The 144,179-nt window shown below is 45.9% G+C and overlaps 3 protein-coding genes across 15 annotated transcripts; all 3 read right to left on the bottom strand.

The window, feature by feature from the left end:
• Positions 1 to 29,037: 29,037 nt before the first annotated feature.
• Positions 29,038 to 33,409, bottom strand: TXNIP (thioredoxin interacting protein). The gene is made up of 8 exons (XM_072114973.1): positions 32,978 to 33,409; positions 32,255 to 32,327; positions 32,006 to 32,153; positions 31,646 to 31,748; positions 31,297 to 31,553; positions 31,033 to 31,192; positions 30,773 to 30,924; positions 29,038 to 30,659 (listed from the first exon to the last, which is right to left on the bottom strand). Exons 1-8 carry the CDS (start codon positions 33,225 to 33,227, stop codon positions 30,627 to 30,629), a joined length of 1,176 nt encoding a protein of 391 aa, XP_071971074.1. The 5' UTR covers positions 33,228 to 33,409; the 3' UTR covers positions 29,038 to 30,626.
• A 19,828-nt stretch (positions 33,410 to 53,237) lies between these two features.
• Positions 53,238 to 77,026, bottom strand: HJV (hemojuvelin BMP co-receptor). 3 transcript variants are annotated; one of them, XM_072114970.1, is made up of 4 exons: positions 76,796 to 77,026; positions 60,452 to 60,600; positions 58,962 to 59,461; positions 53,238 to 56,191 (listed from the first exon to the last, which is right to left on the bottom strand). In XM_072114970.1, the coding sequence occupies exons 2-4, from the start codon at positions 60,543 to 60,545 to the stop codon at positions 55,571 to 55,573; spliced, it is 1,215 nt and encodes a 404-aa protein (XP_071971071.1). In that variant the 5' UTR covers positions 60,546 to 60,600; positions 76,796 to 77,026; the 3' UTR covers positions 53,238 to 55,570. The 3 variants fall into 3 exon arrangements, with proteins under 3 accessions (XP_071971071.1, XP_071971070.1, XP_071971072.1); XM_072114969.1 differs by lacking the exon at positions 76,796 to 77,026 and adding an exon at positions 66,673 to 68,469; XM_072114971.1 differs by lacking the exon at positions 76,796 to 77,026 and adding an exon at positions 62,029 to 62,062.
• A 3,187-nt stretch (positions 77,027 to 80,213) lies between these two features.
• LOC140069356 (uncharacterized) lies at positions 80,214 to 125,243 on the bottom strand. Of its 11 annotated transcripts, none has more exons than XM_072114959.1 (42): positions 125,050 to 125,243; positions 123,399 to 123,458; positions 123,183 to 123,260; positions 121,726 to 121,816; positions 119,988 to 120,124; positions 117,212 to 117,334; positions 116,139 to 116,205; positions 115,959 to 116,018; positions 113,016 to 115,439; positions 112,485 to 112,527; positions 111,674 to 111,719; positions 111,537 to 111,575; positions 104,026 to 104,085; positions 103,775 to 103,927; positions 102,715 to 102,778; positions 101,672 to 101,734; positions 101,458 to 101,553; positions 101,250 to 101,333; positions 96,561 to 96,638; positions 96,106 to 96,195; positions 95,790 to 95,876; positions 95,149 to 95,244; positions 94,198 to 94,248; positions 91,969 to 92,064; positions 91,776 to 91,877; positions 91,404 to 91,508; positions 89,957 to 90,067; positions 89,451 to 89,564; positions 88,944 to 89,042; positions 88,367 to 88,471; positions 87,501 to 87,599; positions 86,943 to 87,056; positions 86,429 to 86,542; positions 85,936 to 86,046; positions 85,416 to 85,529; positions 85,151 to 85,234; positions 84,229 to 84,342; positions 84,024 to 84,098; positions 82,751 to 82,858; positions 82,220 to 82,291; positions 81,995 to 82,133; positions 80,214 to 80,454 (listed from the first exon to the last, which is right to left on the bottom strand). In XM_072114959.1, the coding sequence occupies exons 2-41, from the start codon at positions 123,441 to 123,443 to the stop codon at positions 82,012 to 82,014; spliced, it is 5,934 nt and encodes a 1,977-aa protein (XP_071971060.1). In that variant the 5' UTR covers positions 123,444 to 123,458; positions 125,050 to 125,243; the 3' UTR covers positions 80,214 to 80,454; positions 81,995 to 82,011. The 11 variants fall into 11 exon arrangements, with proteins under 11 accessions (XP_071971060.1, XP_071971059.1, XP_071971065.1 ...); XM_072114958.1 differs by having other exon boundaries at positions 96,561 to 96,641; positions 125,050 to 125,242; XM_072114964.1 differs by lacking the exon at positions 85,936 to 86,046 and having other exon boundaries at positions 96,561 to 96,641.
• Positions 125,244 to 144,179: the final 18,936 nt, after the last annotated feature.

Raw genomic sequence — 144,179 nt, 5'->3', positions numbered from 1 at the left:
GACCACCAGGGACTAAGGACTAGAGATTTTCTATAAAAGTGTGTCATAAAAGAGCTGAATATAATACCACTAGACCACCAGGGACTAAGGACTAGAGATTTTCTATAAAAGTGTGTCATAAAAGGGCTGAATGTAATACCACTGGACCACCAGGGACTAAGGACTAGAGATTTTCTATAAAAGTGCGTCATAAAAGAGATGAGTGTTATACCACTGGACCACCAGGGACTAAGGACTAGAGATTTTCTATAAACTGTGTGATAAAAGAGCTGAATGTAATACCACAGGACCACCAGGGACTAAGGACTAGAGATTTTCTATAAAAGAGTTGAGTGTTATACCACTGGACCACCAGGGACTATGTCACCAAACCTCTAGACACTAAATTGTAAGGGAATGAACAACTGGAACACTGATGAATGCTCAGTAAACTAGAGGATGAGTTTCTATAAAAGTGCGTCATAAAAGAGCTGAATGCCACTAGACCACCAGGTACTATGTCATTGGAGCTAGACACTGGAAGGAAATATGCATCCAGATCACCAATAAATATCCACTATGCATCATGAAAGTGCTAGTTCTTATTCCACTGGTCCACCAGGGACAAGACAATGTAAGGGAAGAAAACAACGAGATCACTGATATAAGTGCACTATGCTACTAGATGACAAGCCGTAGTCTAAGAAGAGGTGCACACACTATGTATATAACACTAGACCACCAGGGCCTTGACACTGTTAAACCAGTTTACTATGACCAGGTCCCAATGGAAGTAATAGTATGTCACTAGGCCACCAGGGACTATATATATATGGGAGAAGGCATCAGGTAGTGGCTGTCAGGAGCGCTAGATCATAAGATGATGGGCAGTATGGAGTCATGACAGGACTAGATGACATCCCCCTAGACTACCAGGGACTGTAGAAATAGTCACATGATCAATGGTTACATCCTGGCGCATGTTGACCTGGGTTGGGGCTGAATGGAGACGGCAACAGAGAAATGCCGGGAATAAGAGGAATATCCCTTTAAGAAGGCTCCTAATTTTTGGATTCCCACATCCTAATTATGTCATTGTTTCCACTCAGCTTTTCCTCTGTTTATACAGCAAACATTTAGGAGTCTGAGCATGAAGGATGTGGAAGGGCAGGACTGGAGGCGGCCATTGTATACCGGGGATGGGCTGCTTACACAGGGTCCAAAAAGTTTCTGCCCCCCCTCCCCCCCCCTTGCAAAGTCAGTGTGAACAACGTTAATGTAACCTCTATATGGGGCCAAAATTTTTAAAGGCTCATCTGGTTTGGACAAGCAATGATCCGTCATCCTACGTATGGCGGTATTATGTACAGTACTGCTGACTCCATTTACTATGTGGCGCTATTATTTATTGAAATATTGTTTATGGTGCTTATGGTGCTGCGGACCATATGGCGGTATTATTTATATTATATGACTATATGACTGAATTATTTCTGGTTCCACTGACTAAAGGATGTATAGCGGTATTATTTACTATACCACTGACTAAAGGATGTATAGCGGTATTATTTACTATACCACTGACTATATATCACGCTGTTATTTATAGTACTTGTGACTGTATGGCATAATATATATTGTACTGCTGTTTTTTATGGCAGTATTATTTATGGTACTGCTGACTATAGAGAAGAGTTATTAATGATACCGTTGAGTATCTGTTTAAAGGATTAATGGTGCTACTGAATATATGGCAGTATTATTTTGGTACTGTTGACTATATGGTGTTATTATTTATAGTGTTATTGAATATATGGCAGTACTTTTAGGGTATTGCTGTTTGTATGGCAGCATTATGGTACTTTTGAGTATATGGTGGTATTATTTCCATTACAATTGAATATGTGGCGGTTTATAGTACCGTTGTTTTATGGAAGAATTATTCATGGTAGTACTAACTATATGGGTGTACAATATATGGTACTGCTGGCCATATGGCAGTATTCTTTATAGTACTATTGATTGTACTGTGTTGTACTATGATTTATAGTACTGGTAGTGTTGCCTATATGGCGGTGTTATTTATAGTATTGTTGTCTATATGGCGGTGTTATTGTTGTCTATAAGGCAGTTTTACTTATAGTATTGTTGCCTATATGGCGGTGTTATTTATGGTATTGTTGCCTATATGGCGGTGTTTTTTATGGTATTGTTGCCTATATGGCGGTGTTATTTATGGTGGTGCTGCCTATATGGCGGTGCTATTTATGGTATTGTTGCCTATATGGTGGTATTATTTATGGTACTGTTGCCTATATGGCGGTGTTATATATGGTGGTGTTGCCTATATGGCGGTGTTATTTATAGTATTGTTGCCTATATGGTGGTGTTACTTAAGGTATTGTTGCCTATATGGTGGTGTTATTTATAGTATTGTTGCCTATATGGCGGTGTTATTTATGGTGGTGTTGTCTATATTGCGGCGTTATTTATGGTGGTGTTGCCTATATGGTGGTGTTATTTATAGTATTGTTGCCTACATGGCGGTGTTATTTATATTAATGTTGCCTATATGGTGGTATTATTTATAGTATTGTTGCCTATATGCCGGTGTTATTTATGGTGGTGTTGTCTATATTGCGGCGTTATTTATGGTGGTGTTGCCTATATGGAGGTGTTATTTATAGTATTGTTGCCTATATGGCGGTGTTATTTATAGTATTGTTGCCTATATAACGGCATTGTTTAGGCAGAACACATCACTACTACTGACCATGAGATGTAAAGATGGAGATTTATGGCTTTCTATGATACTTGGAGGCGGCCTGGGAACTTTCTGTAGATGTGGCCAAGTCTTTCCTCGGCTTTCTGTGAACTTGTGCCAGCGTCTTGCGCAGCAGATAAGACTTTGTACATGAGAAAGCGGCGACTTGTTATTTTCTGGCTTATCACAGAGAACAGCTCATTCCTCCATCACTCTGCAGCATCTTGTTATAGAAACTGCTGCGGCGGCCGTGGCGTGCAGCCTGCTCCTGAAAAGGGAGAAAGTCAGGGACACAGGGGCTGTGTACAGAGCCCGCGCCAAGATCCGTGAGTCAGCCCTAGGCTCATCACGCAGCCAGAGAGTGATCAGCCCGGCTCAGCCAATCACGTGCCGCCTCATCCTCCGCTCCAGCCAATGAGAAGCCTCCACTCGCCTGGACCACTGCTGGTTTTGGCTCAGCAACCCGGACTATTTTCACTAAATATCTGGCACTGTGTTTTATCCTTCTATGGGTAACCTACAAGTCATAACCAGGTTATATTCAGGGCACGTGGTAAGGAGATAGGAGCCGACACCTGTTATACTGCCGACACATATATCAGGTGTCCTACAATCACCTTGAAATGTGCCCAGCATCCGTGTAATGATTACTTATCCTAAAAGATTGTACAGTATATATGAAATAAATATTAGATAGATATTATATAGATAGATGACATGGGTAGATAGATTAATAGGGCGGTAGATGAAATATGGATAGATACAAAGAAAGATAAGAGATGATTAGAATGATAGATGGATAGATAGATAAAAATAATATATATGAGATAGAGATGGATAGATAGATTTATGAAACTGCCCTGACATAAACTGTGAGTGCATAATGTCCAGTTTATCCTATAGGATGCAGCTAAATACCTGCCTCCTGCTTGTAAGAACTGACAGGGAGACATCTATCCCATGCAGGAGATCAGGGGGGGACAGGCTGAAGCTGCATCACATAGGATACACTAAGACTATACTGTATGTGAGCGCAGAATCTCCAGTGTATCCTATAAGGTACAGCATCACAGCAGGAGGTATACTCTGCCTGCCTCCTGCTTGTAAGAGCTGCAGCGAGACATCTATCACATGCAGGAGGAAGGGGGACAGGCTGAAGCTGCATCACATAGGATACACTGAGACTATACTGTATGTGAGCGCAGAATCTCCAGTGTATCCTATAAGGTACAGCATCACAGCAGGAGGTATACTCTGCCTGCCTCCTGCTTGTAAGAGCTGCAGGGAGATACATATCCCATGCAGGAAGCAGGGGGGACAGGCTGAAGCTGCATCACATAGGATACACTAAGACTATACTGTATGTGAGTGCAGAATCTCCAGTGTATCCTATAAGGTACAGCATCACAGCAGGAGGTATACTCTGCCTGCCTCCTGCTTGTAAGAGCTGCAGCGAGACATCTATCACATGCAGGAGGAAGGGGGACAGGCTGAAGCTGCATCACATAGGATACACTGAGACTATACTGTATGTGAGCGCAGAATCTCCAGTGTATCCTATAAGGTACAGCATCACAGCAGGAGGTATACTCTGCCTGCCTCCTGCTTGTAAGAGCTGCAGGGAGATACATATCCCATGCAGGAAGCAGGGGGGACAGGCTGAAGCTGCATCACATAGGATACACTAAGACTATACTGTATGTGAGTGCAGAATCTCCAGTGTATCCTATAAGGTACAGCATCACAGCAGGAGGTATACTCTGCCTGCCTCCTACTTGTAAGAGCTGACAGGGAGATACATATCACATGCAGGAAGCAGGGGGGACAGGCTGAAGCTGCATCACATAGGATACACTGAGACTATACTGTATGTGAGCGCAGAATCTCCAGTGTATACTATAAGGTACAGCATCACAGCAGGAGATATACCCTGCCTGCCTCCTGCTTGTAAGAGCTGCAGGGAGACATCTATCAAATGCAGGAGGCAGGGGGGACAGGCTGAAGCTGCATCACATAGGATACACTTAGACTATACTGTATGTGAGCGCAGAATCTCCAGTGTATACTATAAGGTACAGCATCACAGCAGGAGGTATACTCTGCCTGCCTCCTGCTTGTAAGAGCTGCAGGAAAACATCTATCACATGCAGAAAGCAGGGAAGGTGGGTTGCAGCTGTGTAACATAGTGTGTGTGTGCAGATTCTATTCTATACACTGAGACTGCAATGTGTGCTATGTGAAGAATCTCTAGTGTATCCTATAACATGCAGCATCACACTCATCTCCCTGCCTCCTGCTGGTAATAGCTGACAAGGAGACACATGCAAAATGCATGGAAGCTTCACCATGTAGGATACACTGAGACTACAGTGTGAGTGCAGAATCTCCAGTGTATCCTATAAGAGGCAGCTTCATAACCCTTTTCCTACCTCCTGCTTGTAAGAACTGACAGGGAGACATCTATTCCCAGCAGGAGGCAGGGGAGACAGGCTGAAGCTGCATCACATAGGATACACGGAGTGTGTGCAGATTCTCTAGTCTATTCTATACACTGAGATTGCAATGTGTGCTGCTTGCAGAATCTCCAGTGTATCTCTAGTGTAACACTCCTCAAGGATAGACAGGGAGGCATCTATCCCCAGCGGGAGGCAGGCAATATGGGCTGCAGCTTAACCTGCCTGCCCCCTGCTTATAAGAGCAGGTAGTGAGATTTCTATCACATGTAGAAGGCATAGGAGGCAAGCTGAACTTAGGACACAGTGAGGGAGATTCATTATGGCTTTGCCGTTTTCTGTTGGAGAAAGCACATGAATCCCTTTCTCCCTGCCAGTTGCAGGCATGATCTGACCCACATGCCACTATGGGTTTGCTGGGGCAAAGAGCGGGCAGGGAGCCGGGCAGATGGAAGGCGAGTGGTGGCAGGAACGTCGGACCTGTCACATTAAATAGAGACGTCAGAGACTGTAGTAGAAAACTCTGTCAGTTCCGATCTTGTCTAAAGGTTGGAGCTGGCAGAATTTGTTCCCATATTCACTAAGAGGCAGGCGCTGGATTGCCAACAGACTGCTGTTCTATTCGCAGTCTTAACTAATCCCCCCCCGACTGGAGATACTACATTGTGAGTGCAGAATCTCCATTGTATCCTATAAGATGTAACTTTACACTATTCTCCCTGCCTCCTGCTTGTAAGAGCTGTAGAGAGATTCCTATCACATGTAAAAGACAGAGTGGCCAGGCTGAGGATAAACATAGGACACAGTGGGGGTCATTTACTAAGGGCCCGATTCGCGTTTTCCCGACGTGTTACCCGAATATTTCCGATTTGCGCCGCTTGTACATGAATTGCCCCGGGTTTTTGGCGCACGCGATCGGATTGTGGCGCATCGGGGCCGGCATGCGCGCGCCAGAAATCGGGGGGCGTGGCCGAACGAAAACCCGACGTATTCGGAAAAACCGCCGCATTTAAAAACCGAAAATGTGTCGCTTGGGGAGCGCTCACCTTCACCTTCTATGGGATGGTGCATTCCGGGGCGTTAAGATTATTTTCGGCGCTGCAGCGCCACCTGGTGGACGGCGGAGGAACTACCATCTTAAATCCCAGCCGGACCCGAATCCTGTGCAGAGAACGCGCCGCTGGATCGCGAATGGGCCGGGTAAGTAAATGTGCCCCAGTAAGACTACATTGTGAGAGCAGAATCTCCAGTGTATCTTATATGAATGATGCAGCTCCACACTATTCTCCCTGCCTCCTGCTTGTAAGAGCTGTAGAGAGATCTCTATTACATGTAAAAGACAGAGGAGATAGGCTGAGGCTAAACATAGGACACAGTGGGGCACATTTACTTACCCGGCCCATTCGCGATCCAGCGGCGCGTTCTCTGCACAGGATTCGGGTCCGGCTGGGATTTAAGATGGTAGTTCCTCCGCCGTCCACCAGGTGGCGCTGCAGCGCTGAAAATATTCTTAACGCCCCGGAATGCACCATCCCATAGAAGGTGAAGGTGAGCGCTCCCCAAGCGACACATTTTCGGTTTTTAAATGCGGCGGTTTTTCCGAATACGTCGGGTTTTCGTTCGGCCACGCCCCCCGATTTCTGTCGCGCGCATGCCGGCCCCGATGCGCCACAATCCGATCGCGTGCGCCAAAAACCCGGGGCAATTCATGTACAAGCGGTGCAAATCGGAAATATTCGGGTAACACGTCGGGAAAACGCGAATCGGGCCCTTAGTAAATGACCCCCAGTGAGACTACATTGGGAGTGCAGAATCTCCAGTGTATCTTAGGGTCCATTCACACGCGGTATGCCCACCGTGCGGGCATACCGCCGTGTGCTGGAGTGGAGGAGGAGGTGACCCCTCCTCCCTCCATAGAGAATAGCGGCGCACGGCCGCACACACGCCAAAAGATAGAGCATGCTCTATCTTTTTGCAGTGCGCGGCCCGGATCGGTGCCACACATGTGTATCTGCGCCCCCGCCGCTTTTGCCATCTATGGGGATGTCATATACGTCCCCGCAGACGGCCATGTGAATGTGCCCTTATATGAATGATGCAGCTTCGCACTATTCTCCCTGCCTCCTGCTTGTAAGACCTGATGGAGACACTGGTTAAAAGCAGGAGGAAGGGGGAGCCGAGTCATAAAGGATACGCTTAGTTGGCACTTTTGGGAAGTGTAAGCTGCATTAGGTGAACTATATCAGAGATGAAAACGGATCACAGAAAACCCATATATGGCGCACGATGAAAGCAGAAAAGAAAGTTGAAAAGAAAAATGTATGCAATCATTACTGGATTACTGGATGCTGGATGAAAGGACCTTTAATTTTTTTATCATGTCATGCTCCGCCACAAGCCATAGGAGCAGTATCTTCCCTGCACACTCTTTAATAACCTTGTTATCTGTTATGTCTGAAGGAGGAAGTGGTGACTCAGACACAACATAAGTTATTTGTATCCTGCGGACTCCTGCAGCACGGCACCGCTACATGCTCTCCTCGTGGACAAGCTGAATCAGCCAATCAGAACAGCCGTGACATCAATGCTAGACCAATCAGGAGCCTCCCCTGGCACCTAGAGGAGAAAGAAGAGGCTCGTGGGAGAAGTTTGTGTTCATAATAAAAGTTTTCTGCAGTTGTGAAATGTTCTTGCTGGGTTTATCCATCTAAATCGCGCAAATAGGGACGAAAGAAGTAGGAAAAAAGGAAGAAGTTACAAAACTTCTCATCACATGGTCAACAACATACACCGTACACAAATCTTGATCTCTGCACTGTGACATCACTGTGTATTATCCCTGTACTGTGACATCACTGTGTGTATTATCCCTGTACTGTGACATCACTGTGTGTATTATCCCTGTACTGTGACATCACTGTGTGTATTATCCCTGTAATGGGACATCACTTTGTGTATTATCCCTGTACTGTGACATCACTATGTGTATTATCCCTGTACTGTGACATTGCTGTGTGTGTATTATCCCTGTACTGTGACATCACTGTGTGTATTATCCCTGTACTGTGGCATCACTGTGTAATATCCCTGTACTGTGAGATCACTGTGTGTATTATCCCTGTACTGTGACATCACTATGTGTATTATCCCTGTACTGTGACATCACTGTGTGTATTATCTCTGTACTGTGCCATCACTGTGTGTATCATCCCTGTACTGTGACATCACTGTGTGTATTATCCCTGTACTGTGACATCACTGTGTGTATTATCCCTGTACTGTGACATCACTGTGTGTATTATCTCTGTACTGTGACATCACTGTGTGTATTATCCCTGTACAGTGACATTACTGTGTGTATTATCCCTGTACTGTGACATCACTGTGTGTATTATCCCTGTACTGTGACATCACTGTGTGTATTATCTCTGTACTGTGACATCACTGTGTGTATTATCCCTGTACTGGGACATCACTGTGTGTATTATCCCTGTACTATGACATCACTGTGTGTATTATCTCTGTACTGTGCCATCACTGTGTGTATTATCCCTCTACTGTGACATCACTGTGTGTATTATCCCTGTACTGTGATGTCACTGTGTGTATTATCTTGTACTGTGACATCACTGTGTGTATTATCCCTGTACTGTGACATCACTGTGTGTATCATCCCTGTACTGTGACATCTCTGTGTGTATCATCCCTGTACTGTGACATCACTATGTGTATTATCCCTGTACTGTGACATCACTGTGTGTATTATCTCTGTACTGTGACATCACTGTGTGTATTATCCCTGTACTGTGACATCACTGTGTGTATTATCCCTGTACTGTGCCATCACTGTGTGTATTATCCCTCTACTGTGACATCACTGTGTGTATTATCCCTGTACTGTGACGTCACTGTGTGTATTATCCTGTACTGTGACATCACTGTGTGTATTATCCCTGTACTGTTACATCACTGTGTGTATCATCCCTGTACTGTGACATCTCTGTGTGTATCATCCCTGTACTGTGACATCACTGTGTGTAGTATCCCTGTACTGTGACATCACTGTGTGTATTATCCCTGTACTGTGGCATCACTGTGTGTATTATCCCTGTACTGTGACATCACTGTGTGTATTATCCCTGTACTGTGATATCACTGTGTGCATTATCCCTGTACTGTGACATCACTGTGTGTATTATCTCTATACTGTGACATCACTATGTATATTATCCCTGTACTCTGACATCACTGTGTGTATTATCCCTGTACTCTGACATCACTGTGTGTATTATCCCTGTACTGTGACATCACTGTGTATATTATCCCTGTACTGTGACATCACTGTGTGTATTTTCCCTGTACTGTGACATCACTGTGTGTATTATCCCTGTACTGTGATATCACTGTGTGTATTATCTCTGTACTGTGACATCACTGTGTATATTATCCCTGTACTGTGACATCACTGTGTGTATTTTCCCTGTACTGTGACATCACTGTGTGTATTATCCCTGTACTGTGATATCACTGTGTGTATTATCCCTGTACTGTGATATCACTGTGTGTATTATCCCTGTACCGTGACATCACTGTGTGTATTATCCCTGTACTATGACATCACTGCGTGTATTATCCCTGTACTGTGATATCACTGTGTGTATTATCCCTGTACTGTGACATCACTGTGTGTATTATCCCTGTACTGTGACATCACTGTGTGTATTATCTCTGTACTGTGACATCACTGTGTGTATTATCCCTGTACTGTGACATCACTGTGTGTATTATCTCTGTACTGTGACATCACTGTGTGTATTATCCCTGTACCGTGACATCACTATGTGTATTATCTCTGTACTGTGACATCACTGTGTGTATTATCCCTGTACTGTGACATCACTATGTGTATTATCCCTGTACTGTGACATCACTGTGTGTATTATCTCTGTACTGTGACATCACTGTGTGTATTATCCCTGTACTGTGACATCACTGTGTGTATTATCCCTGTACTGTGCCATCACTGTGTGTATTATCCCTCTACTGTGACATCACTGTGTGTATTATCCCTGTACTGTGACGTCACTGTGTGTATTATCCTGTACTGTGACATCACTGTGTGTATTATCCCTGTACTGTTACATCACTGTGTGTATCATCCCTGTACTGTGACATCTCTGTGTGTATCATCCCTGTACTGTGACATCACTGTGTGTAGTATCCCTGTACTGTGACATCACTGTGTGTATTATCCCTGTACTGTGGCATCACTGTGTGTATTATCCCTGTACTGTGACATCACTGTGTGTATTATCCCTGTACTGTGATATCACTGTGTGCATTATCCCTGTACTGTGACATCACTGTGTGTATTATCTCTATACTGTGACATCACTATGTATATTATCCCTGTACTCTGACATCACTGTGTGTATTATCCCTGTACTCTGACATCACTGTGTGTATTATCCCTGTACTGTGACATCACTGTGTATATTATCCCTGTACTGTGACATCACTGTGTGTATTTTCCCTGTACTGTGACATCACTGTGTGTATTATCCCTGTACTGTGATATCACTGTGTGTATTATCTCTGTACTGTGACATCACTGTGTATATTATCCCTGTACTGTGACATCACTGTGTGTATTTTCCCTGTACTGTGACATCACTGTGTGTATTATCCCTGTACTGTGATATCACTGTGTGTATTATCCCTGTACTGTGATATCACTGTGTGTATTATCCCTGTACCGTGACATCACTGTGTGTATTATCCCTGTACTATGACATCACTGCGTGTATTATCCCTGTACTGTGATATCACTGTGTGTATTATCCCTGTACTGTGACATCACTGTGTGTATTATCCCTGTACTGTGACATCACTGTGTGTATTATCTCTGTACTGTGACATCACTGTGTGTATTATCCCTGTACTGTGACATCACTGTGTGTATTATCTCTGTACTGTGACATCACTGTGTGTATTATCCCTGTACCGTGACATCACTATGTGTATTATCTCTGTACTGTGACATCACTGTGTGTATTATCCCTGTACTGTGACATCACTGTGTGTATTTTCCCTGTACTGTGACATCACTGTGTGTATTATCCTGTACTGTGACATCACTGTGTGTATTATCCCTGTACTGTGACATCACTGTGTGTATTATCCCTGTACTGTGACATCACTGTGTGTATTATCTCTGTACTGTGACATCACTGTGTGTATTATCCATGTACTGGGACATCACTGTGTGTATCATCCCTGTACTGTGACATCACTGTGTGTATTATCCCTGTACTGTGACATCACTGTGTGTATTATCCCTGTACTGTGACATCACTGTGTGTATTATCCCTGTTCTGTGATATCACTGTGTGTATTATCCCTGTACTGTGACATCACTGTGTGTATTATCCCTGTACTGTGACATCACTTTCTATATTCCATGTTTAGTTGTTAGGCCCGGTATCCGGAGGCACTTCAGCTTTAAATGAACCCTTCTTATCACTCAGTCTGCCTGTACAATCAGTGTATAATGAGACTCGTCACATTAGTGCTGGTTGTTACATGTAATTGTGGTAATTACTGGATAGCACCTGGGAGCGGATGTTTCCTCGGATATACATATAGCGCACTGCATACTCCATTGTGACCTGTAGGATAAAAACCAAAGCAGTGGAAAAATAAGGCCATGGAATGAGTGTTAAAGGGGCCTTAAAGGTGCAGATATTAGCTGGATTGGCCAACCATGAATTGTGTATGAGCGAGGCCTGGGACATTGGGAAAAGGGGAAGGAGCATCAAAATCTGTGATTGAAATTGTAGGATTCAACTGATTCACTTGTAATATCCGCTTTTCTCCATTTTCCCTAATGAGAATACACTCATGCTTGGCCAAGTTGAGCATGCATGTGTATCTGGGGGTCTTAGGGAGTAGCTGTCAGCTGATAGTATGGCCAAACTCAATCCTGATACACTTCCTCGTCATCAGGCTGCATTTTTATAAAACCCATAGCCTTATATGACAAAATGCCCCTATCAACCAATCACAGCAAAGCGTTTATTTTTCGAGAGCAGTTTGCCATATGTAAGCTGCCTTGTGATTGGTTGCAATGGGCAACAAGGCCGCTTTTAAGAAATGAAGCCAAAGGTTTTATATATTGGCTGCATCACGAAATAGAAACTGTAAAGTACTTAAAGGGGAAGTCCATTTTTTAAGATCTAGGCAAGACAGCTAGGCGTGCCCTCTTCCCCAGGGGTTTTCGAGGGAAACTGGAAAACCCATAAAAAGTGGGAAGGGAAAGGTAGAACCTCAACCATAGCCCCCGGAGAAGCCACTTATCCTCACGTCACACACACGTATATGACTCTGGGATTGTTCACACTGGGGTTACGTGAATATTCAGGTTGGTACACGCACGGCGTAGGGAGGAGGGGGACAACCTGTTCCCTTAAAGGTGCAGCGCTCAGAATATGAGGTGTTTGTTCTGCCTCTCATGGGATAGGAATGTGGAGAGTGGGAAGAACTTTATACTGACTCACATTCCCTCAGAAGAGGAAGAAACTAAACATCCAAGACACACCGCCGCCGCATGGCCTTCACGTGAAAACGCCCAACAGCCAATCAGACTGCGGCTGATCCTGCTCCTACAGCCAATCACAGCGCATGGACGGGAAGTGCGAGATGTTGAAATGTTCTCACGACGCAGATGCCAAGAGGCGGACAGATACTGAGATTGTTTTGCTTTCACAATTAAGTAATATGTTCCATTTCCATCATACATCCAGGAAGATAGAGGAAGATGAAGGGATGGATGGATGGATGGATACGAAAATAGAAAAAAATGGAAGCACACCAGTATGAAATAAAAAAAATGTGGGTTACTTTATTCCCCCCAAGTACTATGTTTCAATCTTTACATCAGAGACCCTTGTCAAGCAATGGATATATAGATATGAGATAGATAGATAGATAGATAGATAGATAGATAGATAGATAGATAGATAGATAGATAGATAGATAGATAGATAGATATGAGATGATAGATAGATAGATAGGAGATAGATAGATAGATATGAGATGATAGATAGATAGATAGATAGATAGATAGATAGATAGATAGATAGATAGATAGATAGATATGAGATGATAGATAGATAGATAGATAGATATGAGATAGATAGATAGATATGAGATAGATAGATAGATATGAGATAGATAGATAGATAGATAGATAGATAGATAGATAGATAGATAGATAGATAGATAGATAGATAGATAGATATGAGATAGATAGATAGATAGATAATAGCTTGGAACTTGTGTGTACCATCAGTGTTTGGCCAAAGATGCGCTATATCTAGTTGCATTCTGTCCTGCACTAGTCTGAACACTGCTTCATTTCACTCCTGGCCCTCTTAATTGATTTCCATAACATCCCTCTGACTTTGTTCTAGACTGCAGACGGTTAAGCTGTGATGGAAATATGCCTTCTCCACTCACATTCCCTCCATGCTAATCTGGTTAGTCTCGATGTAAGGGGGTTGGTCCAATCACTCTCTGGAGCGGACTCTGATATCTCATCAGTGTTTGCTAGTCTTCTTTGGAGTTTGCAAGTGTTCTGTATCATTGATCTTCTGACCCTTGCTTGTCTTCTGACCATCTGTTTATCTCTTGTTTCTGTACTGTAGTGTCCTTATGGTTTTGACCCATATTTGTAAAACCATTTTTCTGTCTCTGTGTCCTTGTTTTCTCTTAGGCACAGGAAGGGAATGTCGACCAGTTGTCACCTAACCTTTGGAGTACAGTAGGCAGGTAAGTAGGGTCACCTAGGGGCTCTAACCTTAGGGCTCACTGTTTGTGTCTGTCCTTACCTTTTCCATCTTATTGTCTGTTCCCATAACATTGTGCCCATAATATTGTCCCAAATTTCTTTGTTACAGGATAAAGAGAACAAGGATCCTGTTCTCCCTTATTGGTGTCTACAGTTGGGAGTCTGTTCCTTATGGAATAGATATACTGGTTTGGCTTAATCCCACATCATGTTTTTAGACTTCTTGTAGGTCATACTTGATGATAAGGGGGCTGCCTTTCAAGGTAGCAAAAGGAGGTATTGTTTTCCATTTAACACCTTGGAAAACTTATTTGCATTCATCCCAGAATTCCCTAGTGGAGCATCTATGGCTTTAAGTCTCCACATGCCTTTAAGGTGGCCTTAATTGGCATTGTCTCCATAAAGAGAACACCTACTGTCTGATCCTTATTGGTGAAACAGCAGGTTGATCATAGATCCATGGAGTCAATGGGGTGAATGTATTAATGCATTTTTGGAGTAGAAAAAGGCGCAAACTACTGGGAAATCTTGTGCCCCTTTGCCAATTTGGGAGAGAAAAATTTTGGGCATCGTCAAGATTTAACATCTTACACATCATATAACATTGAACAGCATGAAAACCAGCGTTTTGAAAGATGCCTGACTTAGTCCTTAGGGTGATGGCACACGTATGTGTTTTCAATCCGTTCTCAATGCGTTTTTAAAAACGGATTGAAAACACATACGTGTGACATCACCCTTAGGGTGATGGCACAGGTGGCGTATGAATGCGTTTTTGACCCACTTTTAAAGTCGTTTTTTGAAAATGCATCCGTTTTTGACAGGTTTGACCAAAAATCTTAATTCAAAGTGCGTTTTTTAACACATGCGTTTTTTGATGGACTGCTTAAAAACGGACCAAAAAGGCGTTCAAAACGCCACGTGTGCCATCGCCCTTAGGAGTGTCAGAAGTAGCTGAGCACAGCACTTGGCAGTCCCAGGTACATATAGAAGATGTTTGGCCATATTTGTGTAGCCTAGGACTTCTCTCATAGGATAAATTGTTGTTTATGTGGCGGCAGGATTGGTGACAGGCCATAGTGTGAGCCATATATGTGTAGGCCAGGACATCTCTCATAGGATGAATTGTTGTTTATGTGGCGGCAGGATCAGCGACAGGCCATAGTGGGAGCCATATTTGTACAATCTAGGACTTCTGTCATAGGAAGAAGTGTTGGTTATTTGGTGGCAGCATCAGTGACAGGCCACAGTGGACGCCATATTTGTGTAGCCCAGGACTTCTCTCATAGAATGAATTGTTGTTTATGTGCTAGTGGGAGCCATATTTGTGTAGCCTAGGACTTCTCTCATAGGATGAATTATTGTTTATGTCCTGGCAGGATCGGCGACAGGCCATAGTGGGAGCCATATTTGTGTAGCCCAGGACTTCTCTCATAGAATGAATTGTTGTTTATGTGCTGGCAGGATCAGCGACAGGCCTTAGTGGGAGCCATATTTGTGTAGCCTAGGACTTCTCTCATAGGATGAATTATTGTTTATGTGGCAGCAGGATCAGCGACAGGCCTTAGTGGGAGCCATATTTGTGTAGCCTAGGACTTCTCTCATAGGATAAATTATTGTTTATGTCCTGGCAGGATCGGCGACAGGCCATAGTGGGAGCCATATTTGTGTAGCCTAGGACTTCTCTTATGGTATGAATTATCGATTATGTGGTGGCAGGATTGGTGACAGGCCATTGTGGGAGCCATATTTGTGAAGCCCATGATTTCTCTCATAAGATAAGTTGTTGTTTATCTCCTCGCAGGTTCGGTGAAGGGCCACAGGGATATATGTGGGCCCCTTGTGCAGTACAGTCAGTCGCCTGCTCCGTAGTGACTCGGCTTGTCGGGTTACTATATACCAGTGCGCTGTTCTGTATATATATAAATAGAGCGTGAGTCATATGGCGGCGTGCCAGCCAATCAGATCCAGCAGTGGAGCGTTTTGTGTCAGCGCAGGACAAACCAGTTCTCATTCTGTTGTCACCTTTGCCCCACTTGGTCCTGGCAGCGGCGGCTTCTCACCATGCGGGAGGGGAAGTTTCCACTAGGGGTTAACACCGCTACTTCCTATTCTATTTAGATATCCGTCTCTTTGAGAAACCTCTTATTTTGGCTTTTTGGGGGGGAGCCCCAGCGCCCTCAGCTCCACATGTGTTATTGTTATCACCTGCACGTCCTCTCCTGAAGTACTCTGTGCTGCTGACATGCTCTATTCCTCCCATCATGTTGCGGCCTCTTGCTAGTTTCCATCATACATACTAAGCCACTAGATCAACTTTCCTGAAATACTCTGTGCTCCTGTAACAATCAGCTTAGTCCAATATCTGTCAGATCAGCTGCATGACCACACTCCTTTCCTAAAATACTCTGTGCTGCTGAGAGGACTCTAGTCTCGCTCCGTATTCTAGCTGTTGCTTAGTTATTGCTACAGGAAGGTCACGCTACTTTACTGAAATACTCTGTGCTGCTGAGAGAACTCTTTCCAGTATCTTTGCCCTTGCTGCTGCTTAGTCTTGCAAGTCATTGCTACTCAAAGGTCATACTACTTCCCTGAAATACTCTGTACTGCTGAGATTATTCAGTTCTATCCCCTTTAAGCTCCTCTTTAACCCTGCATGAGGTTATTACTATAAGAAACACTCCTTTCCTAAAATACTCTGTACTGCTTCCCCTACTACAACCCTACATATTGCACACTCCTTTCCTGAAATACTCTGTGCTGCTTCCCCTACTACAACCCTACATATTGCACACTCCTTTCCTGAAATACTCTGTGCTGCTTCCCCTACTACAACCCTACATATTGCACACTCCTTTCCTGAAATACTCTGTGCTGCTTCCCCTACTACAACCCTACATATTGCACATTCCTTTCCTGAAATACTTTGTGCTGCTGAAAAGTCACAGCTTTGTCCCCTATTAACCTATGCACAGCCTTAAATACTCTGCGCTACTAAGAAGATTCACTTCTATCCACTGTTTCTCTGTGACCTATCACGTGCGCCACCTTACAAGTGGTCACTACTAAAGGTCAACACACTCCTTTCCTAAAATACTCTGTCCTGCTGTGAGCCCTGTCCACTCCATGTGGCCTTTGACCTGGTTCACTATTTGAGGTTTTACAGCATAGTTTTGTTACATCCGCTTGCAGTCAGTGAACGGAACTGTTCTTGTTTACAAACAGATAACATTGATGATACATTGTAACAAACCCTCAGCTGAGGAGCTGAGGATGATGGATGCAATAATGTACTAAACACCTTCTTATCGTAGTCAGTGATACGCCTGTGCCGAGGGATAACAATGCTACAATAACAAGGTTATAGCAGTTAATCAGTGACTGCGGTGTCGTGACAATGTACACGTTGCAGCCTGAATTCTGTATTCCGGGAGACCTCAGGTTCTGGCGAGGATGATGCTAGAGTTCCTTATCTGCACATCGCAGCAGGTCCATACAGATGTGTATGGTAGCAAGAGATATGACACTGCAGATGAGCTACTGTATGAACTCTGCTACATTTAAAGGGACGGTGTATACTCCATCTCCTTATACCTGCAGCTATGATCTATATTCACTATAAGCATTATACAGCAAAGATCAGAGTATCCCTTTAAATTTGTATCTCTATAACATTGGCCTGTGAAATACAGCCCTGTCCTAATCAATTAAGAGCAAGATCTGCAAGTCTCCTGCAATACTCTGTGCTGCTGTGGCAGTTCTCCTTCTGATACCTGCTTGTGGCTACCCACATATCTCATCATCTTCTCATATAGCTCAAGTATCACTACTATCCGGTTACTATCTTGCACTCAATACTACCCAGCATCATCTTCTAGATACTATCCGGGTACTACCCAGCATTACCTTTTCACTGCAGCTTAGATACTACCCAGCATTACCTTTTTGCTGCAGCTTAGATACTACCCAGCATTACCTTTTTGCTGCAGCTTAGATACTACCCAGCATTACCTTTTTGCTGCAGCTTGGATACTACCCAGCATTACCTTTTCGCTGCTGCTTGGATAGTACCCAGCATAAATAATATACAGTATATAGGAGCTGCTGGCCAGCTACCTGCTCCCGGCCATACATTACTGTCTGCCAAGAGAATATCATCCATACATTATATGTTACATCAGAATACATTGCAGTATAACAGTTGCATAATATCAGAAAACACTGACAGAATATGAGCAACACAATTATATCACCGGACCCAACAAGAACAGGCAGTACACATGTCACATGGAGTCACCTATTACTGCCCTAATTATTGGCCTAATTACTGACCTATTATATAGAAGGGTAATTTAATTACAATGTACTGATATAACAGGTGGACAGGTGGTTATACCTATAGACCGGGGCATCCTCTACACCTAGAGGAGAGGTGGTTCTACCATCACCAAAGACAGGGGGCATCCTCTACACCTAGAGGAGAGGAGGTTCTACCATCACCATAGACAGGGGGCATCCTCTACACCTAGAGGAGAGGAGGTTCTACCATCACCATAGACAGGAGGCATCCTCTACACCTAGAGGAGAGGAGGTTCTACCATCACCATAGACAGGGGGCATCCTCTACACCAAGAGGAGAGGAGGTTCTACCATCACCATAGACAGGGGGCATCCTCTACACCTAGAGGAGAGGAGGTTCTACCATCACCATAGACAGGGGGCATCCTCTACACCAAGAGGAGAGGAGGATCTACCATCACCATAGACAGGGGACATCCTCTACACCTAGAGGAGAGGAGGTTCTATCATCACCATAGACCAGGTTATCCTCTACACCTAGAGGAGAGGAGGTTCTACCATTACCATAGACAGGGGACATCCTCTACACCTAGAGGAGAGGAGGTCCTACCATCACCATAGACAGGGGACATCCTCTAAACCTAGAGGAGAGGAGGTTCTACCATCACCATAGACAGGGGGCATCCTCTACACCTAGAGGAGAGGAGGTTCTACCATCACCATAGACAGGGGGCATCCTCTACACCTAGAGGAGAGGAGGTTCTACCATCACCATAGACAGGGGACATCCTCTACACCTAGAGGAGAGGAGGTTCTACCATCACCATAGACAGGGGGCATCCTCTACACCTAGAGGAGAGGAGGTTCTACCATCACCATAGACAGGGGGCATCCTCTACACCTAGAGGAGAGGAGGTTCTATCATCACCATAGACAGGGGGCATCCTCCACACCTAGAGGAGAGGTGGTTCTACCATCACCATAGACAGGGGACATCCTCTACACCTAGAGGAGAGGTGGTTCTACCATCACCATAGACATGGGGTCATCCTCTACACCTAGAGGAGAGGCGGCTCTACCATCACCATAGACAGGGGTCATCCTCTACACCTAGAGGAGAGGAGGTTCTACCATCACTATAGACATGGGGTCATCCTCTACACCTAGAGGAGAGGAGGTTCTACCATCACCATAGACAGGGGGTATCCTCTGCATCTAGAGGAGAGGTGGTTCTACCATCACCATAGACAGGGGGCTTCCTCTACACCCAGAGGAGAGGTGGTTCTACCATCACCATAGACAGGGGTCATCCTCTACACCTAGAGGAGAGGAGGTTCTATCATCACCATACACAGGGGGCATCCTCTACACCTAGAGGAGAGGAGGTTCTACCATCACCATAGACAGGGGGCATCCTCTACACCTAGAGGAGAGGAGGATATACCATCACCATAGACAGGGGGCATCCTCTACACCTAGAGGAGAGGAGGCTCTACCATCACCATAGACAGGGGGAATCCTCTACACCTAGAGGAGAGTAGGTTCTACCATCACCATAGACAGGGGGCATCCTCTACACCTAGAGGAGAGGAGGTTCTACCATCACCATAGACAGGGGGCATCCTCTACACCTAAAGCCCCTAATATCTTTAGGATTCAGTGGGTACTATAGACCCTTCTTCCATGCGACAAGAGTTTGGTATTATAATTACACCTGGTAGATGGGGGTCTTCTTCTAGGTGACCCTCATGTTGAGAAGATGGCCATACATGTTAATTCCTCGATGCTACTGGCAGAAGCTTACTTTCTTCTCCCTATTTAGAGAAAATGTGTATGGGTAGACTAGAAAGATCGTCTACTAGGACAATATCGAAAAGTCGTGGCCTTTTTTTAGAGACCTCCTTATTTTTTAGATCTTCAGTTTTCTGGATATTTGGGGTAATTCCTAAATATTCAGTTTCCAAACTGAGTTTTGATTCTTTGTATTGTACGTATTGTCAGGACATGCTGGGACCCTTCATCTTGTAGCGTGCCGAGGCTGAGTGACACCAGGAGCTGCCTGGAAGCAGGGCCAGCCTTCCCTTGTAGGGTGATGAGGCCTGGCTCCGGTTACACCGTTGTAAACAAGTTCTCAGAAGTCCGATTCTCTCTCGCCTGGATCCTTTCATAGGACTGCCGGATTCCCGGGGACAGCTGCAGCTCCAGGAATCTGTAAACAGCCTCCCGGAGAGGAGAGCACTATTCCTGCTGAGTGAACACCTTCAAATATACTTGTTTTTCTGCTTCCAAAATACACCTGCCGCCGGGCCAGCTACAGGCCTGAAGAAGGAAGGGGATGTTTCCCAAAGTCATCTTATTATAAGAAAGTGTAAGGACGTAAATGACCAAGACAACTGCTGTCAAGCTTCACCCGGGGACTGGACAATAGACCCGTAGCTTCTAGGGACACTCAAGGGGCAGATTCTGTGTTTCCCCATAATTCTTGACCAACATTTTGCAAAAATTGCGAAATGTTCAAGACTTCTGTCCTGAGATGTTTCTCCACGTTCTCCCCCAACCACCTACTGGAGGGAGACTCCAAAAATCCCCACAACTTTTTAGAAATTGCATCTGGTGTCTGGTGGTTCGCTAGTCTAGCCACATCCACTGTCCAAAAGTTAAGTGAGCGGTAGAAAAATATTAAAAAAATTATTAAATGAGGAAGCCCAGAAAGTTCCAAAAGAAACCCAAAAATATGATTTTGCCATTTTTGTTAAACATCTTCAGGGCTTGGAAATATTTTTTTAATGTTTTCATGTATCTCCGCCTCTGTGCTGCTGAACAGGTGTGTCGAAGCCCGTCATGTGCACTAGTATTAGGTGGATGGGTGTATCTAAGCTTATCATGTGTGATACTGTCTTATGTATCTAAGATTATCACGTATGAAGCTGATGTATCTAAACCTATCATATGTGGTTTGATCAGACATGGTGTATCCAAGTGTAATTTGGGTCACGGCCGCGGTGCGGTGTGCATACACGTATGACACCGTACCGTTGTGGGGTAAAAGATAGAGCGTGCTTTATCTTTCCCGGAAGTATGGTGGGCACCAGGCGTCCCTATGGAGAGGGGAGGGGTGAGCAGTGCTTACCCCTCTCCAGCATAACATGCGCTACACGTTCATGTGAATTAAGCCTTAAAGAGCAAGTTACATTAAATATTTGTAATCACACCTACTCCTGTGATTACACACATGAACTATTTCAGTTATTACACGAGTTGACACCCAGCTTTCCCTTAATCCTAAATGTCAGACTGTCCTTGCTATGCAGTAATACATTCCCCTAGTGCATAACTAGTCATAATATACAACTTATAAGAGCATCCAGATGTCCTTATATAGATGTGCAGAGCCTGAGGCTGCGCTGGATGGACCCCTGGTTATCCGTAATATTGTACATGACAGTCTCTATGAGGGATGAGTGTGCAGGCAGCGAGCAGCGGAGACAATGGTATTTTCCACTGGTGAGCGTGCCCAGTAATCGTAAGATGAGATCTGTCTCCAGTAATGTGGGGAATGCCATTCGGGGTCCAGGCGATGTCAGCTTAGGTCACTTTGTGGTCACAGTCACTTTTTGCACACATTTGCCTCCTCAGATAACCTATGTATGAGCGGGACAGAAGGCACAATCACTTCTCGTTCTTTGTACAATTTGCAGGTGTTGACGGTCCTTCTGCGGAGCTGCAACGTGTATCTAAGCATGTAGTGATACTTTCAGCTGAGCTTTGTATGGGAGAGGTCAAACCTTACCAGGATCTAAGACAAAATAAATCAGGCCCCAGTACTAGAACATTGGTGGTTACAGAACAGTTTACAAAAGGCAATGAGCTTCATGGTTACAGAAGCAACAGTCCTATTATAGAACAGTCTCAAAATTTTGCACACAATCGCCACATCAAACATTATTTCTGGTGAACAAAGGGGCAGATTTACTTACCCGGTCCTGTCGCTATCCCCGAGGTGCGTTCTCCGACAAGGATGAAGTCTGGCGCGATTCTTCAAGATCGTGCGCCCGATATCCTGCGTGTGTCGCTTTCCCGCTCAGGTCCCCGGAGTTCACCTTCTTCTTCCTGGTGCATTGTCTTGCGACACAATTTTAATTGCAAATCCCGCGCTTAGTCCGAATCAGTAGGGTTGTCCGTTGGCCACGCCCCCCCCGATTGTCGCATGCAAGTTGGCGCAATTGCGTGCACCAAAAACCCCCACTTAAATGCGAAGCAAATCGGAAATAGTCGGGAAACCCGACGAAAATGCGGCGTGCAGCCCCTTAGTAAATGTGCCCCAAAGTCTCTAAATTGCACAATCCTTGTGCAGAACAGTTTCTAACTTACAGTTGTTGAATGTAGCACACAGGGGCTTATTTACTGAGGTCCAACTTCCGCATTTCCGTTGGGTTTTCAGACGTTTTCAGGGATCGCATTGGGGATTGCATTGCAATCGTGCCAGCTTTCACGCAACACAAATCAGGGGCGGGCAGTCAGACGATCCGACGGATTCGGACAATGTGCAGGATTTAACATTTAAAATTGTGTCGCAAGCCATACACTTACATGCACCGGGAAGAAGAAGGTGAACTCCGGCGGACCTGAGGGGGGAAGCGACACAAGAAGGAAATCGGGCGCATGCTTGTAGTGAATGGCGGCAGACTTCATCCTCGTCGGACATTCCAGATCGGGGGTCGCGCAGGGACCGGGTAATTAAACGTGTCCCACAGTCTCTACATTTCACAGTGCAGAAAACAGTCTCAAAGTTTTACAGTCCTTGTGAAGAATAGTCTCTAACTTACACAATTCTAGTGTAAGATCAGTGTCTCTGTATCACACAGTCATTGTGTAGAAAACAGTCTCCAAATTTCCCAGTCCTAGTGTAGGACACAATCCTTGTGCAGAACAGTTTCTAACTTACACAGTTGTTGTGTGTAGCACACAGTCTCCAAATTTCACAGTCCTAGCGTAGAAAACAGTCTCCAAATTTCACTGTCCCTATGTCTCAATATCACAGTCCTAGTGCAGAAAGCAGTCTCAAATTGAACATTTGTTTTGCAGAACAGTCTCTAAGTTGTCATGTAGAACAGAGTCTCATGATTTCTCAATCCCAATGTAGGAGACAGTTGCTTAATTACACAATCCTAGTGTAGGACACAGTCTCACGGTGGCTTGGTGGTAGCCCTACAGCCCTGCAGCGCTTGGAACTCTGCAAAGAGTTTGTATGTTCTCTCAGTGTTTGTGTGGGTTTCTTCCGGGTCCTCCGATTTCCTCCCACACTCCAAAAACATTCTGTTAGGTTGATTAGATTGTGAGCCCCATTGGGGACAGGGGCCGATTTGGCAAGTTCTGTGCAGCGCTGTGTAATCTGTGTGCACTATATAAATAAATTATTATTATTATTATTATTGTATCTAAATTTTATAGTCTGAGTCACAGCCTGTCGAGACAGCAGGCCACAGGGAACAAGAATAATTCTATTGTATGTGACCATCCGTATAATACAAGAATCACCTAAGTGATAGGGATGTGTCCTGAGCAAGGTTCTTGTTGGAATTGCACAAAGACAATGGAAATGTAAAGTTGTGGAGGGTCGACTTGTACAGCAAGAGCTCCGATAAGGGGAAATGAGGGGAAATTACCCTCACTTATCTTTCGTTAATGGACAATACAAATTTTCGGTTGGTAGGAAACTTTCCCACTAAGGGGATTTTTGTTTGTGTTGACACATCAGAGAACAGAAAGTATAGACATTCTCCTCCTCGCTGGGCCCCAATGTTGTCACAGATGGTGCTATGGTTATAGGTACGCCCTTGTATTTTCGACAAGATAAAACAACAACACTCGAGCGTTGCGCAATGTGGTGTATAGCGTACGGCTCGGAGGCCCGCTAAGAACAAGCTGTAGACTCGTCTCGTAAAAGGTACACTTTATCTCTCGCGTGAGACGTCCTGGATGGATGCCAAGATTGAAAAGCCACAATGAAAAGAACAGTGACTCCACTCAGATAACATGTTTACAGGTTGTCCGGCTGTCCGCAGCTTTGTCTTCGCTGCTTTTCAAGTGTCAGATTTAATAGAGCAGCGATAACAGAGAGAACTTACACAATGGTGTATATAAAAGGTGCTGAAGAGGGAAAAGAACCGAGAAAATGAAGTCCCCAAATATCTGTGATGGAAAAAAAGGGTTGAGAGAACAATTTACTTATTGATGGACAGACTCCAATTCTGCCATTTTCTTTTTACATATATATATAGTCCAGATGTCTTGCCCTAGGATATATATGTACAATGGATACTTAAAGGGGTTTTCCCATCTGGGCATTCACATTTAATTTCATTCATTTGTCATACATAAACATTTCTTCAATTGGATGTAATTAAAAAAAAATGTTCCTGTGTTAAGATAATTTCTCATAAATGTAGCCATGTTGTCCCTTAGAAACAAGATAGTTTCCTTGGATACGACCACCTCCGCACTCTGGTAGCGGTGGCCAGACATGCGCTATTGAGTCCTGTCTGACCACGTGGATTCAGGGATCATTACCACAGGACGGCTGTGGGACCTACAGTAACTCCCGGACATTTCATATACAAAAACTTTTTGTATCGTTGTGCAATCATTCCAGCAGAGGTGGCCGTATCCAAGGACACAGTCTTGTTTCTGAGGGACCAAATTACTACATTTTTGAGAAATTATCCTCACACCGCTAATTTTTTTTAATAACATCTAATTGAAGAAATGTTTATATATGGCAGATTAATGAAATTGAATATAAATGCCCAGATGAGAATACCGCTTAAAGAATATCCCTTAATACAATTATCAACAAGGGGTCAGAGGTGCCTCAGGACCCATGGATTTTAGTCAGCAAATGGGCACCTAAACCACCCACCAAGTTTGATACTACCCTGTAGAGATTGTACATGCGACCTCCAACCATGAAATCCTCATATAGGTATGCCAACTCTCAACACACATGTATACAATGACCTTTGAACTGCAGAACTGACCCCCTTTTCCTAAGACACTGGGTTGTGGTAACGTATGTAGACACCAAATATCAAACCACTAAACTTGTGGGGGCTCCACAATTTTTAAATATTGGTATTGATACTCCTCCCCTGCATGTGACTACTACGGGGGGAAGGAGAGGGACCTAGTACTGGTTGGACTTATTTTCATTAGAACTTGTGTAAAACACTCCTTTTTAGAAAAATGCATTGTCCAAAATGTCATGAAAAGGGCAAAGAGGAACCTAGTTGTGCTGTACTGAGTTACAAAACCTGGCAGATTCAGATCTTTACTTCTGCTATGTACTGGGAAAAAAGTGGAAGAAGAAATTGGAGAAGACCCTACATGCACAGTTAGCAATCATCTGATTTGTAGACTTTGGTACTACTTCCTCTTTGAATGAAATCTGAGTAGGCAACAGTTCACACTAATAAAGGTGATATCTATCATGGTGAACTTCATGTCACATCCAGAGGAGAAGCTTTGGCAGAAGAACCCTTCAGTGATGATGAAGAAGACACCTATAGTTACTTACTCATTACATCCCAGTCAATCATACCTGATTATGTTGAATTTATTTCATCATTAAAGGGAACCTACCACCACTATTCTACCTATAAAGGTAGATCGGGTGGTGGGTGGATGAATGGGACGTGAGGATAGCCCTTTTTAGAGCTAATCCTCACGTCCCGGCTATCTTTTAGAAAACTTTATTAGGCTAATATGTAAATTTTGTTAAGCGGCTACTGGGGCGTGGAGTAGCCGGACATGAGGCTACTAGTCGCGGCTACTCCACGTCCCAGTAGTCTCTTTTCTTCTCCTACTTCTACATCTTCGACACGCAGCTCCTCCTAGCTGCACGCCCTTGTCCGAGAAGCCAGCGTTGTGTATGCGCAACAGCCCCGAGGCCGGAGCTACTGCGCATACGCAGAACCGAGGGCGCGCAACTACAAGGAGCTGCGAGCCAAAGATGTCAGGGTAGGAGGAGAAAAGAGGCTACTGAGACGTGGAGTAGCTGCGACTAGTAGCCTCATGTCCGGCTACTTCACGCCCCAGTAGCCGCTTAATAAAATTTACATATTAGCCTAATAAAGTTTTCTAAAAGATAGCCGAGGATTAGCTCTAAAAAGAGCTATCCTCACGTCCCATACATCCACCTACCACCCGTTCTACCTTTATAGGCAATATCATGGTGGTAGGTTCCCTTTAACTTAAGTAAAACTACAGGACACCAAAGTCTTCATTTGAGCTGGACAGTAGACAAATAAGGACATGATAGACCATACGGAGCCGTAATCGGGAAAGCCTTTAAAAAGCCATTCAGTATCTTCAGTAAATATTTGCCTTCCATCTTGATGAAGTGAACGGCAATAGAGCTCCCTCTTATCTGTCAGCTAGTTACACATCATCCTTTGGTGATCATGCCCGGGCCATGTGGACATCTATTTCACATCTCCGTGTTTCATATTGGGTAACACTAAGGTAGTTACTGGCTTCTTTGCAAAACTTGACCTGTAGGTATGAATCAACTAATCGTAACGTCGGCAGGAACTTGGATGGTTTTGACTAAACAACCGGCCATCCAATGTACTCGAAGCGTCCCAACTTTTCTGAGGTGGCAGATTTTGGAGAAAAGAGAATTGGGTCGCTTAACATCAACATGCCCAAACCTTTTTTTACACTTAGAGGTTAACGAGAGGGGTCTGGTAGTGGCTTTCTCCATTCTTACTATCAACTAGACGAGTAATGCTCTGTGGAATATTTCTTCAAAAAATCTTTGAAAAAACCAAGCATCTTCAAAGTAGACCAGGTGCCATCATCTCTCAGGTGTCTTCGTGGTGTGGACCGAACACAAATTTCATCATGATAGTGAACACATTGCCAAGGCTTGGAGTCTGGGCAAAGAGAAGAGTCCCATGGTCGATACGTTGAGTACATCATCATAATAAACTACATTCAACAGCTGCCCCCTAGATTTGTCATGATGTATCTAAACTATGGCATTTCGGTCAATCTAGGAGGGGGCGGTCTCTTGTCCTCCAGCTCCTGCAGCTTACCAAAAGTCTATCCATGACTCCCAAACAGTTACAGATTCGGCAGGGCAGTCCTGGTTTTTGGGAGATATCCCACCATCCTAGGTGGCTGGGAGAATGTCCAGTTGTGTTCCACATTGTCCTCTCTCCCAATCCAACGCACTAGAGTGCAAAGCCAAACCAGGAGGTGTGATGAGCTCCTGCTGCCACCATACATCTCACTCTATCCTACAAGAAAGATTTGTGGGGGTAACACTCCACCACTGCCGGGACCCCCACCCACCCCGCTCTGTCTCAGAGCTCCGAGGAGGGGAGGAAGCAGGACTGCAGGAAACGATGGAAAGGTAACAGAGGACAGGAGGGATTTTTGGGGAGATAAATAAGATGGGGAACAAAATTAAAGAGAGTCCATAGGAGGTTGGCAACAAGAATGGGGTCATTAAGGATGGTAATATACAATCTTTGGGGGTGTGGTTTAGGAAAAAATGGAGTTACTTTGTCCCTTTTTCTCTAGCCCAAAAGTTGGAAAGTTTGGTCCACCTCTGAGGAACACTGATGTTTGCAGAATACAGGACATCACTGCGATTGTCCTGGGTAATAGGGCTGTGGCCGTTTGTGAACCTTAATCCTCCTACATGGATGTCAAACTTTTAACAGAGTTGTAGCCCATAACATATAAATTAACAGGTCTCATTTGGCATGTCCATATCCAGATAAACTCATGTCTAAGCTTCTCGGAATAAGTGGATTCAAAGAATACCGGGACCAACTTCTGAGGAAATTTGCAGTCTCAGTGGATACTGGTTCTCAAATCTTAAAATCTATCATCAAAATCCATTGATAAACCAGGGACATTACTCATAGATGCATGCACTGCGTGACTTTGGTAATCTTCTAGGTCATCCAAAATCAACTTTTAAAATGATGCTAATAAACCAGAAGGGCTCTGAGCACCGTTACTAGAGCTTCTCGGGGCTGCAGATTCACAGGCTGTTACACTGTCTCCCCCTGCTCGATGTAGAGAATATTTCACCATACAGTGGGGGGTGGGAAGTGCTCCCTCATTGCGATTCTGTAACGGAGGAGGGGCTCTGCCAACACCAATAAGCTCATTTGTATAATTTTAAAAGGGGATTTTAGAAGAAAAGGAGGCCATGGATAACAAATATAAGATTACCTCAGTCACAGTGGCTGAATCCATGAGCAAGTTTGTTTATCCTGATGCATTTAGATGGTAGATTTCCTTTAACATGACATTAGTCAGGGGGCAAACTACAGCAGTAGCAGCTTCTATGGGGCCCGCAGTGTCAGAGGGCCCAGTCATCCAACCTGACACTGAAGAGTGGAGGATGAGCTCCTTTATATACATATTATATTAAGAACATATGCTGTATGTTTTTATATGCTCCATGTATTCATTTTCCATTGTAACTCACATGCGTGAGTATACAAATTTGTATTTTTTAGTTTAAGTGGGGAGGGTGCTCCATTCAGAAGCCTGCTATGATATGGTGGCAGCAAGTAGAGTATAGGTTACATGAGGAGACCTGGCCTCAAGTTCAACTTGGATTATTCCACTCGTTCGGTAAATGTCATCCTTTCAATTCACAAGAAAACGGCAGGTTTATTTATATTGAAACTTTATTTAAACTTTACTTTAAAAAAAGAGAACAAAACACCCCAAAACGGGGGCTCAAATATCACAGTACAAAATAGAATAAAACTCTGTAACAGATATACAATACAAAAAGAAAACAGTCAATTTATACATCAAATGAAAAAATCTCCTCGGTGCAAGCATACATTCTTCAAGAATAAGTGTACAAGAAGTCTTGCAGAGATGCAGTGCCACGGTACAGTACGAATACGAGTTTAAGTGCATCCTTTAACGAATAGGTAACAATACTTGAAAGCAGGCAGACAAAACACACAAAAAAAAAAAAAAAAAAGTAGTCAAGAATCCATTTACCATAGAAACAGTGCAAGCATGGACGTCACGTCCCACTTTGAAAAGTTAACGAAATGCTCGCTATGGATCTACGTAACCAATCCAAGACCGAAGTGCATTGAAAAAAAAAATAATAAAGTATGGCTTCTATTACACTGCAGCATTTTCATATAGCCCTTTAAATCATAGAATTATTAAGTGTATACCCTTCACTGAACAAAAGGGTCTACAAATTCCCTTTATTGCCGATATGTTCTGCTTTGAGAGCGTCACAGCTTGTGGTCATAAAAAAAAGGCATAGTAAAAAAAGTAAGCAGCAGTCAAAATTTTTTCTGCTACAAAATCAGTTGCATTGAACAGACCTGGAAGACTTTCAGGTTAAAGCAACAGAATAGATCATAGGAGTGTAGTGGTCGAGTCTATTAGCCCTAATGAAAAGTATTAGCTTACACAATCGAAGAAAAAACAAGTGCTTAACACAAAAACAAAAATTATTATAACACTGCTCTGACTAGAACACAAAAAACACTACGGTGAACGAAATACTCATTACATAATCATGCAGGACATCGTCTAGCTTTCGGCTTCGAGCCTTATACGAGTCGTGCTCTGGGATTTTAAGCGTGCGCCATAATACACCGAGATCAAGATACGCAACAAAAAGTTCACTTCGAACAAAAACACTTTGTATCTTTGTCTACACAACCTCTTCGTAGAGAGAGAGCATTTACAAAGCATGGCAGATGGAAGCATGTCCAGTCGCCCTCGGTTGGAATGACATTAAAATGTTTATGTATATAAAAAAAGGCACCAGAACACGTAGAACATGGCAGATTTATACAATTTGCTCTTAGATTGAAATACTTTGACTCAGTATATAAATATATAAAAGAAAAAAAAAAAAAAATTCTGGTTGATCTCGACTTTGGAACCAGTCGTCGTGAGTGACGCACGACCGGCATGAAGTCCACTGTTTCTAGTGAAGTAACAGTGCCATGGAGTGTCCTCTCTCCACCTGCTCTATACCCGCGCCAGCCCAGGTGGCGGGTGCAGCAGCCTAGCCATATCCCTAAGACTTTGCATTGCGATGGCACACCTGAAGAAAAAACAAGTCTTTGGGTGGCAAATTAGTCAACTACATTGACTCGAAATGAACCCCGGAAGGATAAGGCCATGAGGTTGAGAGTGTAACTGCTTGTAACAGTGCTTTATAGTAAAGTTCAGGATGACGGGTCAGAAACCAGTCAAGTGCTTCTCGTTCTGTTTAACGCACACAGGTGTTCTTATTGGCGTCGACCTAGAATGATAAAGAAGGAATTTTTTATAATTACTAATATCTACTTTTACATATCTGCAAGATCTTAATAGCAGTATGACAAAACGTAGTGCTTCTTTGGAAAGGACACTTACCTCTGTGTAGGTTGGAGGTGGCATGAACTTAAACTCTGGAGCGTACATAAAGATGGGACTGTCACAGATGCTGTCGAACTCGTCAATCAGAGGAGCAGTTGGGCTTTCTAATCTGTGGTCTTCAGGAATGATGTCCAAATAACATGGTGGTGCTACAAGAAGAGAGAATATTTTTTTTAGATCAAGGTTCTGGTCAAAGACAATTGCTACAGAAACAAAAAATATAAAACTAAAAAGTTACGGCTAAGAATTGTATTTACCTTCAGGAGTTCCAGGGATGTTTAATTCGACCCAGCTCATTTCGGAGCTTGCCTGACTGGCCATGCTTGAGCTTCGGCTACTAAGACCAGAAGAGCTGCTGCCAATGACAAGGGGTAAGTCGAGAATGACCTTCTTTGCTGCAGGAACACTGACATAGACCTGTAATAAAGTTAAGTTGGTTAAGTTAAAGGTTAAGTGGAGGACCTTTGGCAGTTAAGATGTTTGAGACCCAAGAATAGATAAAACAAGAAGAAACTACGTACCAGTAAGGAGTACTCCACTCGCAGGATGTTACACCCAAGGATGGAGGGCTTGATCTTTGGGACACGGATGCTCTTTCCTCTCCAAGAATCTGTCATTCCAGAGATGATGTGATTTCCTCGCACACTGCACAGCTTCTGGGTGAAGACTTTGGTAAGGCCGTTGGCCAAATAGGTGTGTTTTGCAACGATTGCAGCTTTGGGGACCGCAATACGAGAGCAGGTATTCTCAAAGTCAGCGGAGATGCAAATTTCTTCACCTAGAATGGAAAAAAAGCCAAAAATTTAGTGATCGGGAAACAACCAATCGAGTCTCGAACAAGTCTTCGGTAGAAGGCATGCAGCAACTCACCTTCACAAAATCCTTTGCGATTAATACTGGCGCTCATGGAGATATGTCCATCGGGAAAGAGCAAGCAGGTCATCTTCTTGTGCTTCTTGCCAGAAATTGGACACTGTAAAAAAAAGAGGAAGTGAGATTAGTCATTGGTCAATGGACAGTAAACCTAGCAGAACAGATGATCATCTAATAGCATTGACCTCTCGACTTGTGCCGTTAATGTGCAGCCTAAATGACTACTACATAGACTTTTAGGTTGAGCGACTAAAGAGTTCTCCACCTTTACTAATTTTTTCACGACCACAGAAATTTTTGTACAAAATATGAAAAAAAAAAACCTTCTCCGCCCCACAATAAAATACAAATACGTACCATTAATTCTGGGGTGTTCACATCCACAAAGTCGACCACTTCGAACTTCTTGCGCACTTCTTGAGCTGGGTGTGATGGACGCTCAAGGAATGCTTTGACCCAATATTTCACGGATCCGTACTTCCCCTTGAAAGTGGTACCCAAAGGCCTAGAAAAAGGATGGAGAAAGAACAGGTTAGTCCACCTGCATCACCTTCAACATCTGAGCGTACACATCCTATAACACATCAGATGGATTTGATAACTCACCCATGAGGAAGCTCAAATCCAAATTTGTACTCGTAATGGTTCCCGGGTCTCAAGAGGACAGAGCCATCAGAATCTGCAGAATAAGGAATTTAAAAAAAAAATTAATGCATTGGTCAAAACACATTAAAATTAGAGTATAAAGCATTATTAGATGTAGGATCTGGGTAAACAGATGGATAGGACAATTCTAAATCCTGCCACCGGAGCATTGATCTCTTTTGGATCGTGGTGTTCTGCCAATGCCCTCTAGGGGAACCCAAATCCTCATCATTGCATCGCTGTATCAGGTTTCATATACAGTATGTAATACAGTACTAAGCTACGGCTAGCAAGTCCCGAGCCAAAGACCTCAGAGAATACCACCAGATGCAGGACCATCAATAGAGAAAACCTAGCCCGATATTAAAGGGTTACTGAATTTTGCTAATTTGTCAACTCGCCCCAAAAACAAAATGCTCTATCCTCAATAAATCATGAGTATTTTACAAAGGAAGGATCCAATTGGATCTGCTTAAGACTCAACACAAAGGTCGGCTCTACTACCTCATGTCCCAGATGAAGAGCATGCTGGTACTTGTAGTACCACCCAATTATAAACACATTCATATCCCAAATCCTATTTTACCAAAGTCTAAAATTTAGATCAATTACTCGTTAACCTTGGATTATAGTCAAAATGACAAATGTCCCCAAAAAAATCTAGAATACATGCTAGATTCTCACCAGTAGCCTGGTCCTCCATGTGCAGGGTGTCCTCGTATCTCAGATATTCCATCTCCTGCTTACAATTTTGGGATGCTGAGGACCAGATGACTTTGGCCACTCCGCAGGCTAAAAACTTGACCGCTGTCACCCGGGTGACCTCGCATACTTCCACCTTCACTTTTCCGGTGACTTTGTCGCCTCCGCTGTAGACTTTATCGGGTTCGGTGAAGACCACCTCAAAGCACTTGATTTTCTTGAAGACCACCATGGTGATGAGTGATTTGGTATGAAGCTCCTTTCAATTATTAGGCAAAAAAAAAAAGCTTTGTTTGTAATGCTGTTAGCCTTTGTTATTGTCTATGTGTGGCCACTAAGGCACAGGCATGTGAGCTCCTCACTGGCTGCTGCCAAAGTAATCGTAAACAAGATGCGGAAGCTCGGCTATATATATCCGCCCCTCCGCAGAGCGCCGCCCCCCGGGCCTCCACGTGCAGGCAGCGGCCGGGAGTCGTGCTCGCCTCGTGCACTGCGCCGCCATTGGCTGTCGCGCCGTTGTTTCCCAGGCCCGCGACCAATGGGGAGCCTCGCGGCGCCTCGTGGACAGTGCGTGCCGCCAGCGGGAGAGCGGAGCGCGGTGGGCGTGGCCCGCGTGCTCATTCCTCGAGAGGTCTGTCAGAGAGAGAAAGAGGCGGGAGATGAGCTGAGGGGGGAGAGAAGAGTGTGGGAAAAACAGCGGCGGCTCCTGTCAGCCTGACATGTTTATGACTGGGATTCCTCGCGGCCCTCAGGCATAGGAACCACGGAGGGGAAGTTGACAGGAAAGTTTCTCTCATAGAGGTCAATACTGAGAGAAAACCTTAGTAAAGTCATGCGGTAGCGAAATTGTACAGTCTCAAGGTGACAATCTGTGTGGAAAATAGTGAATGAGGTCGTCGCCGACTCAAATGCCTCAATTCTGAAATCCGCCGGTGACGATTTTTACAGATTTCTTAGAAATTTGACGACGGAAATTCATCCCGTCCAAAAAAGAATGTAGATGCGAGGTTTTGGGGTTCATCTACGAGTGGGCGTCCTTGCGAGAAATTTGGTTACGGTTTTGGGCAATATATTTTGAGCTTTTCATCCATTGACGTCTTTTTTTGCTATATAAGTATAAGCGCAGTGAAAAACAAAATTGATAAAATTGCTCCACGAGACGGCAATGTGGATGGATTTCCCGAATCGACCGCTGTGTCAGGATGGGAGTCCAAACATCAAAGTTGTACATGATGCAAGGAGTCAGTCCTTCCTCGTGGAAAGAGATGAGCGGACCTGAACGTTAGGTTGCCTGATGGCCAGAAGGTGTCAACCTGGGCAATTCCAGACATTCCTAGTTGTTAGTGGCCCAATTGGCTGCTCTGCTGCCCAAAAATCAACATGACCGGTTTAGGCTACAGTCATACGACATTGTGCTTCCTGTTGTCAGATACTGAGCGTAGCACATGGCCGGGTGTAGTAGGGGTGAACGCTCCTTTCCCCCACTCTCCTTAGAAAGTCAAGTGGGCACACTGCAAATTGAGCCACATATAGAGTATAAAGTATTACTATACTTTGTAACACTGTCTCATGGCCAGAAATTCCATTGTAAACAATGGGGCTGTGTGGTAGCCGAGAAAATAACATTACGGTACAGTTAGGACACTGCCATAAAAACCTCTCCTGTGCATGTAGCATTAGGCGGAGCAGCCAAATGGAAGATGCTGAACCCAATTCTGGACTGACACAATAACAAAGTAAGCATTAATAGAAATGGACACTTTACTATTAATGTGTCAGACATCTATATAAAATCCAATCCCATTTTTAAAAAAAAAAAGCCAGAATCTCCTGGTGGAGTGTCCATGTCGCCACAATCTCCGTAAGGAGAACTCTTACTTGCTGACCTAAGGTCCCCTGCCCTCAAACAATTTTGTTGTAAGAGTGCTGGCTGAATGTAACGATGTTGTATAATGCTATGCACTTGGTCGGATGTTTTACACGGTCCATTGATCCCGTCCGATCCTATCAAAGATAAAATCAGCATGCACTGCTCTGATCTGAGTCAAGCTTGGAAATGAGCTATTGTAGTCAATGGGGCACATTTACTTACCCGTCCCGTTGACGCCACCGATCAAGAATGTCCGACGAGGATGTGGAGCTGCCGTGATTCGCTAAGATTATGCGTCCAATTTCCTGCATGTGTCGCTTCCCCCGCTGAGGTCCGCCGGAGTTCACCTTCTTCTTCCCGGTATATGTAAGTGCTGATCTTGCGACACAATTCTGTTTTTAAATTTCCGCAGTTTGTCCGAATGAGTCGGGTTGTACGACGTCCACGTCCCCTGATTTGTGTCGCATGCAAGCCGGCTCCCATGCGCCACAATCCAATCGCGTGCGCCAAAAACCCAGGGCAGTTCAGGGCAAACAGAAAATTGTGCGAAAACCCGACGGAAATGCGTCTGACAGACCCTTATTAAATGTGCCCCAATGTGTGCGTGAAAAAATGAACGGCACTAGGAGGCCACCCTGAAGCAGTCATATATTCACGCGTGTGTTTCAAGGAAGTAAGATGTGAAAGTCTTACACAACTCTGTTGACATTAGGACTGCAAGAACGAATGGTCAGATCGCGCTAGCATTGAAATTGGACCATACCTGCCTCAAAATTGGACGATTTTCACCAACCAGATCATACGATTTGACACGCTGTGGGTAACAGTCTTTGGGCTGGGAACACTATGGAATCAGCGCAGTGATTTGCATTATCAACATAATGAATTTATAAAAATCCCATCTGCCAATAAAACCTGCGGGGATAAAAATTATTACTTATCTGCAGGGCTTCAGTGACTAAAGCAGAATCCTGGTTCTGAAATCGGGCTTTGAACCGAATCGAGCTTCGAAAAACAATACAAGACAGAGAAAAAAAATTAAAAGATTTATATTTCATTTTTCATTTAATGTATTTTTCCCCCCTTGTTTGTTGACGAGGCACACCCCGCAATTTGCTTGTTCACTGTAACGACAGAATAACAACTTTCATAACACTTCTTGGAAGACATTATTTACTGGTGACGGGGTGTCACCATATGTTATGTGCTATAAGCACACTACACACGTAGCCATATCAAGTGTAGCAGTGATGACAGGCCGCCTGGAATGATCTGTAGGATGCCTGTCCATAAAAAGACGGGTAAATAAACTGACGGTGTTTTTCTTTTATGGGACGGTAACAGTCACATACTAAGATTACTGACAATACAACAGCTTGGATAGAGATAAGACCCAGTCTAGTGATAGCCCTAGTCATAAAACCATAAAATATCCATTTCCATGGTTGTTTTATGGTTGTAAATAAGCTGCCTCACAATGTCTGTATGCGAGCTCCTCACTCCTATTGTTCCATATGACTGTTTGTACTCTGTAATGTTAATATTTCATTTGTATATGTCACCTATGATTTGTAATGCGCTTCGAAATATGATGGCACTATATAAATAAAGATTATTATGTGTATTGTGATAACAATAAGCTGTAGGCAGAGCATGCTACTTGGGGCTAACAGTAGTTTGCAAAGCTAGACTATATTATGTAGAAGGAATTTTGTGTCTTTTTTATGTTCAGCTCCAGAAATAGGCTAAAAATTGAAAGTATGTTATAAACAAGTCAGTGCCATGTGACAATAGCAACACACACCCAAAAACTGCAGTGTATCCTGTGGAGCATTCAGAATACCAGTCGGAAAGCAGGTTATATTGGTACAGGCGGTCCCTACTTAAGTACACCCGACTTACAGACGACCCATAGTTATAGACGGACCTCTCTGCCCATTGTGACCTTTGGTGAAGCTCTCACAAGCTGTAAAGCTGTAAGGTGTCTGTAATGAAGCTTTATTGATAATCTTTGGTCCCATTTCAGCTAAAATTTTGAAAATCCAATTACCATTGGGGCAAAAAATTTTTTTTTTTTGTTTTGAACTACAATTATAAAATATACAGTTTCGACTTACATACAAATTCAACTTGAGAACAAACCGATGGACCCTATCTTGTCTACTACTGCCTGTAGTTTAGATAACAGCGTTTTGGTCCGTGGATTTGTATGAGACTGACTCTACAGTGTGAAATCTAAAAACTGTTGCATGGCTTCTGCCTAGCCCCCTATTGGCCACAATGGGGGCTAGACTGAAAAATGCTGACCTTAACAGGGAACGGGACTGAAAAATGCTGACCACAAGAGCCGATGCTTTAAATGACTGGACACGTTAAGCGGTGAGACTTCTTGCAAGGCTTCTTTTTCCAGTGCTTGCACCTGCATAAAAATACCAGTGGACCGTAAAAAAAGAAAAAAAAAAATGCCAGTCATACCACTTGAATAAAGGCCTGTGAGTAAAACTGAATAACAGCAGTAACACTATGGTAAATGCTCTGAACGATGATTGGACATGGTCCCCCACTCAGTTACACCCAATTGTCATTTTCAAAAAGTTTTCATGAAAATCCTGGTGGAATAAGAGAGCAGTGGCACAAAAAAGGCAAGACAATGGGCCTCTACACTTAGGGTTAGGGTTCTGGCATACAATCCCTGATATAGGCCAAATTCATGGGAAATGTGCCAATTTTCCCATCTTATGCCACCTCCACACCAAATGGGTGTGGAGAGGAGTGAATGGGGGAACGGCTCGCTGCAAAGTCTTCCTGCCCTGTGCCTGCGCACAAGCTTTAGCCTGTGCCCATTTGGGTAAAGGCTATGGTGCAATTTCAAGCCAGGCCGGACCTGGCACAGAACTACCTCATAGTGCTGCCGACTGGCAGATTTATCAGGAGGTCAGAACCTTCGGGGGGCGTGGTGACATCATCTCCTGGCTACCGCCAAAATATGATACATATTCTCCAATATCTTTCAATTCAATATCTCCGACTTCCAGGCGACCCCTAGGTCCTTCTGTAACTATCTGCCCACTTTACTTTAGTCCGATGCTGCAGTGATCAGCTGTAAGGTGTCTGTAATAAAACTTTTTTGATAATCCTTGACGGCACAAAATTTTGAAAATTCAGTTATCACAGGAACAAAACAGTTTTGTCTGGAGTTACACTTATAAAATATTCCAGTTCTGGCTTACAGACAAATTCAACTTAAGTACAAACCTAAAGAACCTATCTTGTATGTAACCCGGGGACTGCCTTTAGAATGAGGCGCTGATCAAATCATTGTCTGGTGAAGGATGCTTTCATAGATGGCGCCATGCATGCCTTTAGTCAACATTTGCCATGGCAGTCCTTCAAAACCGACATCATGGGGCTCATTTACTAAGGGTGCGAACGGCGCACTTTCGTTAGGTTTCCCGAATATTTCTGTTTTGCGCTGAATTGCCCCGGGTTTTTGGCGCATGCTATCGGATTGTGGTGCATCGGCGCCGGCTTGCATGTGACAGAAATTAGGTCGCGTGGCCGTCGGACAACCCAGCGGATTTGGACAAACCGCGGAATTGTAAAAAAGGATTTGTGTCGCAAGATCAAGCACTCATATGCACCGGGAAGACCTCACATGCATCGGCGGACCTCGGCACAGCAGCGACACATGCAGGAACTCGGACGGACGATCTTAGTGAATTGCGCCAGACCCGAATCAATTGCGCCGGACAAAGCACTGCGGGATCGCTACGGGACCGGGTAAGTAAATCTGCCCTAGGGACACCAATTGGGGAACAAGTAAACCCTGTCTAGGGACACCAATTGGGGAACAAATAACATTTCTGAGACTGCTCTTTCATTGAATGATCCTCACAGAAGAAAAGATCTTTGCTTAAAATAAAAGCATGTTCGTCTATCACTCGAAAAAGACGAGCTAAAATGTAGAAATAAAAAACCCCCAACTAAAACTAATCTAAATACGTTTAGATACATTTCTTTGTATTAATTAAAACACACAGCCCACAGCTTTCCCATAATCCGGACGTTATTTTCATCTGATCGCCGCTCCCTCTTCCTAGTATTGAATTCACTCTGGATGACTTGGCATGCAAGATGGGTTTTACAGGCACGAAAATCCCCTTCCTTACAGAACAGGACTATTCTGACCATCTGAGTATTTATAACTATTAACTCATGGCATGCCCGCCTCGGAGCCCTAGTAAATTGTTACGCAAGGTAACGTGTAGGAGACACGTGTAGAAGATTCTGGACAGCAGCCAGAGGGTCTCACTAAAAAAAGGACCAAGCTTATGTGATGGTATGGATACCATGTACACTAACAAACTGTTTTGAAGTGTTCTTATGAAGACCGAAGAAATGGTGTCATTTTTATATATATGGTACATATCCAGCCACAGCTCCGAGATAAAAATGGCGTAAAAAATTGCAGTGGAAGACAACAGTTATGCTTTACAAGGAGAAATATACCTTTCGGACCCCCTAGCATTGTGCCTCACTGTAATAATCACAAGTTTGAGAGGAGGACTATTTTAAGCCAACATTCGGATTGTGAAGCTTACAGTGTTTTACTACAAGCACTCATTACGCAGCTGCTTTTACCCCACCTTCTGTTTTCCTGGAGGAGAAGGTGTCAACTGCAGACTGGTTCAACGCTATTTCGTTAACAACATTTGAAGAACAAAGGCCAACACATATGTAACGTTTTGGACACTACCATTAGTTTTGTGCTACTTGGACTGGATGTAGTGTGTCTGGTATTGTTCTTCTCCTCTGTAAGATTTGGGTGTTTTTAGGACGCAATACCATAGTTTGGTGGGAGAGGCCCTGAAGAAATAGGAGAAGTAGACTTGTCACCAAGAATACAGGGAGAGATGTGAGGCCAGAGAACGAGACATAGTCAGGATATGGCTAGCTGTTGGTGCCTGGACGACAAAAACTACTAGTACTTGGAGAACAAGTAGCAAGGTGGGAGTGACATCTAGGCCAGTGTTGGTGAACCTATGGCACGGGTGCCAGTGGTGGCAATGAGGCAGCCACAACCCAGCACAGAGATCACCAGACAGGACTCAAGCCATTTTCCCAGCAGTCCGAGGCAGCCCAGGATGTGCCGCATTCAGCACTATTTTACAGCAACACATCCTGAGTTTTTTTTTAACAACAGGAGGAGTGAGAAGGTGTGGAGAGAGCTAGATTTTCATTGGAGCTCCTGCTTTGGGCCCCTGTAATTCATCCTCTACAACTATACACTGAATTTCTCCAGTTTCTGTCTACTGTATTGGTGCCAATACGATTGAAAACTGTGAGTTACTGCTGATATCGCCCAGTTTGGTACTTTGTGATAATTAAGTGGTTATTGGTTGTAGTTCGGCCACTCGGCCTCTAAAAGGTCATCACTGATCTGGGCTATAAAATCAGCTCTGCAGCGGATGGGATTTTCCAGAGCCATGGGCCTGGTGCTGCTGCAACCTCTGCACCTCTTTTGCCACTGATTTTATGAATATTATTTGTACTTCTGTGTGTCGTGTATACATTTTATCTGCATTATGTAAACTCTTACTAGTGTTCATTATTTGTGTGTGCAGCTTCCCCTGTAAATTATACATCAGGCATGGATCTGCTATCTATGGTGTTCCTCTATTCTGAGACTTACCCTGAGTTTATTCTTAGGACAGTTATGTAATGAGAACCTGCAGTGAGCATGAAAGACGATCTACAGCCTTCCAATCCCAGGATATTTCACTGATTATGAGCTATATTATTGTATATAACCTGATGCTTTTAAAGGGCACTGGCAATCTTCATTTACTAACATCGGAGCATGACACTCAAAACATCTGCAGCATAAGAACAGCAGAAATTTGGTTACTTCTAAAATAAAATTAATGAGCCAATAGGGGTTGTGCTTCACAGGCCGTTACACTATGCAATAAGCACTTCCCACCTGCCACTGTGTGCTGAAACTTCCTCTGCCGCTGTGAGATTATGTCAGGCAGAGGGAGGGGGAATGTGCTGAGAGAGCAGGGAAAGAGAATGTAACAGCCTGTGAAGCTGCAGCACAGAGGGGCTCTGGTAACACCTCGGCTTTCAATTTAAAAGTTCATTTTAGAAGGAAGCATGCCATGGATAAAGGTTATAGGAAGATTACCACTGTCAAGGGGCTTGGATAAATGAGTACACGCACCTGGTTTACCGTGATGGAGTTTACCATGCTGGTAAATTTCCTTTAAGACAACACAACTGAGTTGCAATACCAAGAACAGCTGCTATACAATGGGTGGAGCTGTGCTTGGAAAAATGTAAAGACTTTGCACCACTTACCCAAATGTCTATACAGATTGGTGGGAGTTCTGAGTATTGGACTTGTATGATCTGATATTGAACACTTATCCCAAGGATATATGGTCAATATAAAGAAATCCTGAAATTCTAGAATCGGTTGACCACTTAACCCCTTAATGCTCTGCGCCGTAGCTCTACGGCGCAGAGGTATAAGGTGTGTGTGAAGAGGGCTCACGGGCTGAGTCCTCTTCATACAGAGGTGGGGGTTTTTGCATATTGCACAAAACCCCCACTGCTAATAACCGCGGTCGGTGCTTGCTATTAACCCCCTTGTTGCCGCCGGCAAAGGCGCTGCGCCGCCATCTTTTTTTCGATCGTCGGGCCCCCGAACGTCATCGGGGGGCGGCGATCGGTTGCCATGGTAGCCTCGGGTCTTCGTTTGACCCGAGACTATCTGGCATCTGCAGATTCGTTACAATGAGCCAGTGGCTCATTGTAACGAATGTGCTGCAAAAATGCCATATATTGCAATACAGAAGTATTGCAGTATATGGTAGCAGCGATCTGACCATCTAGGGTTAATGTACCCTAGATGGTCTAAAAAATAGTGAAAAAAAAAGTTTAAAAAATAAAAAAAATTAATAAAATATTAAAAATTCTAATCACCTCCCTTTCCCTAGAACTGATATAAAACATAATAAACAGTAAAAATCACAAACATATTAGGTATCGACACTTCCCAAAATGCCCGATCTATCAAAATATAAAAACGGTTACGGCCGGCGGTGACCTCCGAGGCGGGAAATGGCGCCCAAATGTCCGAAATGCAACTTTTACACCTTTTTACATAACATAAAAAATGAAATAAAAAATGATCAAAATGTCGCACAGACCTCAGAATGGTAGCAATGAAAACGTCGCCTCATTTCGCAAAAAATGACCCCTCACACAGCTCCGTGCGCCAAAGTATGAAAAAGTTATTAGCGTCAGAAGATGGCAAAACATTTTTTTTCTTTTTTGTACACATTCGTTTAATTTTTGAAAATGTATTAAAACACAATAAAACCTGTATAAATTTGGTATCACCGCGATCGCACCGAACCAAAGAATAAAGTAGATTTGTTATTTGGAGCGCAGAGTGAAAGTCGTAAAAACTGAGCCCACAAGAACGTGACACGTGCGGGTTTTTTTTCAATTTTTCCACATTTGGAATTTTTTTTCAGCTTCGCAGTACACGGCATGTTAAAATAAATAACATTACGGGAAAGTAAAATTTGTTACGCACAAAATAAGCCCTCGCACAGGTCTGTACACGTAAAAAGTTATGGATTTTTGAAGTTGGAGAGCGAGAAATGAGCGAAAAAACCCTCCGTCCTTAAGGGGTTAATGTTTATGGGGGATCTAAAACCTCCTCAGACAGTAGGTTTTTGGGAGATGATCAGACAAACAAACTGCAATATCAACACGCCTGATGCTTGTGTGTTCAGCGGAGGCAGGATTGCACTTCTCCCTATTGAGAACACATGCACTCTCAGCTAAGTCAAACATTCAAGGTGAATAAGTGGCCTAATTAAAAGCTCAGAGGACTCCAACTCTGGAACACAAGTGACGTCAGACTTTGACAACGCTCCAGCTCAAAGACAACACAAAATTTTCCGTCATGTCCTCAGATAGCAATGGAGAAGACACCTTGTTTGCCCGAGCTGTGGGTAAACATCCTCCGAGAGCTGCACATCAGCGTCTTGTGGTTTGGGCAGAGAACAAAAAGTGCTAACAAGATCAGATCACAAGTCTACCAGGAGAAGAAAGTAATCACCACAAAGCCACTGCTATAGAACATAAACATCCCCGTAACACACAGTACTAGAGATCACACAAACCATGACTAGAGAGGAGTGGACCTGATGGTTTGGTTCGGCATTTGGGTTCGGCTGCGTTATCTGGATCCTGGATAATTATTGCCATGGCTACATACCAGGGTTGTTGTCAATTCGGGGTGTTGGCTGTTCGGATGCCAATCTGGGAATAGGGTCAGGTTAGGCTTTCAAGGGGTCCACTCATCTCTATCCGTGACCTTTCAGAGGGGAACGGACGGTAAATGGCATGAAAGATCCCCTTTTGTGCATAATGCTTTTATCTTACCAATTAGTAAAAAAAAAAGACCATTTATATATAGAAATTATAAAAATTCTGTATCCATGGATAAAAAACATAATAATCCTTGCGTATCCCATTCAATGTAGGACCCATTTGGAAGGTGAGGGATTCTCTAGGATAAAACATCCCTATAAAAACCACTTTGAAACATGCAGCTTGGTAGTCTGACCGCTTCTCTTGTAAACATGAAATATCTGCTCCTCCACTAGGGGGCATGCCTAATAGGCAGCTACCCTCACTGATAACAAAGGGAATCAGTCTGCATTTTGATTATGCAAAACTGCAGACAGGACTGTGAAAATGAGATTTATATCCCAGGATTAAAATGCCATGTCCTCACACTGCTGTGCTCTTAGCTCTCTGTACTGGGCTGCTTTACCACCTCTCCTTTGCTGTTTGAGTAAATGATGTAGCGAGCTTCTGCTTGGATAATATAGTAAATGTGTAGAGCGGAGGGAATAGACACACCCACTATCATCCTGCTGTGAAAATTACATTTTCGTAGTCTGACTGCTACTAACAGCACGTACAAAGGTGTTATTACACAGATCACCAGGGTCAATGCCTAACTCTGTCTGTGGTTTTCATGCTGACAGATTCCCTAGCACTTTGCATGACTTGTGGTAGTGCAGAGAGCTAGGGGCACAGCAGTGTGAGGACACGCCCACTATCATCCTGCTGTGAAAATCAAATTTTCACAGTCTGACTGCAACTAACAGCACAGATCACCAGGGCCAATACCTAACTCTGTCTGTGGTTTTCATGGTCACACCTGCTGACAGATTCCCTAGCACTTGTGGTACAGCGGTAATGTAATATTACTGTGTTGTACCTCCCGCCATGTCATTATATGAGACATGATGATTATGATAACTTAACATTGTGTCAAAAACAATTAGTCGTGGAGGAATATTTAACAGTGACTTGATATCCTGCTTCACCAGCCAGGCTTAGGTCTTCTTTCTTACTACATCAATACCGCTGCCATCTTACTACACCCATTACATTGAGGCATACAGTGTGTAACAGATGTGGGGTGCCAAGCATTGGGAGTCTGATTGCTGAAACTAATTGTAAATGCATTTCTTTTAATGTGTACCTTGCATGTGCTGCTCCTATCAGCTTGTAGTGTTGGTTTTGTAAGTTGTTATCACTATGTACTTAACATTACCTGAAAATGTAGATAGTGACTACATGTTATCTCTTCTTTAGGAGCTAAATGCTACACTGCCCTAATACCTGGGGCATCAACAAAATCCAACAATTTTTGACTTTTCCCATTTTAAGAAAGAACACATTAATGAAAGTGCATAGAATGTTTCTAATATAGGCAGCAGAATAGTGAGTGCAACCCTAGAGGATATAACCCAGGGCTGAGTACAGGATAAGTAATGTCATGTATGTACACAGTGACTGCACCAGCAGCAGAATAGTGAGTGCAACCCTAGAAGATATAACCCGGGGCTGAGTACAGGATAAGTAATGTTATGTATGTACACAGTGACTGCACCAGCAGCAGAATAGTGAATGCAGCTCTGGAGTATAATACAGGATGTAACTCAGGATCAGTACAGGATAAGTAATGTCATGTATGTACACAGTGACTGCACCAACAGCAGAATAGTGAGTGCAGCTCTGGAGTATAATACAGGATGTAACTCAGGATCAGTACAGGATAAGTAATGTCATGTATGTACACAGCGACTGCACCAGCAGCAGAATAGTGAGTGCAGCTCTGGGGTATAATACAGGATGTAACTCAGGATCAGTACAGGATAAGTAATGTCATGTATGTACACAGTGACTGCACCAGCAGCAGAATAGTGAGTGCAGCTCTGGAGTATAATACAGGATGTAACTCAGGATCAGTACAGGATAAGTAATGTCATGTATGTACACAGTGACTACACCAGCAGCAGAATAGTGAGTGCAGCTCTGGAATATAATACAAGATGTAACTCAGGATCAGTACAGGATAAGTAATGTCATGTATGTATACAGTGACTGCACCAGCAGCAGCAGAATAGTGAGTGCAGCTCTGGAATATAATACAGGATGTAACTCAGGATCAGTACAGGATAAGTAATGTCATGTATGTACACAGTGACTGCACCAGCAGCAGAATAGTGAGTGCAGCTCTGGGGTATAATACAGGATGTAACTCAGGATCAGTACAGGATAAGTAATGTCATGTATGTACACAGTGACTGCACCAGCAGCAGAATAGTGAGTGCAGCTCTGGAGTATAATACAGGATGTAACTCAGGATCAGTACAGGATAAGTAATGTCATGTATGTACACAGTGACTACACCAGCAGCAGAATAGTGAGTGCAGCTCTGGAATATAATACAAGATGTAACTCAGGATCAGTACAGGATAAGTAATGTCATGTATGTACACAGTGACTGCACCAGCAGCAGAATAGTGAGTGCAGCTCTGGAGTATAATACAGGATGTAACTCAGGATCAGTACAGGATAAGTAATGTCATGTATGTACACAGTGACTGCACCAGCAGCAGCAGAATAGTGAGTGCAGCTCTGGAATATAATATAGGATGTAACTCAGGATCAGTACAGGATAAGTAATGTCATGTATGTACACAGTGACTGCACCAGCAGCAGAATAGTGAGTGCAGCTCTGGAGTATAATACAGGATGTAACTCAGGATCAGTACAGGATAAGTAATGTCATGTATGTACTCAGTGACTGCACCAGCAGCAGCAGAATAGTGAGTGCAGCTCTGGAGTATAATACAGGATGTAACTCAGGATCAGTACAGGATAAGTAATGTCATGTATGTACACAGTGACTACACCAGCAGCAGAATAGTGAGTGCAGCTCTGGAGTGTGACTCATGAGTGACATACCGCCATCACTGAGATCCAAGGGGCTATAACCTCTGTGAGTTATACAGTTCTGGGTTAGCACTGTGTATGTGACTGTATTCTATCGGTGCTTTTGCTACTCAGGGAGCTCAGCAGGGCCCTATTCCAGGGAATGGGGTTGGCTTCCATTAACAATACTATCCCTTTAAGTCTTTAAAGGGGTATTCCCATTTCAGCAAATTAATGTTATTATTTGTGTTATAAAAATATACTTTCTGTATCAATTTCTTACGGTTTTCAAGATCTCTGCTTGCTGTCCTTCTATAGAAAAAAATCTATTACTTCCACTGGATAGAAACCTGACCATGGTCACACAGGTGCATGGCCCGTTGTGATACTAACAAGCCGTGCACCTGTGTGACCATGGTCAGATTTTTATCCACTGGAAGTAAACAAAGAAGCTTTCTATAGAGTGACAGCAAGCAGAGATCTAGAAAACCATAAGAAATTGATACAGAAAGTATATTGGAAACTTGTATAACTTTTTATAATACAAACAATAACATTAATTTGCTGAATTCGGAACACCCCTTTAACGGAGTCTCCCCATGGATGGTGTTTATATATAATAGTCTGTAAATTCTCTCTTTCTCCAGTTCTAGGCTCCTCCAGGAAACATTCCGCACATTGTTCCGTGTGGTAAACAGGATACAACACTGTTCTCCGCTTGTGTCACAGACCCCATGGGAGGGACACATTAACAATCACAGTTTAGAAATCCTCAACCTAAAGTTTATGGGATCCTAGAGCTGTGGAAGGAGATTGGCCCTTGAAAAGGGGGTTCAAAGCAAAACACTCAGTGCAACAGAGTCGGCACATGTGGGAATAATTTAGCTGTAAAGGGAACAGTCTTCATTATTACCTAGTATTTAGAGTCTCTACATGCAGCAGATTGGCTTTGGTTGCTGACTTAATGAATAATTTGAATTAGGTTTATTATTGAAAGACACAAGACCTATAGAGAGGAGAGAGGTAACTCAGAGTCATAGCAGCTCAAATTCAAGAGGAGAGGTGAGCAGTGAGTCACAGCAGCTAGGTCTCTACCAACCAACTCAAATTCAAGGCAGGTAGAAATCCATCCACCTACTCATGTTGACAGAAGGTAGTGAAGCTGGATCATTAGGCTCTGCTCACTAAGAAGAGACGGCTCTTCTGGCTCCCTATTAAATATATAAAAAGGAGCCATGGTCCAGTCAGTCACCCCCCTCCACAACCCTTTTACCCCCATTTTATCGGACTAAAGGGGGCATGGTGAGCCAATTAGGTGAGCCAATTAGGTGAGCTATCGGCTCACTGAAGGGAGACGACTCCCATCGTTCACTCAAGAGTCGGCACTTTCTACCTGCTCATTTCCAAACAACCCATCACTAACAGAAGGGGTGAGTGGTGAGTGACAAGAGATAGGTCTTCACCATCTCAAATTCAAAGGATGGGTGAGCAGGGAGTCAATGCAGCTAGGCCTCCACCCACCTGCTCACGTCTATCGGAGGGGTGACCAACTAGGTCTCCACCAAATCAAAGTCCGTCAGGGGGGTGAAAAGTAAGTCACAGGGGCTGAGTCTCCCCCAACTCAAAGTTGGGGGTAAGGATGAGCAGTGAGTCACAGCAGCTAGGTCTCCACCAACTCAAATTCAAGGAGAGAGGTGAGCAGTGAGTCACAGCAGCTAGGTCTCCACCAACTCAAATTCAAGGAGAGAGGTGAGCAGTGAGTCATAGCTGCTAGGTCTCCACCAACTCAAATTCAAGGAGAGAGGTGAGCAGTGAGTCACAGCAGTAAGGGTCAAATTCAGAGTGCTGCAAAGGGAAAAGTTTCTAGAAAATGAACATAACAAACCACATAATGTCCAGTAGTAATCTCTTACCCATATTCACAGACATTAAAGTTTGTTATAAAGGAGGTACATGTTGAGTAAAAAAGTTTAAAATCCAGTTCATCCAAATCTGGCTGGTGACGGATCATCTTCTACATGGATACTAGAGGTAGTAGCTTACACACTTAGAGATTGGTGCAGCTTTCCTCCCACAGGCCAACTCGTCAAATACATGGCAGGTGTGTCGCCTACAGTTCATGCTCCATACACACTCATGACCCAACCAAAAGCTACCTTAATACTGTTGTCCTCTTAAAGGGTCTTTTCATATCATCATTTTGTCATCTCCAGTTTTACCTGTTATTATAAATATAATACAAAACAGTTCAAGGGCGAAATACATAATGAAGGGGAAGCTGATGCCATAAGATAAAGCAACAGCGCCACCTTCTAGTAAGTCCTGTTATTGCACAAATAGTTCAGAAGAAAACCAAGGGCGACCTCTGCTGGTAGTCAGGAGAAATGTCATCTAATGGAGCAAAACTGTATGAGGCTTCAGTAAGGAGCCTTCCTCGTCGATGATCCCAAAACAGCAACTCACAGACCCCCATCATAGTAAAAGGAATCTTTCCATATTTGTTTCGCTTTTATTTAGATTGTTCACCTATCATTTATATCACAGTATCATAGTATATAAGGCTGGAAATAGACGCAAGTCTCTAAACTGAATAGTCCCAAATTTCGTAATCTGTAATTGTATTATAGTCCGCCCATACCCCTAATATTCTTAGTTGCTCTCCTCTGCACCCGTTCCAGTTCTACTATGCCTACTACTTTTATACACTGGTGCCCAAAACTGTACACAATATTCCATGTGTGGTCTGACCAGGGATTTGTATAAGGGCAAAACTATGTCTTTATCATGAGAATCTATTCCTCTCTTGATACATCCCATTATTTTATTCGCTTTAGCAGCAGCCGCCTGGCTCTGGTCACTAAAATTAAGTTTACCATCCACCAATACCCCCAAGTCCTTTTCAGCTTCAGTTTTACTAAGTAATTGACCGTTTAGAACATAATTATACTTTGTGTTTCCATGGCCCAAGTGCATAACTTTACATTTATCTACATTAAACCTCATCAACCATTTCTCTGCCAACTCCTCAAGCTTCCACAAATCCCTCTGTAATGCTAAACTATCGACCTCAGTATTTATTACTTTACACAGCTTAGTATCATCTGCAAATATTGAAACTAGTGTTCATGGGAAAACCCCCTTAAAGTAATGATGGCCACAAGTTTAGTTTTTCGTTACTTAGCTGCTTTTTTTCTGGCTGTAATACAAATTCTACCAGTCTATTCAGTAGTGTACCCACCCGACTTCTGCACAACACAACTGATGGTCCCAACCCCATTTATAAGGCACACATCCCACTTATTAGCCCTGACAGGGCAGCTGTGATGTGAGAACCTTTTCTGGTCACTAGCCAAGAGTGTGCAAAGCAGTAATCACAGCAAAAGGACCTAGAATATAAGACATATTTTCAGTTGTTGCACACTTGGTATCTTTGTGATTATCTCGACCCAGTGATTAATGTCGATGTGTTATTTGGACCGCACAGAAAAAGATGTAAAAATAAAGCATGTAGGAATATGGCGCCACTGTGTTTATTTTAGGGCTGTGGCGTAGAAGTTCCGATAAATACCCCCATAGGGTCCATGTAGCTGAAAGGAAATCTAAATCCATCATGATACCACCAGGGACACTTACTCATAGATCTAGGCCAAAAAAATAAAAAATAAAGGGAAGACTTAAAACACACAATATAACTCCAAGTGAAGCAAACTTTTGTGAAATCAAACTGTCCACTTAAGAAGCCTCACTGATTGACAATCAATTTCAATAGACAACAGGTGGAAATTATTTGCAATTAGCAAGACACTTTCAGGAGACCACAGACCACTTCTCAGTACCAATTATTTCTGACTGTTGGTGGTACTTTCACACTCGTGGTAGCATGAGACGGACTCTACAACCCAGACAAGCGGCTCAGGTATTGCAGCTCATCCACGATGGCACATCAATGTGAGCTGTGGCCAGAAGGTTTGCTGTGTCTGTCAGCATGGTGTCCAGAGGCTGGAGGAGCTACCAGGAGACAACCCAGTACACCAGGAAATGTGGAGGGGATAGTAGGAGGGCAACAACCCAGCAGCAGGACCGTTACCTCCATGGAGAAACAGGAGGAGCACTGCCAGAGCCCCGCAAAATGACCTCCAGCAGCCACAAATGTGCATGTGCCTGCACAAACGCTTATAAACCGACTCCATGAGGATGGTATGAGGACCCAACGTCCACAGATGGGGGATGTGCTCACATCGTGCTAGACGCTTGGCATTTGCCAGTGCAGCACCAATGTATAGGCAAGGGGGGCAGTTACAAATAAGGTCCTCTATCTGTTAGGACCCATCTAGTGAATCTGATCAACTCATTAAGGGGAATGCAGGACGACTCGGGTAATTAGCAGCTGTAGATCCTGCCTGAACAGGTAATGGTTAATTGGGTGTGAGTTCCAACCAGTTGTGTTTCACCATGGACACTGGAGTGTAATTGGAGAGTGAGCCACCACCTGACCAGGATAATAAAACCCCTGGACAGGGAGGGACTAGAGGTCTTTGAGCTCAATCTCTTTCCAACAAGTTCGCTTAGTCCCAGCTCTTACCACGGGAGCTCTTGGAAACCAACTTTCCCTAGAGAGCAGATCCTCTTGCCAGCATGCAGGGTGAAGAGAGACAGTGTCAGTCCACCATCAGGACCAGAGTCAGGAGACCCAGAGCTGCAGCTTTCACAGTTTGGACACAGTTAGATCCCAGCCTGCATCTACTACCAGGCTGGTGCCCTATTCCTTAGGACCCCTCTCCATGACCACTCCAGATGCATGACCTGCATCTGTTCTGAGACCGTTTTTGACCCGTTGCCTACTGTTGTTCAATGAAGAACCGTGAGTTATTTTGCACAACGTTGCCTCTTTCTGATCCCTGGATACGGCTGTTACCAGCACGGGCTTCCCCATCCATTACCCAGGGACTTACCTTACAGACACTCAGGGATTGCCCCAGGGAGAACCAGTACCACAGCCTCTCCCTCCAAATTTCTTGCACACCCCACCTGCTGGAGACCTGCCAGGCTGTAGGACAGCTCTCCGGTCCCCATGCCAAGCACCGTGTCATCAGCGCGCCCGAGGACGCAATTGCCAGAAACTCCGGTATTCTGGGCCGCAGCAGCCTACAGGCCCCAAGAAAAGGCGAGGCCCCAGTGGGGGATGTTACACCAGGGAACACCAGGATTGGTTAATTCGTTACTGGCGCCATGTGCCCTTCACAGATGAAAGAGACCATATGCTGGTGCGGTTGGCCCTGGGCTCCTCCTAAAGAAGGACAATGCTAGACCTCATGTGGCTGCAAGTTGAAGGCATTGAAGCTATGGACTGGCCCACTCCTTCCCCAGATCTGAATCCGATTTAGCACATCATGTCTTGCTGTATCCACCACAAACTGTCCAGGAGTTGGCGCATGCTTTAGTCTAGGAGAAGATCCCTCAGGAGACCATTCGCAACCTCATCAGGAGCATGCTGAGGTGTTGTAGGGAGGTCATACAGGCACGTGGAGGCCACTCACAATACTGAGCCTAATTTTGACTTGTATCATCAACTTTGGATCAGCCTGTAGTGTGTTTTTACACTTTAATTTTGTGTATGACTGCAAATCCAGACATCCATGGGTTAATAAATTTGATCTCCATTGATGATTTTTTTGTGATTTTGTTGTCCGCACATTTAACATTGTACAGGACAAAGTATTCAATGAGAATATTTCATGAATTCAGATCTAGGATGTGCTATTTTAGTGTTCCCTTTATTTTTTGTACCGTATTTGTTATGTATGGCCTCCTTCCTTCTAAAATCAACTTTTAAAATTGTGCCAATGAGCCTGTAGTTCTCCTTGGAGTATTACCAGAGCCCCTCTATACTGCAACTTTGCAAACTATTATACTGTGCAGGAGCACTTCCCTCCTCTCACTGTGTGTGCTGAGACTTCCTCTGCTGTCATGAGACTACAGCAGGAAGATGGAAGTGCTGAGGAAGAAAGGGGAAGAGGGTGCTCCTGCACAGTGTAACAGCCTTTAAAGCTACAGCACAGAAGGGTTTTGGTAATGCCCCCCAGAGCCCTTAAAGGAAACCTACCATGTGATTTGATGCATTATGAAGCAAACATACCTTGAGAAAACTAGCTGCACTGATGTAAGATCATATCTTGGTTAGTCCCTGTGCTGAGTGGTTTTGCTGATAAAACAGATATAACATTATGATAATGAAGCTCTGTCGCTTCAATGGCTGGTTCAGCGCTTGCTCCCGTGCTTCTTCTAGCCTGTGAGTTTTTCTCTGCAGGAGAGGATGATGTAATCACTCTTCTCCCTGCCAGACAGAATAATCAATTGCTGCACCATCCCCCAGCTGCTGTGTATGCGTCATCCAGCTCAGGTTGATTAGTCATGCCTGACTAACCTCCATTTGTCATTACAAGCTCAGTATCTAATGTGTTGATCTAGGCAGCCCGCCTGACCCAGCTTTCCCAAGGTCCTGAATGTTATAATTGTTTTTTAAGCAAAGCCACTCAGCTGAGGGATTAACCAGGATATGATCCTGCATCAGTGTAGCTACAGCATTCTCAAGGTATGTTTGCTTCATAATGCATCCAATCAAATGGTAGGTTTCATATAAGTTGAATGTAGAAGGAGGGAGGCCATGGATAATAAATATCAGAAAATCACCACAGCCGCAGTGCCTGGATCTATGAGTAAATGCCCCTGGTTTATCAACCTTTAAAATTATGGTAATGAGCCAGAAGGGCTACCCTAGCCCCTCTATGACCTGGCTTTACAGGCTGTTACACTGTCTCACCCTCCCTTCAGCTCTCTCAGCACTTGTGCATTGATTACTTCCTGAGGGAACAGAGGGGAGGGTGAGACAGTGTAACAGTGTGTAAAGCCAGTTCATAGGGTAGTCCTTATGGCTCATTAGCATAATTATAAAAGTTGATTTTAGAAGGAAGGAGGCCATGGATAGTACAGGATCACTGGGCGCCGTCATTAATGCAACACGAAAACACTGAGTCCAGACCAGAGCGATGGTTTCCATATATATATTTATATTTCTCTGCTTTAAATATATTTACAGCACAAAATAATACACAAGTCCACAAAAACGTCTACATTTATATAAAACTAAAATCTTCTTTTCACCCGGTCAATATATAAAAACAGTTTGAAAATATAAGTCGTCTTTTCTCTACTTCAATATATTATAACTTTATAGACATTTTTCGCTTTTTTACAGAGGTACGACCATGCTGCCACCTTGTGGTGAAACTGTATATGAAAAATCATATTGGGTAAGTTTTTTTTTCCTGCAATCCCATGTGTTGCAATCAAAATTGTATAAATCAATGTCAATTTATACACTGTTTCACCTGTCATGAACATGTGCAAGTAGGTGGCATGGTGTCCAAAGCGTTCTCTCTAAAACTCTACCGATTTCTTGTCTGACTACGACTACAGTGCTACCCCGTGTCTATGTCATATAGCTTTTGAGGCACCTCGAGTGACCAAAGTTACATACCACTCCTTACAAAGTTAGGCAGCTTTACCCATCTTAGGCAGTATAATAATTCCTGACGCCTTCCCAAAATTTCTAGAACACCTTTCTTTAGTATCGCACCGTCTAATAAAACCAATTATCTTTTCAGTCTTATTATAAGTGCTTAAAGTAAGTTGTATCTCCCATCACTAAAAGAAATAAGCAGATCTGAGTTAAACCCCGCCCCTGAGGAGCTTCAGCTTTTCCCCAATGAGGCCATTAAGCATTGTTCTATGAGGATAAACTATTATAATCCAGCTTTTTTGCCTAAAATTGATAAATCTTGTTCCGAGGATCTTAAACTTGACCTAAGTGAGACTAGAACCATGAACATTGAACCAAAAATCTAGATTTCAGATCATAGCAATATTAGCATAATGGGATAGGTCCCACCCCTGAGCAGCCTGACGTCCTAATGTGGCTTGAAAAGCTGTTATTGGGTACATTTTCAGTTTTTGTGAAGCCTTTTTTAAAGGGTAATTAAAAATTTTATCAAATAATGATTTATTCTTGGTATTAAAATTTCCAGCACAAGCAAAAAGTAGTTGTAATCAGGTTTGTTTCAGCTATTTACCTGTCGGAAACTAATTCATGTGACAATTGTGACATTACTAAAATTGGAGCTCATCTCAAAAGCCTCGAACCATCACGATTTTGGCTTTATCTTTCATTGATTTTGAGTTATTTGATGTTTTATTTTACAATTATGTGAATTTACACTTTGTATCTAATGTGTTCAGGTGGTGGGAAGTTACATACACTGTATATTTGTTATGCAAAGCTCCAAACCCTCCGTTTAATCAAAAATGTAAAAAGATTTCAATATTCTGACCACCTTCTCCTGCCTTAGTAGGGTTTATACATTGCACTCAGCAGTAACATTGTTTCCAGACAGCTCCCTATAATGGCAACTGCAGGTAGTTTACTAGGATTTATAGAAAAAAAATGATAGAAAAGTGATAAAATAAAAAAAAACAATAGTTGCATAATTAATCAGCTGCCCCTCCAGTGATCCTTGTTAAAGTAAATCTGTTTTTATGCATTATGAACCAAACATACCTTGAGAATGTTGTAGTGATGCAGAAACATATCTTGTTTAAAACCCTGAACCGAGGGGTTTTGCTCAAAAAACAATTATAAAATTCTGGACCTTGGGAAAGTTGGGTTGCATGCTGGCTGCTGTACATAAACTCATTACACAGAGCTTCCTGAACTGTCCAGACAGGACTTATCAACCTGAGTTGGATGAGTCATACACAGCAGCTGGGGGATGGTGCAGCGATTGATTACTTCTGCCTGTCAGGGATAACACAGTGATTACATCATTCTCTGGAGCAGTGCATAATTAGTGTAAGAGTAGAAACGCCGAGCCAGGCACAGGAGCACCAGAGCTTCATTATCATAATTTTATAATAGTTTTTTCAGCAAAACCATTTAGCACAGGGATTAAACAAGATATGTTTCTGCATCAGTGTAGCTAATGCATTCTCAAGGTATGTTTGCTTCATACTGCATCAAATCAAATGGTGAATTTCCTTTCATTTCTGTACATCAATGATGTACCATTTGATGTACCATTCTCTAAAAAAAAAAAAAAAAGCAAATCTGATATAAGCCCCACCCCCGAGGAGCTTAAACTACCTTACTGAAGCGATTGAGACCATGGCCATTGCACTATATGCCACCATTTTTTTTACAAAATTTTCCCATGTTAGAAGACAACATAAATAGCTCTAAATCACTAGAAAAAATTATTGACTTTTTTTCCTGGATAATGCAAAGATGCTCCTGATTGGCAATTTATTTCCCTTTTTTGACCTCTATTTTGGAAGATTTACACAAAGTTGTATGTCTGCCCAATGAGAGCGATGACAAGTATCAGGCTTAGTGATAAGACCGGTCCTTTCTCCGCTCTGCTGAAGATATGTAACGTTCCCGGTTCAGGGTGGAAATCTCTGGCGTCCTCCAGGGCATGGAAAGCTGCGTCCGTCATATTTACATTTCCTGATATCAGCAAGTCAAAGACACAAGACTCAAAGTACATGTCTTCTACAGCCAGTCTCTCCCGGCACAGGGAGCGAGCACTCTCCATGCTCAAGGTGTGAGTCCTACTGAGGTCCTTAGTCCTGGAGATCTGCTGGCTGGATGGGCAGCCACCTACACAGAGCTGCAGGTCCTGCTCCTCCCGGAAAGCCCTGGAGATCTCCTCAGCCATACGTAAGGAGAAGGACAGCTGCCTGCCCAGCTGGCGCACACGGATTGTGGTGCCTATGTAAGCAGCGTGGATCTCAATGTACTTCCCAGGCTCCTTCTCATGAATGGTGAGGCTGCTGCCACCTGCTCTCCTGCCGCCATTGACCGAGCCGTCATCGAAAGCTGCTGGAACGTTGCCCACTTCGGCCTGGTACACTTTCTGGTCAATGCACTGCTTCATGTTCTTGAAGATTATGGTTAGCTGTGAAAACAGGACAGACAGACCATACATTAGATCAAGCACAATATCATGGCATCTCCTTACATCCCCCATGCAGAATACATGCACGCTCGTACAAGCCGAGCATGCACAAGCCGAGTATACACAATCCGAGCGTGCACACAAGCCGAGCGTGCACACAAGCCGAGCGTGCACACAAGCCGAGCGTGCACAAGCTGAGCATCTACAAGCCGAGCATGCACAAGCCCAGTATATACAAGCCATGTATATACAAGACGAGCGTGCACAAGCTGAGCATGCACAAGCCCAGTATATACAAGCCAAGTATATACAAGCTGAGCATGCACAAGCCAAGTATATACAAGCCGAGCTTGCACAAGCCAAGCATGCATGTTTATGAGTGACCCTTGAGTGACAGATCTAATCTCTATGAACAGCTTTAGTCTTGCTGATTTCTGCTTCAGTTTGTCAGTGATAGGATTTAGAGATCCGAACCATAAGAATTGGTGTTGGCTACCTGTATTCCCAGGAAATGTGATAGTTTAACCCCAAATCTGGCAGAGATAAGAACCCACAATCTGGATCTGTTTTCCCTGCTCTCCGATCCTCCAGTGATTTAAAGGGGTTGTCTACTTTCAACAAATAATTGATATGGTTATACAATATTCCAATATACATTCTGTATCAATTCCTCGCTGTTTTCTAGATCTCTGCTTGCTGCCCTGCTATAGAAATCTTCTGTGTTTAATTCCAGTGAATAGAAATCTGACCATGGTCATGTGATCATGTGAGCAGTGATTATCACACGGATCTGATTACTCTCTGTAATAGTAATGGGTCATGTACCTGCACGTCCATAACATCTCCATGGACAGATTATATCCACTGGAAGTAAACACATAAGATTTCTATAGGAGGACAGCAAGCAGAGATCTAGAAAACTGTGAGGAATTGATACAGAAAGTATATAGGATAGTTGTCAAACTTTTCCTTACACAAACCATATAACATATTTGCTGATAGTGGACAAACCCTCTAAGTTTTTTCTCACCTTTAATTCAAACCTCCCATTTAAGTCTCCAGGACTTCTCCCAAGCTGCACCAATTCCCAGGAATGACTTTCCCCGAATTATCAGACTAATCCCCAAAGCTTCAAACATGCTCTTAAAACCCATCTCCTTGGGCAAATCCATCACATTCCCTAACCGCATGATAGTTTAACTCTTTCTTCACTAACCCGTCCTGTGTCCTCCTCCCGTCTGTTATTCTACAGGCACCACATTGAATAGTGGCACTTTATCTGTATAGTATGGCTGCATAATTTTCTCTATGCTATATGGGGGCACTAATTAAAGGGGTTGTCCAGTTGAAAGATAATCTACCATTTGTTTTTATGCATTATGAAGCAAACATAACTTGAGAATGCTGTAGTTACACTTGATGCAGAAACATATCTTGTTTAATCCCTGATCTGAGTGGTTTTGCTCAAAAAACTATTATAAAATTCAGGACCTTTGGAAAGCTGGGTTGCATACAGGCTGCTGTACATAAGCACATTACATGGAGCTTCCTCAACTGTCCAGACAGGACTAATCAACCTGAGCTGGATGACTCGTACACAACAGCTGCCTGTTGTGCCTGACAGGCAGTGATTGATTACTTCTGCCTGTCAGGCACAACACAGTGACGATGTATTCTCTGAAGCAGTGCAAGAGGAGAGGCGCCGAGCCAAGCACAGGAGCAACAGAGCCTCATTTATCATAATTTTATAATAGTTTTTTCAGCAAAACCACTGAATTCTGGCGAATGGTAGATCTCCTTCAAGCACATTCTAGCAAATAACTGATAACGTTTGTGTAATGAAAAGTTATAAATTTTTCAAACACACTCTCTGTATCAATTCTTCACCGGTTCCAAAATCTGTCATTCAACAGGAAGCCTCAACGTTTAATTCCTTTAAATAAACACCGGTCCATGGTCATGTGATGTCACACAGGTGCACAGCACATTATAACAAACAGTGTCATCAAAGATGTGTGATGATAAGAAGCCGTGCACCTGTGTGACATCACATGACCATGAACCAGTGTTTATCTAATTGAAGTAAACAATGTAACCCCTATGGATTGATTAGAAACAGGCCCTCTAACCCCCATGGATTCTTTATGTACAGCCTTATGCGGGCCCCCCCAGCATCTCTGGGCCCAGGCAATTGTCCGAGTATGCCCAGTGCTGGCACCAGCCCTGTAGAAAACCATAAGGAATTGACACAGAAAGTATAGTGGAAAATCGTATAACTTTTTGTTACACAAATTATATCAGTTATTTGCTGTTAAGTTCTTAAAGTGGACAACCCCTTTAAAGGAAATCTACCACCCGGATGAAGGATTGTAAACCAAGCACACTGACATATTAGTGAGTGCCCCCTCTGGCAGAAGCTGCTCTTCATGTAGCTTTGTATGCCTTTGTTTTTAAGAAAAAGAGGTTTTAAAAATTATGCAGATGAGCTTTTGGGGTTCCAAGCTCCATTGACATCTATGGAGTCTGGAGCCCATGAGGCTCATTTGCATAATTTGCGAAACACAAATTGTAAAAACATTTTTTTTATTGTAAAAACAAGGTCCTAAGAAGCTAAAAGAAAAGCAGAACTGGCAAGAGTGTCCAGTATGTCAGTGTGCTTGGTTTACAATCCTTCATTCTGGTGGTAGATTTCCTTTAAGTGTGGAGTGGACAAGATACTTGTACGTCTCCATGAAGTTACTTGAATTGAAGTGTTTTACATGACCTTTACCTTGCTGATGGCTGTAGCGTTGGAGGCCTGGTGTAGCTGTGCGCTGGTGGCCTGGACAAACAGATATTCATTGTCTAGAAGAGGCCACGATCCGTTCACTCTACACGTCTGAAAGTCACCACTGAAAGTGCGGACATGGGGGTCGCCAAAAACCCCACAGTGCAGATACTTGGGACCAGTCTCGTGCTTTTCACGGTAGACCTTGTCGTAGTCACAGGCCTGTTTGATGGGACCATCGGGGAGAGGCTGTGGCGGCTGCCGTCGGGGAGGAGTGGTGGGCCCCACCTTGGAGCAGTTGTGCTGAATCATACGATCCTCAATGATGTGCACCGCTGAGTGGTACACCAGGTCTCCGCGGCAGGTCCGGGCCGTGTTACGAGTGCACTGAGAATATGCACGTAGGGCGTTACAGAATACAGCGTTATTGTTGGAGATCCTTGGATTTGATACAGCAGCAACATAGTCCGCGTTACATTTCACAATTTTACACTGCGCATCCACTGTACAGGGAGGAAAAGACAAAGATTTCTTATTAATGTGCAATATTCTCAACCTTTGTTTTGTTTATATATGTCCTCACAAGACCAAAGACCAAAGCCTGGTAGAGAAGTTCATTCGGAACGTTGCGGGAGAACCAGTACTGGAATATAGACTTCAATTCCCAGAATTCTGGAAAATCTGTGAGGATCTGGGCAGGTGTCTACAGTCCGGGGCAGGTGTCTACAGTCCTGCGCAGGTGTCTACAGTCCTGCGCAGGTGTCTACAGTCCAGGGCAGGTGTCTACAGTCCAGGGCAGGTGTCTACAGTCCGGGGCAGGTGTCTACAGTCCGGGGCAGGTGTCTACAGTCCTGCGCAGGTGTCTACAGTCCAGGGCAGGTGTCTGGGTCACTGGACCTGTCTCGACCAACAATTGGACTCCTTGGACCGCAGCATGCCATCGCGAGAGGAAGGGGAGTCTCATGGTTTAAGAAGGCCACTCACTAGCCAAAGCAGATGAACAAGGTTCTTTAGAGCCTGGCCACAAGTGCCTAAATGAGTACCACCGCAACGCTCGGTAAGCACATTTATTTTTTTCTGCCACCACTTCTCTGAGCCCCACAGGGAAATGGCCGCTCTCTAACCTCATCTCAGTTGAATAGTCACAGTAAAAGCTAACCCAAAAGGGGAAAAGTTGAGACGTGATCACGAGAAAGGCCATTGGCAGAGTCTATATGTGATGGTAATGTGGGCAGAGATCCACTACTACAGATTGTCTCACGAATGTACAGGCTGCGGCATCAAGGGGCAGGAAGGCCGTGTATGCACCTTGGGAGCCAACTTGATACTTGGTCCCAGCCGTGTCCACCACTGAGCCTGCACCATTGGCGTTACAGCTAAACTGAAGATCAGAACCACCTAGGTTTTACTTGTTGGAAAGGTGTCATTTTCCACCATTGTATTGTAACGTCAATTGATGGGATTCATTCATTCGAAATTCCCAGAACTCCTACCTTGTTTCCAAAAGATAAGCAGGAGCACGGTCTTGAAGAGAACACTGTCGGAAGATCTTGTTGAGAGGTAACGTCTGCTGGTCGGCCTACCCATTCCAGTCCATTCAAATCTCCTGGGGATGGACGCTCCTCACAGGTTCATCCTCCACCTGGCACCATAAAGTTTATCGTTATTAATGGCCTTTTTAGTGTATCAGCTTTCATTAAAAAGTTCCTGAATCTAAAAATCATTAGAGGTCCCACACTTGTGTGAGGTATATGTAAATCTCTTCTATTAATTCCTTGACCTCAAAGTCTATCGTTACAGCTCCAAGATAGATAGATCTACCAAGAAGATTCCCGCCATCTCCGCTCAACATCTCAGTTTCCTTGCTCGATTTTCAGTTTCCATGCCTGTTCAGCAACTTGGCAGTATGTTTTTTGTGATAGTCCCCCCCCCTCTTGCCATGGATACCCCCTATACTTCAAATGGCTAATGTCCAAGTATTAAATGGAGACTGGCTGGTTGCCCAAGTCTTCTTCAAGTGCCTCTTGAAGTTCAAGAAGCAACAGTAAGAGTTGGCCAAGAAGGACGGGTGTAGGATTAGGACTTGGTCACAGCATGCCAATTAAATAAATAATATTTGTCTCTGCATTAATTAATAGTGAATGAAGTAATAAGCAGACTTAAAATTTGTAATCGTATTTTGTATGAAGTGTCGATCCACTGATTCCTGCGCAGTTGGAGTTCAGATGAAAAATGATGGTGAGCAACAGCTTTGATGATATCGTGATGGGAGAGGACTCATAGTCCTGCTCTGGCTGATAACATGACCCTCAAACAGGTCCGTTAAAGCTATTCTGTACTTCTGTTACAATCAGATCAGCGCAGCACCTTGTACAGTTTCCTTTGTGTTAAAAATTTGTTCTCCTGCTTTCAGGAGAACAAGAGCAGGATACAAGCTCCTCCCCCAATCATGACATCATCAAAGTTCCATTACCTTGTAAAATGTATCTGTGTTCTGCATGTTGCATTGATACAATAAACTAATTATTCCCCCTACAATTACAATTATAATTATAGAAAAATATATAAATATTAATGTTTAGCTAAATGGAAAAAGAAATAAAAATTCCTCAAAAATCTTTAAAAAATGAGATTATAATTTACATTCCTTTTAAATTAACGGCACTGGTTACTTGGAAATGGTGGGGGCTAAAATCCTAAACATAAATATTTTTTATTTTCGTGCAATAACTAGTGGATAGGGGTGGCATAGGGGCCACAATGGGAGGTGGTTGTAAGTTTGGGGGTAGCTATCACTGTGGCTACAGGAGGGGAACACTTGTAAGTAGGATCGGCGGCATTATACAATGCAATTTGCCATTGGGGGATATTATTCTATTTTTAGGCTAAGTGGTGTGGGGGCCAGTAAGAGAGGCATTATACACTAAGGGGTACGATTAGGGGCAGGGTAAACAAACAAAAATTAACCATGCCACACCAGGCACACTGCAATATTTACTCCCCTTTGTGAGGTATGTCTTAGACTCTTCGAAAGTCAAAGTTGGAGACCTTTTTGGAATTTACGACTTACTTCATTAGCAGGCAGCATGTTCCATGGGTAGACATTTTGTCCCTACAAAGAGAATAACCAAATGCTATATTTTTGGGCATTTTTGTATCACCACCTGAGTCAACTAGGTATTAGACATTGTAACAGCGCTACAGAAGTTTCATCGAACATCAGCCAACTTGTTCAAAATGGCGCGTGTCAAGACGTTGGTGGTGTCTAGTATCATTCCATTCTTTTATACTCATTTATTGCTGCAATTTGCTGTTTTTTATGCTCAGGACATGTGTTTTGGGAATCACTGACCCTTAGGTCACATATGGACGAAGTGTTTTTTTTTTTTATGCATCTTCCGGGTTAGATGTAGGATGTCGATCTAGTTAGCACTAATTGCCTTGACACCTTTGAGGCCTTGGTATGACATGCAGCATGTGGTCCTCATATGTGTTCTGCTTTACATGGCCGATCTGGCAGTATAGCCCCCCATCTGTCTCGGGAAGACTCTCACTAGCTTAGGGTATTAACTGTGCCATTTGGGCCGTCACGTAGAGGAATGCATTGCTAATACCGCTCAGCTGTGAGAGCCGCCTGGTGCACATGTTGTGCCCTGATGGAGCGTATACACAGCACCACTTAGCGGGGCACAAGAGGCTCAAGTGAGTGATGGAGCTCCACCACTTTCCTATCATCTCCGGGGTTGTGTAAAGCTCCATCATAGTTCATGGTGGAGGAGCACCTACTCATACCCAAAGGGGTTGCATTCAAGTGCACCCTAAACAAAGCCCAAATGGATCTCCCTTAGCATAATAAATGATACCCCATAAAAATTTAAAGAGAACAGAATGTAAAGAGAACAGCACCAAGATCTAGAGTTGTACCTCCTGAATATCAAATCATATCACAAATCTGCACCTTGTCGAATTAATAAGTCTAGTCCATGATCTGCCATGTAGACTACAATTACCAATTACAAGCCCTCCAATAGACCCAAAACTGCAGCCCAGTTAATCCAACATCATGTATACATCATGTCATTAGGCTTCCTGAAAGTCATGCTTGATATTACAACGTAGCAAAAGAGGCAATGTTTCCCTTATACCATCCTGGAAAAACGTATTTGCATATTACCCAGAATCCCCCAGTGGAGCCTCAATGGCTATAAGTCTCCACACGTCTTGGCAAAGTCTCCGTAAGTAGAGCTCTTGCTTCCCGACCTTAGTGTCTATCGTCTCCTAGTCTCCTTTCTCCTTACATATTGTAGGACCTCAAGAGCAGAGTCTTCATATTATCCCCAAATTCAGGTGTAGGTAGTGGATATCCATTAACCAAAACCCTGTGTGTACATCCCCTATCTCCGTGCACATCCCGTGTACACACATATAGGCCCCGATTCCTCCCAGGCTTCCCGAGGTTACAAATGTTATTTTGGGTTAATCGTTCATTATTTTCACATTCTTTGGCACCACCCGCGTCCATCTGTTGAAGTTCCAGCTGACATAATTTTTTTGGGGGGGTGACATCATTACGCTCTTGGATTTTTTTTTTTTTATTTAATTTTTTTGGGAAATCATCAAATTAGAGATTCCCACACATAACTCCCCTGGTGTCGGCCGAGCCTTTGTACATCAGGCTGTGTACCGTAAAATCCCATGAATGCGTTGCGATCATCTCAGCCCAGATTTATGTTATAGGGAGGAGGAAACGGGGGGAAAAAAATCATCTTCTTCTATCGGAAACATCTGCTCGGCCCCCCCCATTTATTTTCGACAATATTTATCTATTTTTTTCACCTGCACCGGGGACTCAGAATTTGAGTTTTGTTGCCACAGACTTGTCTTGACCTCTTCTTCTAATATAAACCATTTGCTGCCATCATTTTCTACGCATCAAAGAACTGAGCTATGGGAAGAAGAATCGGGAACATAAAGCATTAACATTAGGGGCACCCTTTACGTCCACCTGCTGAACACCAGAGTCTCCGCAGCTGGGATGAGGAGTTGTCTTGGCCAAACTCTTTTTCTGTTAAGCAAATTGCTCTCTGAAGACTTGGGAAGTATTTCCTTCCAGATCAACATGTGGCCAGATGTCACGGAGAGGTTGGGGAGGTTGGGGGGGGGGGCATACGGCAGATGTATTTTACCATGAAAACACTCTACTCTCGCGTAACAAAGGTCCTGCTTACTTTAGGAGATCAAGAAGCTTACAAGACATGAGATTATGTCATCACCAGCAACCTCGTCCGCTCACGAAGCTTGTCAGATTTCTGGGCTGGAAAGATCTGAAGATCTTCTCGATGTAGAGTCACCATATTTACCGGGGAGTAGAAGAAGTCAAGTCGTTTTTATGTAATAGAAGACAATGCTTCATGATAAGGTCGGTTTCAGACGACCATATTTAAGTCCATGAAATGTATCAGCCATATTTTTCATACTGGAAACCTTGTGGGGACTTGGGAAGTTGTCCATCATTATTGATGGTGTGAATCCCTTACTCATGATGTAATCAAGGTTTCGGTGTGAGACCTTAGTCCTAGGGGGAGACCATGACTCCTAGCATCATAGATGAGTACAGGAGACTATACTGATGGGAGAACAGGTCCCTACCAACACCCAAGCTATTGTCGATATTATGGTTGACAAACTTGGAAAGTAAGCCTCAGGCCTATCCTTGATTGACTAAGCATAAGGTTCGGTGGACCAGAGGTTTCCGACGCCTTGTCCAACTGGGTAGGGCCACAGGGGTACCCAATGGAGTAGGGAGTGTAAGATAAGCTTTATGGTATACTTAAAATATTCATACAAGTCACTCCAACTCCTAGTATATTGAAGCTGGTGCACAAGTAGGGTACCAATCCTTATTCCACGTCAATAGCATTGGCTCACACTGACAAGGCAATTAGTTCCTTAAATTTCGGATGAAGGTCTTGTGACCGAAACGTTAAAAATGAAATAAATTGTGGATTGCCAATCGGTGTTTTCAATTGCATTTTATCTACATTGAGTGCCGACTCAGTGCTATTGAAGCTTTGAGATATAGGGGCAGATTTACTTACCCGGTCCATCCACGATCCAGCGGCGCGTTCTCTGCGGTGGATTCGGGTCCGGCCGGGATTCATTAAGGCAGTTCCTCCGACGTCCACCAGGTGGCGCTGCTGCGCTGAAGAGCATCGTAACGTGCACAAGTTCACCGGCCTATTCCTAGTGAAGGTAAGTGTAAGCTCCGCAACAGGTTTTTTGTTTTAAATGCGGCGGTTTTTCCAAATCCGTCAGGTTTTCGTTCCCCGATTTCCGTCGCGTGCATGCCAGCGCTGATGCGCCACAATCCGATTGTGTGCGCCAAAATCCCGGGGCAATTCAGGGGAAATCGGCGCAAATCAGAAATATTCGGGTAACACGTCGGGAAAACACAAATCGGGCCCTTAGTAAATTACCCCCATAGACTTGGTCAGAGTGGGCCAAGCCGGAAGAAGGACAGAGAGGACTTGATGGTCGTTCCAACAAGAAATGATTGTGAATAGTCACTGAAAAATTAGCTTCTGGTGAAGCAGAGAGGATTTGGATATGAAACCATGAGGAGAGGTACCCAATAGTGGGCAACATGGAGCCTAGCGTTAGAGTGGTGGTGGACAGTGCTATAGGCATTACAAGCAGCTTCAATAACCCTAAAAGTTATCGATTTGGGTAGGACCCAAAGGAGTGAGGACCTCTGGACCCAAAGGAGTGAGGACCTCTGGACCCAAAGGAGTGAGGACCTCTGGACCCAAAGGAGTGAGGACCTCTGGACCCAAAGGAGTGAGGACCTCTGAGATCACACTTAGCCCATTGTCCACTAGGGATAAAAAGGCTAGAACCAGCCAGGCCCAGTCCACCCAAGGAATCTAAATTGTGACAACCCCACAGTATCCATAATATTCAGAATATACAGATGTCCTCATCGTTGCTGTGCAGGGATTCTTCCGATTGGGGAATTTCTTCAAAGCAAGACACAAAACCATGTTTACTTTTTCAAAGCCGCTCATCTTATGCTGCACATCTCCTGATATCTCACACCATGAACCAAGGATACATTGGCGGGACCAGAGGGACAAACAACCTACCACCTATTTTAGTATCAGCCCAGCAGAATTATCGAGCCCTGGAGCCTCATCTCATCTGACCTACAGTTAGGGTTACCCCACAACCGTCTGCTATGTAACGAACAAACCATACAAGCACCTTGTACAAGACGATTGATTTCTATGCAGTGCAAAGGGTTAATGGTTTTGCAGAGAACCACAATATTGTTGTAGCAATGTAAACACCGTAACATCAGGGGTGCTGGATCTCCGCCAAGATCTATGGATGTTAATGGGAGAGGGAGGGGATGACTCTGAGGCCCGGTGAACACCTCCAGGTCACCGGCAGACTCGTCAACGCAGGTTTCAAGACAATATTACAAGCAGACGGTAGAAGAAAACATTATAAACATTTTTTTTTACAAATTGTAATTATAGAAACTATCATGTGGAGCTCCCCTTTAAGTACCCTACTCAAGATTATTGGGGGCAAATTGAGGAATCGACAAATTAGGTCGCCCAAAATTGGTCAAAACAAGACATGACGGTGGAAATGTATACATATATTAAGCTGAATCTACACATTGTGATATATTTCTGCAGACCAGACTTACAGTGGGGCATGTTTTCTGACGTCCAGAAGCTTGTGGAGCAACGTGTCCTCTCAAAGGGGTAGAGCTTGGAAAAACACAATCGTCGTCCACCTGAAATATATTTCAAAGACCGTCGGAGTTCCTCCCAGTCCACTTTTTTCCTCCGTCCTCCTCCATAAGAGTGATAATCCAGGACTTTCCGACGCAGCTGTCTCTCTGTATCTACAAGGATTTCGAGAGCTTCGGTGGCTGTCAGTTTAAGGACTTGATCTAAAACCAATCTGCCCTTCACACACAACAGATAAGGGCATCAGCGCCCGCTCTAAAAACATCACCAGAGTCTCCTGTCCAATAGGCTTCAACCCAACCCCAAATTCATAAGGAATCTGGTAAGAAGTCTTGTCGTGGTGAATCCTTATCTATAACATCTTCTGTAGAGTCTACGAGGTAGATAGGACATCACAAAAAAATGTTCATCTGGGCAAAATCTCCTCGAAAATATTCACTCGTCCAAAAGATCGTGGTAAATGAACATCGCCAAAGTCTCTTGTACAATAGTTTAGAACTTCCTAAATCTTAAATGTATTTGTCTCAACGTCTTCTGTTGAGTCTATAAGGTTCCATCATGAGGCACATTCCTCCAGTAAAAAGCCTCCGAAACTGTCCAAAATTTATTAGGATCCTTGTTGGATGTGTCTTGGTGGTGGAATCTCTTCTACATCCTCTATGTAGTCTACTAGGTAGACATCATGAGATACATTCTTCCAGTGAAAAGGCTCCGAAACTGTCCAAAATTTATTAGGATCCTTGTTGGATGTGTCTTGGTGGTGGAATCTAATCTACATCTTCTATGTAGTCTACTAGGTAGACATCATGAGATACATTCTTCCAGTGAAAAGGCTCCGAAACTGTCCAAAATTTATTAGGATCCTTGTTGGATGTGTCTTGGTGGTGGAATCTAATCTACATCTTCTATGTAGTCTACTTGGTAGACATCATGAGATACATTCTTCCAGTGAAAAGGCTCCGAAACTGTCCACAATGTATTAGAATCCTTGTCTTAAGTCTCTTAGTGGTGGATTCTCATCTACATCCTCTATGTAGTCTACTAGGTAGACATCATGGGATACATTCTTCCAGTTCGAAGGTCTTCCTATCAACTAAAAATATGCAAAACACATCCGACAAAGTCTCCAATCCAACATGACTGAAACCAATCAAAGAACTCTAGTGGTGGATCTTCATCCACAACATCTCTTGTCGAGTCTTCGAAAGTTGATAGAATGTCACGTCGCAAGTTCCTCCAGTAAAAAATGTCTTCAAAAATATTCAATCCCACCAAAAAAATTAATCAACATCACCCGAGTCTCTCGTCCAAGAGGGTCCAAGACAACCTAGAATTAGGGAAAAGCCTCGTAGCGGTGGATCCTCATTTACATCTTCTGTTGAGTCTACAGAGTAGACAAGACGACACAAGGTTCCTTCAAAAATATTCACCAACCAAGAAAAATCTTAACAAATAGACATCACCAGTGTCTCAAAATGCCCCAAAACAATCCAGAATTCATGAGGAATCTCATAGGAAGTCTCCTCATGGTGGACCCTCATCAACACCATATTCATGAGGCGCCTTCTTTCGGTGAAGAGGTCTTCAAATGTCACCCCCCCCCCCTCTCAAATAGAATCCTAATAAACAAGTATTCTGAAGCTTCTCTCCACGGCCATTGAGTAATAGTTTGCTTCCACCTCGTGCACAAAGCTAATGATCAACCGCTTCCCGGTATGGAGAGCAGGAGCCTTGATCTTTGTCAGTCCTGGTCCATGCCAACTCAAAGAAGAGGAAACCACCGCAACGTGGATTGGTTGTATTATTAATAAACTTGGTTGTGTAACGTGATGTTCCGGGAGCCTAATGTGAATCTGGTTGTGGGGCCCCGCCCCCATGTCTATAGTAGTGCTATGCTACACACCTTCCTTGGCTACTATCCAAAGGCTCCACCCCCCACCCATCCCATATGAATCGGAAATGGATGGAAACTTATACTTTTTTATAAACTTTTGTCCCAAATTGCCCAAATTTTGGGGACCATTTACCACTTTTAGTCAAGATCAAGGGGGTCTGCCATATTTCTGGTGGTTTCTGGATGCTTATGGGGCCCATACGGGGCCACTTTACCATATAAGAAGACTAGTACTATAAACCATATATTATAGTCAGGGGTTAGGACAGGTTTTGCACTGGGGCCTTCAGCTTCAAGTTACACCACTGGCTGTCATGTCCTCACACTGCTGTGTCCTTAGCTCTCTGCAGTGAACTGCTCAACTTCACTTCTAACCAAGGTTATAGCCGATTAGAAACTAAAGCTGTGACTAGAGCAGAGGGGAGGGGCTGCAGAGCAGTTCAATGCAGAGAGCTCAGAGCACAGCAGTGTGAGGACACCCCCTCAGTGTATTTGAAAGAACACCTCTTTTTTTTTTTTTTTAGCTCCTTCTGCTCCATTTTTTTCAGTTGTCATTAGATTTATTATTTTTGAACTAGTAAAATTAGAGATTTTAGAGAATTTAAGAGAATCGGTCACAAGATTTTACCCCACTAAACTATTACCCCCTTCAAGTTAAAATGTCCTCTCTTGAGTTCCCTATTTAATGTGAACGCTCACCCATTTACCTATATAAAAAAAAAAAATCTCCTCCAAAGTCAGGCAAATATGACTCTTCTCACATCATTTTCACATGAGATGGGTCAAGTTTAGTAGTTACAGGAGTAGTGTCACTTCAGAAGCCCTTATGTTCTATAGCACCTAGAAACATTCTTTTTGTGTATAAAAAAATCTTATCTCTCAAAACACATCAGGCTTACGGTTCTATGAGCTACAGAACTGGACAGGAACTGGATCTTTATCTGCAGCTTTTTTTAGTTACCTTTATCTCTGGTTCTGTAGCTTATCTAAAAGATGAGATCCTTATCTTTAATATGACACCAGCAGTATGTTTCTAGGTAATACAGAACCAAAGATAGGGGCCTCTGAAGTGACCCCTCTCTCTGCAACCACTAAACTTGACTCATCTCATATAACAATGAGGTGAGAAGAGTCATATTTGCCTGACTTTGGTTGAGATTTTTTATAGGTAAAACGGGTGAGATTTCACATAAAAGAGGGAATTTTAGAAAGAACATTTCATGCCCTAGCTGAGGGGGAGGATTGGTTTAGGGGGATAAAACCTGATGACAGGTTCCCTTTAAGGCTCCCAGGCCTAGGGGTGTCCGTACCCTCTGCAGCCCTTTAAGCTACGCCCCTGTCAGAGGTTAATATTAAAGTCCTGGGGGACTATAGGACCCTCGCCCCTCTCGCTGCCCTCCTGTTCCGTTTATTTTGGTGCTGCAACAAGCAGGCGCTAAATTTAGACTCCGCTCCGGACAGGGCCAATTAAAACATGCACCTGGCAGGGGGTTGTAGAAATAGCCCGGCCTCAGTCTGTGGGGGTCCTTGAGACCAGAATATCTATTATATACAGGAATATCTGGGTCTGGGAAAGCTGGGTGATATCCAATATCACTACAGTTACAGTTACCTGTCACCCAGCTTTACATGAGCTCTGATTGTCTCTTGTTGTCCTGCAAAATATATACACAAGAGAGATGTCTTTCTTGTCATGTTTGAGATTCAGGGTTCTGGGAAAGCTGGGTGATATTTTATATTACCGCTTTACTGCTCTTGTCTTGGTTTGTCACTCAGCTTTTCTCTAGTGTTGCAGTAATATATACCCAAGGGATGTATATGTGCCTGGTTTGGCTTGTGGTGTATTTCAGATTCCGGGAAAGCTGGGTGGCAATCAACATAATTTCCATTACAGCGCACTCTTGGTTTGTCATCCAGCTGTTTAAGAATCCTGAATGGAATATGTGTCTTGCAGTATAGGTATGTGTACCCTATACCCTATGGATGTGTCTCAACTGTGCTATCTGTGGTTGCCATTCAGGATCTTGGGAAAGCTTTGAGACAACCTATACAACCCCAAATAAGCTTTAAAATGACCAGCTACATGTCTTTTTAAAACTCCTGAACGTCATTTTAATGTCAAGTATATTTATATGGGAGGGGGAGCTAATACATTGCTTTCTGCCATTCAGGATTCTGGGAAAGCTGAATGACGACTCTTATGACAGCTCCCTCAGGGTTATCTACCCAGCTTTTCCCAATTTACTACTAAATACATGTTTCATATGTAAGTGCAGTTCCTCCACCTGGTTGTCTAGATTTGCCATTCAGGTATATGGAAAAGTTGGATGCCAGTTAGTACAGTCTACAGTTGGTCATTGTAGACTACTTTTTTTATTTACTCTTCAGGATCTGAGAAAGTTGAGTAATGGCTAATATCTAATACAGCATGCTGTCCATGCAACTAATGCATATTTACCTTGCCAGGCATGTTTTGTTTTCAGGATTTGGGGAAAGCTGGGTATGAATTATTACAACTTTAACAGCACCTCATTTAGGATTTTGCACTCAGCTTTTCTAGACTCCTGAATGATAAATTAGTTTTGCAATGTTCAACGATATAATCGGCCATATGATATACATGTTCACCATTCAGGCTCCTGGAAAAGCTGTATGACAATTAATATAGCCAACAGCTTGTCATCCAGCTTTTTAAGGCCTTTGAATGACAAATATGTAACAATACATATGTTATAGACGTTCTGACTCCTGATAGAGATGTGTATCATTCAGGATTATAGTAAAGCTGGGTCACAACCAATTATGGTCACCAACATGACTCCCTCTGGGTTTGTTACCCAGCTTTTTGTGGCCTCAGCATGACAAATCTGCCTAATTATGTAATAATTCACAGGTAAGAGATGTTTCCAACTCCTACTAGACATGGGTGTCATTCAGGATTATGGTAAAGCTGGGTCACAACCAATTATCGTCACCAATACGACTCCCCGTGCGTTTGTGACCAAGCTTTTCGAGGCCTCTGAATGACAAATCTGCCTACTTATGCAATGAAACTTGATTTAGAGATGTTTCTAACTCCTGCTAGATACGGGTGTCATTCGGGATCATGGTAAAGCTGGGTCACAACCAATTATGGTCACCAATATGACTCCATTTGGGTTTCTCACCCAGCTTTTCCAGATCTCCAAAAAATCTGTAGTATATTGTACAGATTTAGTATATAGACAAGAGATGGCTCCCAGCCCTTGTAGTCATGTGTGCCATTCAGGATCATAGTAAAGTTGGGTGACAACCATTACAGCTTTTTCATGCTTCTGATGCGTTATGTTGGAATATTTTAGGTCTCTCTTGCTGTTCAGGATTCTGGGAAAGCTGGGTGTCAGTGTATACAGTTGGTAGTTCCTGTGTGTTTTGGGATGTTAATGGGACACACATGTAATTTCAGGGGTGAAGTGTCGGGGGATGGAGCACATGTGACCCCTGATTGATGGGATCTGGTAATACTCCCCCCAGGTGCTGAGGGGCAGGGGCGGCCATCTTGGATATGTCATGGCCAGCTCTGGGGAGCAGCCTGTGAAGTGGATCACTAATCCGCAGCTGTGTGACAGGTTGAGCGCTGGCGGCCAAGTCCCATATTAATACAACGCACTCAGATTCAGCTACAACCACTGCCATTCAGGATCTTGGGGAAGCTGCCAATAGCAACCAATCACAGCACAGCTTTCATCTCATATTCTGCTGTTCAACACTGGAATCTGCACTGTGATTGGTTGCTAAGGATAAAGAAGGTTTTACACATTTCCACTATTGTTTCTATTGGGAATTCGGTTCAGAAAACCCAGTTTGGGGGAGAGGACGGGTCACATCTTCTGGATGTACAATGCTGATCCAGGAGTGAGGGGGGTACAACATCGCTAGATTAGAGGCGAAAGTCGATTAAGAGACACCTTTATTAGGCCTTATTGTGATTTTTAAGTCCCAACTTGTCATGATAGATATTTTGGAGTCCTGCCTCCGCTTTCCAGTATTTTTGAGATCTGCCCCTGTCGTGGCTCATATATTGGAGTCCCGCCCCTGTCAGGGATCATACATTTGTCGGGGATCATATATTGGAGTCCGGCCCCTGTCGTGGCGCATATATTGGAGTCCGGCCCCTGTCGTGGCGCATATAATGGAGTCCGACCCCTGTCGTGGCTCATATATTGGAGTCCGACCCCTGTCGTGGCTCATATATTGGAGTCCGACCCCTGTCGTGGCTCATATATTGGAGTCCGACCCCTGTCGTGGCTCATATATTGGAGTCCGACCCCTGTCGTGGCTCATATATTGGAGTCCGGCCCCTGTCGTGGCTCATATATTGGAGTCCGGCCCCTGTCGTGGCTCATATATTGGAGTCCGGCCCCTGTCGTGGCTCATATATTGGAGTCCGGCCCCTGTCGTGGCTCATATATTGGAGTCCCGCCCCTGTCGTGGCTCATATATTGGAGTCCCGCCCCTGTCGTGGCTCATATATTGGAGTCCCGCCCCTGTCGTGGCTCATATATTGGAGTCCCGCCCCTGTCGTGGCTCATATATTGGAGTCCCGCCCCTGTCGTGGCTCATATATTGGAGTCCCGCCCCTGTCGTGGCTCATATATTGGAGTCCCGCCTTCTGTCGTGGCTCATATATTGGAGTCTCACCTTCTGTCGTGGCTCATATATTGTAGTCCCACCTTCTGTCGTGGCTCATATATTGGAGTCCCGCCCCTGTCGTGGCTCATATATTGGAGTCCCGCCCCTGTCGTGGCTCATATATTGGAGTCCCGCCCCTGTCGTGGCTCATATATTGGAGTCCCGCCCCTGTCATGGATCATACATTGGAGTCCCGCCCCTGTCGTGGCTCATATATTGGAGTCCCGCCCCTGTCGTGGCTCATATATTGGAGTCCCGCCCCTGTCGTGGCTCATATTGGAGTCCCGCCCCTGTCATGGCTCATATATTGGAGTCCCGCCCCTGTCATGGCTCATACATTGGAGTTCCGCCTCTGTCGTGGCTTATATATTGGAGTCCCGCCCCTGTCGTGGCTCATATATTGGAGTCCCGCCCCTGTCGTGGCTCATATATTGGAGTCCCGCCCCTGTCATGGATCATACATTGGAGTCCCGCCCCTGTCGTGGCTCATATATTGGAGTCCCGCCCCTGTCGTGGCTCATATATTGGAGTCCCGCCCCTGTCGTGGCTCATATTGGAGTCCCGCCCCTGTCATGGCTCATATATTGGAGTCCCGCCCCTGTCATGGCTCATACATTGGAGTTCCGCCTCTGTCGTGGCTTATATATTGGAGTCCCGCCCCTGTCGTTGCTCGTATATTGGAGTCCGGCCCCCTGTCGTGGCTCGTATATTGGAGACTGGCCCCAGTTTTTGTTTATATATTGGATTCCTGTCCCATCCCCTGTCATGGATCATATTTTGGAGTCCCACCCCCTGTCGTGACTTATAATTAAAAGTCTTGCCTCCTCTTGCCAGTATTTTGGAGCACTGCACCGTTTCAAACAGTATTTTTGAATTCTGCTTCTAGTTATGGCCGATATATTGTGTATTTTTTTGAATAATTGGAATTTTCACATTATCAGATTTTGGGATATATGGGAATATTGTGCCAGGCTCGGGAGCTTTTCCCTTTATTCAGGGATACAGGTTGGTCTCCCCCTTTTATCAGGAGCCTCCTGGATAATCCTAGAGAGTTGAAACCCTACGAAAATTTAGTGGAATCCCCTATGTGTCCTATATGTAATGTCACCAGACTTCCTCCTGACACACTCTGTGCTGCTGTGAGGTTACCTCATCTGTACGAACGTGGACTCGCTCCTGTCTCCCATCTTCATATAAAGTCTACATGAAGAAAGCACCAGCCATTAATAGGTTCAGCATCCTTGTCTCCTGAAGCGCTCTGTGCTGCTGTGACGTTTCCATTTTCTGTCCTCTCTAGATTACATCCTAAAATCTTGACACCACCTCATGACATAAAGCCCCGTCCTTACCAAAATAATAAAATGTCACTGCAACCTCTACTACACTCCTCCTAAAATACTCTGTGCTGCTGTGAGGCTTCTATTCGCTTAGTATTTCTGATGTTACACCATTCCTCCCAACCATCTCCTCATCACATGTAGCCCCATTACTATTAATATGACTGAATAACCTGAAATACTCTGTGCTGCTGGTTTATTACATACAGATGTATGGACCGAATGAGACATAATGACAGAAGTGATATTGAGGCTGCAATTCCAGGTGCAGCCTGTGATCCAGAGTGGTGCTGTACCAAGTTTTTCTATCATTTATTTCAAAAAGTTGCCCGCCCGTATAGGGTTTTATGACCCCAGGTGTCTCCTTTCATTCAGCCCTCATCCTCTTTACAACTAAGTGTCACACTGTCCGCAGCAGGGTTTGCGTTTCAGTGTGATCCCTGTCTCACCTTTCCTGTAATCCTCCAGAGGACTAAACTGTCAAAGGCAAATTCCTGGCATGAACCCCAACAGCTGCAGTGTGCAGGACCCCACTATACCCACCCAAAGGGCATTTACCCCAAATCAGAATGGATGGAACTAAAAACTGCTGGATAACAATTGCAATTTTAAATTTTGGGATAAATGTCCCCCTAGTGTTGGGACGAGCCCCTCTGGTCCCAGCTGTTCTCATGTAAAGCTCCTGTACAAATAGGGAGAGGAACAAAGTGACGGCTGCCAGGGAAATTCACAGCTTCATGAGAGCGGGGGGCAAGTGACATCTGAGACCCCCACAGGGGGAGAGCACCACATAACACGCCTACTGGAGGACTACATGTCCCAGCATGCACTGCCCTGCCTACAGGGACTACTGGGGGACTACACATCCCAGCATGCACTGCCCTGCCTACAGGGGCTGCTGGAGGACTACACGTCCCAGCATGCACTGCCCTGCCTACAGGGGCTGCTGGAGGACTACACGTCCCAGCATGCACTGCCCTGCCTACAGGGGCTGCTGGAGGACTACACGTCCCAGCATGCACTGCCCTGCCTAAAGGGGCTACTGGAGCACCACACGTCCCAGCATGCACTGCCATGCCTAAAGGGGCTACTGGAGGACTACACGTCCCAGCATGCACTGCCCTGGCTACAGGGACTACACATCCCAGCATGCACTGCCCTGCCTACAGGGACTACACATCCCAGCATGCACTGCCCTGGCTACAGGGACTACACATCCCAGCATGCACTGCCCTGCCTACAGGGACTACTGGGGGACTACACATCCCAGCATGCACTGCCCTGCCTAGTACAGTGGCTATTGGAGGACTACACGTCCCAGCATGCACTGCCCTGCCTAGTACAGTGGCTACTGGAGGACTACACGTCCCAGCATGCACTGCCCTGCCTAGTACAGTGGCTACTGGAGGACTACACGTCCCAGCATGCACTGCCCTGCCAAGTAAAGGGGCTACTGGAGGACTATATGACCCAGCATGACCATCACTGATTACAATTTAAAAATGAAAAAAAAAAAAAATCATAATTTGCATAAATCATTTTACAAAATTTTATCAAAATGCGGCTAAAAACCTCCAAAACCTTCAATAATCACATGCGGCGGCTGGTGTGGAAAATCCATCATTGAGACCAATAATTACTAAATATTAAAAAAAAAAAAAAAAAAAAAAAGGAAGCTTCTACAAGTTTCTAAAATTGTTGCAACTTTTTTCTTTTTGGTTTGTTTTGATTAGATTTTATATTTTCAATTTTTTTCTCACTGCCAAACTTCTTTCTCTACGATGAATATATATATTTTTTTTAATCTCAAATCATATAAAAATATTTCGAAACAAAAAAATAAAAAAAATTATTGTAGTGAAGAAAAAAAAAAAAAAAAAAAGGTTTTAAATTAAACCTGCATTGAATAGTTATATTATAATAAATAATATTGCTTTAAAAAAAAAAAACACACACAGAATCAGATTATTTACAGCAAATAACTGAACAGTAAAAAATATGAAGAAAAAAAAAAAAACATTTTATAGAATTAAAAATCCGGAAAAAAAAAAAAAAGTTTTTCATTGCTTTGCTCTGTCAAACTGGTTAATTCTTAACTATTTAAGAAAACTAATGCATTAAAAATGTATAGAAAATTAAACTGCAATGTATAAAGCGAGTGGCGCAGTCACTTACCTGGCGCACAGTCCCGGGGCTGCAGGGGTCACTGGGCCATGACCTGGACCTTGGGTCACAGTAGGGTCACAGGTAGCGATGAATGGAAAAGTCCTAAGTCTGCATTGTGTCCCCCCAAATAAGTCGTCCCCCCAATACTTTACAAGCCGAATGCTATGACAGGAGCGCAGTGCTCTCCTCCCGGCTCTGACCCCTCATCTGGGACCACCTATTTCTTGTAGAGGGTGGGTGCAGCGCGTCCCAGCAGGGCTCCGGAGATACCGGAGGGGGGATAAATCAGCCGACATTTGGCACCTGCTCTCTGCTTGAACAACTGTGTTTGGCCTCCTGCGCGCTGGGTGCATGTGTTACTTGTAGGATGGGAGCAGGACAGTATAGGGTGTGTGTGTGCGAGAGGGAAGGGGGGAGACCAGAGGGGGCTAAAAAAAGATTGAAACAGATGTAGGGGAAGCCAGTGAGCTCAATATATGTCAAGCCTTCCCCGAGCTGGGGCCAGAGTGATAGGAGGGAAACTTCTCATGTCAGGAGCCGCACATCTAGGGGCGCAGTGTGGACGATTTAAAGGGAATGTTCAGACACAGCGGATACTAGGAGCAGCTTCTGGTTGCAGAAATTTAACACATTGTGCCGATTTATTTAAAAAAAAAAAATAGTAACATGTAATCCTCACTTTACATTTGAACCCTTAAAAGGGGGCGTCCTAGAGAATGGGTGCTCAATATCGGATTGGTGCGAATAGATCAGCCGTTTTCAGCAAGTGATAAGGAAGTGGACAGCGCCATTCTGTGTGCAGTGGCAGATCTGCATTAGCGAAATGAGGCAGAACCGAGTTGCAGTACCCAGTTCTGACCACCACGTACAGGATGGTGCTGTCTGCTTCCTATCCCATTCGAGGGGTCTGGGGGGCATGACACCACTAGGGGGCACCCAGGAGCTTACTGCATACAGTCTGTGTGAAGAGCTCCGGAGATTAGTTATACTATTGTAACTGTGATTGTTTATGGGTTGGGACCCTCCGCATCCAGGCAGTAGCTTAGGATAGACAATTTCCGATGAGCAGTCGGAGCTTAGGACAGCTGCGGTCCGGTCAGGGCCTGTATCTCCACAGCTTCCAGACGAGCCAACGAATAGGTTGTACATATCAGATCCTTAAAGGGGTTTTTCAGGAAGCCTGGTAAACTTTGTCATGTTAATTGTATCTACCCCCTTCTCCATCGCATGAATCTTCTGGTTCCAGAGAGCACAGGCCCAACCTCAGACCAAATCACGTGACTATTTTTGGAACCCCCACAGGACTTTCCAGGATTCCTAAAAAAACCCCTTTAAGGTCTAAACACTTTATTAAAAGCAGCAGTTCTGGCTCCAGCACTGGACTTCAGGATCCATTCTCTTTTGCTATACTGGTGCCAAAGGTTGTAGAACTTTCCTAATCAGATGGGACCTGAATTATTTGACGCCTCCCCCACCCGTCCATAGATCCCATCTAGTACATTTTATTCTGAATATGTTGAGAAAAAAATATTACACCTCGACCTCTTTAATTTCAATGTAACAGAATTGCAATACCAAAAATGACCTGTAGACAGGGGTGGCGCTGTTTCTATTGAAATAGTCATTCTGATTGGTGGATGGGTCCAGGGGGTGGATCTTGTATGTCAGAGCCTAAAAGCAGAACCAGTTGCTGCTCGTAGATGACACTCTTCATGTCCTGCAGCAGCCATTATGCTAGACAGAACATAGGCTGAGACATTCGAGGCTAACCTCAGCCCACAGAGGGGTTTCTTCTACCATTTGTGGTTAGGCGTCGTGCCAAAGACTAGTGAGCCACAGAGAATGTGACCACAGGACCCCTGCTCCTGGTATTACATCTCCAGGAAGAAGAGGCACTTACTACGGTTTTGCTGGTGTAGATTTTGTGTACCTCCTTCACATAGCCGGCTGTACTGCTGAAGCTGAGCTGCAATACCCAACACAGCCACCGTACAGTGCTAAGCAGTATAGAAACTGCTGTCCAGTGGGGGCGCCAGGTATCTGACCCCCACCCATCAGATACTGATGACATACACTCACTGGCCACTTTATTAGGTACACCATGGTAGTAACGGGTTGGACCCCCTTTTGCCATCAGAACTGCCTCAATTCTTCGTGGCATAGATTCAACAAGGTGCTGGAAGCTCCTCAGAGATTTTGGTCATATTGACATGATGGCATCACACGGTTGCCGCAGATTTGTCGGCTGCACATCCATGATGCGAATCTCCCGTTCCACCACATCCCAAAGATGCTCTATTGGATTGAGATCTGGTGACTGTGGAGGCCATTTGAGTACAGTGACCTCATTGTCATGTTCAAGAAACCAGTCTGAGATGATTCCAGCTTTATGACATGGCGCATTATCCTGCTGAAAGTAGCCATCAGATGTTACAGGGTACATTGTGCTCATAAAGGGATGGACACGGTCAGCAACAATACTCAGGTAGGAAAAATTCCCCACACCATGACCCCACCACCACCAGCCTGAACCGCTGATACAAGGCAGGATGGATCCATGACACCACCACCACCAGCCTGACCCGCTGATACAAGGCAGGATGGATCCATGACACCACCACCACCAGCCTGAACCGCTGATACAAGGCAGGATGGATCCATGCTTTCATGTTGTTGACGCCAAATTCTGACCCTACCATCCGAATGTCGCAGCAGAAATCGAGACTCATCAGACCAGGCAACGTTTTTCCAATCTTCTACTGTCCAATTTCGATGAGCTTGTGCAAATTGTAGCCTCAGTTTCCTGTTCTTAGCTGAAAGGAGTGGCACCCGGTGTGGTCTTCTGCTGCTGTAGCCCATCTGCCTCAAAGTTGGACGTACTGTGCGTTCAGAGATGCTCTTCTGCCTACCTTGGTTGTAACGGGTGGCGATTTGAGTCACTGTTGCCTTTCTATCAGCTCGAACCAGTCTGCCCATTCTCCTCTGACCTCTGGCATCAACAAGGCATTTCCGCCCACAGAACTGCCGCTCACTGGATGGTTTTTCTTTTTCGGACCATTCTCTGTAAACCCTAGAGATGGTTGTGCGTGAAAATCCCAGTAGATCAGCAGTTTCTGAAATACTCAGACCAGCCCTTCTCGCACCAACAACCATGCCACGTTCAAAGGCCTCAAATAACCTTTCTTCCCCATACTGATGCTCGGGAGAACTGCAGGAGATTGTCTTGACCATGTGTACATGCCTAAATGCACTGAGTTGCCGCCATGTGATTGGCTGATTAGAAATTAAGTGTTAACGAGCAGTTGGACAGGTGTACCTAATAAAGTGGCCGGTGAGTGTATTCTAAGGATAAGATTGTGAATAATTTCACACACTTTGCACACCAGGTGGCGCCGCTATAACCACATAGAATCACACAAGGCGAGCGCCAGGTTTCAGGTCACATTTTACTGTTAACAAAACAAGTCGTCCCTTAAAAGAATAAAGAGAAAATCCTAAAATTATATACAAGCGACCGGACGAGAGAAGCCCCGTCTTATCTCTCCGGATAGAAAGAGACGGATAAATGTGACCTTAGAAAGAGACAGTGAAATGGACAAACATGAAAATGAGCGCCGCTCCGGACCGAAGGCAGAGCTCCGGGTTCTTCATATTCGGGGGAATGTCACCTGTCAATAAGAAGACGGAAAATTAGGTGACAGCGAGATACGATGAGCGCTACACACAGGTCCTGCCCACACCAGAACAACTACAAGTTACTTACTGCATGTACTGCTCCACAATGTGGGAAGTAAGGAAGAAGGACAGGGGGGAAGAAGGACAGGGGGGAAGAAGGACAGGGGGGAAGAAGGACAGGGGGGAAGAAGGACAGGGGGGAAGAAGGACAGGGGGGAAGAAGGACAGGGGGGAAGAAGGGAAAGGGGAAACGGAGAGAGAAAGGGAAAGGGGAAACGGAGAGAGAAAGGGAAAGGGGAAACGGAGAGAGAAAGGGAAAGGGGAAACGGAGAGAGAAAGGGAAAGGGGAAAGAGAAAGGGAAAGGGGAACGGAAAGAGAAAGGGAAAGGGGAACGGAAAGAGAAAGGGAAAGGGGAACGGAAAGAGAAAGGGAAAGGGGAAACGGAGAAAGGGAAAGGGGAAACGGAGAAAGGGAAAGGGGAAACGGAGAAAGGGAAAGGGGAAACGGAGAAAGGGAAAGGGGAAACGGAGAAAGGGAAAGGGGAAACGGAGAAAGGGAAAGGGGAAACGGAGAAAGGGAAAGGGGAAACGGAGAAAGGGAAAGGGGAAACGGAGAAAGGGAAAGGGGAAACGGAGAAAGGGAAAGGGGACCGGAGAAAGGGAAAGGGGACCGGAGAAAGGGAAAGGGGAAACGGAGAAAGGGAAAGGGGAAACGGAGAAAGGGAAAGGGGAAACGGAGAAAGGGAAAGGGGAAACGGAGAAAGGGAAAGGGGAACGGAGAGAGAGAAACAGAAAGGGGAACGGAGAGAGAGAAACAGAAAGGGGAACGGAGAGAGAGAAACAGAAAGGGGAACGGAGAGAGAGAAACAGAAAGGGGAACGGAGAGAGAGAAACAGAAAGGGGAACGGAGAGAGAGAAACAGAAAGGGGAACGGAGAGAGAGAAACAGAAAGGGGAACGGAGAGAGAGAAACAGAAAGGGAAACGGAGAGAGAGAAACAGAAAGGGAAACGGAGAAAGAGAAACGGAAAGAGAAAGGGGAACGGAAAGAGAAAGGGAAAGGTGACCGGAAGGAGAAAGGGAAGGGGAAAAGAAAAAGGAAGTTAAGGAGGGAGGAAATAAAAAATAAATAAGGAAAGGAAAGAAAGTAAAGGAGGAAGAGAAAGGAAGAAATGAAGTAGAAAGGAAGGGATAGAGAAAAAGGAACAGACGGAGGAATGGAGGGGAGTGCGGGAAATAGTGGTAGAAAAGTAGTGAGAGAAAATAAAGACAAAACCAGGAGGAGATGGTAGAGAAATAAAAGGAAAATAACATGGTAGAAACATCAGAAGGGAGGAAATATAGAGAAGAAATGTATAAGGAAAAAGGGAACATGAAAACAAAAAGGAGATGGAAAACTGCAAATATATGGAAAACCATAAAAAGAAAAGACAGGAAATAAAGGGAATTAGAGTTAGAAAAGAAGTGGACATACACCGGCCCCTCCCTCCATGACATCACTATGACCTCATGCAGCATATGATATCATCACTTACAGCAGGGTTTCCCTGTATTAGGGCAGATTTGTTGTCTTGTTTTTGAGGATGCCCTTGGGGGGTGCGGGGTTGGGCCAGGTGCCCTGCGGCCGGTCCGAGGAGAACCCTGCTGTGCCTGTAGGTGGCTGACTGGGAGGTCCTGCAATGTAACCAGGAAGATACAGCGTCACTTACCAGCAGCCTCACCCTACACGATGGATCCGGTATATTAGGATGAATACTTACCTGTGGGTCTGTCTGATGCCGGCATTGTTCTGCTGCTGTACTGGGACGCCCACTGACCTTGTGTGTACGACTCTGTGGAAAGACCCTCAGATGATTACTGCCCCGCCCCCTAGTGGTGACACACTGCATGACACATCACATCAGATGATTACTGCCCCGCCCCCTAGTGGTGACACACTGCATGACACATCACATCAGATGATTACTGCCCCGCCCCCTAGTGGTGACACACTGCATGACACATCACATCAGATGATTACTGCCCCGCCCCCTAGTGGTGACACACTGCATGACACATCACATCAGATGATTACTGCCCCGCCCCCTAGTGGTGACGCACTGCATGACACATCACATCAGATGATTACTGCCCCGCCCCCCCTAGTGGTGACGCACTGCATGACACATCACATCAGATGATTACTGCCCCGCCCCCTAGTGGTGACGCACTGCATGACACATCACATCAGATGATTACTGCCCCGCCCCCTAGTGGTGACGCACTGCATGACAGGTCACATCATGTATTACCTCCATATCTCCCCGCCCCACTGGATGATGGCGTCTCGGTGTAGAAGCTTTGGCCTCCTGACTGGGATCCGCTGCTCCACTGCATCTCATTATACTTCGCTTTAGGATCTATGCAAATTAAGAGAATATAAAAGGTTCCTTATTTAAAGGGGCGTTACAGGATTTATTTATTGATCACCTGTCCTTAGGCATCAATACCTGATGAGCGAGGGCTCGACCCCCCCCCCCCCCCCCCCGACTCCTTCACGGATCATACAAGTGCAGCAGCCTCACCACTCACAGCGCTGTATATAGTATAGTGGCCGTGCTTGGAATTACAGCTCAGCCAAACCAGCACAGGTCAACCATAGCCCCATGAATTACACTGAACTCCCCAAGTAAAGAGGATCAACTTCATGTACACGGACGCGGCACAGCACCATGTGATATAATCATCTCCTGACCACAGGAAAGACATTAGAGGGGTTGTTCATTTTCACTGAATAATTAATATGGATTGCGTGATGAAAAGTTCTACAATTTCCCAATATACTTTCTGTATCAATTCCTCGCGGTTTCCTAGATCTCTACTTTCTGTCATTATTTTGTTTACTTTGTCTGGATTAACACCACTCCCTGGTCATATGATGTCACACAGGTGCACGGCTCGTTATAAATCCCTGGTCATGTGATGTCACACAGGTGCACGGCTCGTTATATATCCCTGGTCATGTGATGTCACACAGGTGCACGGCTCGTTATATATCCCTGGTCATGTGATGTCACACAGGTGCACGGCTCGTTATATATCCCTGGTCATGTGATGTCACACAGGTGCACGGCTCGTTATATATCCCTGGTCATGTGATGTCACACAGGTGCACGGCTCGTTATATATCCCTGGTCATGTGATGTCACACAGGTGCACGGCTCGTTATATACCTGGTCATGTGATGTCTCACAGGTGCATGGCTTGGTATATCCCTGGAAATGTGATGTCACACAGGTGCACGGCTCGTTATATCCCTGGTCATGTGATGTCACACAGGTGCAGGGCTCATTATATCCCTGGTCATGTGATGTCACATCACATAACCAGGGACCGTTGTCCACAGGAAGTTAACAATGAAGCTTCGGATAGACTAACAGCAAGCAGAGATCTAGAAAACCATGAGGAATTGATACAGAAAGTAATTATGTTGCTTATTACACAAACAATATCAATTATTTGAGACAAACCCTTTAACTCTGGCCGCGTGACCAATACTGAATAACCCTGGAGGTCTGTACCTACCTGCACCCATGGACTGTCCCGTTGATCCAGTGGAACCGGAGTATTGTGGATTTTGGTTATAGCGACTGTCAGATCCTGTGAGGGGTTAATGATATCATAAACCAGAATACAAAATTATAATCAATGGGTTGTGACTTTATATAACATGGGGGGGTCTGAGACCCCAAGGGGGCGGAGTCCTCTCATATCTAAGGACAGCACGTACCTGGATACCCTCCTGCGGCTGGTCCGGTCATAGGCCTTGAGTCCTTAGAGGGGCCCAGGTTACTGTACATGGACCCGGACATCTGCGAGTTCTGACTGTAACGGGTCTCAGAACCTGTGGGGAGGAGATTGTTCAGGTAATTGTTATTGGGTCTCCATGACGGGGCCATTAATAGGAGCAGAAGTGAAACTACAATATAATTAACATGTAGAATATTTAAGTGCACTGGGGGCGTGTCCTCACACTGCTGTGCTCTAAACTGCTCTTCTCTGATTGGAAGCTGTAACAGGCTTCTGGTTGGACAGTACAGCAGTCACTTATTGCAGAGGGGAGGGACTGTGGCGGAACACAGTTTAGAAAATAAAGGGAACAGCAGTGTGAGGATACGCCCCATAATCCATAGTCCTGCTGCTACTACTGACATACAGAGGTATGATTGCACAACCCTCCAGGAACAATACCGAAACACTGTCTGCAGAGTGCTAAGAGCACAGCAGTGTCAAGACACAGCAACAGATACTAGAATCTGGTAACATACTATACTATATATTATTCACAGTCCTGCTGCTACTAATAACATATACAAAGGTAGGATTACTTATCTCTTTAAGGACAATACTAACGGCTGCACAGCAGTGTCAGGACATACCACCGGAAGCTAGAATCCTACAATATAAATGCATTTTTCACAGTCCTGCTGCTACTAACAAAATACTAAAAGGTGAGAATACACATCTCTCCGGGAATAATACGTAATACTGCCTGCAGAGAGCTAAGAGCACAGCAGTGTGAGGAGTATCAGAACCCGTCAAAATAAACTAGAATCCTGAAATATAAAGCTATTATTCATACTCAGAGGTAAGAGTACACAGGTCTCTGCAGAGAGCCGAGAGCACAGCAGTGTGAGGAGATGAGATGTTACTTGCAGCAGTGGAGGGTCCGCTCTTACTCACAGCTCCAGAGTCCATTCCCGAGGAGGAATACTGGCTATAGCGACTGTCATATCCTGTAAACAATTCACTGCAGGGTCACATCTGAGACCCTCATAGTAGAAAACTCTATAGTAATTAAAGGGTCCATCTCTAACTGGACAAAGGGGCGGAGTCACTGGGTGGTTGATCGGCAAATCACAGTGTGACGTCCCATTATACAGCCGCTCACATCTGGGCTTCCTATATAAACTATACCTGAATATCCCCCCGATGTCTGTCCCGTCATAGACCTGGTATCCATAGAGGAAGGCGGATTATTATACTTGGAGCCGGACATCTGAGAATTCTGACTATAACCGGATCCAGAACCTGTGAGAAGGAAAAAAAAAAATAGGAAATTGTGTGACTCCCACCCGAATAATATACCAATAAATATCAAAACTGCCCTTTAATGTGGAAGAGGATCCGGCAGGTTCCCTTAACCACTTATTTATACATAATACCCAAACTACAAGAGAGAACTTCCATCCAGGTCCGTGAGCCACGAAAACTTCCATCCCAGACAAATAACCCCCCAGATGCAGTGGTAAGAGGAGACCCTGGCATCTGAGGAGTTACTTTCACTTTCTGCTAAAAAAAAAAAAAAAAAAGGCTCCCCCCTGTGGAGATTGGGGGGAACTGTTCCATTCTATCGGCATCTAGGAGCCATTGTCTATCGTCTGCTACTATTAAACAGTGTGACGTCCCATCATACGGACGTCTATATAGCCCTCACCTGAATATCCACCCGATGCTTGTCCTGTCATAGACCTCGTATCCATAGAGGAAGGCGGATTATTAAACTTTGAAGCCATCTGAGAATTCTGACTATAACTGGATCCCGAACCTGTAGGGGGAAAAAGAAATTGTTAAAAAAATCTTTAATATGAGAGAGGATCTGACAGGTTCCCTTTTACACTTAGGCCACATGTTTGAACATGGAACCCACAATACAGCAGAGACCTAGCATCAAGGTCCGTGACCCAAGAGAACTTCCATTACAGACCTTTTACCCCCCAGATGCTGTGGTATGAGGAGACCACGGCATCTGAGGAGTTACTGAGAAAGAACGGCTCCCCCTGTGGAGATTGGGGGGAACTGTTTCATTCTATCGGCATCTAGGAGCCATGTGAGGGCTTCCAGGCTTGTCTGTCACCTATTGGACAGTGTGACGTCCAATCATACAGCCGCTCACATCTCAGCTTCCTGGGCCTCTATATGAGCTATACCTGAATATCCCCCCGATGTCTGTCCCGGCATAGACCTGGTATCCATAGAGGAAGGCGGATTATTATACTTGGAGCCGGACATCTGAGAATTCTGACTATAACCGGATCCAGAACCTGCGGGAGGAAAAAGGAAATTGTTAAAATCCTCACTTTAATATGAGATAGGATCTGACAGGTTCCCTTTAACACTTAGGCAACATGTTTAAAAGTGGAACCCATGATACAGCTGAGACCTAGCATCAAGGTCCGTGACCTAAGAGAACTTCCATTACAGACCTTTAACCCCACAGATGCTGTGGTATGAGGAGACCACGGCATCTGAGAAGTAACTTACACTTACTGCGAAAGAGAAAGTGGGAATGAACGGCTCCCCCTGTGGAGATTGGGGGGAACTGTTCTGTTATATATCAGCATCTAGGAGCCATGTGGGGGCTTCCAGGCTTGTATCACCTGTTACTATTGGACAGTGTGATGTTCTATCATTATGGCTTCCTGGATCTCTATATGTACCTACCTGAATATCCACCCGATGTCTGTCCCGGCATAGACCTGGTATCCATAGAGGGAGGCGGATTATTATAATTGGAGCCGGACATCTGAGAATTCTGACTATAACCGGATCCAGAACCTGCGGGAGGAAAAAAAAAATTGTTAAAAAATCCCTTTAATATAAGGGAGGATCTGACAGGTTCCCTTTAACACTAAGGCAGCATGTTTACACATTGTGCCCACAATACAGCAGGGACACTTTGTTCACAGGCTGTTAACCGCCTAGATGCTGTGGTAAGATGAGACCACGGCATCCGAGAAGTTACTTTCTGAGAAAGTAAAAGGAATGGCTCCCCCCAGTGGAGAGCGGGGGAACTGTTCTTGAAGACTTCTGAGAGGAGTCCAAGACTGTAGGGTCAGATCTTAGAACACTATCTGTGATTTGATGAAAAAAAAGCAAACAAGTGACTCCGCCCCTTTGTCGAAGTGGAGATGGACCCTTTCATTACTGTAGTCTATCACCAGGTGGCTTATATCTCAGCATCCTGCCTTCTATATGAGACCATCCCAGGTTATAAGATACCTGAATATCCACCTGGCGCTGGTCCGGACATAGAAGGGGGCGGGTTATTTAATTTGGAGCCGGACATCTGCGAATTCTGACTATAACTGGATTCAGAACCTGTGGGAGGAATAAATGGTTAAAAAGACCCCAGTACTGGGAAACCGTGGGACTGAATAACATACTAATTGGTATACAGACAAAAAATACCTTTAATAGAAAAGAGGATCTGACAGGTTCCCTTAAAGGGGTTGTCCAACATATATAATAACTTTACTCCCTTACCTCGGGCGCTTGCGGTGTCCTGCACCACCACCTGCACGACATCTCCGCTTGGAGAACTTACGGCGGCCTGGGGCACAGGGCTATAGCACTGGGACATAGGGACGGGTGGGTGTTCTCGGCAGGCAACGCTGTCGGAGCGGAGGTGTTGTGCCCCTGTAGCAACGGACAGCGGCACAGGACGCCGCAAGTGCAAAGGGAAGTAAGCGAAGGTTTTTTGTTTGTTTGTTTTTTCACAGCCCCCAACCCACCAGCAAAGGACAACCCCTTTTAAACACTGTTTACACATGGCACCCAAAACACAGCAGAGACCTGTGGGCAAGGGCGATCAAAGACAAATTCCATCACATACCATTAACCTCCCAGATGCTGTGGTAAGAGGAGACCACGGCATCTGAGAAGTTACTTTCACTTTCTGTGAAGGAGATAGTAAAAAGCTAAAAAGCTCCCCCTGTGGAGATTGGGGGAACTGTTCTGTTATATATCGGCATCTAGGAGCCATGTGAAGGCTTCCAGGCTTGTCTGTCACCCACTATTGGACAGTGTGACGTCCCATCATACAACCGCTCACATCTCAGCTTCCGGGGCCTCTATACGAGCTATACCTGAATATCCACCCGATGTCGGTCCCGTCATTGACCTTGTATCCATAGAGGAGCCATACTTGGAGCCGGACATCTGAGAATTCTGACTATAACTGGATCCAGAACCTGCGGGAGGAAAAAGAAATTGTTAAAAAAAATCCCTTTACTATGAGAGGGGATCTGACAGGTTCCCTTAAATACTTAGGCAGCACCACTTAAACATAGTGCCCACCATACAGCACAGACACTTTGTTCACAGACCTGTACCCCCCGGATGCTGTGGTAAGATAAGACCAAGGCATCTGAGAAGTTACTTTCTTATTCTCAGAAAGTGAAAGTAAGAGGCACGGCTCCCCCCGAAGGAGATCAAGGGAACTGCTCTTTAATCTTGGCAGCTTGGAGCCTTCTGAGAGGATTCCAAGATTGTAGGGTCCCATCTTAGATCCTCATAGTATAAAGTTCTACAGTTAAAGGGTCAAATCTCTATATGGACAAAGGGGCGGAGTCACGGGTTTGTTTTTCACCAAATCCTATCACCCCGCTGCTTATATCTCAGCATCCTCCCTTCTATATGAGACCATCCCAGGGTATAAGATACCTGAATATCCACCTGAGGGTGGTCCGGACATAGAGGGGGGCGGGTTATTTAATTTGGAGCCGGACATCTGCGAATTCTGACTATAACTGGATTCAGACCCTATGGGAGAAAGAAAATGGTTAAAAAAAAAAAAAAAACAGTACTGGGAAATTGTGGGACTCCCACTGAATAACACAACAATTGGTATAAAAACTGCCTGGAGGTGACCAAAAAAATCCCTTTGATCCAAAAGAGGATCTGGCAGGTTCCCTTTAGCACTATTTTTTCATGGCACCCAAAATAAAGCGGAGACTTGGCGTCAAGGTCTGTGATCCAAGAAAACTTCCAGCACGGACCATTAACCCCCCAGATGCTGTGGTATGCGGAGACCACGGCATCTGAGAAGTTACTTCTAGGAGCCATGCGAAGGCTTCCAGGCTTGTCTGTCGCCTGTTTCTATTGGACAGTGTGACGTCCCATCATACAGCCGCTCACATCTCGGCTTCCTGGGCCTCTATATACACCTACCTGAATATCCCCCCGATGTCTGTCCTGTCATAGACCTGGTATCCATAGAGGAAGGCGGATTATTATACTTGGAGCCGGACATCTGCGAGTTCTGACTATAACCGGATCCAGAACCTGTGGGAGGAAAAATAAATTGTTAAAATAACCTCTTTAATATGAGAGAGGGTCTGACAGGTTCCCTTTAAACACTTTGAACATGGAACCCACAATACAGCAGAGACCTAGCATCAAGGTCCCTGACCTAAGAGAACTTCCATTACAGACCTTTAACCCCACAGATGCTGTGGTACGAGGAGACCACGGCATCTGAGAAGTTACTTTCACTTTCTGCAAAAGAGAAAGTGAGAAACAACTGCTCCCCCTGTGGAGATTGGGGGGAACTGTTCCATTCTATCGGCATCTAGGAGCCATGTGGGGGCTTCCAGGCTTGTATCACCTGTTACTAATGGACAGTGTGACGTCCCATCATACAGCCGCTCACATCTCGACGTCTATATGAACTTTACCTGAATATCCTGATGTTTGTCCTGTCATAGACCTCGTATCCATAGAGGAAGGCGGATTACTAAATTTTGAGCCACCCATCTGCGAATTCTGACTATAACTGGATCCAGGACCTGTGGGGAAACAAAAAAAAAAAAAAATGGGTGCTGTTCACACTGAAGAAGGGGTGGGCGCCACTTGTTCAGGTCTCTTATCGAGTTTAAAGGGTTTTTTCTCATTAAAGGAAACCTACCACCACAAATCTACCTATAAAGGTAGATTGGGTGGTAGGTGAATCAATGGGACGTGAGGATAGCCCTTTTAAGGGCTAATCCTCACGTCCCCTCACTTTTTTGATAACTTTTATTCCACATATATTTAAATTTACTTATGCGGCTACCGGGGCGTGGAGTAGCCGCATATGAGATTACACGAGGCGGCTACTCCACGCCCCGGTACCCACTTTACCCCTCCTACTCACCCATCTTCGGCGCGCAGCTCCGCGTAGCTGCGCGCCCTCGTCCGGCGATCCTGCCGTCTGCGCATGCGCAGAAGAGCAGGCCCGCGCCTGTTTCGGAGTTGTGACCGTGCAGGCGCGGGCCTGCTCTTCTGCGCATGCGCAGACGGCAGGATCGCCGGACGAGGGCGCGCAGCTACGCGGAGCTGCGCGCCGAAGATGGGTGAGTAGGAGGGGTAAAGTGGGTACCGGGGCGTGGAGTAGCCGCCTCGTGTAATCTCATATGCGGCTACTCCACGCCCCGGTAGCCGCATAAGTAAATTTAAATATATGTGGAATAAAAGTTATCAAAAAAGTGAGGGGACGTGAGGATTAGCCCTTAAAAGGGCTATCCTCACGTCCCATTGATGCACCTACCACCCGATCTACCTTTATAGGTAGATTTGTGGTGGTAGGTGCCCTTTAAGTGAGGTTTGGGGGTCCAGCTCCAAAAAGAGCACCAATCAGCTGTTCCAAATGTAATTCCGAAACACACGCCCAAGGATCACATACTAAGTAGTATGAGAGAGGATCTTGCAGGAGAGACCTGCAGCAAGGTCCGTGATCCAAAAGAATTTCTTTAACAGACCTTTAACCCTCCAGATGCGGTGATAAGATGAGACCACGGCATCTGAGGGGTTACTTTTACTTTCTGCGAAAGAGAAAGGAAAAGTAACGTCTCCCCCTGTGAAGAGCAAGGCTCATGATCCAAGAGAATGTCTTCAACAGACCTTTAAACCCCCAGAGGCGGCAATGAGACCACAGCATCTGAGAGGTTACTTTCCTTTTTTGTAAAAATGAAAGTAAAAGGCAACGGCTCCCCTTGTGGAGATCTGGGGAACTGTTCTGTTATCTCCGCAGCTTGGAGCCTTCTGAAGACTTCCAGGCTTGTTGATTGCCTGTTAATATTGAACCTTTACACTTTCAAAACTTTCAGTAGATAACATACCTAAAATATGTTACTTATACTATACCTGAATATCCGCCTGCGGCCGGTCCGGTCATAGGTCTCGCATCCTTAGAGGGGGGCGGATAATCTAATCTGGAGCCGGACATCTGTGGATTCTGACTGTAGGACCCTGCAGGGGGAGGAAATTTTAATATAAATGAAAATATTGTTGGATCTCACAAGTGATGTCGCCCGGACACTGTTCACACTGGGCAGATGTTATAGGACATCAGGGGGTTTTCTGGCCCCTCCCAGCAAGTTTCCATATCGGGAGATCAGTGACCGACTCTCATTTGATGGGGGCAGGATATTAGGTAGAACAGGACACACCTGCAGTAACCATAGATGGCCACTGCACGGTGTATGGAGCCGTCTACACTGTGTGGCTATGAAATACCTGAATATCCGCCCGCTCCTTGCCCCGGGAGAGATCTGGGCTCTTTAGAGGGGTCCGAGTTATCATATTTGGAGCCAGGGATTTGTGGGGTCTGACCGAAACCTGCAAAATAACACAACACGGTGAGATGAGGCTCAAACACTGTTCACACTGACCCATCAGCATTGTGATAAACCTGGAGGTGTGTACTTGCCTGCACCTATAGGGGGTCCAGTCTTATCCAAAGGTCCACTGCTGTCCAACCGGGATGTGGGATACTGCGGATTTGGATTATAGCGACTGTCAGATCCTATAAATGAGAAAATAGATCATAAATCTTAGTAGCAACAAGACAATGGGGTATATTTTGTAAACAGACCCCAATTTATTGTTTAAAGGGGTTGTCCCAGCTGTGGAACCGCCTCTTTGAGGGATAACCGGAGGGCCGATGAGAAAATCTCCCACAGGCCTCAATAGTCACATTTTTGATCAATTGCCGACCATAAAAGCCTCTAAAATGGCTTTACTGATCAACGTCCGACCATGAAGATCTCCGTAGTCAACTTTTTGATCAATGTCCGACCACGCAGGCCTCCATAGTTGCCTTTTTTTAGCAATGTCCCACTAAACAGGCCTACATAGTCAACTTCTTGATCAATATCCATACATGTAACCCTGTAGCAACATCGTATTAATCAACGTCCAACCATACAGGTTTCAATAGTCAACAATTTGATCAATGACTGACCACACAGGCCTCCATAGTCTCCTTTTGATCAATGTTTCACCACAGAGGCCTCAACTATCACCTTTTTGATGTCCAACTATGTAAACCTCTAAAATTATTACACTGATCAATGTTTCACCACGAGTCCTCCACAGTCTCCTTTCTGATCAATGTCCAACCACAAAGGCCTCCATAGTCACCATTAGGGTCAATGTCCAACCACAAAGGCCTCCATAGTCACCATTAGGGTCAATGTCCAACCACAAAGGCCTCCATAGTCACCATTATGGTCAATGTCCAACCACAAAGGCCTCCATAGTCACCATTATGGTCAATGTCCAACCACAAAGGCCTCCATAGTCACCATTATGGTCAATGTCCAACCACAAAGGCCTCCATAGTCACCATTATGGTCAATGTCCAACCACAAAGGCCTCCATAGTCACCATTAGGGTCAATGTCCAACCACAAAGGCCTCCATAGTCACCATTAGGGTCAATGTCCAACCACAAAGGCCTCCATAGTCACCATTAGGGTCAATGTCCAACCACAAAGGGCTCCATAGTCACCATTAGGGTCAATGTCCAACCACAAAGGGCTCCATAGTCACCATTACGGTCAATGTCCAACCACAAAGGCCTCCACAGTCACCATTAGGGTCAATGTCCAACCACAAAGGCCTCCACAGTCACCATTATGGTCAATGTCCAACCACAAAGGCCTCCACAGTCACCATTACGGTCAATGTCCAACCACAAAGGCCTCCACAGTCACCATTAGGGTCAATGTCCAACCACAAAGGCCTCCATAGTCACCATTAGGGTCAATGTCCAACCACAAAGGCCTCCACAGTCACCACTAGGGTCAATGTCCAACCACAAAGGCCTCCACAGTCACCATTATGGTCCATGTCCAACCACAAAGGCCTCCATAGTCACCATTAGGGTCACTGTCCAACCACAAAGGCCTCCATAGTCACCATTAGGGTCAATGTCCAACCACAAAGGCCTCCATAGTCACAATTACGGTCAATGTCCAACCACAAAGGCCTCCATAGTCACCATTACGGTCAATGCCCAACCACAAAGACCTCCATAGTCACAATTACGGTCAATGTCCAACCACAAAGGCCTCCATAGTCACCATTATGGTCAATGTCCAACCACAAAGGCCTCCATAGTCACCATTAGGGTCAATGTCCAACCACAAAGGCCTCCATAGTCACCATTAGGGTCAATGTCCAACCACAAAGGCCTCCATAGTCACCATTATGGTCAATGTCCAACCACAAAGGCCTCCATAGTCACCATTATGGTCAATGTCCAACCACAAAGGCCTCCATAGTCACCATTATGGTCAATGTCCAACCACAAAGGCCTCCATAGTCACCATTATGGTCAATGTCCAACCACAAAGGCCTCCATAGTCACCTTTTTGATCAACATCCGACCATGTAGTCTTCCATAATCACCACAATGATCAATGTCCGACCATGCAGGTCTCCATGGTCACTTTTTGTTCAGTGCTTGACCACACAGGCATGTTTATGATCAACGTCCAAACACAGAGGCCTCCAGAGTCTCCATCATGGTCAATCTCCGACAGAGCCAACAACCGGCTGTACTGTATTAGTATGTAGGATCCTACCATATAACAATTTTATGGTACAACAAGATTGTATCCAACTATGAAATCACCTCATTACTATGTCATTACCTGAGGGTCTCTGCTGCGGGGGGGTCTGGGTAGGTTTCACAGCTCCTGAAACTTAATTTAAAAAATCTACTTTTATAAATGGAAACTAATTTATAATGGAGTTACTGCCAAATCCCAAAACTGCAATCAGAATCTGCTCATTGAATGTTGTGGCTTATAACCGTAGTCGTAGACAAGAGGGGAGGGGGGATGAAGTGCACGATTAGACAACCAGTATATAGTAACCATATGTTACTGAACAAGCCCTCCACATATCCCACACTGGATATAGATGTCGTAAAGTGGTCCCTCTCTTACCCATAGGAATTCCTGTGCAGATTTTTAGAAGCAGTTAAACTGCTAAATTACTACTAATGTGAACAGTAAGAGGAGAATACCTGTATACAGATGCATTTCAAAAAACAACACGTGACTTGTCTGTGCTGCAGACTCCTCTGCTCTCAGCCCCCACCTTTGTGCTCCTGTACAGCTCCACCCTCTCCCACTGATGTCAGCTGGAGGGAGGAGCTGTACAGGAGCACAAAGGTGGGGGCTGAGAGCTGAAGAGTCTGCACCACAGACAAGTCACATGTTTTTTGAAATGCATGCAAACCAAAGCCCAACCCCTGGGACTACACAGAGTATTCTGTCAGGGTGCAAGGTAAGTTATAACACACAATTATATTGTAATGCAAATGCTTAGAGAAGGTAGAAAGGCAGATTTGCACTGCAGGTGTCATGGGCTTCTGTTACTTGTCGTTAGTGAAAATGAGGTCCCTGGTGAAAGGTTCCTTTTAATATTTTACAGAACTTTGAAGGAGATTTTTTTCATCTGTAAACGGGTGAGATTTGACATAAAAGAGGGAATTCTAGGAAGGACATTACAACCCCTACTTGAAGGGGCTGGAAGTTTAATGTGGTAAAATCTGCTGACAGGTTCCCTTTAATGCAAGTCACAGTGTACTAGTATACCTGAATATCCACCTGGCGTCTGTCCTGGGAGGGGTCTCTGTTCCTTGGAAGGACCCAGATTATCATATTTAGACCCGGTGATGGGCTGACTGGAACCTGTAATGTATACAAAACCGTTGAAGATACATTTCTACTCTACATCACAGCCACTGACGCGTTTCTCCAAATATAAGACACGGTCTAACGTTATTTACTGCTCCGAAAAAATTGGTTATGTGAAAATCCCACTCCCAACTCTAAATCTTAAAGTGGATATCACAGGTTCTGCAGCACCTAAAACCCTCTTCTTTAAAACAACACCAGAACTTTGTTTCTAGGTGCCACGTTTCGGAGGATATAGTTTGAAACTAGCGTTTATTTGCGGGGTAGGGCTTATATTTCTGCCCTATTCCAAAAAATAAATGCTAGGGCATATTTACAGGGTAGGTCTAAATTTTAGAGAAACATAGTAGAGTATTTTAACATTATATTCATGTTACACCACTAGTGGGATATGTCTAATAATATAATCATTTATTTGTATAGCGCACACAGATAACGCAGCGCTGCACAGAGCTTGACAAATCCGTATGTCTATTTAATATAAAGAAGGTCAGCCCCAAGGACCTCCCAATGTGTATCCCTTAAAAATGTGACGTTACCTGATCCTGAGACCCCTTTGGTCGCGTCGGCCGGTGGCTTGGCGTCAGGGCGAGCACCAGGATTTGGGTTGGCGCGATTGGCAGCGTCTATGGATGATGAGATATAGACTTGGATTGGACATACACATGATATTACTATATTCTGAATGCTCGTCAGGCCCTCAGCTATAGCACACAGAGGCACTCTAGGCTAGGCCGTCACTGCCCTGACATTCACCATGACGAGGCCTGCATCATAGTGATGTGGTAGTAGTCCTGGATGTGTAGCCGACATACAGTCCGATATGTAACCACAGAGGTTTCCTTAATGAGTTACCTGGAGGTTTCGGGAAAAGTAGCTGAAGCAGCGGCCCGAGACCGACCACCAGCGCCTTCTGCGAGTCCGTCAACTGCGGGATGGGCCTCCCTGTAAAGAGGATGCATAGAACAGGATTACAATACTGCCACCTCTCCTTACAGGACTGATCGGGTTATGACACCCAGACTCTCGCTGGTGCTACAATCAGAGGGCAGAGTCCTCCGTATAGTACATGCACTGGAACATGAACTGTAGATTTGCTTCCATTCCATTGAACAGTAGCAGAGCTGCAGTTCTCCATGACGGCCACCGTATAATACGATGAAGACGCCTTCTTCTGGTTCCGTCAACTGTATAGAAGCCAAAAACAAGGTACGAGTGTAGAAACCCCTCTGATTACGTACATGAAGACAGGTCATCAGTATGAAAAATGCATAGACATCCCCTTTAAGAGAAATGTCATTAATTGATACCTGAAGGATTGGCTGGGGGTACACTGGGCACAGGCGGCTTCTGGGTGCTGGGTACTGGTGGGGGCTGGTTGACCTTCGCTGCTGCAAACAGATAATCATATTACTGAAGGATACCCGGAGTCTGGATGTTACCCAATATGTGCACAGGCAAAAAGGCCATTTAGACGCTGGAGTGTATTCTATGACAGGAGAAGCTCAGCAAACACAGAAGATGCCACCTATCACTGAGAACATGGGAGCAGGTTCTGAGGTTCTGCATGAAGCGGGATTAGAACCACATGAGCCGAGCATTTCTCCACCCCTGACGAGCCGAGCATTCTACTACCCTGACCAAGCAGAACATTCTACCACATAGCATTCTACTACCCTGACCAAGCAGAACATTCTACCACATAGCATTCTACTCCCCTGACCAAGCAGAACATTCTACTACATAGCATTCTACTCCCATGACAAGCAGAGCATTCTACTACATAGCATTCTACTCCCCTGACAAGCCGAGCATTCTACTACATAGCATTCTACTCCCCTGACAAGCAGAGCATTCTACTACATAGCATTCTACTCCCCTGACAAGCCGAGCAGTCTACTACATAGCATTCTACTCCACTGACAAGCCGAGCATTCTACTACATAGCATTCTACTCCCCTGACCAAGCATAACATTCTACTACATAGCATTCTACTCCCCTGACCAAGCAGAGCATTCTACTACATAGCATTCTACTCCCCTGACCAAGCAGAGTATTCTACTACATAGCATTCTACTCCCCTGACCAAGCAGAACATTCTACCACATAGCATTCTACTCCCCTGACCAAGCAGAACATTCTACTACATAGCATTCTACACCCCTGACGAGCCGCGCATTCTACTACATAGCATTCTACTCCCCTGACAAGCAGAGCATTCTACTACATAGCATTCTACTCCCCTGACAAGCAGAGCATTCTACTACATAGCATTCTACTCCCCTGACAAGCCGAGCATTCTACTACATAGCATTCTACTCCCCTGACAAGCAGAGCATTCTACTACATAGCATTCTACTCCCCTGACAAGCCGAGCAGTCTACTACATAGCATTCTACTCCACTGACAAGCCGAGCATTCTACTACATAGCATTCTACTCCCCTGACCAAGCATAACATTCTACTACATAGCATTCTACTCCCCTGACCAAGCAGAGCATTCTACTACATAGCATTCTACTCCCCTGACCAAGCAGAGTATTCTACTACATAGCATTCTACTCCCCTGACCAAGCAGAACATTCTACCACATAGCATTCTACTCCCCTGACCAAGCAGAACATTCTACTACATAGCATTCTACTCCCCTGACAAGCCGAGCAGTCTACTACATAGCATTCTACTCCACTGACAAGCCGAGCATTCTACTACATAGCATTCTACTCCCCTGACCAAGCATAACATTCTACTACATAGCATTCTACTCCCCTGACCAAGCAGAGCATTCTACTACATAGCATTCTACTCCCCTGACCAAGCAGAGTATTCTACTACATAGCATTCTACTCCCCTGACCAAGCAGAACATTCTACCACATAGCATTCTACTCCCCTGACCAAGCAGAACATTCTACTACATAGCATTCTACTCCCATGACAAGCAGAGCATTCTACTACATAGCATTCTACACCCCTGACGAGCCGCGCATTCTACTACATAGCATTCTACTCCCCTGACAAGCAGAGCATTCTACTACATAGCATTCTACTCCCCTGACAAGCCGAGCATTCTACTACATAGCATTCTACTCCCCTGACAAGCAGAGCATTCTACTACATAGCATTCTACTCCCCTGACAAGCCGAGCATTCTACTACATAGCATTCTACTCCACTGACAAGCCGAGCATTCTACACCTCTAACAAGCCGAGCATTCTACTACATAGCATTCTACTCCACTGACCATGCAGAGCATTCTACTACATAGCATTCTACTCCCCTGACCAAGCAGAGCATTCTACTACATAGCATTCTACTCCCCTGACCAAGCAGAACATTCTACCACATAGCATTCTACTCCCCTGACCAAGCAGAACATTCTACTACATAGCATTCTACTCCACTGACAAGCCGAGCATTCTACTACATAGCATTCTACTCCCATGACAAGCAGAGCATTCTACTACATAGCATTCTACACCCCTGACGAGCCGCGCATTCTACTACATAGCATTCTACTCCCCTGACAAGCAGAGCATTCTACTACATAGCATTCTACTCCCCTGACAAGCCGAGCATTCTACTACATAGCATTCTACTCCCCTGACAAGCAGAGCATTCTACTACATAGCATTCTACTCCCCTGACAAGCCGAGCATTCTACTACATAGCATTCTACTCCACTGACAAGCCGAGCATTCTACACCTCTAACAAGCCGAGCATTCTACTACATAGCATTCTACTCCCCTGACCAAGCATAACATTCTACTACATAGCATTCTACTCCACTGACCAAGCAGAGCATTCTACTACATAGCATTCTACTCCCCTGACAAGCAGAGCATTCTACTACATAGCATTCTACTCCCCTGACAAGCAGAACATTCTACTACATAGCATTCTACTCCCCTGACAAGCAGAGCATTCTACTCCCCTGACAAGCAGAGCATTCTACTCCCCTGACAAGCAGAGCATTCTACTCCCCTGACAAGCAGAACATTCTACTACATAGCATTCTACTCCCCTGACAAGCAGAGCATTCTACTACATAGCATTCTACTCCCCTGACAAGCAGAACATTCTACTACATAGCATTCTACTCCCCTGACAGCAGAGCATTCTACTACATAGCATTCTACTCCCCTGACAAGCAGAGCATTCTACTACATAGCATTCTACTCCTCTAACAAGCAGAGCATTCTACTACATAGCATTCTACTCCCCTGACAAGTAGAGCATTCTACTACATAGCATTCTACTCCTCTAACAAGCAGAACATTCTACTACATAGCATTCTACACCCCTGACAAGCAGAGCATTCTACTACATAGCATTCTACTCCCCTGACAAGCAGAGCATTCTACTACATAGCCATCTACACCTCTGATAAGCCGAGCATTCTACTACATAGCATTCTACTCCTCTAACAAGCAGAGCATTCTACTACATAGCATTCTACTCCTCTAACAAGCAGAACATTCTACTACATAGCATTCTACTCCCCTGACAAGCAGAACATTCTACTACATAGCATTCTACTCCCCTGACAGCAGAGCATTCTACTACATAGAATTCTACTCCCCTGACAAGCAGAGCATTCTACTACATAGCATTCTACTCCTCTAACAAGCAGAGCATTCTACTACATAGCATTCTACTCCACTGACAAGCAGAGCATTCTACTACATAGCATTCTACTCCCCTGACAAGCAGAGCATTCTACTCCTCTAACAAGCAGAACATTCTACTACATAGCATTCTACTCCCCTGACAAGCAGAGCATTCTACTACATAGCATTCTACTCCCCTGACAAGCAGAACATTCTACTACATAGCATTCTACTCCCCTGACAAGCAGAGCATTCTACTACATAGCATTCTACTCCCCTGGCAAGCAGAACATTCTACTACATAGCATTCTACTCCCCTGACAAGCAGAACATTCTACTACATAGCATTCTACTCCCCTGGCAAGCAGAGCATTCTACTACATAGCATTCTACTCCCCTGGCAAGCAGAGCATTCTACTACATAGCATTCTACTTCACTGACAAGCCGAGCATTCTACTACATAGCATTCTACTCCCCTGGCAAGCCGAGCATTCTACTACATAGCATTCTACTCCCCTGGCAAGCCGAGCATTCTACTACATAGCATTCTACTCCCCTGACAAGCAGAACATTCTACCACATAGCATTCTACTCCTCTAACAAGCAGAGCATTCTACTACATAGCATTCTACTTCACTGACAAGCCGAGCATTCTACCACATAGCATTCTACTTCACTGACAAGCAGAGCATTCTACTACATAGCATTCTACACCTCTAACAAGCAGAACATTCTACTACATAGCATTCTACTTCCCTGACAAGCAGAGCATTCTACTACATAGCATTCTACACCTCTAACAAGCAGAACATTCTACTACATAGCATTCTACTTCCCTGACAAGCAGAACATTCTACTACATAGCATTCTACTCCACTGACAAGCAGAACATTCTACTACATAGCATTCTACTCCTCTAACAAGCAGAGATGATAATACATATCACTCTTTTTTTATCATTGGAGTTGTGAAGACGCACTTCTCTGCTTGTCAGAGAAGAAGATGAGCGATCATAATGGCGATCTACTCCTATGACCCAAGTACAAAGCCGCATATCAGAATAATGTTATTGGGATTGAAAGGATGCACTGCTCTGCCCGCCAAGGAAGAAGCTGAATAAGCAGGGGCTTCTCATACATGCTACTCCTCACTACTGCAACTCTCTTTAATTATGTAAATTGGGTTATGAAGATGTACTTCTCCGCTCGTCAGAGCAGAAGATGAGCAGGAATAATGGCCGCCTACTGCTCTGACAAGCAGGGCGATGCTGCATATCACTTATTACCCAGCAGCTCTAACGCATTGTGTGAATGGGGTGGGGAGCACTCACTTCTCTGCTGGTCAGGGTACATGCTTGTACTTAGCAGGTTTTCATTAATATAGTTACCTGGAGGTTTCTGAACATTGGGTGGAATAACTGGTGGTATACCGGCCACCAGGGCCTTCTGGAATGGGGTCAGGGCTGGCGGCTCTGTGACAAGGTAGATGACAAGGAGATGCATGTTATTCATAGCGAGACATATTTCATCCTACAGAGAGGCCAAAGCCTGAAGTCTCCGCTGTATGTACCCCCCAGAATATGAGCAGAGGGTTACCTGTAGGCCGGGGCACAGCTGGGTGAGATACTGGGGATTTACCAGACATGACCTTCTTCTTGGATTTATTCTGGTTTGTATTCTGGTTCATTTTCTCTGTAGAAGAGAGAGAAGGCAAAATCTACTACTGGTTCTATAAGATCAGTTTTGAGACTTCATTGTCCTACGTCACCCAAAGCAGGATTGTTACCCGCTACAACTCTAATAGAGGTACCTGGAGGTTTCTGAGAAGCTTGTTGATCGGCTGCCGCGGGAGGAACCTTAACATGTTCAGATTCTGAAAATTGATTAAAAATAATACAGATTTTAAGTTGTTCAGCAGTTTTCCCTTCTGCTGGCTCTATGTGTACTCAGCTGGTGATTGGAGACTAGCCGCTATCATGTCTCCCCATACACTATATTGTATAGCAGTTTTCCCTTCTGCAGACTATGTGTAATTTTCAGGGCTGGTGGCTGGAGACTAGCCGCTATCATGTCTCCGATACACTGCACTGTTTAGCAGTTTTCCCTTCTGTAGGCTCTATGTGTAATTCCAGGGGCTGGTGGCTGGAGACTAGCCCCTATCATGTCTCCCATACACTGCATTGTTTAGCAGTTTTCCCTTCTGCAGGCTCTATGTGTAATTCTCAGGGCTGGTGGCTGGAGACTAGCCGCTATCATGCCTCCCATACACTGCATTGTTTAGCAGTTTTCCCTTCTGTAAGCTCTGTGTGTAATTCAAGGAGATGGTATTGGAGACTAGCCGCTATCATGTCTCCCATGTACTGCATTGTTTAGCAGTTTTCCCTTCAGCAGGCTCTATGTGTAATTCTCAGGGCTGGCGGCTGGAGACTAGCCGCTAGCATGTCTCCCATACACTGCACTGTTTAGCAGTTTTCCCTTCTGTAGGCTCTATGTGTAATTCTCAGGGTTGGTGGCTGGAGACTAGCCGCTATCATGTCTCCCATACACTGCACTGTTTAGCAGTTTTCCCTTCTGTAGGCTCTATGTGTAATTCTCATGGCTGGTGGCTGGAGACTAGCCGCTAGCATGTCTCCCATACACTGCACTGTTTAGCAGTTTTCCCTTCTGCAGGCTCTATGTGTACTCAGCTGGTGGCTGGAGACTAGCCGCTAGCATGTCTCCCATAGACTGCACTGTTTAGCAGTTTTCCCTTCTGCAGGCTCTCTGTACTCAGCTGGTGGCTGGAGACTAGCCGCTATCATGTCTCCCATACACTGACTGATAATTGTTCATTCTGTACTAGGAGAACCTTACCTTTATTTCTCAAATTTTTGGAAAGGATGCGGTCTTCTTTTTTTTTCTTAATCTCTTTAAACATCTAGGATACAAAATATGTTACATGTGTAAATAGCATGGCATAAAGCAATGTGTTATTACTTAAGTAAAGGTGGCGTTGATTTCGGACACACCTCCTCCCATCGAGCCAATGCTTTTGGTGGTTTTAAAAAAAAAACTTAGCAAATAACCCTAAGAAATCTGCCACCAAAATCTATCATGATAACCCAGGACACTTACTGATAGATCTAGACACCGGGACTGTAGTAATCACCTTATGTGTGTTATCCATGGCCTCCTGCCTTCTAACATCAACTTTTACAATTATGTTATTGAGCCTGAAGGGATCATGAAGGTGTTACCAGAGCCCCTCCGTGCTGTAGTTTCACAGGCTGTCCAACGGTCTTCCCATTTGCTCCCTCAGACCTACCCCCCCCCCCCCCTCTGCCTTTGCTACTGCACAGTATAACAGCCGGTAAAGCTGCCACACACCGCTTTGGTAATGCATCTAGGATCTCTTCAAGCTCATTAAAGTGGATTTTAGAAGGAAGGAGGCCATGGATAACAAATATAAGAAGATCCTCACAATCCCGTTGCCTGGATCTACGAGTAAGCGACGTGGGTTATCATGATAGATTTTGATGGTAAATTTCCTAAGTTACTGATACCACGGTACTGATGTGCCCCACTTATATGTGACCATGTTGTAAGTAGCAGCAGAACTGTGAAAAATTGACTTCTATTCCAGGTTTGCATGTCCTCAGGGGGCGTGTCCTCACACTGCTGTGCACTGTGCCGCTCCATAGCCTCTCCCCCGTTTCTGTGAGTGACTGCTGTAGTATTCAACCAGAATATTGATACAACTATTAGGGGTGTAAAGCGATGCAAAGCAGGGGGAGAACATTTCCCTATATGAAGTGTCTACACAATACATCTTTATAAGACTGAAGGAGATAACAGCTCCCTACAGTCTGTAGCACAGGAGGCACAGCTGGGTCAGGAAGGTCCAGCGCAGCAATGTAACCCCAGAACACGATACCTTCATCTCTTCCTCCAGCTTCTGCTTCTCCGCTAGTATCCGCTTCTGCAGCTCTTCCTTCTTGGTCTTGTGCCGCACCAGAGCCTCCGACAACATGTTTATGGCCGTCAGGACAAACTGAACGTCTTCTTCATCTTTAATGTGATAAGTTTTCTAGGAGAAAGCAAGTGACGTGAGGGCGAAGGAAGTAATGAAATTCAATGTAATAATGGACACCATTTCTTTACATCTGGGCAAATCAACCACCTTACCATGAAATCAAACAACTCCTCATTACACCAGAAGTCATCGGGATCACACCCGCTGCCATCCTAGAGGAAAGAGGGAGACGTTATACGTATAAAACCACTGCCGTCTTGTGATTTATACCAATTTTGTAAGGGCAGCATAGTCACAGAGGGGTCAGAGAACCCATGCTGACCCCTGACCACTGCTGGCTATGATAGAAAGGTGTCAGGACACACAGGACATGGCAGCTCGCTGTGTATGGGGGGTGTAGTCACAGAGGGGTCAGAGCGCCCATGCTGACCCCTGACCACTGCTGGCTATGATAGAAAGGTGTCAGGACACACAGGACATGGCAGCTCGCTGTGTATGGGGGGTGTAGTCACAGAGGGGTCAGAGCACCCATGCTGACCCCTGACCACTGCTGGCTATGATAGAAAGGTGTCAGGACACACAGGACATGGCAGCTCGCTGTGTATGGGGGGTGTAGTCACAGAGGGGTCAGAGCACCCATGCTGACCCCTGACCACTGCTGGCTATGATAGAAAGGTGTCAGGACACACAGGACATGGCAGCTCGCTGTGTATGGGGGGTGTAGTCACAGAGGGGTCAGAGCACCCATGCTGACCCCTGACCACTGCTGGCTATGATAGAAAGGTGTCAGGACACACAGGACATGGCAGCTCGCTGTGTATGGGGGGTGTAGTCACAGAGGGGTCAGAGCGCCCATGCTGACCCCTGACCACTGCTGGCTATGATAGAAAGGTGTCAGGACACACAGGACATGGCAGCTCGCTGTGTATGGAGATTGTAGTCACAGAGAGGTCAGAGCGCCCATGCTGACCCCTGACCACTGCCGGATATGATAGAATGGTGTCAGGACACACAGGACATGGCAGCTCGCTGTGTATGGGGGGTGTAGTCACAGAGGGGTCAGAGCGCCCATGCTGACCACTGCTGGCTATGATAGAAAGGTGTCAGGACACACAGGACATGGCAGATCGCTGTGTATGGGGGCTGTAGTCACAGAGGGGTCAGAGCGCCCATGCTGACCCCTGACCACTGCTGGCTATGATAGAAAGGTGTCAGGACACACAGGACATGGCAGCTCGCTGTGTATGGGGAGTGTAGTCACAGAGGGGTCAGAGCACCCATGCTGACTCCTGACCACTGCTGGCTATGATAGAAAGGTGTCAGGACACAGGACATGGCGGCTCGCCGTGTATGGAGGGTGTAGTCACAGAGGGGTCAGAGCCTCCATGCTGACACCTGACCACTGCTGGCTATGATAGAAAGGTGTCAGGACACACAGGACATGGCAGCTCGCTGTGTATGGGGGGTGTAGTCACAGAGGGGTCAGAGCGCCCCTGCTGACCCCTGACCACTGCTGGCTATGATAGAAAGGTGTCAGGACACAGTACATGGCAGCTCGCTGTGTATGGAGGTGTAGTCACAGAGGGGTCAGAGCGCCCCTGCTGACCCCTGACCACTGCGGGCTATGATAGAAAGGTGTCAGGACACACAGGACATGGCAGCTCGCTGTGTATGGGGGGGTGTAGTCACAGAGAGGTCAGAGCGCCCATGCTGACCCCTGATCACTGCTGGCTATGATAGAAAGGTGTCAGGACACACAGGACATGGCAGCTCGCTGTGTATGGGGGGTGTAGTCACAGAGGGGTCAGAGCGCCCATGCTGACCCCTGCTGGCTATGATAGAAAGGTGTCAGGACACACAGGACATGGCAGCTCGCTGTGTATGGGGGTGTGTAGTCACAGAAAGGTCAGAGCACCCATGCTGACCCCTGACCACCGCTGGCTATGATAGAAAGGTCACAGGACATGGCAGCTCGCTGTGTATGGGGGGTGTAGTCACAGAGGGGTCAGAGCACCCATGCTGACCCCTGACCACTGCTGGCTATGATAGAAAGGTGTCAGGACATGGCAGCTCGCTGTGTATGGGGGATGTAGTCACAGAGGGGTCAGAGCGCCCATGCTGACCCCTGACCACTGCTGGCTATGATAGAAAGGTGTCAGGACACACAGGACATGGCAGCTCGGTGTGTATGGGGTGTGTAGTCACAGAGGGGTCAGAGCCCCCATGCTGACCCCTGACCACTGCTGGCTATGATAGAAAGGTGTCAGGACACACAGGACATGGCAGCTCGCTGTGTATGGGGAGTGTAGTCACAGAGGGGTCAGAGCGCCCATGCTGACCCCTGACCACTGCTGGCTATGATAGATGTCAGGACACATAGGACATGGCGGCTCGCTGTGTATGGGGAGGTGTAGTCACAGAGGGGTCAGAGCGCCCATGCTGACCCCTGACCACTGCTGGCTATGATAGAAAGGTGTCAGGACACACAGGACATGGCAGCTCGGTGTGTATGGGGTGTGTAGTCACAGAGGGGTCAGAGCCCCCATGCTGACCCCTGACCACTGCTGGCTATGATAGAAAGGTGTCAGGACACACAGGACATGGCAGCTCGCTGTGTATGGGGGGTGTAGTCACAGAGAGGTCAGAGCGCCCATGCTGACCCCTGACCACTGCTGGCTATGATAGAAAGGTGTCAGGACACACAGGACATGGCAGCTCGCTGTGTATGGGGAGTGTAGTCACAGAGGGGTCAGAGCGCCCATGCTGACCCCTGACCACTGCTGGCTATGATAGATGTCAGGACACATAGGACATGGCAGCTCGCTGTGTATGGGGGGTGTAGTCACAGAGGGGTCAGAGCACCCATGCTGACCCCTGACCACTGCTGGCTATGATAAAAAGGTGTCAGGACACACAGGACATGGCAGCTCGCTGTGTATGGGGGTGTAGTCACAGAGGGGTCAGAGCGCCCATGCTGACCCTTGACCACTGCTGGCTATGATAGAAAGGTGTCAGGACACACAGGACATGGCAGCTCGCTGTGTATGGGGGGTGTAGTCACAGAGGGATCAGAGCGCCCATGCTGACCCCTGACCACTGCTGGCTATGATAGAAAGGTGTCAGGACACACAGGACATGGCAGCTCGCTGTGTATGGGGAGTGTAGTCACAGAGGGGTCAGAGCGCCCATGCTGACCCCTGACCACTGCTGGCTATGATAGAAAGGTGTCAGGACACACAGGACATGGCAGCTCGCTGTGTATGGGGGGTGTAGTCACAGAGCGGTCAGAGCGCCCATGCTGACCCCTGACCACTGCTGGCTATGATAGAAAGGTGTCAGGACACAGGACATGGCAGCTCGCTGTGTATGGGGAGTGTAGTCACAGAGGGGTCAGAGCCTCCATGCTGACCCCTGACCACTGCTGGCTATAATAGAAAGGTGTCAGGACACAGGACACGGCAGCTCGCTGTGTATGGGGAGTGTAGTCATAGAGCGGTCAGAGCGCCCATGCTGACCCCTGACCACTGCTGGCTATGATAGAAAGGTGTCAGGACACACAGGACATGGCAGCTCCCTGTGTATGGGGGGTGCTGTAGTCACAGAGGGGTCAGAGCCCCCATGCTGACCCCTGACCACTGCTGGCTATGATAGAAAGGTGTCAGGACACACAGGACATGGCAGCTCGCTGTGTATGGGGGGTGTAGTCACAGAGGGGTCAGAGCGCCCCTGCTGACCCCTGACCACTGCTGGCTATGATAGAAAGGTGTCAGGACACAGTACATGGCAGCTCGCTGTGTATGGAGGTGTAGTCACAGAGGGGTCAGAGCGCCCCTGCTGACCCCTGACCACTGCGGGCTATGATAGAAAGGTGTCAGGACACACAGGACATGGCAGCTCGCTGTGTATGGGGGGGGTGTAGTCACAGAGAGGTCAGAGCGCCCATGCTGACCCCTGATCACTGCTGGCTATGATAGAAAGGTGTCAGGACACACAGGACATGGCAGCTCGCTGTGTATGGGGGGTGTAGTCACAGAGGGGTCAGAGCGCCCATGCTGACCCCTGCTGGCTATGATAGAAAGGTGTCAGGACACACAGGACATGGCAGCTCGCTGTGTATGGGGGTGTGTAGTCACAGAAAGGTCAGAGCACCCATGCTGACCCCTGACCACCGCTGGCTATGATAGAAAGGTCACAGGACATGGCAGCTCGCTGTGTATGGGGGGTGTAGTCACAGAGGGGTCAGAGCACCCATGCTGACCCCTGACCACTGCTGGCTATGATAGAAAGGTGTCAGGACACACAGGACATGGCAGCTCGCTGTGTATGGGGGTGTAGTCACAGAGGGGTCAGAGCGCCCATGCTGACCCCTGACCACTGCTGGCTATGATAGATGTCAGGACACATAGGACATGGCGGCTCGCTGTGTATGGGGAGGTGTAGTCACAGAGGGGTCAGAGCGCCCATGCTGACCCCTGACCACTGCTGGCTATGATAGAAAGGTGTCAGGACACACAGGACATGGCAGCTCGGTGTGTATGGGGTGTGTAGTCACAGAGGGGTCAGAGCCCCCATGCTGACCCCTGACCACTGCTGGCTATGATAGAAAGGTGTCAGGACACACAGGACATGGCAGCTCGCTGTGTATGGGGGGTGTAGTCACAGAGAGGTCAGAGCGCCCATGCTGACCCCTGACCACTGCTGGCTATGATAGAAAGGTGTCAGGACACACAGGACATGGCAGCTCGCTGTGTATGGGGAGTGTAGTCACAGAGGGGTCAGAGCGCCAATGCTGACCCCTGACCACTGCTGGCTATGATAGATGTCAGGACACATAGGACATGGCAGCTCGCTGTGTATGGGGGGTGTAGTCACAGAGGGGTCAGAGCACCCATGCTGACCCCTGACCACTGCTGGCTATGATAAAAAGGTGTCAGGACACACAGGACATGGCAGCTCGCTGTGTATGGGGGTGTAGTCACAGAGGGGTCAGATCGCCCATGCTGACCCTTGACCACTGCTGGCTATGATAGAAAGGTGTCAGGACACACAGGACATGGCAGCTCGCTGTGTATGGGGGGTGTAGTCACAGAGGGATCAGAGCGCCCATGCTGACCCCTGACCACTGGTGGCTATGATAGAAAGGTGTCAGGACACACAGGACATGGCAGCTCGCTGTGTATGGGGAGTGTAGTCACAGAGGGGTCAGAGCGCCCATGCTGACCCCTGACCACTGCTGGCTATGATAGAAAGGTGTCAGGACACAGGACATGGCAGCTCGCCGTGTATGGAGGGTGTAGTCACAGAGGGGTCAGAGCCTCCATGCTGACACCTGACCACTGCTGGCTATGTTAGAAAGGTGTCAGGACACACAGGACATGGCAGCTCGCTGTGTATGGGGGGTGTAGTCACAGAGGGGTCAGAGACTCCATGCTGACCCCTGACCACTGCTGGCTATGATAGAAAGGTATCAGGACACAGGACATGGCAGCTCGCTGTGTATGGGAGGTGTAGTCACAGAGGGGTCAGAGCGCCCCTGCTGACCCCTGACCACTGCAGGCTATGATAGAAAGGTGTCAGGACACACAGGACATGGCAGCTCGCTGTGTATGGGGGGGTGTAGTCACAGAGAGGTCAGAGCGCCCATGCTGACCCCTGATCACTGCTGGCTATGATAGAAAGGTGTCAGGACACACAGGACATGGCAGCTCGCTGTGTATGGGGGGTGTAGTCACAGAGGGGTCAGAGCGCCCATGCTGACCCCTGCTGGCTATGATAGAAAGGTGTCAGGACACACAGGACATGGCAGCTCGCTGTGTATGGGGGTGTGTAGTCACAGAAAGGTCAGAGCACCCATGCTGACCCCTGACCACCGCTGGCTATGATAGAAAGGTCACAGGACATGGCAGCTCGCTGTGTATGGGGGGTGTAGTCACAGAGGGGTCAGAGCACCCATGCTGACCCCTGACCACTGCTGGCTATGATAGAAAGGTGTCAGGACACACAGGACATGGCAGCTCGCTGTGTATGGGGGGTGTAGTCACAGAGGGGTCAGAGCACTCATGCTGACCCCTGACCACTGCTGGCTATGATAGAAAGGTGTCAGGACACACAGGACATGGCAGCTCACTGTGTATGGGGGTGTAGTCACAGAGGGGTCAGAGCGCCCATGCTGACCCCTGACCACTGCTGGCTATGATAGAAAGGTGTCAGGACACACAGGACATGGCAGCTCGCTGTGTATGGGGGGTGTAGTCACAGAGGGGTCAGAGATCCCATGCTGACCCCTGACCACTGCTGGCTATGATAGAAAGGTGTCAGGACACACAGGACATGGCAGCTCGCTGTGTATGGGGGGTGCTGTAGTCACAGAGAGGTCAGAGGCCCATGCTGACCCCTGACCACTGCTGGCTATGATAAAAAGGTGTCAGGACACACAGGACATGGCAGCTCGCTGTGTATGGGGGTGTAGTCACAGAGGGGTCAGAGTGCCCATGCTGACCCCTGACCACTGCTGGCTATGATAGAAAGGTGTCAGGACACACAGGACATGGCAGCTCGCTGTGTATGGGGGGTGTAGTCACAGAGGGATCAGAGCGCCCATGCTGACCCCTGACCACTGCTGGCTATGATAGAAAGGTGTCAGGACACAGGACATGGCAGCTCGCCGTGTATGGAGGGTGTAGTCACAGAGAGGTCAGAGCGCCCATGCTGACCCCTGACCACTGCTGGCTATGATAGAAAGGTGTCAGGACACACAGGACATGGCAGCTCGCTGTGTATGGGGAGTGTAGTCACAGAGGGGTCAGAGCCTCCATGCTGACACCTGACCACTGCTGGCTATGATAGAAAGGTGTCAGGACACACAGGACATGGCAGCTCGCTGTGTATGGGGGGTGTAGTCACAGAGGGGTCAGAGCGCCCCTGCTGACCCCTGACCACTGCTGGCTATGATAGAAAGGTGTCAGGACACACAGGACATGGCAGCTCGCTGTGTATGGGGGGTGTAGTCACAGAGGGGTCAGAGCGCCCATGCTGACCCCTGCTGGCTATGATAGAAAGGTGTCAGGACACACAGGACATGGCAGCTCGCTGTGTATGGGGGGTGTAGTCACAGAGGGGTCAGAGCACCCATGCTGACCCCTGACCACCGCTGGCTATGATAGAAAGGTGTCAGGACACACAGGACATGGCAGCTCGCTGTGTATGGGGGGTGTAGTCACAGAGGGGTCAGAGCACCCATGCTGACCCCTGACCCCTGCTGGCTATGATAGAAAGGTGTCAGGACACACAGGACATGGCAGCTCGCTGTGTATGGGGGTGTAGTCACAGAGGGGTCAGAGCGCCCATGCTGACCCCTGACCACTGCTGGCTATGATAGAAAGGTGTCAGGACACACAGGACATGGCAGCTCGCTGTGTATGGGGGATGTAGTCACAGAAAGGTCAGAGCACCCATGCTGACCCCTGACCACCGCTGGCTATGATAGAAAGGTGTCAGGACACAGGACATGGCAGCTCGCTGTGTATGGGGGGTGTAGTCACAGAGGGGTCAGAGCGCCCATGCTGACCCCTGACCACTGCTGGCTATGATAGAAAGGTGTCAGGACACACAGGACATGGCAGCTCGCTGTGTATGGGGGGGTGTAGTCACAGACCAGACATACCATGCTGCATATTTCCATGTCACTGTCGGAGTCTTTATCCTGCAAGAGATAAAACAGAGTCAAGTGAGTCGACTACTACTTCAGATATGTACCCCCACCCAATATTTTATTCCATTAATTATCCCTCTGATACTTACATCCCTCTTCCTCTTCTTCTTTTCACCCAGTGGAAGATCTGAACTACTGCAAATTGGACAGATGCGTGAATATTTTATCATATAAGGATATAATAGCATTGAAGCTGCAGATGGCGTCACCCCATTGATATTTTATTCTTACTCGTGTACATAACTTTTTACAAAACTAATATAATGTGTAGATCTGGCCATTACGGTTTGTATATTCTGCTCCTGTGATGTCCCCATGTACTGCACACAGAAAGTGGAGGTGAATGTGCTCCATAACTTTCTTATTCAAAAATATAATTTATGAGTGAGATAGAAAACTTAATAGGATCTGCAGCAGTGTTTGCCTGTTTCTATTACTCTCTCAAAAGCATAAGGAGCATCATATATGGCATTATAGAAAATAACTGACCTGCTCTGTTGTGAAAAAAAGCACTCGGGTAAGATAGAAAACTTACTATGCTTTGCAGCAGCCTCTGTGTGTGCTCTTTTCTCCTGACTAATATATTTTGAAGAACAAATATAGAGTATACGATAAAGAAACTTAATAAAATCTCCAGCTGTCTCTGCCTGTGTATATCTCCCAACTAAAAAGCATCAACAGGGTTATTTAGGACATAATAAAGTAATGATTTGTACAGAATTAAATAAGGTATGTGGGCGAGATAGAAAACTTACAATCTCACTATTAGCTCCATCTACCTAACTAGTCCTGATGTGAATATTGCAATTCGGGTGAGATAGCAAACTGCTGGTCCCCATATGTGACTGGAGATGATGCCCCCCCTTTAGTGATCTTTTGGAATATACCATCATTACTAACCTGAATCCTCCACGTTGCTTTTTTATGTGAATTGTCTTTAGTTCTACAACAATAAAATACAATACAATAAGTTTAAAAGACACAGGATGTTCAGTCAAGATCTGCAGAGAGGCAACGCTGGGTGTGTATAGGAGTTGAGTTCGCTGACAAACAATATGGGTGCCAATAAATGGGGTTTTCTGTTTCTAAGGAAACTCTGTAACACTGTACCAAGATTCTGATCTTTTCCTTGAAACTTGACTATTGTTCTACCATACGTTTTTGTATCTTGCTAGTATCGACTTTGCCCTTTTGTCTATCTTGTGTCTCTCCAACTTTCTGTACTGTACACAGGTCCAGGGTAGGCACTGCCGCCCAGTTGTCACATGTGGTTTAGAACAGGGTCGGCAAGTAGGCAGGGACAGACCTTGTGGGAAGCTCAGGGCTCCTTATCCTTACTGGATAAGGATAGGCAAGCAATGTCATACCCTAGCGATAGGTCACCTTTTCGGGAGATGGGAATGCCTCTTCAACAGGCGAGGTTGAGCTTACCTCTAAAAGAGATGCCTCCCATGGGCACCACAGACCGCACGTCAATATCGCCAATTGCATCTTCAGCCATTACTCTGCGTTCCTTACTGCGACGGCGTGGAGAGCGGGCCCGTCTTCTATCCCAATCCCGATCTCTCCGATCCCGTTCTCTCCTGTCACGATCTCCTTTGTCCCGATCCCCCTTATCCCGATCTCCTTTGTCCCGATCACCCTTATCCCGATCTCCTTTTTCCCGCTCTCCTTTGTCCCGGGCATCGGAAGCCCCACCGCTCTTAATCCGTCTGAAATCTAAATCTTCAAAGTCATTATTAGATACGGGCAATGAGGGAAGTAGTTTGCTGATCACTGGGGGTAGAGGTGCAGCTGTAGTAGTAGTAGTAGTAGCAGCAGCTGCAGTAGTAGTACTAGTAGTAGTAGTAGTAGCAGGTTTGGATGGGAGCTCCTTTTGTTGTGGAGGTACACCGGGAACAACTGTGCCTTGTCTATAACCCATATCATTAATGGCACCTTGATATTTCGGACCTCCTCCAGCGGCCGTCATCTGGAGATTAGTGCCTACTGTTGGCAGAGGCACAGCAGCAGTGGGTTGCAATGGAGGAACACTACCGATGCCAGCCTGAGCTACAGGACCAACTGGCCGCACTCCGGTGCTGTAAGGCATTGCCATGGCCCTTGGTGGGACCGAAGGCATGCTATTCATGCCAGGCTGAGCCAAAGAACCAGGCGGCTGAACTCTTGAACCACCACTGGTGGAGTATTGCATTGCCATGGCATTTGGTGGGGCTGTTGCAGCCGGAAGTTGTGATGGGCGTTCTTGTTGAAGCAAAGGTGCACTATTCATGCCAGACTGACCAACAAAAGCACCCGGCATCACTCCTGCACCACCTCCGGTGCTGTATGGCTTTGACACTGCGCCAGGTGGGACCGTAGCAGTGGGATGTTGTAATGGACGGTTTGGTTGATAGGGTGGCATGCTATCAAAGGAACCAACTCTTGCACCCGGCACCATTCCTGCGCCACTTCCGATGCTGTACGGCATTGCCATGCCACCTGGTGGGACGGTCGTAGCGGGAGCTTTTTGTTGATACGGAGGTATGCTGTCTGTGTTATGCTGAGAACCCGCTCCAGTACCGGGAAGCATATTTGCACCACCTCCAGCACCGTAAGGCATCGCCACTCCACCGGTCTTAGCAGAATACGGTAATGGGCGTTCTTGTCCATATTGAGGCACGCTATCAATGCCACGTTGAGCTGAAGATCCAACTCTTGTATCTGCCCCACCTCCGGTGCTGTACGGCATTGCCACGCCACCTTGTGAGACTGTTTTAGAAGAATATGGTAATGGGTTATCTTGTCCGTATGGAGGAACGCTACCAAAGCCACGCTGAGCTGAAGTACCAACTCTAGTATCTGGCAAGGTACCAGCTCCACCCCCAGTGTTGTACGGCATTGCCATCCCACCAGGTGGGACCGATTTAGCAGAATATGGCATTGATCTCTCTTGTTGATGCGGAGGCGCGCTATTCATGCCAAGCTGAGCTGTAGAACCAACTCTAGTATCTGGCGGCATCCCTGTACCAGCTCCGGAGCTGTATGGCATTGTGCCGCCACCTTGTGAGACTGTTTTAGAAGAATATGGTAATGTGTTTCCTTGTCCATATGGAGGCACACTGTCGATGCCACGCTGAGCTGAAGTACCAACCCCCCCTCCGGTGCTGTACGGCATTGCCACCCCACCTGGCGGGACCGTTTTAGCAGGATATGGTAACGAGCGTTCATGTTCATATGGAGGCACCCTATCGATGCCAGGTTGAGCTGACGTACCAACTCTTGTGCCTGGTAGGTTGCCCGCGCCACCTCCGGTGCTGTATGGCATTGCCACCCCACCTGGAGGGACTGTTTTAGCAGGATACGGTAATGAGCTTCCTTGTTCATATGGAGGTTTGCCATCGATGCCTCGCTGAGCTACAGAGCCGACTCTATTGTCTGGCAGTATATCTGAGCCACCTCCGGCGCTGTACGGCATTGCAGCACCACCTGGGGCACCTGGTTGAAATCTTGAGATGTCTTTGTTGTCAGGCGCACGGATCGGGACAGGATCAAAGTTATCACGGGTGCTATCGAGTCTTTGTACCCGGTCATCAGCTCTACTGTCAAACGGTGGCAATGGTTTACTGGGGAGTCGCAGGGTCCTGGCATCAAAATCATCTTCACAATCGCTGAGATTGACTCTGGGCAGGACGCGGGTTTCAGGTTGATACTCCATTTCGTAGTCGTCTTCATACCAGGCTTGGTCATCTTCATCATCATATCTAACTCGATATTGTGCTTCAAACTCCCCTCTCTTCTTCTTTTTTTTCCCCCGGACTCTGCGCTCTCTCCTCGTTTTATTAGTATCGTTGTTTTTCTGCTTGGGTTTGTCATCTGTTAGGAAAAAACAAAAACAGATACCAGATTATAGGGGAAAAACAGGAGGAGGAGTATTTAGAGGAGAAGATAGAGAGAGACCAGATTGTGGAGGGGTGGGCACGCCGCGCAGGAGGCCCGGAGGGGTGGGCACGCCGCGCAGGAGGCCCGGAGGGGTGGGCACGCCGCGCAGGAGGCCCGGAGGGGTGGGCACGCCGCGCAGGAGGCCCGGAGGGGTGGGCACGCCGCGCAGGAGGCCCGGAGGGGTGGGCAGGCCGCGCAGGAGGCCCGGAGGGGTGGGCACGCCGCGCAGGAGGCCCGGAGGGGTGGGCACGCCGCGCAGGAGGCCCGGAGGGGTGGGCACGCCGCGCAGGAGGCCCGGAGGGATGGGCACGCCGCGCAGGAGGCCCGGAGGGGTGGGCACGCCGCGCAGGAGGCCCGGAGGGGTGGGCACGCCGCGCAGGAGGCCCGGAGGGGTGGGCACGCCGCGCAGGAGGCCCGGAGGGGTGGGCACGCCGCGTCATCTATCACACTGACCATTGGGGGAGACACTTCTTGAAGTCTTTGTCTCTTTTACTTCGGGCTCTTTTGCTGTTCCTGTGAAGGTGTAAAGAACAGATCAGTCACGGATCAACATTATACAGAGGTTGACCAAGAGGGGGCACACATACACCCTGCTCCTGGTACCATGCCCATCTATTCCAGTGGTGGACATACCTTCAGGTCCCGAGTCAAAGGAATCAGAGTCAGACTCTGACTGTGGTTCATAAACTTCATGTACGACCTATGGTATAAAAAAAATACACACATGTAGATGTATACACAAGTGTAAGGAGGAGGAGTCATATGCATAATGTGACCATCTCAAAAACTTGTTTTGGTTATATAGTGGTGTCCAGTGACCTGTATAGCGGCCAATGTTGACATCAGTGCCACCACTGTCCTCAGGCCGTGTCCAGTATTGCAATTCAGCTGCATTTAAGCACAAAAAATAATGACAGACAAGCCCAAAAATAGTGGTGGCGCCGTTTTATAGGCAAAAACACAGACGCTTTCAAGCCCTTAAAGGGGAATCAGTTGTGATGATGAAAAAAATGCAGACAGGTTATTGCTCTGTCCTTTGTTTATGCTGTTAGTAGCAGCAGGACTGTGAAAAACATATTTATAATTTTCCTAGCTTTTCCAAGTGCTCATGAGGTGTGTTCTCACACTGCGGTGCTGTGAGCTCTCTGCACTGTACTGCTCCATAGCCCCTCCCCTCTGACTGACTGCTGTATTATCCATCCAGGACCTTTTATTCCATCCAGGACCTTTTATTCCATCCAGGACCTTTTATTCCATCCAGGACCTTTTATTCCATCCAGGACCTTTTATTCCATCCAGGACCTTTTATTCCATCCAGGACCTTTTATTCAGAGGGGTGGGGCTGCAAAGCGGCTCAGCGCAGAAATCTTATGTCACAGTCCTGCTGCTACTAACACCACACACAAAAGGTATGATTACACATTTCTCCAGGGACAATACCCTAGACTATCTATAGTACCGCACGGCCATTACTGCTGACGGAATACCTTTAACAACCCCTTTAAGGGAAAGGTTTCTGTTGAATGTCAGGGAGGGCCATGTGCATCAGTCTCAGGGGAGAGTCTTTAAATTCTGCTCTGGTTTCACCAGTGAATCGCAACATCTTTGGATGCACCAAAATCAAACAATTAGAAAAAAATATGTTCAATAGATTTAGTTTGTTCCACGATGTGGAACTTGTGTTGGGCTGCCAGGCGCTCGCTTACATTGATCTTCTTCCTCCCGTGAATCTGCTCGATGGCCTGGGCGTTATTGCTTAATTTCCGATACTGATTGGTGTTCAGAACTTTGCTATCAGCCTCAACTCCCATTATAGGATGATGCTTCACCTGAAAGACAGAGGACAGATCACATAGAGCCCGTCCTAATACACAGCGGGTGTCTGCTGTATTGTGCAGCCTGTGAGCCCTCCACAGGAAAAGGCCACAGCATCCAATATGATGAGAAAAGTTGATAAACCTTTATTCACACAGGCATAGAAAAAACTGCAACGTTTCGATTCGCCCATGCAAACAATTGTGCACATGCACATATAATACACCCACCACCCGGTGACATCATTGCCTTTTTAAACATTAGGTAAAAAAAATCTCATTATCAAATTTACATAATAGCAATAGCAATATACCCCAATGACATACATATTCATATCATATAGTGGAAAACATACAAATATAAATAATCACCACAACTCTACAAGAGAAAACATCCTTAAAAGGGAACCTACCACCACGATTGTACCTATAAAGGTAGAAGGGGTGGTAGGTGGATGAATGGGACGTAAGGATAGCCCTTTTTGGGCTAATCCTTACGTCCCGGCTATCCTTTTGTAAACTTTAATGTCTTTATATGCTAATTTTTTTAAGCGGCTACTGGGGCGTGGAGTAGCCGGACATGAGGCTACTAGTCGCGGCTACTCCACGCCCCAGTAGCCTCGTTCCTCCGCCTACCAGGTAATCTTCGGCGCGCAGCTCCTCGTAGCTGCACACCCTTGTGCGAATACCCTGCAGGCCTCAGAACGCAGGTCTACGGGTGCGCGGCCGTATCTGGTAGGCGGAGGAACGAGGCTACTGGGGCGTGGAGTAGCCGCGACTAGTAGCCTCATGTCCGGCTACTCCACGCCCCAGTAGCCGCTTAAAAAAATTAGCATATAAAGACATTAAAGTTTACAAAAGGATAGCCGGGACGTAAGGATTAGCCCAAAAAGGGTTATCCTCACGTCCCATTCATCCACCTACCACCCGATCTACCTTTATAGGTACAATCGGGGTGGTAGGTTCCCTTTAAACAGATCGTATACACCTGTGTCATCAGGTCTCGTGTTAGTGTGTGCAATCACCGCACCTCCTCCAGAACCTTGTTACTACCACCACCAAGGAAGCTTCCTTTCTGATCGTTCAGGAAAATTATTGGATTTCATAACCAGTAAGGTGGTCGCGCTGCTTGTTTGGATAGTATTATCAGTAGTGCAGATGAAAAGCAATAGGTCTGCAAACAGATATAAATTTTTTAACAATATACAACATTTAATACATCAAAGATTCTGAGTACAAAGTGTCAATAAAAGGTAGGAGGGTGGACAACGCGTTTCGGGGCGGAATTAGCCCCTTCTTCAGGTCCGATGGTTCTGTAACATGTAAAATTGGTGAGTCGTAGCTAAAATCGTTGCTGTTAAAACGTTATAAAAAATATAGACAATGATAAATAATCTATATATAGAATTATTAGTCTGTAAATAGAAGGATAAAATGCGATAAAATACATATATAGGTGTACATATAGGTGTACATATGTACACCTATATATGTATTTTATCGCATTTTATCCTTCTATTTACAGACTAATAATTCTATATATAGATTATTTATCATTGTCTATATTTTTTATAACGTTTTAACAGCAACGATTTTAGCTACGACTCACCAATTTTACATGTTACAGAACCATCGGACCTGAAGAAGGGGCTAATTCCGCCCCGAAACGCGTTGTCCACCCTCCTACCTTTTATTGACACTTTGTACTCAGAATCTTTGATGTATTAAATGTTGTATATTGTTAAAAAATTTATATCTGTTTGCAGACCTATTGCTTTTCATCTGCACTACTGATAATACTATCCAAACAAGCAGCGCGACCACCTTACTGGTTATGAAATCCAATAATTTTCCTATGCATACCAGGTAATATTACCTGACTACCAGAGGACGCAGCAGCTGTCTCCGTCAGACTACACAGTGCTACATATCTTTCCACATACACCCGCAGCCACACCTCCTGCATCCCTGCCACCTCCCGGGATACAGCCCCCCCTTTTTACATGAAGCGCAGTATCACCCTATAAATAATCATTTCTGATCGTTCAGGCATGCATAAGCTATGCCATTCATTATCCTGGAGGGGGGGGGCAGAGATCCGATCATGTGACCCACAAGTCCGATCATGTGATCCACATATAATGGTACTGGGGATACACTCTACCAACCAAATATACTATCAATCGTCATATTATATATATATATTCATTCTTTATTGTTTACCACCTTTACCATTTAGACCTTCACATGATTTGCTGTTTAGGTGGCTTTTCTGATTTCAGGAAAAATATGGTTTGTTGGGACCGGGCATGTCACAATGCTAAAAATCGATATGGTCCATAATGCGACAACATTTCCAGAAATATCTTGCAGTGAAAGAGAACCACCTTGCCATTTAGTATTCTGGGAAAGATGGGTGACTGACAAAGAGTCCCACTGGTTATACCTTAGGCTTAGGAGGTAGAGCGGCAGCACAGTATCAGAGAACATAGCTGCTTTCTTCTACAAACAGCGCCACACTTGTCTACAGGTTGTGTGCGGTACTGCAGTTTAGCCCATTTCTTTACAAGTGCATAATATGTGGACCAGCCAAGTCCTGCCGAGGGATCTCATGTAGGGAATACACGAGGCAGCTTCTTGCTAGACCCGTTTACACGCGATAACTTACCAGATATGCTATTCTGTGGCGGATTCCCACAATGTGGAAGAAGATGCTGCCATCTTTGAAGCTGGACCTGCACAGCTTGCACTCGTATATGCGGATACCTTGAGCATTTTCATCATATTCATAGATGTACTCAAGACCTGGTGCAGGAAAAAAAAAGGAAACTTTAATATCATGTATCACTTTTTTACTTAAAGGGACGGTCCTGTATCAAAGTGGGTAGGTATCTTTACAAGGGTTCACCTACAGATCTGCTCGACCACTAACCGGCCCAATTATATCACAGAATGAAGTGACGTCAATGGGGCTCTAGCTCCATATACACCAGTCATCATATCTAATGAGACACACTTACCTGCGTAACCCTGGGCTAAGAGGGATCGGGGAGTATTCATGTAACGATTCACTCAGATTTCAAAAAGTGATAGCAAATTGCTAGGATTCCCCCTTACTATATAATAATCAGTACTCTCTGCAATCCTGAGACCCTGGGGTAGTGGTGCATCAGCGCTCCGGACCAGTAAAGCTGTGGAGTAGGGGAGTCAAACTTCTAACCACAACTCTGACTTCACCATAGTATTCACCGTCTCTGTGCTGGGATAAATGCAGATATTCCTTTCCAGTGCATTAATCCTGTGATCTATAGCAGACGAGCTTCACTACTGAGCATGTACATAAAGTGCAGCCACATTCATTTCAACTAAAAGCCTAGAAAAGAATGCACAACCTGCAGGCAGCTCTTCCATAACTGATGGCAGATCACTGGTGCAGGAGGCTGGGTAGCGGAGAGGAGCTGAGAAGACATCACTTCTCCCGGGCCCTCTCCTGCCGCACTGTGTTCTCACTGCTCCCGGGTCAAATCCCTGCTTTGCCTCCTTGGACTTATAGGGACTGTGGGACTGTCTGCTAATATTCTACTATAGACATATAAAGCTCTATGTACAGATGGGAAATATTGTGTCAATCTTTTTACATGGTGCCTTCTGTTACATTCATGACATGTGACCAGTCACATCATCGCAGGTCCTTTAGCCTTTTAAGAATAGCAAACTGTACACCATGTATGTGATCACATGAAATCACAGCAGCCTCCATGGAGGATGGAGAGGAGGAGAAGGCTGTGGAAGCTGCTGTTACTTCATGTGGCCAGATACATGCATGGGGTAGAGTTTCCTATTATGAAGAGGCTAAAGGACCTCAGATGAAGTCACATGACATGAAATGTGACCAGTAAGGAGGCATAAGGCAGATTAGATGGGAGGGGCCAGATGAGCAGGTCACGCCCCTCTGATGCCAGGAAATATAAGAGAAAAGGTGATTTGTGTGGATGTAAGCGAAACAATTTTTAGCTAAAAAAGGGGGTCAGTCATTTATTAAGGCTCTATAGGAACCGGTCACTGGCTGTATATGTGCAAATGTGCTGACAGGTTCCCTTTAAACCCAATGCCTGATGGAGAGTAATATCTAAAGCTTCCAACTAACATCACACTTTTTAGTTAGGCCATGAAAAGTATCAAAAACTGTGGACTCTCAACTTTCGACCACTGGCTAACACGGTGCATAGAATCTTTTATCTTTATAACCAAATTATGACATATCACCAGTATGATCTTGGGGGGGTCCCTGTGACTCCAGACTGGAGACCACCAAATCTCCTAGGAGTGAGCACCACAATCACTTCAGCCATCAATCCCCTCAGCGATCATCCAGATCTACACATCCACATTTAGGACTTTCTTACCAATTAAAGGTTCCTTTTTGCCAATTTCTACGATCTGGTCTTTCAGCGTCTTGGCCGTCCCCAAAGAAGTCAGCTGTGTGCGCTTTATCCCCTGTAGAGAGTAACGAGAGCCATCATACAGGATATCAGCCTATACCTATATACTATACTATATATATCAGCACAGCACTGGCAGAGCCGGAGGAAACCGGGATTCCCATACAATCTTCCTGGTAAAAATAAACATTTCCGGAAATATTAACCCCTTCCTGCTGATGCCCTTTTTCGTTTTTTGCCTTTCCATTTTTTTTTTGCTCCCCTTCTTTAAACATCTATAAACTTTTTTTTATTTTTCCACGTACAGAGCTGTACGAGGCTCGTTTTCTGTGAAAGAAATAGTAGTGTTGTGTACTGGGAAGCTGGGGTAAAAAAATCCAAATCAGGTGAAATTGACGAAAAAAAACCAAATATTTGCGTCAGATTCTTGTGGGCGCAGTTTTTCATCTTTCATTGTGCGCTCCATGCGACACCTCCCCTTTATTCTCCGGGTCGGTACGGTACAGGGATGCCAACTTTATATAGGTGTAATCAGGCTTAAATAGATTTTAAAAAATTAAAAACCTTTTGCAAACCTTTTGTGTGTGGGGTCATTTTTTTGCAGGATGAGCTGATGTTTTCATTATTACCATTTTGAGGACTGTACCGCCTTTTGATCACTTTCCAGTAAAAAAAAGTTTTTTTATAAGCTGCAAAGTGGCGGTTTCTGACATTTGGACGATATTTTCCATTACAGGGTTCACAGCCGGGAATGACCATGTTATATTTTGACAGATCTGGATTTTTTGTGACACAATGATACCCAACATGTTTAGGATTTTGGGGGGGTTATTCTATTCTATCATTTCTAGGGGAAAAAAAAATATTTGAACTTTTTAATTTTAATTTTTTTTTAACTTTTTAAGGCCCCTAGGGCAGGTTAACCCTAGGGAGTCTGATTGCTCCAACCGTATACTAGAATACTGCATTATATATAAAGTTTTTTAGATCATCTGTTACAGTGTGTCACCAGCTCACTACTAATAAGGCCAGGAGTCCATACAGACTTCAGGCTGTCCTGATGACAGATAGTCACTCCCTGATAACGTCACACGGAGTGATGATCCCTGTCGAGATGCCAGCGCTCACACGCCACCGGGATTTAAATGCCCACTGGCAGTATTTAATGGGTGAACACCATCGGTGCCAGCATATTGCAGCAAACAGCTGGTATGAAGAGGTTCAGTCCTCGTAAGTCACATGTCATTAATGGGTTAAATGGTGGCACCAGGAAGTACAATCCATCCTGCAGTAATACAAGCCTACGCAAATCTTGAATTTAAAAAAAAAAAGAAAAGAAAAAAAGACGTGGGATAAAAATCTACATTTCTGATGTAACTGGAAGCCTTGGTCCCATCGGCACGATGAGGAGGGTCACTCACCGACATGAACTTGTGGAAGGCGGAGGCGTAGTGCTCAGTGGACTCCTCAATGTTTTTGAAGCGAGCGTCACAAAGCAGCTGAAACACAGAGAGAAAACACAAAGCGGCTGATAACGTGATCTATAATGTGATAACGTGTAGAATAGATTCAGCCCATGTGGTTGGGTGGCAGATGAGCCAGATCCCCCCATAACACCCAGGTCCAGGGGGACTCACACAGCGCCTGCGCCTCAGTCTCGTCCTTCTGGCCTTTCTGTCCATGTTTAATCTTCACAGCTAAAAAAAAATAAATAAAAATATAATCAATAAAACAAAGGAAGCATTTTTAGATAATATAAAAACCAAATTGAATCTTGCTTTTTGCAGGACAGGTTGCCTTATTAGATGGCAGCATTTTACGGGTAACTATATCTCATTGATTAACTTTTTATTAAAGGAAATCTCCCATCAGAATTTATCCTGATAATCCAGGGGCACTTACCGTACTCATAGATCCCGGCACTGTGACTGTGCTAATCTTCTTATATTTGTTATCCATGGCCTCCTTCCTTTCTAAAATCAAAATTTAAAATTATGCTAATAAACCAGAAGGGCTATGGGGGTTGTTACCAGAGGCCCTTCATGTTGTAGCCTCACAGGATGTCACACTGTGCAGGAGCACTTCCTCCTACTGTGTAGGATTTCATCAGGAAGAGGGAAGTGCTGAGGGAGAAGAGGGGAGGAGGAGAACAGCCTGTGAAGCTACAGCACAGTAGGGCTCTGGTAACATTTCCTTCATTAGCATAATTAACAAAATGATATTTATTTTTTAGATGCAAGGAGACGAAGAAATAAAATAAGATACCACAGTCCCGGTGCCTGGATCTAGGAGTAATGTCCCTGATTTCTCAGGATGGATTTTGTTGGTAAGTTTTCAAGTTATGGATAGGGTTGACGGTCCGACTGCTGGGGCCCCACAGATCATGAGAATGGGGCCCCTCTTTGGCCTATTTATATTGTACGGTATGGTGCAAGAAGACTTGGGAGTCGCCATTAGGTCTGGTTCGGGGGTGTTCGTGGGGTCTTGGGACTTCTCCAGATACATTGTTATTGATCATCTTAATGTCCTTTACATGCTCAGAATGGGAACATCCAAACAGATATAGGACTGGACCAGGACCAGGGTCCAGTAGGGGTTAATGTTGAGATGTGTATACAACACAACAATCACTAATCAAAGGGTTCACTACAGTTCCAGGAGCAGCTCTCCCCTCACACTAGAGGTGAAGATGTCATGTACCTTTTGAACCAATCCCTGAACCCCCCCTGGGGGTCACGCCATGAGTGACCCCTGTGATACAATGTAAATGACATCATCACTTCCAGCCCGGGGGCTCCATAGAGGCTGCTGCTCGATCCCCCTGAGAAATAAAACCCCACCATTATTAAACTGCAGATTCATTTCCACCTACAGCAATCCGCGATTCGCATCATGTGACCCGTGTCGTGTTAGAGGGGCTCCGGACATATTTCAGGAGGTGCAAGAACCTGCTCTGTACAGTGGAAGGATCAACTTTCCCATAGGATGTCATTAAAAATTCTGCCTCCAATCCCCCCTAAAAGGGGAGGTCGTATGTGCCCCACACAGACCGCCATGACTACGACTACTGCGGCAGTCACATGACACTGTCACATGCTCTCATCATCCAATGACTCCATCAGTGCATTACAGAGACACCATTAATGATAACACTGATATTACATCATGTATGACATCATCTTACACCCTATACACACGTCACTGCACGCTATAGGGGCTATCACAGTCCCTACACATCACTACAGCAACCAGAGGGACCCTATGTAGCTGGCACCTCACAGAACTCACCCGCACACCCCAGTGTGGCTCCTCTCCCTCGGTCCACAGCTTCACACAGCACACAACCGCTACAAACGCATCGGCTTCCTCTCAATGTCTCCCGTGCGGCGCCATCTTGTCGGAGATTTCCCGTTAGGAGTGCGAGATCGCAGGGCTCCGACAAAATGGACGATCGCAACAAATTCGGTGATCGCAGTGCGGACAGCTTCTGGCGCTGTAGTTTAGCAGACCACTTCCGGATAGTGGGGTGTGACGTCATCAGAATGCGCATAGTGTAGTGTTTTTTTTGTTTGTTTTTAAAACAGTGGTTTTTCATTACTGACAGACAGTGTGTCCCCTGCAGCAATAGGCTCTTTGCAGACAGCCTGTGTTTGGATAACTTCATTATTTTGATTTATGTAGCCCAGATTGTATGTGGGAAGTCACTAGGGGGGTTGTTATACTTCATAGTGGGCAGTATGGGGAGATAGGAGACTGTACAATAACATGTGCAGATGATTAGTAATGAGGGCCCTGTAAGAGTGTAGGAAGAGGATGACCGTTCTTGTGGAGTCGTCCAGTCAGTCATTACATATGGATAAAATACAAAAAAGTGATGAAAACAATAATCTTTTATTTTTATGGTGCTGTAATATTCCGCCGCACTATACAGATCATTGGAACCAGGGGCAGGTTTAAGCGCTGTGAAGTTTAAGAAAAGAAGTTAGGGGTCCCCGGGAGAAGTCCTGGAGATGTTAGTGGGAGGTTTGAATTAAGGAAGAAAGTAAATTTAAATCACTGGAGTATCAAAGCGCATAGGCAGGGATATAGACTGAGACGAGGGAGGACAGGTAGGAAGAGGTAGCACTGTGCAGAGCTTTGTGGATGAGGGTAATTTGAGCTGAATTCGGAAAGTGACGGGACTGGCACAGTGGAAGACCAATTAGTGGTAGTAAAGCTAGAGATGCCTAGAATAGTTTTCACCTTCTTCCAAATCCTTCCCCTTAAAACTAATGTGGGCGTTCGGCTTAGTGGGGCACCTCCATAATTTGCTTCCATTGTTTAAGTCGGAGTAAGGAACCCTGTCCATAATTTGATAAGTCTACCTGCTGCGTTTAACCCAGCTTGTTTTCCCCAGACAGAATATTTTTGAGCTTCGAAGGCCAAAAAATACAACCATGGGTTAGGAATTGCAAGACTTCCCTCCTCTTTGACTAGCTGGAGAGTGTCTAAGCGAGTTGCGGCATCAGGACCATTTTAATTAAAGGAAACCTACCACTTGAAGTGGCAGGTATAAGGGGGAACTACTGAGCACCAGCTCAGGGTGAGCTGGTGCCGGAGCTTATTTTTGTTAGTGTTTTAAACCGCAGTATCGCGGTTTAAAACACTTTTTAAACTGTATGGCCGAAGCTGCTTCGGCGCAGGGAGGTACGCGCTCGGAGCACCATGCGCGCGACCGTGCCCGCGGCTCTCATTCACTTCCTATGTAGCCGCATGCACGGCTTCTGTGTCAGACGGCAGGCGAATCAATCACAATGGGTATGTGCAATATGATTACTCCACTGCTATCATGATGAATATATTTGTTTACCCTTAGAGTAAGATATATAATAGAAGTGTCTCATTTGTTCCATGATAAGCTACAATGAAATGTGTGCTTTTAGATCAGGATATGCCCCCAATTTGGATGTACAGGCACCTTGCACTTTAAACATTATACATTGATCTTTGGATTATTTCTCCTTTTGGACTTATAGCATATCTCCTTAGGCACACCTCCCCTAGGAGGGTAGCACCCATTCCCATGCATCACCCTGCAAGATTTGTCTGACTTTGTGTAGTGTCTCCGCCTCCCCTTCCATATGACCAGCCTGTTCCTTGTGTTTTTAATTGTTTGTTATTTGATTTGTAATAAAGATATAATCATGCTTTATAGCTCTTTGGTTGGAATGGCTTTTTTGTAGATAGGTTTTGTGTTTATTGAAGTCAACCACGATGTATATGTAGGAGTCTAGCACAACAGTGGAATATGAGAAGGAAACCCAGAAAATTATATGCAAGCCCCTAGTAGTATACAGCAAGCCCCTAGTAGTATACAGCAAGCCCCTAGTAGTATACAGCAGCCCCTAGTAGTATACAGCACTGCCCCCAGTAGTATACAGCAGCCCCTAGTAGTATACAGCTTGCCCCCAGTAGTATACAGCAGCCCCTAGTAGTATACAGCAGCCCCGAGTAGTATACATCAGCCACCAGTAGTATACAGCAGCCCCTAGTAGTATACAGCAAGCCCCTAGTAGTATACAGCAGCCCCTAGTAGTATACAGCCAACCCCTAGTAGTATACAGCAGCCCCTAGTAGTATACAGCAGCCCCTAGTAGTATACAGCATGCCCCTAGTAGTATACAGCAGCCCCTAGTAGTATACAGCAGCCCCTAGTAGTATACAGCAAGCCCCTAGTAGTATACAGCAGCCCCTAGTAGTATACAGCACTGCCCCCAGTAGTATACAGCAGCCCCTAGTAGTATACAGCTTGCCCCCAGTAGTATACAGAAAGCCCCTAGTAGTATACAGCAGCCCCTAGTAGTATACAGCAGCCCCTAGTAGTATACAGCAGCCACCAGTAGTATACAGAAAGCCCCTACTAGTATACAGCAGCCCTTAGTAGTATACAGCAGCCCCTAGTAGTATACAGCAAGCCCCTAGTAGTATACAGCAGCCCCTAGTAGTATACAGCAGCCCCTAGTAGTATACAGCAAGCCCCTAGTAGTATACAGCAGCCCCTAGTAGTATACAGCAAGCCCCTAGTAGTATACAGCAAGCCCCTAGTAGTATACAGCAGCCCCTAGTAGTATACAGCAGCCCCTAGTAGTATACAGCAGCCCCTAGTAGTATACAGCAGCCACCAGTAGTATACAGCAGCCCCTAGTAGTATACAGCAAGCCCCCAGTAGTATGCAGCAAGCCCCTAGTAGTATACAGCAGCCCCTAGTAGTATACAGCAGCCACCAGTAGTATACAGCAGCCCCTAGTAGTATACAGCAAGCCCCCAGTAGTATGCATCAAGCCCCTAGTAGTATACAGCAGCCCCTAGTAGTATACAGCAGCCCCTAGTAGTATACAGCAAGCCCCTAGTAGTATACAGCAGCCCCTAGTAGTATACAGCAAGCCCCTAGTAGTATACAGCAGCCCCTAATAGTATACAGCAGCCCCTAGTAGTATACAGCAAGCCCCTAGTAGTATACAGCAGCCCCTATTAGTATACAGCCTGCCCCCAGTAGTATACAGAAAGCCCCTACTAGTATACAGCCAGCCCCTAGTAGTATACAGCAGCCCCTACTAGTATACAGCAGCCCCTAGTAGTATACAGCAAGCCCCTAGTAGTATACAGCCAGCCCCTAGTAGTATACAGCAGCCCCTAGTAGTATACAGCAGCCCCCTAGTAGTATACAGCAGCCCCTAGTAGTATACAGCAGCCCCTAGTAGTATACAGCAGCCCCTAGTAGTATACAGCCAGCCCCTAGTAGTATACAGCAGCCCCTAGTAGTATACAGCAGCCCCCTAGTAGTATACAGCAGCCCCTACTAGTATACAGCAGCCCCTAGTAGTATACAGCAGCCCCTAGTAGTATACAGCAGCCCCTACTAGTATACAGCAGCCCCTAGTAGTATACAGCAGCCCCTAGTAGTATACAGCAGCCCCTACTAGTATACAGCAGCCCCTACTAGTATACAGCAGCCCCTACTAGTATACAGCAGCCCCTAGTAGTATACAGCAAGCCCCTAGTAGTATACAGCAGCCCCGAGTAGTATACATCAGCCACCAGTAGTATACAGCAGCCCCTAGTAGTATACAGCAAGCCCCTAGTAGTATACAGCAGCCCCTAGTAGTATACAGCCAGCCCCTAGTAGTATACAGCAGCCCCTAGTAGTATACAGCAGCCCCTAGTAGTATACAGCATGCCCCTAGTAGTATACAGCAGCCCCTAGTAGTATACAGCAGCCCCTAGTAGTATACAGCAGCCCCTAGTAGTATACAGCAGCCCCTAGTAGTATACAGCAGCCCCTAGTAGTATACAGCAAGCCCCTAGTAGTATACAGCAGCCCCTAGTAGTATACAGCAGCCCCTAGTAGTATACAGCAAGCCCCCAGTAGTATACAGCAAGCCCCTAGTAGTATACAGCAGCCCCTAGTAGTATACAGCAACTCCCTAGTAGTATACAGCAGCCCCTAGTAGTATACAGCAGCCCCTAGTAGTATACATCAGCCACCAGTAGTATACAGCAGCCCCTAGTAGTATACAGCAGCCACCAGTAGTATACAGCAAGCCCCTAGTAGTATACAGCAGCCCCTAGTAGTATACAGCAAGTCCCCAGTAGTATACAGCAGCCCCTATTAGTATACAGCTTGCCCCCAGTAGTATACAGCAGCCCCTAGTAGTATACAGAAAGCCCCTAGTAGTATACAGCAGCCCCTAGTAGTATACAGAAAGCCCCTAGTAGTATACAGCAGCCCCTACTAGTATACAGCAGCCCCTAGTAGTATACAGCAGCCCCTAGTAGTATACAGCAGCCCCTACTAGTATACAGCAGCCCCTAGTAGTATACAGCAGCCCCTAGTAGTATACAGCAAGCCCCTAGTAGTATACAGCAGCCCCTAGTAGTATACAGCAGCCCCTAGTAGTATACAGCAGCCACCAGTAGTATACAGCAGCCCCTAGTAGTATACAGCAGCCCCTAGTAGTATACAGCAGCCCCTAGTAGTATACAGCAGCCACCAGTAGTATACAGCAGCCCCTAGTAGTATACAGCAAGCCCCTAGTAGTATACAGCCAGCCCCTAGTAGTATACAGCAGCCCCTAGTAGTATACAGCAGCCCCCTAGTAGTATACAGCAGCCCCTAGTAGTATACATCAGCCACCAGTAGTATACAGCAGCCCCTAGTAGTATACAGCAGCCCCTAGTAGTATACAGCCAGCCCCTAGTAGTATACAGCAGCCCCTAGTAGTATACAGCAGCCCCTACTAGTATACAGCAGCCCCTAGTAGTATACAGCAGCCCCTAGTAGTATACAGCAGCCCCTACTAGTATACAGCAGCCCCTAGTAGTATACAGCAGCCCCTAGTAGTATACAGCAGCCCCTAGTAGTATACAGCAAGCCCCTAGTAGTATACAGCAGCCCCTAGTAGTATACATCAGCCACCAGTAGTATACAGCAGCCCCTAGTAGTATACAGCAAGCCCCTAGTAGTATACAGCCAGCCCCTAGTAGTATACAGCAGCCCCTAGTAGTATACAGCAGCCCCTAGTAGTATACAGCAAGCCCCTAGTAGTATACAGCAGCCCCTAGTAGTATACAGCAGCCCCTAGTAGTATACAGCAAGCCCCTAGTAGTATACAGCAGCCCCTAGTAGTATACAGCAGCCCCTAGTAGTATACAGCAGCCCCCTAGTAGTATACAGCAGCCCCTAGTAGTATACAGCAGCCCCTAGTAGTATACAGCAAGCCCCTAGTAGTATACAGCAGCCCCTAGTAGTATACAGCAGCCCCTAGTAGTATACAGCCAGCCCCTAGTAGTATACAGCAAGCCCCCAGTAGTATGCAGCAAGCCCCTAGTAGTATACAGCAGCCCCTACTGGTATACAGCAGCCCCTAGTAGTATACAGCAGCCCCTACTGGTATACAGCAGCCCCTAGTAGTATACAGCAGCCCCTACTAGTATACAGCAGCCCCTAGTAGTATACAGCAGCCCCTAGTAGTATACAGCAGCCCCTAGTAGTATACAGCAAGCCCCTAGTAGTATACAGCAGCCCCGAGTAGTATACATCAGCCACCAGTAGTATACAGCAGCCCCTAGTAGTATACAGCAAGCCCCTAGTAGTATACAGCAGCCCCTACTAGTATACAGCCAGCCCCTAGTAGTATACAGCAGCCCCTACTAGTATACAGCAGCCCCTAGTAGTATACAGCAAGCCCCTAGTAGTATACAGCAGCCCCTAGTAGTATACATCAGCCACCAGTAGTATACAGCAGCCCCTAGTAGTATACAGCAGCCCCTAGTAGTATACAGCAAGCCCCTAGTAGTATACAGCAGCCCCTAGTAGTATACAGCAGCCCCTAGTAGTATACAGCAAGCCCCTAGTAGTATACAGCAGCCCCTAGTAGTATACAGCAGCCCCTAGTAGTATACAGCAGCCCCTACTAGTATACAGCAGCCCCTAGTAGTATACAGCAAGCCCCTAGTAGTATACAGCAGCCCCGAGTAGTATACATCAGCCACCAGTAGTATACAGCAGCCCCTAGTAGTATACAGCAAGCCCCTAGTAGTATACAGCAGCCCCTACTAGTATACAGCCAGCCCCTAGTAGTATACAGCAGCCCCTACTAGTATACAGCAGCCCCTAGTAGTATACAGCAGCCCCTAGTAGTATACATCAGCCACCAGTAGTATACAGCAGCCCCTAGTAGTATACAGCAGCCCCTAGTAGTATACAGCAAGCCCCTAGTAGTATACAGCAGCCCCTAGTAGTATACAGCAGCCCCTAGTAGTATACAGCAAGCCCCTAGTAGTATACAGCAGCCCCTAGTAGTATACAGCAGCCCCTAGTAGTATACAGCAAGCCCCTAGTAGTATACAGCAGCCCCTAGTAGTATACAGCAGCCCCTAGTAGTATACAGCAAGCCCCTAGTAGTATACAGCAGCCCCTAGTAGTATACAGCCAGCCCCTAGTAGTATACAGCAGCCCCTAGTAGTATACAGCAGCCCCTAGTAGTATACAGCAAGCCCCTAGTAGTATACAGCAGCCCCTAGTAGTATACAGCAGCCCCTAGTAGTATACAGCAAGCCCCTAGTAGTATACAGCAGCCCCTAGTAGTATACAGCAGCCCCTAGTAGTATACAGCAGCCCCTAGTAGTATACAGCAAGCCCCTAGTAGTATACAGCAGCCCCTAGTAGTATACAGCAGCCCCTAGTAGTATACAGCAAGCCCCCAGTAGTATACAGGAAGCCCCTAGTAGTATACAGCAGCCCCTAGTAGTATACAGCAACTCCCTAGTAGTATACAGCAGCCCCTAGTAGTATACAGCAGCCCCTAGTAGTATACATCAGCCACCAGTAGTATACAGCAGCCCCTAGTAGTATACAGCAGCCACCAGTAGTATACAGCAGCCCCTAGTAGTATACAGCAGCCCCTAGTAGTATACAGCAAGCCCCCAGTAGTATACAGCAGCCCCTATTAGTATACAGCTTGCCCCCAGTAGTATACAGCAGCCCCTAGTAGTATACAGAAAGCCCCTAGTAGTATACAGCAGCCCCTAGTAGTATACAGAAAGCCCCTAGTAGTATACAGCAGCCCCTACTAGTATACAGCAGCCCCTAGTAGTATACAGCAGCCCCTAGTAGTATACAGCAGCCCCTACTAGTATACAGCAGCCCCTAGTAGTATACAGCAGCCCCTAGTAGTATACAGCAAGCCCCTAGTAGTATACAGCAGCCCCTAGTAGTATACAGCAGCCCCTAGTAGTATACAGCAGCCACCAGTAGTATACAGCAGCCCCTAGTAGTATACAGCAGCCCCTAGTAGTATACAGCAGCCCCTAGTAGTATACAGCAGCCACCAGTAGTATACAGCAGCCCCTAGTAGTATACAGCAAGCCCCTAGTAGTATACAGCCAGCCCCTAGTAGTATACAGCAGCCCCTAGTAGTATACAGCAGCCCCCTAGTAGTATACAGCAGCCCCTAGTAGTATACATCAGCCACCAGTAGTATACAGCAGCCCCTAGTAGTATACAGCAGCCCCTAGTAGTATACAGCCAGCCCCTAGTAGTATACAGCAGCCCCTAGTAGTATACAGCAGCCCCTACTAGTATACAGCAGCCCCTAGTAGTATACAGCAGCCCCTAGTAGTATACAGCAGCCCCTACTAGTATACAGCAGCCCCTAGTAGTATACAGCAGCCCCTAGTAGTATACAGCAAGCCCCTAGTAGTATACAGCAGCCCCTAGTAGTATACATCAGCCACCAGTAGTATACAGCAGCCCCTAGTAGTATACAGCAAGCCCCTAGTAGTATACAGCCAGCCCCTAGTAGTATACAGCAGCCCCTAGTAGTATACAGCAGCCCCTAGTAGTATACAGCAAGCCCCTAGTAGTATACAGCAGCCCCTAGTAGTATACAGCAGCCCCTAGTAGTATACAGCAAGCCCCTAGTAGTATACAGCAGCCCCTAGTAGTATACAGCAGCCCCTAGTAGTATACAGCAGCCCCCTAGTAGTATACAGCAGCCCCTAGTAGTATACAGCAGCCCCTAGTAGTATACAGCAAGCCCCTAGTAGTATACAGCAGCCCCTAGTAGTATACAGCAGCCCCTAGTAGTATACAGCCAGCCCCTAGTAGTATACAGCAAGCCCCCAGTAGTATGCAGCAAGCCCCTAGTAGTATACAGCAGCCCCTACTGGTATACAGCAGCCCCTAGTAGTATACAGCAGCCCCTACTGGTATACAGCAGCCCCTAGTAGTATACAGCAGCCCCTACTAGTATACAGCAGCCCCTAGTAGTATACAGCAGCCCCTAGTAGTATACAGCAGCCCCTAGTAGTATACAGCAGCCCCTAGTAGTATACAGCAAGCCCCTAGTAGTATACAGCAGCCCCGAGTAGTATACATCAGCCACCAGTAGTATACAGCAGCCCCTAGTAGTATACAGCAAGCCCCTAGTAGTATACAGCAGCCCCTACTAGTATACAGCAGCCCCTAGTAGTATACAGCAAGCCCCTAGTAGTATACAGCAGCCCCTAGTAGTATACATCAGCCACCAGTAGTATACAGCAGCCCCTAGTAGTATACAGCAGCCCCTAGTAGTATACAGCAAGCCCCTAGTAGTATACAGCAGCCCCTAGTAGTATACAGCAGCCCCTAGTAGTATACAGCAAGCCCCTAGTAGTATACAGCAGCCCCTAGTAGTATACAGCAGCCCCTAGTAGTATACAGCAGCCCCTACTAGTATACAGCAGCCCCTAGTAGTATACAGCAAGCCCCTAGTAGTATACAGCAGCCCCGAGTAGTATACATCAGCCACCAGTAGTATACAGCAGCCCCTAGTAGTATACAGCAAGCCCCTAGTAGTATACAGCAGCCCCTACTAGTATACAGCAGCCCCTAATAGTATACAGCAGCCCCTAGTAGTATACATCAGCCACCAGTAGTATACAGCAGCCCCTAGTAGTATACAGCAGCCCCTAGTAGTATACAGCAAGCCCCTAGTAGTATACAGCAGCCCCTAGTAGTATACAGCAGCCCCTAGTAGTATACAGCAAGCCCCTAGTAGTATACAGCAGCCCCTAGTAGTATACAGCAGCCCCTAGTAGTATACAGCCAGCCCCTAGTAGTATACAGCAGCCCCTAGTAGTATACAGCAGCCCCTAGTAGTATACAGCAAGCCCCTAGTAGTATACAGCAGCCCCTAGTAGTATACAGCAGCCCCTAGTAGTATACAGCAAGCCCCTAGTAGTATACAGCAGCCCCTAGTAGTATACAGCAGCCCCTAGTAGTATACAGCAGCCCCTAGTAGTATACAGCCAGCCTGCCCCCACGGACCTTAAAAAAATACACTTATATACTCACCCTCCGATGTCAGCGCGTCCCGTCTTCTTTCTGCTCCGCGGCTCCTCTTCTCTCTTCCGGCATGGAAGCGGCCATGTTTTCTTCTAGCATGTGCATACTATGACGCGGCCGCTGCTGATGTCATAGTATGCGTGGCCACAAAGAAAACATGGCCGCGTCCATGCCGGAAGAAAGAAGAGAGAAGAGGAGCCGCGGAGAAGAAAGAAGACGGGACGCGCTGACATCGGGGACATCGGTAAGTCGCGCCGACATCGGGGAGCCGCGCTGACATCGGAGGGTGAGTATATAAGTTTATTTTTTTTAACTGGGTAATTTTTCTTTATAATAGACTCGTGTATAAGCCGAGGGGACGTTTTTCAGCACATTTTTTGTGCTGAAAAACTTGGCTTATACACGAGTATATACAGTATTTTAATGTCTACTGGGAGCAGGGATATTGGTCGGTAGGAGTCTGGGCATCACAGATCTTTACCCGGTTTTTGGAAGTAGGACAACTATTGCTTCCCGCATCGATGGTGGTAGGGTACCGGGTGCTTTAGACTCTTGGAATATCTGCAGTACCTAAATAACATATACCTCTTGGTGCTTCCTAATAAATTCCCCTGGCAGACCGTCTAACCCTGGTGCCTTATCGTTAGTGAAGGAAACCAGGGCTCTCTCTAGTTCCTCAAGAGATAGTGGAGATTCCAAGCTCGCACTTTGCTCCCTTGGTTTGAAGAAGAATCCTTTGTCCTCCGACACCTTTAACATGTGCTCCTTGAAAAGTGTCCTGCCTCTTTCCAGTTATACTCTGTCACCTGTGAGGGAGATTACAAAAACTCTTGTTCACTAGATGAACAAGTGGATAGTGAGCTCCAGTGATTTAGATTTATGCTTATTAATAATAATCCTTTACTTATATAGCGCACACAGATTCTGCAGCGCTGCACAGAGCTTGTCGTATCAGCCCCTGTCCCCATGGGACTCACAATCTAATATGTTGTCTGTGTATCCCCCTGATATACATGTTAATCCTGTCCCATACTAAGCTCACTATAGTAGAATTATCATTTCTTTGAAAAAATATTTTAGTTTCGTTTGGAAAAAAAATCACCCTTGACTACCAATTGTATCCAGAAGGGATTATTGGCCAACTCCCTACTTGTCGGGTGACCATCAATTGGATAACTATTTCTGCCACTATTGGTGAGGGGTAATAAACCAAACAAAGACAGGGATAGGGCGGCGCTGCTATTTTCTCTCTTGTTCATGGAAAATCAGATAATACGGTAAGTGCTCAGCAATTCTTGACGTAAATTTTCATAATATCCAGCAGATGGTGCTCTATTTCTGTCTCTAAAGATAGCTAATAGTGTGGCTTTTCAAACACAGAAAATGAGAATTTTTCTTACCAAGATTCTTTTCTTTCCTTTTATTGTGATTACCGTATATACTCGAGTATAAGCCAAGTTGTTCAGCACAAAAAATGAGCTGAAAAACCCAAACTCAGCTTATACTCGAGTCTATTATAAAACAAAACTCTGTACTCACCTTTCCGACACCCCCCACAGGTCCTTTTTTGTCTTCAGCTCCGGCTCCGTCCTCGGGTCCCTGCTCGCTGCGTCACACACACCATGACGTCAGCTGTGGGGGACGTTGGAAAGGTGGTTGTTTTTTTTTTAGGCTTGGCATACTTGGGGCAGGAGGCTGCTGGTCATATACAATGGGGCAGGCATTGGCTATATACAGTGGGGGGGGGCAGGCACTGGCTTTATTCTGGGGGGGGCAGTCACTGGCTATATACTGGGGGGGAGGCACTGGCTATATACTGGGGGCAGGGGTTGGCTGGCTGTAAACTGGGGGGGGGAGGCACTGGCTATATACTGGGAGCAGGGGCTGCTGGCTATATACTGGGGGCAGGGGGCTACTGGCTATATACTGGGGGCAGGCGCTTGCTGAGCCTGCCAGGCCCCTCCCCCACCCCACCCCCGTATATAGTGTGCAATAAAAAAAACTAAATGTGTACTCACTTTCCGACCCACCCAATCCCCCACCCAGGCAGGTCCTCTTCTTTTTGTAAATGTATGAAAACATTATAAAACCTATATCAATTTGTTATCCCTGTGATCGCACCGACCCAGAGAATAAAGTAGACATGTCATTTGGGGCGCACAGTGAGAGCCGTAAAATCCAAGCTCACAAGAAAGTGGCGCAAATGCGTTTTTTCACCAATTTCACTGCATTTGGAATTTTTTTCCTGCTTCCCAATACACGGCACAGAATACTAAATACCGTCACTATGAAGTGTAATTTGTTATGCAGAAAACAAGCAGCCACACAGCTCAGGACATGGAAAATTTTTGAAGGTGGGTAGTAAAAAATGGAAATGCAAAAACGTAAAAGGGTTCTTGGCGTTAAAGGGAACCTACCACCACGAATCTACCTATAAAGGTAGATCGGGTGGTAGGTGGATGTATGGGACGTGAGGATAGCCCTTTTTAGAGCTAATCCTCACGTCCCCGCTAGCATACCATAAACTTTATTGCCCTAATATGTTAATTTAATTAAGCGGCTACCGGGGCGTGGAGTAGCCGGACACGAGGCTACCCGGCGCGGCTACTCCACGCCCCAGTAGCTGCTTTCCCCCGCCTACCCTGTGATCTTCGGCGCGCAGCTCCTGGCAGCTGCGCGCCCTCGTCCGAGAAGCCGGAGTTCTGCGCATGCGCAGTAACTCCGGCCAAGATGCGCGATCTCGGGAACGAGGCCGGAGTTACTGCGCATGCGCAGAACTCCGGCTTCTCGGACGAGGGCGCGCAGCTGCCAGGAGCTGCGCGCCGAAGATCACAGGGTAGGCGAGGGAAAGCAGCTACTGGGGCGTGGAGTAGCCGCGCCGGGTAGCCTCATGTCCGGCTACTCCACTCCCCGGTAGCCGCTTAATTAAATTAACATATTAGGGCAATAAAGTTTATGGTATGCTAGCGGGGACGTGAGGATTAGCTCTAAAAAGGGCTATCCTCACGTCCCATACATCCACCTACCACCCGATCTACCTTTATAGGTAGATTCGTGGTGGTAGGTGCCCTTTAAGGGGTTAAAGGAGCATTATCTGAGACAAGCTTGAACTTTTTGTCGTGCAGGTAATACCTCAGCGCTTCACCAGAGGTCACAGTGGGCAGAGAGAACCATCTTTAACTAGGGGTCATCTGTAAGCCAGGTGTCCTTAAGTCGGGGACCGCCTATATGTATAGCAGTGATATGGAGATTTCATCCAGGTCACTAAACTCCACATAATAAGCCACTGCCATTACTCTATACAAGTCAATGGTGGACCACATAGAGCAGGAATGTGGGGGACCTGCGACTACAATAGTCAGTAACTAGCGGTAAGGTGTAGGCCACCTAGACTACGGAGAGACTAGTAATGGAGCAGCCTCACCTGAGAAATGATCAATGAAAGTTTGACGGGGTCATGCGCAACTGGTGCTCTAAGGGTTAACAAAGGCAGAAGTGGTTCTTTCTGCCCCACCGAAGGTGCCTGTCGGGGTCTTCACTGCTGCCTTTATTAAAGGAAACCTACCACTTACAAGTGGTAGTTCTAACCCACAGATACATGGCACCAGCTCAGGGTGGGCTGGTGGCGAAGCATATTTTCATTAATACAAGAAACCCCCGATCGCTGATTTATACTTTATATTAAAATCTGTTTCGGCGCACCAGAGTAGGGCACGGCGCACCATGCGTGGGACTGTACGTGCGGCTGATTCTGAAGTGCCGTAGAGCTGGTGACGTCACCACACTCGCATCTGCGCAATTTCGCACGGCCTGCTTCTGCAGTGCCCTACTCTGGTGCGCTGAAACGGATTTTAATATAAAGTATAAATCAGCGATCGGGGGTTTCTTGTATTAATGAAAATATGCTCCGGGTTAGAACTACCACTTTTAAGTGGTAGGTTTCCTTTAAGCCTTGGAGGACCAGTGGTGCTGTAAGGGTTAAGCATCCAACACTGGCATGCTGTAAGGCTGCATTTACACGAACGTAAGGGAGACGTATGTACTGCTGGAAGCTTGCGGCCAAACATACGTCCCCCATAGACTGCAATGGCTGCACGGAGAGATGTCCTATCTTTCCCTGTGTGCACAGCTGTATGCTCTGCACCTCTAAGGAGAGGGGTCACCCCTCCTCCTCTACAGCGTACTTGCGTTTTTAGGCCGTTTTTGGGCCGTTTTTAGTTTGGCTCATTGTAATGAATACTGTGCAAAAATGCCATATACTGCAATACATAGTATATAGCCTGTCAGCCCCTTGTAGTGTATAGCCTGCCAGCCGCCTGTAGTATATAGCCTGTCAGCCCCCTGTAGTGTATAGCCTGCCAGCCGCTTGTAGTATATAGCCTGTCAGCCCCCTGTAGTATATAGCCTGCCAGCCCCCTTTTAGTACATAGCCAGACAGCCCCCTGTAGTATATAGCCTGCCAGCCCCCTTTAGTACATAGCCAGATATCCCCCTGGAGTATATAGCCTGCCAGCCCCCTGTAATACATAGCCAGACAGCCCCCTGTAGTATATAGCCTGCCAGCCCCCTGGAGTACATAGCCAGCCCCTTGCAGTATATAGCCTGCCAGCACCCTGTAGTATATAGCCTGCCAGCCCCCTTTAGTACATAGCCAAACAGCCCCCTGTAGTATATAGCCGACCAGCCCCCTGGAGTATATAGCCTGCCAGCCCCCTGGAGTATATAGCCTGCCAGCCCCCTGTAATACTTAGCCAGACATCCCCCTGTAGTATATAGCCTGCCAGCCCCCTGGAGTATACAGCTTGCCAGCCCCCTGGAGTATATAGCCTGCCAGCCCCCTGTAATACTTAGCCAGACATCCCCCTGTAGTATATAGCCTGCCAGCCCCCTTGAGTACATAGCCAGCTCCCTGCAGTATATAGCCTGCCAGCACCCTGTAGTATATAGCCTGGCAGCCCCCTGTAGTATATAGCCTGCCAGCCCCCTGTAGTATATAGCCTGCCAGCCCCCTGCAGTATATAGCCAGCTACCTGCAGTATATAGCCTGCCAGCCCCCTGTAGTATATAGCCTGGCAGCCCCCTGTAGTATATAGCCTGCCAGCCCCCTGTAGTATATAGCCTGCCAGCCCCCTGCAGTATATAGCCAGCTACCTGCAGTATATAGCCTGCCAGCCCCCTGTAGTATATAGCCAGCCCCCTGTAGTATATAGCCTGCCACCCCCTGTAGTATATAGCCTGCCAGCCCCCTGCAGTATATAGCCAGCTACCTGCAGTATATAGCCTGCCAGCCCCCTGTAGTATATAGCCAGCCCCCTGTAGCATATGGCCTGCCAGCCCCCATAGTATATAGCCTGCCTGCTCCTGTAGTATATAGCCTGCCAGCCCCTGTAGTATATAGCCAGCTCCCTGTAGTGTATAGCCAGCCCCCTGCAGTATATAGCCAGCTACCTGTAGTGTATAGCCATACCCCTGCAGTATATAGCCAGCACCCCGTAATGTATAGCCTGCCAACCCCCTGTAGTGTATAGCCTGCCAGCCCCTGTAGTATATAGCCTTCCAGCCCCTGCAGTATATAGCCTGCCTGCTCCTGTAGTATATAGCCTGCCAGCCCCTGTAGTATATAGCCAGCTCCCTGCAGTTTATAGCCTGCCTGCTCCTGTAGTATATAGCCAGCTACCTGCAGTATATAGCCTGCCAGCCCCCTGTAGTATATAGCCAGCCCCCTGTAGCATATGGCCTGCCAGCCCCTATAGTATATAGCCTGCCTGCTCCTGTAGTATATAGCCCGCCAGCCCCTGTAGTACATAGCCAGCTCCCTGTAGTGTATGGCCAGCCCCCTGCAGTATATAGCCAGCTACCTGTAGTGTATAGCCATACCCCTGCAGTATATAGCCAGCACCCCGTAATGTATAGCCTGCCAACCCCCTGTAGTGTATAGCCTGCCTGCTCCTGTAGTATATAGCCTGCCAGCCCCTGTAGTATATAGCCAGCTCCCTGCAGTATATAGCCAGCCCCTTGCAGTATATAGCAAGCTACCTGCAGTATATAGCCAGCTCCCTGTAATGTATAGCCTGCCAACCCCTTGTAGTATATAGCCAGCTCCCTGCAGTATATAGCAAGCTACGTGCCGTATATAGCCAGCTCCCTGTAGTGTATAGCCAGCTCCCTGTAATGTATAGCCTGCCAACCCCTTGTAGTATATAGCCTGCTCCCTGTGTTCACCTTTCTGAAACCCCTCGTAGTTCTTCTTCTTGCTTTGGATCCTCTTCGGGTCTTTGCGCTCGGCTGGCACACAGAATGGCGTCAGCTGCTTGCCGACGCCACATGTTTGCGCCGCCGACATCATGAGGGGACCTGAAGAGCGGAAGGAAGAAGAAGATCTACGGAGGGAGTAGGAAAGGTAATTACAGTGTTCATTTTTGTTATAGACTCCAGTATAAGCCGAGTTCGGCTTTTTCAGCACAAACTCGGCTTATACTCAAGTATATACAGTACATTTTTTATGCAGCTTCCATACATTCCCAGGTATTGCAGCAGATGACAATTTCCCTTTAACTGTTCACTGACTGCATTTTACAGAGTTTCATGTAGAGTTAATGGTTTCCCTCACCTCTAAGCCATCGCGTGTGCCTTCTGTTTTGGACCTCCATTAGGCCCCCAGGTCCGTCCTCAGTAACTGCTTCCTAGACTGTGCCAGCGGCAGGGTGTAATAGGCTGCCCCTCAGTCTGTAGCCCAGGACTTACTAGAGAGTTTGTTCTAACAAACTTTCTCTGTGTTTGCAGGATTTATTAGACCGAACCTAGAATCACTGAACTGGACGGACATGCGGAGTTCAGTTCAGTGACTTTTGTATCTGTCCAGTAAAGTGTATGGAGCAAATCTGTCAGAACAAAACCACATGTGGTCCACAGGCTTAAAGGGGTCGTCCACTTTCAGCAAATATTTGAAATCACTTGTGTAAGGAAAAGTTAAACAATTTTCCTATCTACTTTCTGTATCAATTCCTCCCGATTTTCTAGATCTCTGCTTGCTGTCATTCTATAGGAAGCTTCATTGTTTACTTCCAGTGGATAGAAATGTGGTGTATGGCTCGTTATATCCCTAGTCATGTGATGTCACACAGGTGCACGGCTCGTTATATCCCTGGTCATGTGATGTCACATAGGTGCATGACTCGTTATATCCCTGGTCATGTGATGTCACACAGGTTCATGGCTCGTTATATCCCTGGTCATGTGATGTCACACAGGTGCACGGCTCGTTATATTCCTGGTCATGTGATGTCACACAGGTGCACGGCTCCTTATATCCCTGGTCATGTGATGTCACACAGGTACACGGCTCGTTATATCCCTGGTCATGTGATGTCACACAGGTGCACGGCTCGTTATCTCCCTGGTCATGTGATGTCACACAGGTGCACAGCTCGTTATATCCCCGATCATGTGATGTTACACAGGTGTGTGGCTCGTTATATTCCTGGTCATGTGATGTCACACAGGTGCACGGCTCGTTATATCCCTGGTCATGTGATGTCACACAGGTGCACGGCTCGTTATATCCCTGGTCATGTGATGTCACACAGGTGCACGGCTCGTTATCTCCCTGGTCATGTGATGTCACACAGGTGCACGGCTCGATATATCCCTGGTCATGTGATGTCACACAGGTGCACGGCTCGTTATATCCCTGGTCATGTGATGTCACATAGGTGCATGACTCGTTATATCCCTGGTCATGTGAGGTCACACAGGTGCACGGCTCGTTATATCCCTGGTCATGTGATGTCACACAGGTGCACGGCTCGATATATCCCTGGTCATGTGATGTCACACAGGTGCACGGCTCCTTATATCCCTGGTCATGTGATGTCACATAGGTGCATGACTCATTATATCCCTGGTCATGTGAGGTCACACAGGTGCACGGCTCGTTATATCCCTGGTCATGTGATGTCACACAGGTGCCCGGCTCGTTATCTCCCTGGTCATGTGATGTCACACAGGTGCACGGCTCGATATATCCCTGGTCATGTGATGTCACATAGGTGCATGACTCGTTATATCCCTGGTCATGTGATGTCACACAGGTGCACGGCTCGATATATCCCTGGTCATGTGATGTCACATAGGTGCATGACTCGTTATATCCCTGGTCATGTGAGGTCACACAGGTGCACGGCTCGTTATATCCCTGGTCATGTGATGTCACACAGGTGCACGGCTCGTTATCTCCCTGGTCATGTGATGTCACATAGGTGCATGACTCGTTATATCCCTGGTCATGTGAGGTCACACAGGTGCACGGCTCGTTATATCCCTGGTCATGTGATGTCACACAGGTGCACGGCTCGATATATCCCTGGTCATGTGATGTCACAGAGGTGCACGGCTCATTATATCCCTGGTCATGTGATGTCACACAGGTGCACGGCTCGTTATCTCCCTGGTCATGTGATGTCACATAGGTGCACGGCTCGATATATCCCTGGTCATGTGATGTCACATAGGTGCATGACTCGTTATATCCCTGGTCATGTGATGTCACACAGGTGCACGGCTCGATATATCCCTGGTCATGTGATGTCACATAGGTGCATGACTCGTTATATCCCTGGTCATGTGAGGTCACACAGGTGCACGGCTCGTTATCTCCCTGGTCATGTGATGTCACACAGGTGCACGGCTCGATATATCCCTGGTCATGTGATGTCACATAGGTGCATGACTCGTTATATCCCTGGTCATGTGAGGTCACACAGGTGCACGGCTCGTTATATCCCTGGTCATGTGATGTCACACAGGTGCACGGCTCGATATATCCCTGGTCATGTGATGTCACAGAGGTGCACGGCTCATTATATCCCTGGTCATGTGATGTCACACAGGTGCACGGCTCGTTATCTCCCTGGTCATGTGATGTCACATAGGTGCATGACTCGTTATATCCCTGGTCATGTGAGGTCACACAGGTGCACGGCTCGTTATCTCCCTGGTCATGTGATGTCACATAGGTGCACGGCTCGTTATATCCCTGGTCATGTGATGTCACACAGGTGCACGGCTCGTTATCTCCCTGGTCATGTGATGTCACACAGGTGCACGGCTCGATATATCCCTGGTCATGTGATGTCACACAGGTGTGTGGCTCGTTATATCCCTGGTCATGTGAGGTCACACAGGTGCATGGCTCGTTATATCCCTGGTCATGTGATGTCACACAGGTGCACAAGCGTTTATTATCACAGAGAGTAATTACAGCCAGTGATACTATCCGCTCATGCTCCTGCGTGTCCATCACATGATCATGGAGAGGTTTCTATCCACTGGAAGTAAACAGAAGTTTCCTGTAGCAGGACAGCAAGCAGAGATCTAGAAAACCGTTAAGAATTGATACAGAAAGTATACTGGAAAATTGTATAACTTTTCATTACACAAACAATATCAATTATTTGCTTTAAGTGGACAACCCCTTTAAGTGAATGTCTACATCCTTGAGGCCTAGAGGATTTACGCTGGAGGCCCGGTGACTCTTCTGAAAACCTCCTCCACT

This window comes from Engystomops pustulosus, chromosome 7 (assembly GCF_040894005.1).
Source record: "Engystomops pustulosus chromosome 7, aEngPut4.maternal, whole genome shotgun sequence".
NCBI classification, from domain to species: Eukaryota; Metazoa; Chordata; class Amphibia; order Anura; family Leptodactylidae; genus Engystomops; species Engystomops pustulosus.
The sequence above is the reverse complement of the archived record's forward strand: the minus strand, read 5'-3'. Positions and strand labels throughout refer to the sequence as shown.

Bases quoted from the DNA above. Each gene is read 5' to 3' on its own strand.
- LOC140069356 (XM_072114958.1), bottom strand. From the start codon at position 123,443: ATGGACAGAAAGGCCAGAAGGACGAGACTGAGGCGCAGGCGCTGT. The intron at 101,735-102,714 runs GTAAGGTTCTCC...ATCAATTTTCAG, and splicing joins CAAAAATTTGAGAAATAAAG to AATCTGAACATGTTAAGGTT. The intron at 101,334-101,457 runs GTAACCCTCTGC...ACCTTGTCACAG, and splicing joins AGCTGTGCCCCGGCCTACAG to AGCCGCCAGCCCTGACCCCA.
- HJV (XM_072114970.1), bottom strand. From the start codon at position 60,545: ATGGGTAGGCCGACCAGCAGACGTTACCTCTCAACAAGATCTTCCGAC. The intron at 59,462-60,451 runs GTAGGAGTTCTG...CTCCCTGTACAG, and splicing joins GCTTATCTTTTGGAAACAAG to TGGATGCGCAGTGTAAAATT. The intron at 56,192-58,961 runs GTAAAGGTCATG...CTGTTTTCACAG, and splicing joins ACGCTACAGCCATCAGCAAG to CTAACCATAATCTTCAAGAA.
- TXNIP (XM_072114973.1), bottom strand. From the start codon at position 33,227: ATGGTGGTCTTCAAGAAAATCAAGTGCTTTGAGGTGGTCTTCACCGAA. The intron at 31,193-31,296 runs GTACGTAGTTTC...ACTTTATTACAG, and splicing joins GAGTGGAGTACTCCTTACTG to GTCTATGTCAGTGTTCCTGC. The intron at 30,925-31,032 runs GTAAATACAATT...CTCTTCTTGTAG, and splicing joins CATCCCTGGAACTCCTGAAG to CACCACCATGTTATTTGGAC.